Raw genomic sequence first — 124,053 nt, 5'->3', positions numbered from 1 at the left:
ATTTGCCCCATTCTCACTGGTGTGAGGTGGTATCTCATTGTGGTTTTGATTTGTATTTCCCTGATGGCAAGTGATGCAGAGCATTTTCTCATGTGCTTGTTGGCCATGTCTATGTCTTCCTCTCTGAGATTTCTCTTCATGTCTTTTGCCCATTTCATGATTGGATTGTTTGTTTCTTTGCTGTTGAGTTTAATAAGTTCTTTATAGATCTTGGAAACTAGCCCTTTATCTGATAGGTCATTTGCAAATATCTTCTCCCATTCTGTAGGTTGTCTTTTAGTTTTGTTGACTGTATCCTTTGCTGTGCAAAAGCTTCTTATCTTTTTTTTTTTTTTAATTTTTTTTTAATTTTTATTTATTTATTATAGTCACAGAGAGAGAGAGAGAGGCAGAGACACAGGCAGAGGGAGAAGCAGGCTCCTTGCACCGGGAGCCTGACGTGGGATTCGATCCCGGGTCTCCAGGATCGCGCCCTGGGCCAAAGGCAGGCGCTAAACCACTGCGCCACCCAGGGATCCCCAAAAGCTTCTTATCTTGATGAAGTCCCAATAGTTCAGTTTTGCTTTTGTTTCTTTTGCCTTCGTTAACCTGTGAGTCTTGAAGCTCGTGGGTTTATAAAGGTAGCTCTGCCACCAAGCTGTGGGAGCTCTAGCAAGTTTGCAAGTGTCAGTTTTTTAATCTATAAAGTTAATTTTAATTTTTCTAGTTTTCCAAGTTTCTTATAGAGGAACAGCCCCACATAGTACCCTGGAGACCTTGTATGTACACAGCCACACAGGCAGAGGCTTGAATTGCAGCTAATCTAAGTCTTGATAGAATTTCTTTTCATCTGCTACAACATGAGACGATGGGACACTTGTGAAAAGTTGCCCTAAAGATTCCACTCACCTCCCTATTTTCCCTGATAGGCTCTCATGAGATAGGCTATCAATACCTACCAAGTTTTGGTGAGATATGATGCTTTTTGCCTACCCCCCTCAAGGTACAGCTGAGACAATAAAACCATTTAGCTGCAATCCAGAACTGACTCACTCCTTAGCAATGGGTATTCTGCAGCTCAACGGTAGATACCAGTCCCTTTTGTTTTGGTGTATAAGATAGTGGCCAGGAAGCTGGCACATTTGGCTATTCTTTCTTTCACTGCGTATGTAAGAAATAAACTAAATCCAGAAGTGGCTTGCTGTATTTTTGCTGGCTTCATCAGTCAGGCCTTCCTTTGGCCTCATCTTATGTGCTCAACAGTTCTTTCTTCCCCAGTATTCTCTGTGTCTATGATGAACTGAGGTATGTGTTAAAAGGATCATTAATTGCAACCAAGACCGACACATAGTCCCTGGTGTATGTGTTTGCTGAATAAATGCTATACTTAGCCTGTGTCCTAAGAACATATAGCTGAGAGATTAGTTAGAAGAAAGAGTATCTGTAGGTTTAGAGAATGAGAACAGCATGCAGAAAGATGAGCTGATGGTGGTGTCTTGATAGCCTAAGTGGGTAGGAATGAGGACAGTCTTCAGGCTAGGATCAGAAAGCTTGAGGAGAAACTAAGGAATGCCTACAACAACATCGAACACCTTAAGGACCAGTCTGGGCAGATCGATGAGGACTGGAAGAGTAATTCACCCTACACTGCACTTATGTAGGAGAACCAAGGAGAACCACAGGTGGACCCGGGGTTCATCTAAACTGTTGGGAATAATCAACTCCGACGAGAGGAGGATATAACTGTAAGACTCTGCTGCACACCTCAGAATGTGACCTTTGAACTCTCCTCACAGTGGATGCCCACCAAATAACTGTTGAATTGGCAGGAATGAAATGCCTGAAGAAGTGCTGGAGAATTTTATCTTAATGGTTCTTCTTTATGGGATCAGGAGGGGCTACAGAAAAGGACCGTTGCATGTAAATAAATAGTAATAATTATATTTTTCTGTATGTTGTGCCCAAGATTGCGAATCCGAGAAACCACCAAGGAGCCGACTTATGCAAACACACGAGGGTTTATTTACAAGCTCGAGCCTGGGTCCAAGTATACCCGACACAGCGGAGCAGGGACTTGGACCCCGAGACTAAGAGGTGTAGCAGCTTTATAGGGGCCAGTGGCCCATGGGATACGCAGATAGTTGCACAGTCATGTCGGTCCACACGCAGGTGACCGATTGAATTACATCTTACCCTATAGTATCCATTTGAGCTGGCCTATTACTTTGGTCAGAATTAGCGAGCAGTTTTGGCGGGCACAAGGCAGGGTTACATTGTTATGAGCCGATTTCTGATTAGGGTGTGCCCAGCCGCTTGACCAGGGTGGGGCAGCGCCTTAAGCAATAAGCAGGTCATGTGGGGGTCATACAGGAGGTGGCCGGTGTAGCACAAAATGGAGTTAGTCCTGCTCTGCTTGTCCAGGGGTAGGGGATTTTTGTTAAATTTCCTGGGTCCCACACTGTACTTTCGGTTTATAAAGGGTTTTATATACATTATATCATGAATATTTATTGAGTAATTAATTTTCCTGACACCGTGCTGGGTCCTGGAGGCAAAGAGGCCAGTCACATTCTCTTTGAGGACTTCAAATTGGTAAGAAATAAATACTCAATACAGTTTTATCAAAATGTGGCAGCTTTCCTAACCTTTGGATATTACAGTGGCATAGAGGAGGGACATGTAGTTCAGGACATGAATATCTTTTGCTAATGAAAAGGTGAAACTGAGAATTTTCAAGGACAATCCCATTCTCATTAGAGTTCACTACAGGAGACTGTCCCGAAGAATGGATGGTATGAGGAAGGGTCTTCTATAAAGAAGCGTCTTTTCTGCATTTTGGAGAGTGTTGAGAATCCCTCAGAGAACTCTTGTAATAAGAATGCAGGTAGCCGAAAGACACACGAATTAGAAAGGAAGAATTAAAATTGTCTCTGTTCACAGATGTTATGATCTTAAATAGAAAACTCCAAAGATTTCACACTCAAAAATTCTGTCAGGAAAAGTGAATTCAGCCAAGTATCAGGATACAAAATTAATACACAAAAATCATTCGTGCTTCTATACCCTAACAATGAACAACTGAAAAAGGAAATGAGGAAAACAATTCCATTTGCCCCAGAAAGAATAAAATATTTAGGAATTAACCAAGGAGGTGAAAGACTTGTTTGTACAGTGAAAACCACAAAACATTGCTGAAGAAATTAAAGAAGACATTAATAAATAGACAGCCCATGTTCATGGATTGGAAGACTTAATATTACTAAGATGTCCATACTCCTCAAAATGATCTATAGATCAAACGCAGTGCCTATCAAAATCCCAAGAACATTTTTTGCAAAAATAGAAAAACCCTCCTTAAATATGGAATCTCAAGGAACCCCAAATAGTTAAAACAACCTTGAAAAAGAATTAAAGCTGGAAGATTCCTCATGTTTTCTGCTATCTAAACTTACTACAAAGCTATAGTAGTCATGGTAATCAAACAGTATGGTACTTGCATAAAGACAGATATAAAGACTAGTGGAATAGATAAAGAGCTCAGAAAAAACACTCACATATATTGTCAAATAATTTTCAGTAAAAGTGCCAAGACCATTCAGTGGGAGAAAGGACAATCTTTTCAACAAATAGTTCTAGAAAAAAATGGATATTCACCTGCAATAGAATGAAGTTGGACCCTTATTTAACCCCATATACAAAAGTTAACTCAAAATGGATGACAGACCTAAATGTAAGATGTGAAACTATAGAACTATTAGAACAAAAGATGGCAGCAGAAAGCTTCATGACATTGAATTTGGCAATGATTTCTCACATATGACACCAAAGGCACAGGTGACACAAGAAAAAAATAGATAAATTAGACTTTGCCAAAATGAAAAACTTTGTGAATAAAAGGACTCTATCATCAGAGTAAAAAGGTAACCCACAGAAAAGAAGGAAGCATATATCTAATAAGGAATTAATATCCAGAAAATATAGAGAACTCCTAAAACTTGGTAAGAAACAAAAACTCAATTTAAAAATGGATAAAGGAGTTGAATAGACATTTCTCCAAAGAAGATATGGTCAATAAACACGTGAAAAGATGCTCAACATGACTAATCATTGGAGAAATATAAATGAAAACCACAATGAGATGCCACTTCACACCCATTAGACTGGCTATTATAAAAAATTTAAAACCCGCCAAACAAAAAACAAAACAGAAAATTCCCAGAAAATGATAAGTATTGGCAAAGATGTGGAAAAACTGGAACCTTTATGTGCTGTTGGTGGGAATCTAAACCACTGTAGTCACTATGAAAAATAGTAAGCTCCTCAAAAATTAAAAAAAAAAATTACAGGGGCACTTGGGTGGCTCAGTGGTTGAGCATCTGCCTTTGGCTCAGGTCATGATCCCAGAGTCCTGGGATCGAGCCCCACATCGGGCCCCTTGCAGGGAGCCTGCTTCTCCCTCTGCCTATGTCTCTGCCTCTCTCTCTGTGTGTCCCTCATGAATAAAAAAATAAAATCTTTAAAAAAACAATTACAGTATAGTCCAGCACTTCCACTTCTGGGTATAAACCCAAAAGAATTGAAAGCAAAACACAAATAGATACTTGTACATTCATGTTTAGAGTAGCAATACTCACAATAGTCAAAAGTTGGAAGCAACTCCAGGGTCCATTGATGGGTGAATGGATAAACAAAATGTGGTATAAACATACAATGGAACATTATTCACCTTTAAAAAGGAAGGAAATTATGATACATGCTACAATGTGAGTGAATACTGAAGACATTATGCTAAGTGAGAGAAGCCAATCACAAAGGATAGATACTGTGTGATTCCACTCATGTGATGTACTTATGAAATTCATAGAGACAAAGAAGAGAATGGTGGTTGCGGGGAAGGGGGGAGGGAGGGGGAAATGAAGAGTTGGGGAGAGGGGAAAACGAAGAGTTGTGTAATGGGAACAGAGTTTTAGTTTTGTGAAGTGAAAAAAGTTCTGGTGATGGATGGGAATGATGATTGCACAACAGTGTGAATGTACTTAACACCACTGAACTGTATGCATAAAAATTGTTAAAATGGGGATCCCTGGGTGGCGCAGCGGTTTAGCGCCTGCCTTTGGCCCAGGGCGCGATCCCGGAGACCCGGAATCGAATCCCACGTCGGGCTCCCGGTGCATGGAGCCTGCTTCTCCCTCTGCCTGTGTCTCTGCCTCTCTCTCTCTCTCTCTCTGTGTGACTATCATAAATAAATAAATAAATAAAAATTAAAAAAATTGTTAAAATGGTCAATTTTATGTTATGTATAACTGTTTAAGTGAATAATTTTAAAGGGGGGAGGAAGCCAGTTACACCTTTCAAAATAGAACAAAAATAGACATTACCCCAGCTCTTGAGGCACCCTTTGTCTCGAAGCCATCATTTGTCAAATAGCATACAAAGTGCTGTTACAGCAATGTGAATTAAAAAAAAAAAAAATGCAGAGTTTGAAAAAAAGTGCCCAGTGATGTCTGGGAGATGACCTTATTGACTCTTCTGATCTCCACACCTGCTTCTTCTAATAGCTGAATGACTTGTCTCCTGGACTCTCATATGGAAGAGAGTCTCACAGTCTCCGGCAGACTTCAGCCTCTAGATTCCCCCAGCACCTGAGCTCTGGGCTGGCTCAGTGCAGACAGTACTGCCAAGATCTCCAGGAACTGCTGATGTCGAAGCTAATGTATCTGCCTTAGCCAGTCAGCTGGAAGAAAAGAGAGGCATATTTAATGAGTTATGTAATTGGAGCATTCCCACAGTGATGAGTGATAATGTATCTTCTTCCTGAGAAGCTAACTGCTTTCCAGTTAGCTCTCAGTTTCACTCTGATATTCCCAACCTCAAAGTAAATGCAATCTTCATCATTTTCCTGAGAAGATAGATCTCACTTTTCAGTTTAAAAAAAGCCTGAGTTTGCAACATGGATGGATGGAGCTAGAGAGTATAATGCTAGGCAAAGTAAGTCAGTCAGATAAAGACGAATATCTCACTCATGTGGGATTTAAGAAACAAAACAAATGAGCAAGGGAAAATAAAAGAGAGACAAACCAAGAAAGACTTAATTATAGAGAACAAACTGATGGTTACCGGAGAGGAGAAATGCGGGGAGGTGGGGGAGATAGGGGATAGAGATTAAAGAATGCAATTACCGTAATGAAAAATTAAAATAAAATGAAAGGGAATAACAAACAATTTTTTTTAAAAAAATCCTGAGGTACAAAGGAATAAAGTACTGGAGGGTAAAACTGGGATCAAAATCCAAGATTACTGATTTCTACTACAGTCACTCAACTGCCTTGCCTCTCTAAGGAATGTGATAAACTAATCTGTTATTAACTACGCATCTGATTCTGCAAACATAGCATCTTTGCTCATCTATTTTGGGACTTTAACTTAGAACTCAATTCAGGCACTTACTGAGATCCAATGGGTAAAGTGTTGTTCTACAAATTATAAGTTATAGTTATATAGTTATAAGGACACAGAGTTGACCATATATAATGTGTGACTTTAAGGACCTTAAAAGTGTTTTCAACAGAATCTATATATATATGAGAACAGCAGTATCAGGCAGAGATAGGCTTATTCTGCTAGAAAGAAAACAAGATATTTGGAGAAAATTATCTCTTCTCTCACATAAGTTAAGAATCTAACACTCTCCAGATCTGACACTCACCTGTTTCCCAAATGGATCAGGGTATGTGAGCTTGAGAATGTTGCTGGAAAAATCAAATATTCCATAAGACCCTCTCTATCTTTTCCTGAGCATGTATATGAAGTTATTTTCTTATAGAAGAGCCATAAAATTAAACAAAAATACTTATTTTCTCAGGGACAGAGTCTTTTCTTAAGGGCAAGGTTTTTTCTTACATAGTCTGCTAATCTTTATATTTTACTTGAAGATTTTAGTTCACTGAAATTGAATGTAATTATTGTTATAGCTGGGTTTATATCTACCACTTTATTACTTGGTTTCTCTCTCTATATCATCTATTTTATATTCCCCTTTCTATTCCTTTGCTTTCTTTTGGATTAGATAAATATTTTATGTTACTACATTGTTTTCCTATTAACTTGCTAACATTTACTATTCTTTGAGAGCTTACTGTAGAAATATTAACATGTATTGTTAATTTATTATATGTATTTTTAAATATTTATTTATTTATCTGAGAGAGACAGCAGGAGGGTCAGAGAGAGAAAGAATCTCAAGCAGACTCCACACTGAGCATAGAGCCTGAAACACGGCTCAATTCCACAACCCTGAGATCATGACCTGAGCCAAAATAAAAAATCAAATGCTTAACCGAGCCCTCCCAGTGCCCTGATTTATTATATTTTTAATTTTTTTTTATTTATTTCTGATAGTCACAGAGAGAGAGAGAGAGAGAGGCAGAGACATAGGCAGAGGGAGAAGCAGGCTCCATGCACCGGGAGCCTGACGTGGGATTCGATCCTGGGTCTCCAGGATCGCGCCCTGGGCTAAAGGCAGGCGCCAAACCGCTGCGCCACCCAGGGATCCCTATTATATTTTTATACAAAAGATTAGTTTCACAATACTGCTAGAATCTTAGAAAACTGTAACTACTTTTATCCACTTCTCCCTTTTGCATTATTGTTGACAAACTATTGTTGTCAATTCCTGAAGTCATTAAATTTTTTATACCCATGTATCTACTTTTTCCAGTATTCCTCATTCCATTCTACATTGCTATGTTTCCAACTAGAATTCTCTCTTTTCATTATTTCATAAAAATTACTTTTTAAAATATTTTATTTATTTATTCATGAGAGACATAGAGAGAGAGGCAGAGACATAGGCAGAGGAAGATGGAGGCTCCTTGCAGGGAGCCTGATGTGAGACTCAGTCCCAGGACTCCAAGATCATGACCTGAGCCAAAGGCAGGTGCTCAACCACTGAGCCATCCAAGCACCTCTCATAAAAATTTCTTTTAATATATTTGTAACATCTGTGCTGGTGTTGAATTTCCTGTTTTTGTTTGTCAAAAAACATTTATTGCACCATCACTTTTTTTTTGCTTTTTAAACTTTTTTATGCTTTATTGAGGTATAATTAACACATCATTGACTACATTTATTTAAAGTACATACTGATGTGTATATATATATATATATAAAACATCACCACAATCAAGATAATGAACATATTATCTTCCCCCAAGGTTTCCTCTTGCTCTTTTGTAATCTCTCCCTCTCTCCTATCTCTCCTATCTCTACTATTCACATACCTCCCCAGGTAATCATTGATCTGATTTCTGGATCATACAATATATGCTTTATGCTCTTTTTCTGTTTGGCTTCTTTTGCTCAGCATAATGATTTTGAGTTTTAACCATGTTATTATGTTGTGGTAGTTAATTTTATGCTGTGGTGGGCTAAGGGATGCCCAAATAGCTGGTAAAACATTATTTTTGTGTGTGTCTGTGAGGATCTTTATGGAAGAGATTAGCATTTGATTCAGTAGACTGAGTAAAGACATCCACCCTCACCAATGTGGGTAGACATCATCCAATCTTTTGATGGCATGAATGGAACAAAAAGGCAAAAGAAGGGAGAGTTCATTCTCTTTTCTTGGTCTAGGACATCCATCTTTTCCTGTCCTCAGGCAGCGGAGCTCCTGGTTCTTGGGCATTTGAACTTGGACTGAATTATATCACTGGCTTTCCTGGCTTGGGTTTCCATTGTATAGAGAACAGACTGTGGCATTTCTTGGCCTCCAAACCACATGAGCCAATTCCCATTATATATATATATATATATATTTGTTTGTATACAAACATGTATACATTTACATCTATATTTCCTATTGGTTCTGTCTTTGTGAAGAATCCTGATTAATATTTGCCTGTATCAGAAGTTGTTTCCTTTTATTGCTGAATAGTATTTCATTGTATGGATAAGCCACAATTTTTAAATTCATTTGCTTGTTGAAGGACATTTGATTTCTTTTCTGTTTGTAACTGTAACCAAAAATTGCTATGTATAAGTTTTTGTGTGAACATATACTGTCATTTATCTTGAGTAAATAGGAGTAGAATAGCTGGCTCATATAATAGTTGAAATTTTAAAGAAATCACCAAATTGTTTTCCAAAGTATCTGTATCCATTACATTCCCACTAGAGTGTGTAAGAGTTCTAGTTGTTCCACATTCTCATCAGCACTTGACATGGTCAGGTTTTTAAATTTCAGACATTCTAGTGGGCATGTACTGGCATATTTTGGTTTTAATTTCCATTTTCTTAATGACTAATGATGCTTAGTATCTTTCCGTGTGCTTATTTCCCCTTATTATACATTCTTTGGTGAACATTTGTTAAAATGTTTTGCCCTTTTTGTTTGTGTTATTTATATTCTTTTAAAAAATATTTATTTATTTTAGAAAGAGAGAGAGAGAGAGAATCTCTAGCAGACTCTGTACTGAACACAGAGCCTGACACTCGGGACTTGATCCCAAGACTACAAGATCATGACCTGACCTGAAATCAAGGTTTGGATGCTCAAATGACTGAGCTACCCAGGCACCCCATTTATATTCTCATTATTTAGTTGCAAGAGCTCTTTATATATAATAACTCTTTATATATATAAGAATTTTGTCAAATATATATTTGGCAAATATTTTTTCCCAGTCTGTGACTTGTCTTTTATTTTCAAAAAGTATCCTCTTAAAAAAAAAAAAAAAAAAAAAAGTATCCTCTTAAAGGGAAAAGTTTCTAACTTGTAAGGTCTAATTTGTTGACTTTTTCTTTTATTGTTTGTGTTTTTATGTAATATTTAAGAAATCTTTACCAAACCTAAAGTCATTAAGATTTTCTATGTATTTTTCTAGAAATTTTATAGTTTTAGCAAAATTAAGTTTATAAAAATTCTCAAGTTAATTATTTACCCAAATAAATTTTTAATTCAAAAAAAATATATGCATCCCTGTTTGTTGCAGCATTATTCACAGTAGCCAAGATATAGAAGCAACCTAAGTGTTGATAGATAAAGAAGATGTGGTGGGCAGCCCCGGTGGCTCAGCGGTTTAGTGCCGTCTTAGGCCTGGGGTGTGATCCTGGAGTCCCAGAATCCAGTCCCACATCGGACTCCCTGCATGGAGCCTGTTTCTCTCTCTGCCTGTGTCTCTGCCTTTCTCTCTGTCATGAATAAATAAAATCTTTTTTTTTAAAAAAAGATGTGGTGTGTGTGTGTGTGTGTGTAATGTAATATTACACAACCATAAAAAGGATGAGATCTTTCCATTTGTGGCAACATGGATGGCCCTAAGAGGTATTAAGCTAAGTGCAATAAATTAGACAGAGAAAGACAAATACCATATGATTTCACTCTTATATAGAATCAAAGAAATGAAACAAGGGAATAAACAAACAAAAGGCAGAATCAAACCTAGAAATGCAGAGGACAAACTGATGGTTGCTACAGGGCAGGTGGCGGGGGGGGGATGGACAAAATGGGTGAAGGGGAGTGGGAGATACAGGCTTCCAGTTATGGAATGAATAAGTCACGGGAGTAAAAGATACAGCATAGGGTATATAGTCAATGATATTGTAATAATGTTGCATGGTATTAGGTAGTAGTTATAATTGTGATGAGCATAGCATAAGGTATAGAGATATTGAGTCCCTATGTTGTACACCTGAAACTAATGTAACATTGGGTATCAACTATACCCCCAAAATGAAAAAAAAAAAAGAGTAAAGATGGAAAAAGATAAATTATGCTAACAGTAAAAAGAAGAAAGTTGGAGTGGCTATATTAATATCTGACAAAGTAGATTTCAGACCAAAAAATATTACTAGGACCAAAGAGAGTCATTCATTAAACCTGATAATGGGGTCAATTATTCAGAGCCCATACAAATTCTAAATGTTAAGCAATGAATAATAGAGCTTCAAATTACACAAAATCAAACTGATAAAACTGCAAGAAGAGATCAACAAATTTACAGTTATTGTCAGAGATTTTAACGCCCTTTCTCAGTAACTGGCAGAACAAACAGACATAATATCAGTAAGGAATAGAAGACCTAAAAATACCATAAACCAAGATTCCTAGTTGACATTTATAGAATACTCCATCCAAGAGAGCAGAGAACATATTCTTCCAAAGTACACATGGAACATTTACCAAGTTAGACCATGTTTTGGGCCATAATACAAGTCTCATTAAAAGGATTCAAGTCATACAAAATATGTTTTATCAAACAAATAAAATATACTTTATTGCTGCAATGGAATTAAATTAGAACTCAGTAACAAGACATATGACATATGGAAAATTCTCAAATATTTAGAAACTAAATAAAACACTTCTAAATATTCCATAGATCAAAGAAAAAGTAGAGGGGATGATAGAACTTCCTTGAACTGAACAAATATGAAAACATAAAATATAAAACTTTGTGAAATGCAGTATGATTTTCACTAGCTATGCCATTCTGGGATGACAGTTCTTTTAGCACTTGAAAAATGTTGTGCCACATCTTCTGGCTGCCATGGTTTTGAGAAGTCTTTTGTCATTCAAATGGTTTCTTTCTTCTATGTGTCATGTCTTTCACTGTGTTTCAAGTGGTTTGTTTGTTCCCCTTTAGTTTTCAGAAGTTTGGCTATGATGAGTTTTATGTATTTCTTTGGGTTTATCCTGTTTAAGGTTTGATCTCCTGGAAGCTGCAGATTTATGTCTTTTGCCAAATTTGGGAAAATTTTCAGCCATTATTTTTCTGAGTACTTTTTAAGCCCCACACTCTTCTCTCCTGGGACTCTGATAACAGGCATGTTAGTTTTTATTATTATTATTATTATTATTATTATTATTATTGACCTACTGTTCTCTGAGGCTCTGTTAATTTCTTTTTTGGTTTCTCTCTGTTGTTGATTCTGTTGTTCTATCTTCCATTTCATTGATTCTTCCTCTGTTTCCTCCATTCTGCTGTTGAGTCAATCTATTGATATTTTATTTTAGTTACTGTATTTCTCAGTTCTAAACTTTCCATTTGTTTCTTCTTTATATCTTTTATTCTTTACTGAGATTTTCTTTTTCTTTGATGAGACTTCCTTTACTTCATTTGTTTCAAGTGTGTTAGTAGTTGTTCATTGAAGTATGTTTATGACAGCTGCTTTAAAATCCTTGTCAGATAATTTTAACATCTGTGTCATTTTATTGTTTTTATATACTAGTTGTCTTTTCCCATTCAAGTTGAACCCTTCCTGGTCTTGATGTGATAGGTAACTTTTGTTTGAAACCTGGATAGTTTGAGCATTATGTCATGAGACTCTGGATCTTCCTCAAGGCTTTTTTCACTAGATTCCTCTGACGGAGTTAAGGTGAGGGTGTTGGTGGGGTAGAAGTCTAGGTTCTCCACTCAGCCTTACTGACACCCAAGAGGGGACTCTGTGTTAATTCAGGACGGATGGGAATTATAGCTCTCCATTAGGTCCCCCTGATATCCTACACCTCCAGGCTGGGAGGGTAGGAGTGCCTCCTTACTGTTCTCTGAATGGCCTCTGTGTCTTGCTAGGCAGCCGCTTTGCTAGTCCATACTAGAGAGATCAGGGAACTCATCATTGTCTCATTCCTTGCATCCTGAGGTCCCTAGTCAGCCTGCCCTTTTCTGTCTTTCAGGATCTTCTTATGTTTTTGTTTGTTTGTTTGTTTGTCTTCTTATGTTTGTTTTATATATAATATCCAAGGTTTTAGGAGTACTTGGAAGAATAGGAATTATTAGTATGTGTTATCCAACTTTCCAGGCAGAAGTCACTCTTTCAGTTTTTTACTGTAAGAAAAAGTCCTTTTTTTTTTTTAGATTTATTTTTTATTGGTGTTCAATTTACTAACATACAGACTAACCCCCAGTGCCCGTCACCAATTCACTCCCACCCCCCGCCCTCCTCCCCTTCTACCACCCCTAGTTCCTTTCCCAGAGTTAGCAGTCTTCACGTTCTGTCTCCCTTTCTGATATTTCCCACACATTTCTTCTCCCTTCCCTTATATTCCCTTTCACTGTTATTTATATTCCCCAAATGAATGAGAACATATAATGTTTGTCCTTCTCCGACTGACTTACTTCACTTAGCATAATACCCTCCAGGAAAAAGTCCTTTTTTGAAACATATTTTCTCTGGGTAAATAGTTCAAGGTGACAGGTTTTGTTGTTGTTGTTGTTTTAGTACTTTAAAGATATTCTTCCACTGTGTTCTAACATGTTCTTTTTTTTTTTTTTTCAAGATTTTATTTATTTATTCATGAGAGACAGAGAGAGAGAGAGAGAGAGAGAGAGAGGCAGAGACACAGGCAGAGGGTGAAGCAGGCTCCATGCAGGGACCCTGATGTGGGACTCGATCCCAGGACTCCAGGATCACACCCTGGGCTGAAGGCAGGCGCTAAACCGCTGAGCAACCCGGGCTGCCCTAACCTGTGTTATTTCTGATGAAAACTCTGTTGCATCCTTATCTTTGTTCCTCTTTATATAACTAGTCTTTTTTCCTCCCTTAGGTTTCTTTTACATCTTTCTCTTTATAATAGGTTTTGAAAGATGTGATTGTGATTTGTCTTAGTTTGGTGTGTTTTTTTAAAAAAATCTTATGCTTGGGTTTGTTGAGCTATTTGGATCTGTGGCTTTATGGTTTTCATCAAATTTGAGGAAAATCTGTCACTATTTCTTCAAATACTTGTTCTGTTCCTCTTCCTATTACCTCTTTTGGGGACTCTAATTATTATGTTAAAGTTTTCCCCAATTTACTGATGTTCTTTTCATTTTTACAAGTCTTTTTTCATCCTGTTTTATTTTGTGTAGTTTCTATATCTTCAGGTTTGATCTTTCTGTTGTAGTGTCTAATCTAATGCTTATTCCATTTAGTGTGTTTTTCCTCTAATGATTTGTAGTTTTCATCTCTAAAGTTGAAAATCGTATCTGATATATCTCTACTTATAACGTTCAGGGGCAGCTGTGTGGTTTAGTTGGTTAAGCATCTGACTCTTAATTTCGGCTCAGGTCATGATCTCAGGGTTATGGGATCAAGCCCAGTGTTGGGCTCCCTGTGCTCAATAAGAAATATGCTTGAGATTTACTTCCTCTACCTCTCCCCTGACTCATGCACGCTTTCTCTCTAAAATAAATCTTCAAGAAATATTCAGTCTCTTCTCTATATTTTTGACGTATGGAATATAAAATAATTTTTCCACTTTCATTGTCTGCGATTTCTAACCTCTTGTGTCAATTCTGAGTCATTTTGAATTGATTGATTTTTTTTTCTCTTTATGGTTTGATCATCCTATTTCTCTGAATAGCTCACATTTTTAAAATTCAAAGTCAGACATTGTAAGTTTTGTCTTGATTGGTACAGGATATTTTTGCAGGTTTTTTTTTTTTTTTTTTTGTATATATTCTTTAGCTTTGTTATAGGATGAGTTAAATTACTTGGAAGCAGCTTGATCCCATGGCTTTTGCATTTGAGATGTTAGGTGAGATGATAGCAGTGTTGTATTCATTTTCTATTGCCGCTGTGACAAATTACAACAAACTTAATGCCTTAAAATGACACAGATTTATTAGTTTACAGTAGTTTATAAATCCAAAATTGTTCTCACTGGAATAAAATAAAGATGTCTGTGTTTTTGTTTTTGTTCTTCTGGAGGCTCCATGGGATAATCCATTTCCTTGTCTTTTCTAACTCTTAGAAGCTATGCACATTCCTTGGCTTCGGTCTTCTTTTTCGATCTTCAAAACCAACAAGAGCAGGTTGAGTCCTTTTCATATTATATCACTCTGACCTCCCTTTTGCACTTATTAGATTGGGTCCATCCACCCGAATAATCCAGAGTCAACCCCTCCCCCCCGCCCATTTTAGGGTCAACTGATTAGCAAACTTAATTCCATCTGCAATCTTAGTTTCCTTTTGGCATGTGATCCAACATATTCATAGATTATGGGAATTAGGACATAGACATCTTTGGAGGGCCATTAGTCTGCCTACCACAAGCATTTTGTTTTGGGTTAATTGTTCCCCAACTAAGGCAAGACTCTGCTGAGTATTGTACTCATTATTCCACAAATTATGAAGTTTACCAGGCTGGTAGGAGCAGAGACTATTCCTGGCCCTGTATGAGGTCTGGGTGCTATTCTCTTTATTCTTTCTGATTGTTCTTTATCTAGACTCAGAAAGTGTCTTTTTGCATGTGCATTGGTCAGTACTCTGCTGAATACACAAAGGAACTCTCTGCTGATTAAGTTCTATCTGGGTATCCTCGGGTGGCTCAGTGGTTTAGCACCTGCCTTCGGCCCAGGGTATGATCCTGGAGTCCCGGGATTGAGTTCCACATCGGGATCCCTGCATGGAGCCTGCTTCTCCCTCTGCCTATGTCTCTGCCTCTCTCTCTCTCTTTGTGTCTCTCATGAATAAATAAAATCTTAAAAAAAAAAAAAACTCTATCTGTGTGTAGCTCTCTTTCCTTAGTACTCTACCCTGTGCTTCTAGCAGAGTTGGATTCTGAAGACTCTTAGCTCTGTGTCCTCAACTCAGGCAGTTCACCAGCCTGGAAATTCTCAAGGAAGTCCACTTAGGCAATTAAAGGGTGCATTTCATTTGTTTCCCATATTTCAAGGATCACTGTTCTTTACTGCTTGGTTTCACTGAAAACCATTGTTTCATATATTCCGTCTGGATGGCTCATTGTTTTAGGTGGGAGGGTAAATCTAGTCCCTGTTATTTTGATGAGAAACAAAAGTCTCCTGGTTATTTTTGATTGGATATCAAATATTGTGACTGTTTACCTTGTTGACTGCAGCATGTCTTTGTATTCCTATAGATATTTCTTTTTTCTAAACATTTTATTTATTTGGTAAAGAGAGAACTAGTGCATGCAAGAGTGTGCACTAGTGGTGGGGAGGGACAGAGGCAGAGGAAGAAGCCGACTTCCTACGGACTCTGAGATCATGACCTGGGCCAAAATTAAGAGTCAGATGCTCAACTGACTGAGCCACCCCTTTGTGCTAGCTCTTAAGCATCCCATGTAAGTTCAGACCTCAGTAAGTATCCTTTGGGGAAAAGTAACAATGCATCTGAAGTCCCTCAAGTTTTCAAGTCATCCCTTTACCGCTACATGACACTAAGAGCTTTGTTGGTTTTACTTTATCCCATCAGATATCCTCTGCCTGGGCAAAGTTCAGTCTTCAGTCCATGCGCAGCATCAGCAACTGCTACAGGGAATAACTAGTGATCTCAGTTCATCTTGGACAGTTCTACCTTGTTTCATGAACTTGAGTTCATCTAGACCTGGTTGCTGCTATAGTTCTCTTTTATAGCTAGAAGTTCTAAGCTCAATCTGGCTCTTTATATAGGTAGATCCCCGGATTGTCAAATTCCTCTATTCTATCCCCAGATAACATAACTCTAGGTCACTCTCCTAGATAACCTATAAACCAGATCTGCTAATTGGGGGAGAAACAGAAACACTATCTTCAGGTTGGCAGAAATGTTTCCATTTGTGGATAAAACAGAAAACCCCAAACATCCAAAATATCCTCAGCCTGTCTCCCGACCCCCCAAAATATTTTCTGAGATCCAACTGAATGCAACACCCTCCCACTACCTGATCTCAACACCTAACTTTTGTGTTGTGACCCAGAACTATTGTAATCTATAATGAAGATTTCTGGAAACAAGAACTAAGCTAGGGTATAGGTCATAGTTTTGAGGAATCAGTCGACCTGGGGTTAAGGCTTCCCCTAAGATCCAGCTACACAGGTCTGCAGTAATCTTGGTGGCTATTTCAGGGGCTTAGTATTCCTACCTGATGTTCTTATCATAATCTATCAGGAAGGTGGGCTTTGGAAGCTGTAGTGAAGTTAAACTAGTTCAGAAGTAGTAGAGAAGTTTGTTAAAACCTGCTTATGGTTTAAACATATCATAAATCATATGGACTTTAGGTCTTCTGACAGAGAACCTTGCCCTGCTCCCTAGGAAGTCAATGAAAAGAGAAAACTCTCATGACAGAAGTCTCCTTCGGAGCACAATTGAGTGCCTGAATAATTCTAACTGGTAGGAGAGCATGGAGAAAATTCATCTTGAGCCAGTTTAAGTGCCCTGGGGCCAAGGAATGTGTTGAGGAAAGAGAGGAGGTACTCAAGACTTGCATATGTTCTGCTGGATGAAGGAGGGGAGAGATTCAGGATGTCTTTGAACATCCTGTGTTATAAGTGACAGGACAGAGGACAAGGGGACTCTGGAAGGAATTTAAGACCCCAGCCAAGTGGGCCAGAGAGAAATGCTTCAGGAAGCACACACCAATGCAAGTTTGGGCTTTGATAGAATTCTGATGCCATGCCATTTCAGTGACCAGGGTGCATGTTTAGGAGAGCATTCTGTCAGAGGCTAGTCCACATCACATCTGGCACTGTGCCTTGTCTGCAGTTAGTTTTTGATCTGCTCCTGGGGGTTGAGGTTAAGGTTTGTTCTGTTTCTGCAACCACCAGTCTTCATCACTTGCCCCACTTCACCCCTTCATACTTCACTTCTCTATCACCTCCTCTACTCTTTTCGCTAACCACTCCCAGTGTCCTTTCTCTGGGTCTCCCTCAAAGAAATTTAACCCATGTTAGATGCTGTAGAGTGGCAAATACAGTGGAGTCTATGTTGTTTTAGGAAAAGTCCAGAGGTCAGCTATGTAAGAACTCTGTGAAATAAAGCGATGGAAGCCAAAATTATCCTGTTTCCATCAAGAACAAAGCCATTCAAGGAGAGTGATTTTCTGTCAGAATGAAGCACATAATCTGCTTTCATATATAGTGAAGTATCTGTCTGATAGTAAGAATAAGTAGGGAGGATCTTCATCCTGGATGTGCATTTGAATCATCTGGGGGCTTTAATACAGATGCCTAGATCCCATATCAGATATTTCCATTTAATTAGGGATGAAGTAGTTGATGGGACATCAGTATTTTTACAGAACCTGCATAGGTGGTATGAATGTACAGATAGGGGTGAAAACCCTTAGTCTAGGGTCTCAGCAAATCTAGCACAGTGTAACAGCTAAGTATGCAGATTTACAGAACATGCCAAATTTCACATCACTGAGTTTGCATTCCTTTAGTTAATAATGGCATAGCCTGGAACAAAAAGAGGAGAAGTAGCAGATGGATGATTTGTGTCCTACACCTACAACTTCTCTCTTTACCCAGAGGTGTTTGTGTGGTTCTGAGACTACCAAAGCAGATAGATCTTTATAATATAATTAGTGACCCATGAAGAACTCAAGTATTATTGCTGTATAATACTTTATTCAACAGTTTTATGGGAAAAAACCTCACATTTCTGTATGTGTTACATCACATAGTCCAGTAACAAATTACATTTGGGGAAAAGCTTTAAAATCCATTCTTGTATGCCAATCCTTTGTGGAATACTGAGAAGCAGCTCTGTACCTCAGCACTTAAAGGTTACAAAAAGCACCATTTAAAGGAGGATTCACGTATTTAATTCTCTTCCAAATTATAGTCTTATTCCCCTTTTATGAGAGCTGCACTCATCCAAAATGCTTCAGTGAAATAATAACTAGCATCCTCCAATCTACCAAAATTCAAACAAGTCTCACATATGGGGCCCAGTGTGGAGATTAGGACTAACTGACATCAGTGAACTTTGGCTGTTCTAAAACTGTAACCTAGGTAAGGTAAATGTTCAGTGAATAGGAACAGAAAAGAAGATGATCTGATCAAATACATAATATAATACTTATGGTAGGTAGGTATCCTTCGACCATTTAACCTGACTACAAAATCCACAGTGTTTGGCATTTCACAGCAATCTTACTGCAAAAGCACTGTGCTACACACGATTAATTCAACTCCAACTAGTGTTGGAACTAATAAAAGACTTCATTTTTAATGAAACAAATCACTTCAAAGCACAATAGAGAAAAGCAAATCAAGACAAAGTCCACATTTGAATCCTATAGGGATTCCATTGCTAAGAATTGGATTTCTTAAGTAACAGACTCTTGAGATTTCTGTCTCTCTTTTCCTTCTTCTTATAGTTTTAAAAAATAGATTTGGCCCTTTTACTCCAAAAATTTGGGTTCACTGCAGAAACAAGAGCCCCTCAACCTTCCACTATGATGGGTGCTTATGGAGAAACAAATGCCTAGATCTAGAGTCTCCGTAACCCCTACCACTCCCAGGTGCTCTATCCCATGGAGCTAGCAGTCCCTGATAGAAGACCACAAGGACTTGGCTGTAAGGATGAGCCCAAATAATGTGCGAACAAACTGTGCTATCTGCTCATAAGCCTATGCCCCGAATCACTAGAACATGAGGACTTAGAAATCTCTGAGAATATTTTGCAAACACATACAACATAGACTATTGCATATCATTGCATATGAGGTCAAAATTTTAAAAGCCCTATTTCCCCAGTTAGAAGCAGAGATTTCTATCATTAGTATGTCTCCTTCATTTATACCCAGATTAATATAAGCACAGTCTGGAGGTAACACTTCATTCCAACTTAACTTCATTTTAGCAGCATACACAGAGTACTGACACTTTGCAAAGGTTTTATCTCAGATCCACTAGGTATACAAGAGACAAGAAATAATTGTAGGGAGGCCTGGGTTTGTATGATTCTCTCAGAATCTCTTCTTGGATTCTTCTTTTACAGGGTTTCTCTACCATATAAGCATTGTTAAAAAAAAAAAAAAAAGCCAACACTCGAGGCCAGGTATGCCCATAGTGGGTGTTACAGAGTGACCCAATCCCATTCAACTCTAAGCTTCATGCAAGCTAATAACCATGACCATTACCAGCAAAATGACTAACATTTGTTTTAGGTAATGTTTGACCTGAGACTCTAGTAAAGTCAGTTTTACAAACGAAGGTAAAGCAGAATATAGAAGAAAGGGTAGAGACAAGGAAAAAGAGACAATGGGATGCTTTATACAGTAGGTTCTGTACACGGAGATACAAGGATACCAGTATGTTATATCTCATTTAATTAACAACAACAAAAAGGCTATTTTTAGTTCTGAGTTAAGCCTTTAATTTTCTAGTATCTTCCTCAGCTCAGTCACTCTTCCTTTTCCCCACAACCCCCAAATCATGCTGTAGTCCTTGAAGGATTAGCCCTCCTAAAGAGTGATTTTCTAACTCTTCTTTGACTCTGTGAAACTCCTATAAGCAAAAAAACCCACAGAAAAGTAAACTTTTTTTAAAGGCTAAAAGAGCAGGGTTTTTTTTTTTTCTGCCTTTATTCATTTTCAAAATCTGCCAATCTCTCTTCTGCAGAAAATAAACTATCCCTTTAACTAACATAAAAGAATGAGTTGGTTATACTCTGGGCTACCTTCCTCTTTCCCTCTCTACCTTCTGGAACTGTTTCTTAGGGACAGACTATGTGTGATAGGGCTTCTCAGGGCCATAGGGTATATTAGCAGGGCAGAGAAGGAACAGTGCTGAAGGAGGCATCACCCAGTTGCCTTTGCCAGTCTTCTTCTATACTGGCTGGTAGGCTCTCATTTCACATTTGGCTGGGAGATTACCTAAGAATTTAGAAGACTGACCCTTTTTGCACATATCCAGATTTGGAAGTTATGAAGACTACAAGCACCAAGACCTGGTGTCACTGGAGCCAGAGCTAGTTCACAGAAGCCTCTTGCCTGAGAAACTTTTCCTGTCCCACTCTACTGATACATCTGTGTAAAAATTTTAATACAGAACACATAGGCAATTATACTTCAATACTGTTGACAAGAAATAGTAGTGTAACAAAATCCTCCATGTAACAAGAATTTGAATTCTCCTAAGTAGCCCACTTATTTAATGGGTATTGGAAAAAACAATAGTATAACTAAAGACAATGTAGATCCTGAGAGTACATTAGGATTCGGCCTGGATTTTTAACACACCACTCAAAAAGTGCTTGGGACCCTAAAAGGTTTCCCACAAGAGCTTTTTACTGCAGAAGGGTCCTTGAGTGGCTAAAGCAGTACCTACTCTCATCAGGTAACCCTCAAAGCACTCAGCAATTTACATTCCCAGCAAAACCACCCCAGTGCCCTACTGCCTCCATCCCAGCATCTAAGGTCTACACACCCAAAGACAACTGTATAATCAGCTTTGAATAGGAAAGACAGGAGGTAGCTAAACTGACCTATGGGCGCCCTTTTGGTGTGGCTGGACACATCCTAACAGTCCAGGTATCTCTCGAGCATCAAGTTTGGCCTCCTTCAGTGTTAAGTGTTTTGATTTGCATTTATCTGTAATAGAAGAGCCACAGATACTTGGGAAAAAGTTTTATCTCTGAACCCCAAGACTGGACTGGATAGCTACTTTTCATTCCACAAATGAAAATCATTGACCCCACTTCTTCATCAAACACTTTTAAAAAAGAAAAAAAACGATCCCGTTTGTACTTGGTGCAGGGAAGCAATAATGTTCATGGTTAGGAATCCTGGGGGGATTTTCTTGCTTCTTGGCCTATTGAGTCTCTAAGTTGAAGGATCTTTTTAGGGGCACCAAATGAGCCTGAATTTGTATCTAGAACAGTGTTCAGCATAGTGACATGCACAGGGTTGGCCACATTAATGTCAGATTGCAGAAGGCTTGACTACTTACTACTTTCTTGTTGAAGAAAATCTTGGGAACCATTTATCAAGAGCCTAAAATTTTCCTATTCGGTCTCTTAAGAACAATGAAAAGGCATTTTTTAATTAAAGAAAAATGTAGGCACATAAAAATCTCCCAAGGATGAAAGACATTAAAGTTTTCCTTGGTATCACTCCTACCTTCAATGCTATCTGTGAAAGAAAATATGGAAGCAGGGCCAGGCCTGGTGGGAAAACCTATGGGAATGCGCTGGGACAGCCTGAGCCATGATGGCACTAAGCTAAAACAAGGAAGTCAACCTTCTGCACTCTGCCTTTCCTATAATGCTGAGACATATTTTCCTTATTAGGAATTAAAACAAGTGGTAACAAAGTGGCCCAGGCCTATGCTGGGCAGAAAAGGAGACTTTCTGTCAGCCCTAGTCTGTGCTGTAGGTCACGTCTCACATAGCTTTGGAAGAAGGGGTCACTTGCCAGTGAGTTTTGTGTTAGGAAAGGGATAATGATCTGAAGGTTATCAAAGCAACAAGTGAAGTGAAATGAAAAGAAAAAGGGTTCCTGCGGGGCATCCGGTATAAAAAGCACAGGTTGTGCCACATACTCTAGGAATACAGAGAACCCATGCAAGAAAAGCTGCCCCTGAAAGGAGGGCAGATGTCTGGCACGAGCCCATCCCTTGGAAAGCTAAGGTAGCAGTAGAATCTCTACCCAACAAGGATCCTGAGAGTTGGCTCTTCATTCATTCTAGGAAAAAAGCTTCCTTTAATGGTTCTTCCTGCAGCTCCCCCAAACTGGTCTTGGCGAGGCCCCATAGGCAGAGAGAACACATCTAGCTAGGAGGCTTCCATTAACTTTCCTCTCATAGATGTATATATATATGTCTATATATATATATATATATAATTTTTTTTCTTAAAAATAAATTCCATGAACTCATAAAGCTCTCGTCTGCAATCAAATGCAAAAGCAGAGCATCCTACTCAAAGGCTCTGAAACACACATATCAGCCTCAAAGCAAATTAGCCTTCCAGTCTTAAGTAAGACTGATCCAGTCCAGAAAGGCAAGGGAGGTGCTTCTCTTAAATCCTGGGAGCCAGGAAGGGATCCCTTCAGATAGGCTTGTACAGCAGAGTAGTGACATACTTCTTCTTGTAGCGATGGGTTGCACTAAGGACCATCACACTGTCCTGCAAGGGAAAGAAAACATGCAGCTAATTCGTTAGTTCGGATGATAAGCGGCTCTTCCCCAGCCATCAGTCCCTCAGTCTGTCACATTTAACAGAGACAGTTGATATTACAGAAACAGGTTGGTTTGGGAGTCAATTCAACTTAAATTCCAATCCTGACTTCTCTATTGTGGCCCTGAGTAATCTACTTATGCCTTTAAGCCTTTTTTCTCATCGTGACAAAGGACAACACCTACCATGAAGGTGGCTCTGATGATTATATGAGAGTATCTGGCACAATATCTGACACATAATAGGTGAAGAAATATTAGTCTCCTACCTCACTTCTTTCCCCACTTCAAAATTGAATATTGGGCTTAAAACTAGCATGGGAAAAAAAAATATCCTGACATTAATTTTTAGAAGGAAGTCTAAAATGCAATGAGAAGAAATGGTAGTGATCCTTCCTCCCCACCCATTTCCAAGCCCCAAAGCAGGTCTGATTTCCACTTAATACCAGGGATGGACTTAAAAAGTTCGTTCTAATCAAAAGGAGACTCAGGAATCCCTCTACATCCTTGAACAAAATGGACCCCAAAAACTTCTTTGGAAAGACACTCAATCCGATGGATCAACTCCAAACAGCCTAAACAATCTGACAGAACCAGGAATGGGTCAAGGCCAAGCTGAATCACAGTAATCAAGACCTGGACCTGGGTTAGAACCAATATGAAGAGTAAGAGGTACTCTTTTCCTGGCTGTGTTAGCTCAAGAGTATGACATGGGAGATGGTAGCCCTGTGAGAGTATCAGTTGATAGCCAAGGAGCAGTTACAGGAGGCAATAATCAGTCTGATCCCACGGAGCTCCAGGAAATCCAACTGAGAAACCAATGCATCTTCCCATTTTCCCATATGCTGTATTATCTACAATGAATGCTTCTCAGATTAACCTTCTATGACCAGACTATGCTGGTCATAGCTTAAATATGACAGAAGTTAGGCAGGTAAAAAATTCAACTCCAGGTAGGGTTTGATAGAGATGAGAAGCAGGTGAAAGAAAGACCTACTTGGAAAGACCTGAAGCAGTGATCTCTAGGAAAGAACATGGAATGAGGACAGGAGGACCTCCGTCCTCTCTCTGGTACTTACTGGCATTATGACCTTCTCTGAGCCTTATTTTCTTTTATCTATAAAACAGGGGTTAAAAATAATACTTACCCACAAGGTTATTACAAAAATTAAATTCAGTAATATATATTTGAAAAGTACTACATAATCTGCTAAAGATAGCTGTATCAGTGATCTCTCTAATCAGGATGCACATCTAAGAAATATAAGCAGCTTAAAAAACAATTACTGGGGATCCATCCTAGATGCACTTATTCAGAATCTCTGGGGAGGTAGGCTTTGAATGGTAGTTTTACAAATTTCCCAGGTGATTGTGATGATAATCAGCCTAGTCCAGTAACTACAGAGCTCATAAACCTATGAGCTATAAAACCTCATTCCAAAAGCCAAACCACAAAAACATGACAAGATTGAATGTGTATTTTCAACCCAGACTCTAAAGCATGAGAGAAACTAAAAAGGACTCTAGAATTGGAGGGGACAGAGCAAATTTGGTCACATTTCTCCTTTACCTGGTGCAGAAAACGATGGAGCCAGTGAGTGTATATGACTGAAGAACCCAAAAGCAGCTCACATCCACCTTTAAAAGTCAAATGTCTAAATCACATTCAAGCAGTCTCTGAACTAGAGGATAAACTTGCTTTGTCTGCAAATGAAATCCTAGTGCTAATGAACTCTAATTTAATTGAGTAGGTCGTACAAAGGTTATAGCTATCCAAAAAGAAAGCAGGAAGAAAAAAGTTCATTCAGTCACAGGGCAATTCAGCTAGCCAGAACATCGGGATAGGGACTAAGATTAAAAACAAACAAACAAAAAACCCATCTACTAGTTTAAAAAAAAAAAAAAGAAACTTCTTTTCCTATAATTTGACCATTACAGCCAGCTTTAGCATCAGTGAGGTAGCAGGGCAAGTAACCACCGGAGAACATCTGTTACCCTTGCCTTCCCATTTTGGGAAGAGCCAGGCCCACCACTTACCTTAATGGACAATGCATAGAGATGGTTCAGCATAACATGATTGGGCTCAGGAAGCAAGGCTGGGTCACACTAAGGAGGAAAAAAAAAAAATCACTGACTAAGGTTAAATGCACAGTTTTAAAGCAAACAGTTTACTCTTCCTTAGAGCTCTTTGGAACTGTTGAGAAACTCTATACTAGAATATGTATTTCTTTTAAATAATACACTCAACCTAATATATATCAATCATTATGTTCTCATTACAGAGAATTAGGAAAATTCTGAGTCCAGGGCAGAAACTCTGTACTTTCGCTTCTATTTATCTCCCTTAACAGAGCTAAAACAAAAATCTTGACCACAACATATATAGATTTGTGTTAAGAGGCAAAAAATAATCTTAGTGGGAATCAAGTAAATTGAGTAGAGATGTAAATTATATGGACCAAAAAAACCCAACCCAAACCCCTTATACTCCTTTTGTATATCCCCAGATGGTGAGTGTGCCTTAGTCCCAGAAATTGATTCTAGCAATCCATGGCTCTGGGCCTAGGCCCAGACGATAACTATGACTTTTGATATCAGTACCTGGACAAGTCACAATTCAGACTTGGAAAAAGGAATCTTTAATGCTATTGATATGTATGATTTATATTCTCAACACAGCTTTGTAATAATCCCAACCTTTAGGATTACTAACTTTGGCTCAAACAGTCCTAGTAACACCAACATGCCCCAGCAATTCTCTTAGGATACTCACAGAAATATTAGTGTCCTTGTTAAGAATAACTTGAAGAAGGTGAGGAGGTAGGATGGGTGGGGATTTGAATCTCTCCTCGGATCGAAATACATACATTTCTTGACCATAAGGCCCTGGGGGAGAGCTGGAAAGGTCTGGAAGATATTTATCCAAATATAAGAGAAAGTTGGAGAGCCAGTAAAAATGTATGAAAAAACTGTCACTACATGGCAGCTAATATTAAATATGGTAGAAGTCATCGATCATATACTTGTAACCTGCTGGGTCTACCATGTAAGACAAAGAAAGAGTCTGAGTTATCCTGAACGTGGACCCTGAAATTCTTCAACATGGCAACATGATGTGGAGGTCAGAGGAGGAGATGAGGAGTGAAAGACGTAGGTTCAGAGAAGAGCTACTCTATTTATCAATTGTATAACCTGCGACAAGTCCTTTTACTACAGTCAGTTTCTTCATTCATAAACTGACAATAATAATCCCTATCCTATTTCACAATGTTTTTACAGGAATCAAATGAGTTAGCAGATATGACAATGCTTTGTAAACTGTCAAAAGATGTGAAAAAATTAGGTTTTTCCTTTTTTCCACCCAAGCAACAAACAACAAGGTTATCAACTCTAAGACTGCTGACATTACAATGATTGCAACAATGACGACAAGACTACTAACAATGTAGTAGTTGTTAGGGAAATGTAAATCAAATACCACTCTACACTCATTAAAATGGCTATGATAAAGGACACAATAATAATTGGTGGTGAGGCTGTGGAGAAATTGGAACCTTTTTACTATCCCCATTGCTAGCAGGAATGTAAAATGGTGTAGCAGCTTTGGAGAACAATTGGGTAATTCCTCCAAAAGTTAAAATAAAGCAGTCATAGTCTTGGGAAATGAAAACATATGTCCACACAAAGACTTGACCACAAATGTTCAGAAGAGCACTGTTTATACTAGACAAAAAGTAGAAATGATCCAAATATCAATCAGTTAATGAATGGATAAACAAAATCACATATCCATTCAGTGGAATTTTATTCAGCCATAAAAAGGAGTGAAGTACTAATACATATTACAACATGGATGAACTCTGAAAACATGCTAAGTGAAAGAAGCCAAACACCAAAGACCACATATTGTGTGATACTATTTATATGAAAAGTCCAAAATAGTTAAATCCATACAGATACAAAGTAAATCAGGAAATTGGGTGAAAGAGAGAAGAGAGAAATATCAAAAGTATGCTAGTTCTCTTTCTATATAATTTTGATTCTATATCTCTTGTTCACCAGTTGCTTCGCCAGAATCATATAATGCAAAAACGTAGAGCTGCAAGTGGTCTCATCATTTAATTCAGTATAATTAAACCCTTGTTAACCACTGCCCCACCAGTCAAGAAGAATGTTCACCTTTATTTTCTGAGCTTATATGATGAAAATATTTGCATGATTTTCATAAACAAACAATTACTATACTGCTGGTCTTTTAGAAGCTGCATAAACCACCCTTGTGCCCTGAGATTCTAATATGCTCCACTGAAGCTTGTGTCTCCTCAGCTGAGAATCACTGTGATTCTAAGCCTCTGATTTTAGTGATACGGAACTGAGAACCAGAAAGGTTGAAGACCAGTCTATGACTTCAAAGTTAGTGAGTAGCAGGCTTTGAACACACAAAGGCAAAGTGTGCTCACTGGAAATAAGGTGCCCAGTTCTTTAGATAGTTATAGCCTTTAATGTCGCATATTGAGATGGTAACTGTGGATGTGGTTAGCAAATCACTCTTCTGATGCTGGAGCAAATGTGATGAAAGCCATGGAAAAGTAACATTGGGAGAAACCAAAGGATACAGGTCTTTTCCTCTACCAAGAACATTTTTTTTAACCAAAACTTACAAAACTTCAGTTAACATATACACCACAGAGTTGTGGGGTTTTTGTAACCCTTTCTCCCCAAAGGCTGCCATAGTTAGAGGACTAAATAAAAATATACTGCCAGCCAACCTATCAAACTGGCAGGATTAAACTAATGCAGCTAAACAAGGCAAACTAAACAAAACTAGCCTGGGTTGGGTAAATTGTCAAAAGGTCAATGAAAACTTGAAATATTACCAGAAGTAGATTTTTAAACTATAAAGCACTTTGGTAGCTCATGAAAGAAAGGAAAAAATAGAAAATAAACTGTATCACATGGGGCAACCCCGGGTGGCTCAGCGGTTTAGTGCCACATTCAGCCCAGGGCCTGATCCTGGAGACCTGGGATAGATTCCCACGTCGGGCTCCCTGCATGGAGCCTGCTTCTCCCTCTGCCTGTGTCTCTGCCTCTCTGCCTCTCTCTCTCTCTCTGTGTGTCTCTCATGAATAAATAAAATCTTTTTTTTTTTTTAAGAAAAACTAAAGAAAATCCCTTAAAAAAAAAGGGGGTATCACATGTAACAAAGACACACATTCTGCTGAGACTTGTGTTACAGGCGTGGGGGGATGGATGGGGGGGAGAGAGAGAGAGAGAATTGAGTTATAATGTAAAACAAATGTCTTGCTGTAGATCCTAGTTAAAAAGTTTGAAATCATGGGGCACCTAGGTGGCTCAGTTACCCTTTGGCTCAGGTCATTATCCCAGGGTCCTGGGAGAGAGACCTGCATAGGGATCCCTACTCAGCCGGGAGTCTGCCTCTCCTTCTCCATCTCCCTCAGCTCATGCTCTCTCTCACTGTCTCAAATAAATGAAATCTTTTTAAAAAGCTTTTCAATCAAATACACTGAGATTTCTTTTCTCTCAGAGAAGGAGATCTAAATGTTTAGAGGAAAAATATACATATATGTACATATAACGCATATATGATTCAGAAGATTCTTGAGGAGAAAATGAAGACAAAAACCACTCTTAGGAAAAAACTTGCATTGTAAGAAAAACACATTAAGAAAGAGCAAATACTACAAAATTACCTCGACAAGATGTCTCCGAGCTTTCCATTGAATCTAGTTTTAAAGCATCAAACACCTCAAAGTCAGATTTCTTGACATGGATCAAATTGTTAATTGTGCCAAGCTGACTGGTAACCACAGGCTGAAACAACGAATGGAAAACATTCATAAACCCTGTTTTAATTCATCGCTTCCATCTAACTCTCCTATTTTAAAAAATGATCATACTTAGCACCTCCATCTTTAATCAAGAGAGAAATCCTCCAGTGTAGGAGCCCATCAATCCTGACAGGAATGATGTTTGATACCAAAGGGAGTAACAGCCAAAAGAACATAGTTAAGATAATGGCTACCCTTGGAGATCAAGACCTTACCTCTGACGGATCATGAACCCACTGTCCATCCACGAAAAACTTGTACTGGTGCTCTCCCTCAGGGAGGTCTAAGATGGCAACAAAGTCATTATGGCTACAGAAGAAAACACAAAGTTAACAGGCCAAGTTCCTGTTAGAAAACAGAATGCAAATATAAAAACCATGAGACATTCACAACTTCATACCAATGATCTCCCACAATCCTAAGCGATTGTTACCCATGGAATAAAAATAATTTATAGACTCATTCTCCTTATCTGTATCACCTTGAGCATATATTTGCCAGCCCATCCCAATAACTTTAGTTCTTAATTAATATCTGGAAAAGAATAATAGATGTTAATCCCCCAAAATGGTTCACCTTAGTGCAACTAATTTGCTTTAGGAACAGATCCCTCACAAGTGTAAATAAGATAGCAGGTAGCTTCAGAATACAGAAGTGCCTCAAGATACCCCTTCCAAATTTTGGTGAGCCTTTTCTGAAAAAATGACCTATATATAAATGAAGAGCCATTCTGATTAACAAGTAATTCATTATTGCTCTACAAGCAACAATTCACATTATTACCTAGAACATCATGTGTTTTGTTTTAGTGCAGAAGTCACAGCAAGTGGACTCAGCCAGTTACAGATGACTTCCCACAAGCATAGACAGGACTTGTGTTAACACAGTCCTAAAGAATGTACCCACAAAGTGAATAAGTTCCCCTGAGGTAATGATATTCCAATCAGTAAAACATCTCTGACTCACTGAGATTTAAAAAAAAAAAAAAAAAAGGTCACAGATGTAGTTATTGGTCACAGAAAATATTCTAGAGAGAGTCCCTAGCTGGTGAAGAGGAGTAGTCCAGCCAGGTCTCTCTCCTGAGAAGGGAAATCAGGTCCCTACTCCTGGACCCTGTAGACTCAACCAAGAACACTTGTCTTCACCTCTTAATCAGTGGAATCTTGGTGCTCCAATTGTTGAAGGACCCAGAGATGAAGACCTCTTTGCCTCCTTCAGACCATCGGATAACAGTGGGCCGAGCCTGCTGTGTGGGCTTTACGGAGTCCTCCAAATCCTGTTGCCATGATACAAACTCTTTGTCCCCAGGGAGCTGTAAGAAGGATTAGGTCATCCCTAAATTGTGACCCAGGAATTCTTAAAAGGTCACTCTCCTCCCTAGGGCAGAGAGGGGTGCTATGTTTCTGGTAAGAATCAATAATCCTTGAAATTAGCAGCTGAATCAGATTTTGAACAAACTATAGAAAAATAAGTCATCTAGGACCCAAATGGTCAAACAGCTTATGCTCAGGGGTTGACCAAATCACAACCTAACTTTAGAGTCTGCATGTATCACTCACCCTTTCAGAGCCTTCGGATCTCCCTTTAAAACAAGTTGGGGGAGGGGGTGTGCTTACTCCCAGTTACCAGATCAACCCACAGGCAGGCAATTATGATATACTTCTGAGTACCTCTTAAGAGAAAAAAATAAGAAAAAAAGTATGTTTCCATAAAAAGCAATGAACTCGGCCATGTATTTTTCATACGTAAGTATGATCAGCTCTCAATTATCGGCAAGTTAGAGATACTGTAATTCGTAAATAATTAATAAACTTCATTTTAGCTAATAGGTTACAAAAGGACATTAAAAGCATAAAAAAATCATGTATCATTGGTTTCTTAAATTTTGAGAAGTGGTTATAAATCTTGCTCACTCCTGCCAGGTATATACTAATTATTTCAGGAGTGAGGATGAAAACTCTGGACCCTCAAGAAACATCAGATCAAAAACATGGCTTTTGTTTAAGGAAGCTTCCTTTAACAAAAGCCGTTTCAATAGCAAATGAGGTCTGTAAGGATTCTAAAAAGAAAAAACAAATGAACTCCTTATTTAGTTTATTTTCATTACCATACTTTAGAACAAAAGTTGGCAGAAGATGGTCAGTGAGCCAGATGCTTTTATACATAAACTTTTCTTGGAAAATTGCCACACTCACTCATTTACATATTTATCTACAGCTATTTTCATGCTATAGTAGCCAAACTGTTGTGATAGACACTGTATGGCCCACAAGGTCTAAAATATTTACTGTCTGGTCCCTTATAGAAAAAGTCTACTGATCCCCACTTCAGAATGGTTTAAATGACTTCGGTAAATAGGACTGTACTGTATCAAGTCAAAATGTCACCAAATAAAATAATGTGGGTTAAAAAAAAGGATTAACTTATTCACATGGGCTTTACTTTCAAAATGGCTAAGGTAGTCTACTTTCCATATTGTCTCTCAATATTCCTCAAAACTATACTAATGAGACACCAGTAACAGCATAAACTGAAGTAAACAGAGAATTGAAGGGACTTTCTCACCTTATGTAAGGAAGTGACTTAAGTGAAAACCTTGATCTCCATATTCCTAAAGGAATGCACCTTTGTCTGACTGGCTGCATTAGAATTACAAAAATTTTTACATATGCCTAAGAATAACTCAGATTCTGGTTTACATATGGGACCTAGGAACCTGTTTTTAAAAAGCTTCACAGAGAATATTATTACTGTGATTATGTTAAACAAAGGAAAAAACCTCAACTTTACAGATACATCCTAAAATATTTACAGATAAAATAATATTTGATAGGATGTCTGGAATTTGTTTCAAAATATTTGGTAGGGGGAAGTGGACTGGCATAGGCATGACATAAATTTGTTCAAATTTAATCATTGTTTAAACTGGGTGATGGGTATATAGGAGTTTACTATACTACTCTAACTACTTTGAAACATGGAAAATGTCTCTAATTTTCCATACAGTGTTTAAACAAATTTTAGGTGATTCTAATGTGCAAACAGGGTTGAGAACCACTGACCTAGTCCACTGAAGAGGACTGGCATTTGAAGCAATGTTGACCCCACTGCCACTGTTTCTATGAGTCACTTTGATGATTTAGTATTTTCAATTTCGAATTTGAAAGCTACAAACTATTAACATGCCCGGCTTTGGAAGAAAGCCCTTCCACATATGACATGACATTTCCGTGGCAGGCCTGAGTGCAGCTGACTAGCAGAAAGACCATTTACTCCAAGTTAAATTGTCAGCAAAATCATTATGAAAAGAGGCAAAACAATGAGAACTACAGTTTGAAAATATTTAAGTAAAACAATGAAGGAAGAAGTAAAGAGACTAGATTGAGAACTATAAAATTTTACATGTATAAGAGACCTTAGGAATTATCTGAACCAATTTTCTTACTCACAAATGGCAAGACTGGGGTTAGGGAAGGAAGGAACCAAAATAGGCTCCATTTCAGATGGAGCAACCTGGCTTTTATTCAGCACACCAATTATTGCAGTCAGAGTTTGACAAATACACTGTACTTAAATCCTGAGTCACTGACATAGGAAAAGGGTAAAATTAGGAGGTGGATCACCTTGAGAAAGCTTCTAAGGAAATTCAAAATGACTGGCTAGATGGCCCAAATGCTGAGAAAGAAGTTCTAAAGTGGGAGAAGGAAGAAAGGAATGGAGACGAAACCCCAAGATGGTGCTTTTAACCACCTTCACTTCTTTTTCTGTAGTTATGTTTTCAACTGGGATTCAAGAAAATAAACAGAATCCAAATTTCATGTGCTACCAATGGGGCAAATCATTTCTTTACTCCCTAAAACCCCAATTTGGTGAAAGGTTTGAAGTGATAAAAAAAAAAAAAAACATCAAACACACCTGAATCTCCTCAATCCCTCCATTTTTTCTACTTCCTCCCACTCGGACTGCCTGGAGGGATTATTGTTATTTCATGCTGACAGCTCTAAATGGGACTAGAAATATTCGGATGGTAATCCCATTGCAGTCAACTCCATCTAATCTACGGGTGGGCACAAGTTGCCGCTTTTCTGGAAGTCCTTGGATTTGAGAGCAAGGTCTGCCTGCCCGGCAGCTGCGGGTTGTCCGTTTTCAGCGATGGTAACATCACGAATTCCTACTGGAAGAGGAGAAATCCTGGATCGTTTGCTCTCCCAGTTGACCAGTAGCTGGGTGTGAAGGAAGCACCTCAGCCAACCGCAATATAAAGGATGAGATGAACAACTGAGCAGTCAGCCAAAGGAAGTCCTGTACTGATCTCCAAGACGAGGAGAAAGTATCAAATAGGCAAGTGGCTGCTGCTCACAATCCTGCCAAAGGGGAAGAGGATCCGAAGTGCTGGGTTCTTAGAGGAGCAAAAATGATAGTGATACCTACAGGTTATCAGAAAAAAAGAAATTCGTTTGCCTACCTCAGGGTAAACCTGAGAAACTGTCTCAGATGATCAGCCACTCAGGCAACCTACCGTCTTTTAAGTTTTCTACCAGGGTCTATAGGGTTTACAACCCATAAACTCATCACTACTCTCCAAGAGGGCTCCTGCCTGTTCGGAAAACCGGGGATGGGTGTGTGTGTGTGGCGTTGTGGGGGGGGGGGGGGAACGACTCTACAGTCCCCATCGTAAAAATATGGCCAGCAGGTCAGGCGAACGACAGAAACCCCGCCTCTATAGTATTTCGAGGCAGCGCCGCAGGCGTCAGTTACCCTCCAACATCTCCGTCCCCCCCCCCCCCCCAACTCCCCAGCCCCATCCCTTTAATTCAGAAAACCGTAACGTAGGTCGGTGGGATGAGGAGGAGCCCGGAAGGGGAGGGGGGCTGGGCCGCCGGGGCGCGCGCGGGGAGGCTCACCTTGGGGTCCGGCAGGCTGAAGACGCTGGGGTCGTCCGTACTCCCCACCATGATCTTGTGCTCCTTGCCCGGCGCGTGGCCGCCGGCGCCCTCGGCGCGAGAAGCCTTGGCGCCGTGGCGCTCGCCAGCCACCCGGTCGCTGGTGGTGTTTCCCATGGCTGTAGCTCGAGTCGGGGGCCACCTGCTGGGGCGAACCACGCGGGGCTTTAACACCCGGCGGCCGCGTCAGGGGCGCCCCCCGCTCCGCCCCTGCGCCTGGGGACCCGGGCCAGGGAATCCCCGCCCCAGGGAAGCCGTGCCCGGGGTCCCCTCCTTCCTCGGCCTCCGGCAGCGCCCGCGGCCCCCCACCCCCCACCCGCCACCCGCCACCCGCCTCTCGACGCCCGCCGCTGGGGAAACCCGCTTCGGGGAACTCCCCGCATCCCCGCGTTCACTGCCCGGGGGCGCCCCCACCCCAGTCACCTCCCGCGATGCTCTTCCTCCTCCCCTAGCCACTCGCGAGATGGCTGTTCTGCGGTTACGTCCACCAATAAAGTTATTGAAATTGAAGCCGCGCCCCGGGCTGGAGATCCGGGTTTCCTCCTAAAATGGCTACGAGGCCAGGGGCGCCAGGCCCGCCCCGCGCGCGTTCCCTACGGCCGCGCGGCGACGGCTCCCGAGCTCGCGGCCTCTCTAGCCGCCGCCGCCGCCGCCTCGGTGGTGGGCAGCCTCTCGCGCCAGGCGGGGGCGCCCGCTCCGCGTTGGCCTCGGGCTGGGCGGGGCGGGGCGGGGCGGGGCGCGGGCTCCGCCCACCCGACCCAGAATCCCTGGCGCGGTCAGCCGCGGGCCGGCCTTCCGGAGCAGACGGGCTCCAGGGACCGCAGGGCCGCCTCCCGGCCTCAGGCGCTCCGTACCCGGAGAAGCGGCGCTGCCTCCTTGCCGCCCGCCTCACCTGGCTTCAGGTTAAACAGAACGTTCTCTGGGCAACCCGGACAGGTGGGTTCCTCCAGGGATTTAGAAACAGAATTTCCTCCTGGAATCAGAAGGAAGTAGTGGCGACTGCTTGAGGTACCTTCCAGCTGGCTGCGGTGGGGAGCAGCCTCGACTGGGGCCCCAGTGAGGAAGGAGTAATTAGGCGAGAAACCTTGACAGATGCGTGAAACTGGTCTGAAGAGGAGGAGAAAGCTATTCTGAGCTAAGAAACCGCGAATGCAACGAGCAACCCCAAAAGAAATGCCTTTTGAGGAAGACCAACAAGAAGAGAAGGAACAGTGAGAGCAGAAAAGGACAGAGATTGTCCTCGGGTTGGAACGGATCTAGGTTTTTGCTGATGATTAATGGAACGTGTATGGTACTTACTAATTCATTCTTTGTGTTATAATTATGTGCTTTTCCGATTCCCTAGCGGAAACCGTTATCACTCAATGTGTGTGACACAGACCAGCAGCTTTGCCATCACCTGGGAGCTGGCTAGAAGTGTAGAATCTGAGGCTCTATCCTACAGGATCAGAATCTGCATTTTAACAAGATCCTCAGGGGAATGTGTATACATATTAAAGTGTCAAGCACTGCTTTGAAGGCTGGCAGAGAGCAAGTCTAGTTTTGATTCCTCTTCCTGTTCTGCATGCATCTTGTCCGGAGTAAGCTTTTAGTAAATATTTGCACAGTGAAGGGTGTAATACCGTTTACTACATTTCTAACAAGATAATACCACTTAAACAGCGATGGGGGAATGCCAAGTCGTACAAGGCCACCCTTTTTGAATGAACAGCTTTATTTTGTTGAAAAGCTTATTTTTCATAAAAAAAAAAAAAACCATACACTTAGGTTTGACAAATTCGCTTCTCTGCCTTTTGTCTTTCCTCTGCCCTAGTTAGTAAACTCAGAGATTCTCTGGTTCTTTTTTTTTTTTTAAAGATTTTATTTATTTATTCATGATAGTCACACAGAGAGAGAGAGAGAGGCAGAGACACAGGCAGAGGGAGAAGCAGGCTCCATGCACCGGGAGCCCGACGTGGGATTCGATCCCGGGTCTCCAGGATCGCGCCCTGGGCCAAAGACAGGCACGAAATCACTGTGCCACCCAGGGATCCCAGATTCTCTGGTTCTTAACCAAAGACAGTTTGCAGAAAAAAGAATGTTGCGGATAACATTTTTACTGTGACCTTTTGCTCCTCCCTCCAAAATCTCCACTGCCTGGTTACCTCCTTTTTGGTCCCTACTGTTCCCCTCTCTACCACTTCCGTTCATTCTTTCCACTGCACTCTGCAGCAAGGCCTCTGAAGGGAGTAATACATTGAATCTTGTGTATTATTCAGGTTTTTAACCACAGGGTAGCTTCTCTATGCCAAATAATAAATAGGTCCTTACAGTAGTCAAATCAGCATAGCAGAAGCAAACCAGATATTATATTGGCGAGTGGAAAACTTATTAAGAAAAGAAACTTCTTGTCTAAATAGAAATGACTTTTGGGTCATCTCCTTTGGGGGATTACCCATGACATTGTTTTGCTCTAGTAGCATTTATGAGTCAGTCAATAGTTAATATTATATTGCATATATGGATAGGCATTATGCAACTATGTATAATATGCATAATTATATGCATATTGCACATTCAGGCAGTAATTAACACTGTTATCCTACAGTAATTAACATCCTACAGTAATTAACACTGTAGGATGGATTAATTGCTTCTCTCCAGTCCCAAATTTTGTTTGTTTGCTGTCACTCCAGTATTTTCTCTTTCCTTTAAGAGGGAAGGAAAAGGAGGTAACAAAGTAACCTGTGGGGGTTCTCTTGATGTTACTGTGTCTCATGCCACTCATTCTCAGATCAGCCCTTCTGCCTGATAAACAGAGGAATAACAGAGCGTGGGAAGCATCATAGCACAGTAAGCTTTTACGTACACTGCTAAAGGTGTCCTTCTGAGAGTTAAAGATGTGGAAATGGGAGAAGAGTATACTGATTTTACAGAACTTGATGACAGGGTTAGATTAGGCATCTGGAGGTTTACATTCCCATTTCCCCTCCCATTTGTGGTCAGGGATGAGTAGGATATCTCATCTTGGTGATTTACATTTCAAAAGGCAACCTGATATTTTTTTATAAAGTCAAACGTTCACTTAACATGTAGTTTAGTAATCCCACTCTAAGGTACTTATCCAGGGGCAGCCTGGGTGGCTCAGCGGTTTAGCGCTGCCTTTAGCCCAGGGTGTGATGGAGTCCCATATTGGGCTCCCTGCATGGAGCCTGCTTCTCCCTCCACCTGTGTCTCTCATGGATAAATAAATAAAATCTTTAAAAAAGAAATAAGGTATTTATCCAGGTGAAATAAAGATGGGTTCACACAAAAACCTGCACACAAAACTTAATTTGTACAAAACATATGTGGCTTTATTCATATTTATTCCCAAATGGAAACAACACAAATGTGCTTCACCTGGTGAATCGATGAACAAAATGTGGCATAGTTGTAAATGGAAAACTACTCAGTAATAAAAAGGATTAAACTCTCCATACACACATGGATGAATTACAGATGCATTATGGGGAGTGAAAGAAGCCAGATTCTATTTACATGACTTTCTGTAGAAAGCAGAGGATCAGAAACAGAACCATGCCTTTCAGAAGTTGAGGATGGGAGCACAGGGGTTGACTACAAAGAGCAGGAGGGAATTTGGGGGGGGGGGGACGACAGAACTGTGTCTGCCAAAATTTACAGAACTGTACAATTAAAAGGGTAAGTTTTATTGTAAAAAAAATTATACCAGAGGGGTGCCTGGGGGGCTCAGTCAGTTAAGCATTTGCCTTCAGCTCAGATCATGATCCCAGGACCTCTAGTTGGGCTTCCTGCCCGGTGGGGAACCTGTTTCTCCCTCTCCTGATCCCCCTCCCTGCCTGTGCTTTCTTTCTCTGTCAAGTAAATAAAATCTTTTAAAAAATTATACCTCAATAAGAAATGAAAACAATTTAATACTATTTCTTCTTCTTCTTCTTCTTTTTTTAGCATTCAGCACTTTATTAGTTGTGTTTAACACCCAGTGCTCATCACATCACATGCCTTCCTTAATGCCCATCACCCAGTTACCCCATGCCCTGCCCCCCACTGCCCCTTCAGCAACTGTCAGTTTGTTTCCTATAGTTAAGAGTCTCTCATGGTGTTTCTCCCTCTCTAATTTCTTTCCATTCAGTTTTCCTTCCCTATGATACTCTGTGCTGTTTCCTATATTGTACATATGAGTGAAGCCATATGATAATTGTCTTTCTCTGACTGACTTATTTTGCTCAGCATGATACCCTCCAGTTACATTGATAATGGTAATTGGTGCAAATGGTAAGTATTCATCCCTTCTGATGACTGAGTAATATTCCATTACATATATATATATAATATATATATATATATTATATATATATATTCCATTGTATACATAGACCACATCTTCTTTATCCATTCATCTTTCGATGGACACCGAGGCTCCTTCCACAGTTTGGCTATTGTGGACATTGCTGCTATAAACATCAGGGTGCAGGTGTCCTGGTGTTTCATTGCATCTGTATCTTTGGGGTAAGTCCCCAGCAGTGCAATTGCTGGGTCGTAGGGCAGATCTATTTCGAAGTGACTTTTAGAAGGAGGGACCAACTTGGGTAGTTTAGAGGGCTGGAAATTTCAGTCCCACCCCACTGACCTTCAGGAGTAGAGAGGGTCTGGAGGTTGAATCAATTGCCAATGGCCAATGATTTAATCAATCATGCCTATGTAATAAAGCCTTCATAAAAACTAAAAAGGACAGGATTTGAAGACTTTCCAGGTTGAACATGTGGAGATTCAAGGGAAAGTGGTGAGCTAGGAAAGGGCATGGAAGCTTCACGCCCTTTCCCCATACCTGCCCTGTGCATCTCTTTATTGTTCCTGAGTTATATCTTTTTATAGTAAATCAGGAATCTAGTGAATAAATGGGTTTCCTGAGTTCAGTGAACCACTCTAGCAAATTAATGGAACCTAAAGAGGAGGTCTAGGAACTTCCAATCTATAACCTGTTGGTCAGAAACCCAGGTGACAACTTGGACTTGAGATGGTGTCTGGAATGTGTGCATATGGGGGTTGGGGGCACTTCTGTAGGAAAGAGCCCTTAAGCTGTGGGATCAGACACCATGTCCAGATATATGTCAGAATTGAGTTGAATTGTGAGACATACAACTAGCATCCTAAAAATTGCTTGTTGGTACGGGGAATTATTCCAACTCTGATGTTGGAATTCATGACCAGAATGCTTAAGGACCTTTGCATATTTTCTATTTGAATTATTTGTTTTCTTGCTATTGAATTGTTTGATTCCTTATTTTGGATATTAGTCCCTTGTGAGATATATCAGATATATGGTTATATATCAGATAAATGTTTTCTCCCATTCAATAGGTCACTTTTTCATATTGTTGATTGCTGTGCAGAAGCTTTTAGTTTGATGTAGTTCCACTTGCTCATTTTAGCTCATTGCCTTTGCTTTTGGTATCTAATCCAAATCATAACCAACACCAATGCCAAGGAGTCTGCCCTTTATGGTTTTTTTTTTTTGAGAAGTTTTATAGTTTCAGGTGTTAAATCTTTAATCTATTTTGAGTTAGTTTTTGTGAGTGATAAGGTAAGGGTTTAGTTTCATTTTTGTATGTGGATAGTCAGTTTCCCCAGCACTACTTATTAAAGAGATTTTCCCAGAATTTTGTGGTTTTGGTGCCCTTATCAAAGATTAGGTGACTATATATAGGTGGGTTTATTCCTGGGCTCTCTACTCTTCCTTTGGTCTGTGTCTGCGTTTTTATGTAGGTACTTACTGTTTTGATTACAGTAGTTTGAAATCAAGAAATGTAATACCTCCAGTTCTGTTCATCTTTCTCAAGATTCCTTTGGCTTTTTGGAGTCTTTTGTGGTTGCTTTATTTTATATTAAAATAATCTTATTCTGGCCTAGAAGCAGTAGTAAGTTCTTATATTCTGTCTACCCAAAGGAAGAGGAACCAAATTAAAGGGTCCAGAATTTTCCTCACGTATTATCATAATTAGGATTTGCATGTGAATTTTATCTTGTAATCTCAAAATTGCCCTGTGAGAGTAGACAGGACGGATAATTATATCTCATTTTATAAATAAGGCTCTGGTTAAATATATAGCCAGCATTTCCTTAAATGATATTTATACTTCATTCATTTCTTGAAAACTTGATGAGGGCCTAGTACCTGCTGGGCTATGCTAGGCAGCCCCTGCTCTGGAATTGCTCACAATCTTGAAATCTCCAAGTGAAGAATGACTATGACTCCAAGTAGGTGTCTAAACCTGACATTTATGGACACATAAATGTTTATAGTGACACTTATGGCTAAACATTCACTGAAAATTTCCTTTTCCGAAAGTGTAAACTTAAATTATTTGAAGAATTAGTATCTCAATTAACATCATAGTTAGCAGGCATTGATTGAGCACTTAATACATATATCACCACATGGGTATTGATTTGGTACAAAGAGACTGTTAACTATAAATTGTTTGACTTAGGGCAAGTACCCTTATCTTTCTAATTGTAAATTTTGTCATATGTAAAATAGAGGATTATGCATGTCATCACTAAATCCTGAGTTATAGTTAGTTGATGACATTATTCCAAGCTCTGTCCTCTGAAGGGCCTAGAGAAAAAATGACACCCAGTAGCTACGAGCACACCTAGCACCTAGTTTTTGGCTTCTCATACCATTCTTTAATAAAAGGAACCAGGACTCTTGGAAGAAGTGGCTGCTTTTAGGACTGGGACACTGAATGTACAAGATAAGTTTGGGGCATCTGGTAGTGCCAGAAAGTGAAGAAGTGCTTAAACCAACCAACCAACCAAACAAATGCCACACAAAAAAACAGTTGGGGATATGTCACAGGGACAGAGGAGCCAATGCAATAGCTCCTAATGGCTAAAGATGGAATAATATGAGCAATGAAATAAATATTACAGTATTGGATTATAACCCAAGTTATAATATAAATATCTGTGAGTCTATGCTGATATGAAGAAATAATTAAATCAGCAAGTAGAAGGGGAAGAATTCTTCCCATACAGAAGAATTCTAAGACATTTATATAGATACCCTTCCCTCAAAGAGATGAAACATAACTGTCAACTGTTTAAGTGTAGGCTGAGTATAGTAATTCCTTCTAAGGAGTACAGTATATTGGGAGGGGGGAGAATAACTTAACATTAGAGAAACATGACAAACACAACTTCAGCCAGTTGATCAAGATTAACATCATCAGTGACAAGTCAGTAGCATGTACCCTTGATATAATGTGATGAGAATAACACTTTACCTCTGTGATCTTTTTCCTGAAAAACTGTACACCCTCATCATGAGAAAAAATATCAGACACTCACCAGTAAAGGATATTCTACAAAATGCTTAACCAGTAGTATTCTTCAAAACTGTAAAGATCATCAAAAACAAGGAAAGTCTGAGAAACTATCAAACATTATATGGTCTCATTCATTTGGGGAATATAAAAATTAGTGAAAGGGAATAAAGGGGAAAGGAGAGAAAATGAGTGAAAATATCAGTGAGGATGACAAAACATGAGAGACATCTAACTCTGGGAAATGAACAAGGGGTAGTGGAAGGGGAGGTGGGTGGGGGGTTGGGGTGACTGGGTGATGGGCACTGAGGGGGGCAACTTGGCGGGATGAGCACTGGGTCTTATGCTATATGTTGGCAAATTGAACTCCAATAAAATTTTTTTAAATTAAAAATAAATAAAATTAATAAAGTGTAAAGGAGCCTAATGATGAGGGATAATGTATTTTGAGTGGGATCCTGTGACAGAAGAAAAATCATTATTAAATAAATTTTAAAATTATGGAACTTAGTTCTTTTTAAAGTGTCAAGATCAGTAGACTTAATGATGTACTATAAGCTGGCTAATTGAGTTTATTTTTTATTTTTTGGCTAATTGAATTTAAATTTAAAAAAGAAGAAGAAAGTGTCAAGATCCTGAAAGAACAAAAGACTGAAGAACTGACAAAGATTGGGGGAGAGTAAGGCTACGTAACTAAATACAATATGGGATCCTGGGTTTGAAAAAGGGAATTAGTTTGAAAACTGTTGAAATTTGAATAAGGTCTGTGGTTTAGTTAATAGAATTGTATCAATGTTAATTTCCTTGGTAGTTATTGTAATGTTATATGAAATCTTATAATTAGGGAACCTGGGTAAAGGGTATATGAGAATTCTCCGTACTATTTTTTTTTATTGAAGTATAATTGACTTACAATATCCCAGTAGTTTCAGGTGAACATCAAAGTGATTTGATATTTTTATACTTTATGAAATGATCCCCCTGATAAGTCTACTTACCACCTTTCACCATGCAAAATTATTACAATATTATTGACTGTATTCCCTATGCTGCATATTACAGCTGCATCACTTATTTATTTTATGACTGGAAGTTTATACCTCTTAATTCCCTTCACCTTTTTTGCCCCTCCCAACCCTTCCTCACTCTTGTAACCGATAGTTGTTTTCTGTATCTCTGAGTCTTCTGTTTTGTTTTGTTTGTTGATTTGTTTTGTTTTTTTTTTAGATTCCACATATAAGTGAAATCATACAGTATGTCTTTCTCTGCCTGGTTTATTTCACTTAGTATAATATCCTCTAGGTCCATCAATTCTGTCACAAATGGCAAGATTTCATCCTTTTTTATGCCTGATTAATATTTCTTTGAATATATGTACTACATCTTCTTTATCCATTCATCTATCCATGGACACATAGTTAGCTTTCAAGTCTTGGCTATCGTATATAATGCTACAATGAACATAGGGATGCATTTATCTCTTCAAATAGATGTTTTCATTTTCTTGGATAAATACTCAAAAGTGGAATTGCTGAATCATAGGGTAGTTCTATTTTTAATTTTTTAAAAAGATTGTATTTATTTATTCACGAGAGACAGAGAGAGAGAGAGAGGCAGACACATAGGCAGAGGGAGAAGCAGGCTCCATGCAGGGAGCCCAATGCAAGACTTGATCCCGGGACTCTGGGATCACGCCCTGAGCTGAAGGCAGATGCTCAACTGGTGAGCCACCCAGGCATCCCTGTTTTTAATTTTTGTGAGAAATCTCCATACTGTTTGCCATAGTGCTGCACCAATTTACATTCCCACCAATAGTGGGTGAAGATTCCCTTTTCTCCACATCTTCACCAACACTTGTTATTTTTTATCTTTTTGATAATAACCAATCTGGTGTAAGCCAATCTGATGAATGAATATCAGTTGTGAAGTGATATCTTGATTTTGATTTGCATTTTCTTGATGGTAAATGATATTGAGCATCTTTTCTTGTGCCTGTTGATCACCTATATGTCTTCTTTGAAAATATGTCTATTCAAGTTCTCTGCTCATTTTTCAATCAGGTTGTTTGTTTTTTAGATATTGTGTAAGTTCCTTATTTGGATATTAATCCCTTAGCAGATGTATGATTTGCAAATATCTGCTCACATTCAGTAGGTTGCCTTTGTTTATGGTTTCCTTCATTGTACCAAAGCTTTTTGGTTTGATGTAATCTCATTTGTTTATTTTAGTTTTTGTTGTCCTTACCTGAGGAAGCTGGTCCAAAAAGATATTGTTAAAGTTGACCTAAGAGCTTTCTGCCAATGTTTTCTTTTATTTCTTTGGTTTTAGGTCTTACATGTAAGTCTTTAATCCATTTTGAATTTATTTTTGTACATGGTGTAAGAAAGTGGTCCAGTTACATTCTTTTGCATGTAGCTGTGCAGTTTTCCCAACACCATTTGTTGAAAAGACTATCTTTTCCCCACTGTATTCTTTTCTCTTGTCATAGATTAATTTACCATATATGTATGGGTTTATTTCTGGGCTCTCTCTTCTATTCTGTTGATCTATGTCTGTTTTCATGCAAGTACCATATCATTTTGATTACTATAGCCTTGTGGTATAGCTTGAAATCAAGGAGCATGAGACCTCCAGCTTTGTTCTTCTTTCTCAAGATTACTTTGGCTATTCAAGAGTCTTTTTTGATTCTGTACAAATTTTAGGATTGTTTTTCTATTTCTGTAAAAATTGCCATTGGAATTTTCATAGAAATTGAATTAAATCTGTTTATTGCTTTGGGTAGTATGCATATTTTAACAATATTAATTCTTTTACTTCATGAGCACAGATATCTTTCCATTCATTTGTGTCATTTTTAGTTTCCTTAATCACTGTATTATAGCTTTCAGTCTACAGGTCTTTCACCTCCTTGGTTAAATCTATTCCTAGGTATTTTATTCTTTTTGATGCAATTGTAAACGAGATTGTTCTCTTAACTTCTCTTCTTTGTTATTAGTGTATAGAAATGCAACTGATTTCTTCAGTGTGCAGAAGTCTGTTGCACTTCTATACATCAGTAATGAAGCAGCAGAAAAAGAAATCAAGGTATCAATCCTTTGCAATTGCACCAAAAATAGAAATACCTAGGAATAAACCTAACTAAAGAGGTAAAAGATCTGTACTCTAAAAAGTATACAACACTTATGAAAGAAATTGAAGAGGACACAAAGAAATAGAAAAACATTCCATGATTAGAAGAACAAATATTGTTAAAATGTCTATACTACTCTAAACAATCTACATGTTTAATACAATCTCTGTCAAAATACCAACAGCATTTTTCACAGAGCTAGGAAAACAATCCTAAAATTTTTATGGAATCACAAAAGATCCTGAATAGCCAAAACAATTCTGAAAAAGAAAAAACAAAACTGGAGGCATCACGATTCTGGATTTAAAGCTATATTACAAAGCTGTATTATCAAGACAATATGGTACTGGCGCAAAAACAGACACATAGCTCAATGGAACAGAATAGAAACCCAGAAAGGAACTAACAACTATATGGTCAACTAATCTTCAACAAAGCAGGAAAGACTATCCAATGGAAAAGACAGTCTCTTCAGCAAACAGTGTTGAGAAAACTGGATAGCAACATATAGAAGTATTAAACTGGACCACTTCCTTATACCATACAGAAAAATAAATTCAAAATGGAAGAAAGACCTATATGGGAGACAGGAAGCCATCAAAATCCTAGAGAACACAGGCAGCAATGTCTTTGACCTTGGCCAGAGCAACTTCTTACTAGATATGTTGCTGGAGGCAAGGGAAACAAAACCAAAAATGAACTATTGGGACCTCATCAAGATAAAAAGCTTCTGCATAGTGAAGGAAGCAATCAACAAAACTAAAAGACAGCCTACAGAATAGGAGAAAATATTTGCAAAAGACATATCTGATAAAGGATTAGTATCCAAAATATATAAAGAACTTATCAAATCAACACCTGAAAAACTAATAGTCCAGTTAAGAATTGGGCAGGAGACATGAATAGACACTTTTCCAAAGAAGACATCTAGTGGCTAACACATACATGAAAAGATATTCAACACTCTCATCATCAGGGAAATGTGAATCAAAATATGAAAATCTTCGGATTGCTTATTTCATAGAGAAAAAAAGAAACAAGGTGATTTGCTGACTGTGAGGAAAGGGGGCAGGTTTGAGGTTTGAACAGGTAAACATGTGAAATAATCAACTAGGAGAGTAGAACAAAGAATTGACTAGAAAAATGAAGTGGGATTGGCAGGTAGCACTGAAGGCCAACTTAGGTTTGGTCATCATGAATTTAAGATGTTAAGTCAGCATAGTGGTGTTTTTCTCTTGCCAGCTGTTTAGTGGAGGAACATAACCAAAGGTAAAATTTATTCAAGGAAGTATGGGGGAGAGGGGCAAAGTAGTTGAGAGTGCATGTAGGGTGTGATTACAATGTTGGACCATGGATTTTAAGCTGGGTAGCCTGGGAAGTGAAGACAGAGTAGATTGATGGAGGTCCCAGTGGAGTTAAAGAACTGAAGGTGTTGGAATGAATGAGCTGAAAAGATAAGAGGTGGTTTTATAGAGTAGGAAATTGAATTTAAAAACGACATTGAGATTTTGGTGATGTTGGAGTTACTGGTAATGACAATGTCTTAGATATGACCATGGGTGTCGGTAGATAAAATGAGGTAGATCGTAAGATCATTTGAGTGAGAAGGTCATTGAATTGAGAGACCAGGTGGCAGAGAGTGTTAAGATCTACTTCAACTCTCATTCTCATTCTTCCTTCCTCCTTAATAATAGAACTTTGATTTTTACGTGGGCACTTTGACTCTTTGTATAAAGACGTATTTCTTAGCCTCCCTGGTAGCTAGATGTATATGACTAAGTTCTTCTAATGAGATCTAAGTGGGAGTGTATCCTAAATGGAAAATTCTAGTAAATCACCTTAAAAGATTCTAATAAACCTCCTACATTTCTCTTTCCTTTTGTGTAGAATGTTCACATAATAATTAGAGCTCCAGCAACCATCTTGGACCATGAGGTAAAAATGATATGCTGAGAGTGGAGCAGAAGGAGGAACTGTGTAGCCGTTCTAGCATCTTCCTTGAGACACTCTTCCTCCAGACTATTTTATATGAGACAGAAATAAGTTTCAATTTTGTTTAAGTCATTGTTACTTTGGGTTTTTCTATTATATTGCAGCTGACCCAAATCCTAATTAATACACTGAATTGGTGGAAATATTACCTATATAGATGTTAATCAACTACAGGAGTAGTTATATTTATAAAGAGAGTGAGGCAGAGAGCATAGTGCTAAAACCTTCCCTGAATGAAGGGGAATAAATGGGAGATCTGTAAACTACTTCAAACAGTAGAGGTAGTAAGTGGAAGAAGGTGGGGAATTTGAGAAGGGAGGGAGAAACAGAAATGAAGATGAAGGAAGACATTTTGCTCCACTCTCTTTCCTGTGTTAAGATAACCATTTATTTATATAAATTTTATATTTTTAAATTTCTTTAAATAAAAAAATTTAGAAGAGGGAGCAAAAGGAGAGGGAGACACAAAATCTTAAGCAGGCTCCATACCCAGCATGTGAGCCCAAAGCAGGGTTCCATCTCACAACCCTGAGATCATGACCTGAGCTGAAATCAAGAGTCAGATTCTTAACTGAGCCACCCAAATGCCCCAATACTTTTTAATTCCTGTGTTTGACTGAGGAAGTAAGTTGTACACAGAACATATAACATCTATTTCAAAACAAACATAATATTAGAGATGACTTACTGACTCAGATCAGTGATGTATTCCAGAATATTTTCTAGGACAACATGCTTGCCCCATAGATATTTCAAAATGGTAAGTGTTCTTAAACTCCTTAATCACTTTTTTATAAAAGTATTAGTCACTATTTATATTTATATATGTATGTGTGTATATATATTAGGATATATTCATGATTACATTTAATCATTTGAAAACATTAATATATTAAAGAATACTCATGTTGAATTTTTTCTTTAATTATTAATGTACTGATGTCTTATTGTGTTTTAGGCAGCACTGGGAATATATAGAATAAATACAAAATGTCTTCCTTGAATTTACTAGTTCAAGGAAGAAAAAGGTGAAAGAACCAATTGATATTAAATAATGTGACAAAAGATACACCAAATAAAATTGAGCAAAATACCAGGTATAACAAGAGCACAGAAGGTCACCTATTTCATATTGGAGATCATCAGTAAGATATTCCTGGAAGATAACAGATGAAATGGATCTTGAATATAAAATAGGTGCTAGCCATCTGGGCAAGTGGAGAATTTATCAAGAGGAGGATACAGCAAAAGAATATTTGCAGAAGCATGGAAAAATACAGCACTTTGGAAAATTCCAAGTAGGCAGTCTGGAGGATATTTATATACTATTATATATTATATTGCCATTGACAAAAGTAATGGGACACAGACCTAGCATATTAAGTAAAATTATCTCATTTATTAATGTACTTGCCATTAATATACCATAAATTTTGCTTGTGGAGACTATTGGCTCAATGTGCTCAGCTACAGGAAAGAACTTAATCTAAGTGATCTTAAGAAAATGTCTCTTTTGACCTTATTTCACCATTTTCTCCTCTGTATAATTATAGCTAATGTTTATTCAGCAAAGAAAACAAAATTGCCATAATAAGTTACATTATGTTTCATTAGCACAACTTAATTTGTAATCAAGGTAAAACGTAGTAATTTATTTTGTAATTTCTTGATTAATTGATTGATTTAAATTCAAATTAGTTAATATATAGAGTAGTATTGTTTCAGGAGTAAGTGATAAATCTCCTGATTTATCTAATCTAATCTTTAAATTAATCTCCTGATTTATCACTTACATATATCACTGAGTGCTCACCACAACAAGTGGCCTCCTTAATACCCATTGCACTACACCTACCTTCCAGCAGCCCTCAGTTGTTCTCTATAAATAAGAGTCACTTATGGTTTGACTTCCTCTCTGTTTTTATCTTATTTTTCCTTCCCTTCCCCTGTATTCATCTGTCTGGTTTCTTAAATTCCACATATGAGTGAAATCATATGATACATGAGTTTGTTTGACATATTTTACTTAACATAATTCACTCTAGTTTGATCCACGTCATAGCAAATAGCAAGATTTTGTTATTTATATTTTCTTTTCTTTCTTTATTTTTTATTGAAGTTCTATTTGCCAACATAGAGCATAACAGCCAGTGCTTCCCTCAGTGCCCATCACCCAGTCACCCCATCTCCCTGCCCACCTCCCCTTCCATCACCCCTTGTTCGTTTCCCAGAGTTAGGAGTCTCTCATGTTCTGTCACCCGCACTGATATTTTCACTCATTTTCTCTCCTTTCCCCTTTAATCCCTTTCACTATTTTTTATATTCCCCAAATGAATGAGACCATATAATGTTTGTCAGCAAACATTATATTCCCCAAATGAATGAGACCATAAAATGTTTGTCGATTGACTTATTTCACTCAGCATAATACCCTCCATCCACGTTGAAGCAAATGGTGGGTATTTGTCGTTTCTAATGGCTGAGTAATATTCCATTGTATACATAGACCACAGCTTCTTTCTCCATTCATCTTTCGATGGACACCGAGGCTCCTTCCACAGTTTGGCTATTGTGGACATTGCTGCTATAAACATCAGGGTGCAGGTGTCCCAGCGTTTCACTGCATCTGTATCTTTGGGGTAAATCCCCAGCAGTGCAATTGATGGGTCATAGGGTACTTCTATTTTTAACTCTTTGAGGAACCTCCACACAGTTTTTCAGTGTGGCTGTCTGTACCAGTTCACAATCCCACCAACAGCACAGGAGGGTTCCCCTTTTCTCCACATCCTCTCCAACATTTGTTGTTTCCTGTCTTGTTAATTTTCACCATTCTCACTGGTGTGAGGTGGTATCTCATTGTGGTTTTGATTTGTATTTCCCTGATAGCAAGTGATGCAGAGCATTTTTTCCATGTGTTTGTTGGCCATGTATATAACTTTTTTGGAGAAATATCTGTTCATGTCTTCTGCCCATTTCATGATTGGATTGTTTGTTTCTTTGCTGTTGAGTTTAATATGTTCTTTATAGATCTTGGATACTAGCCCTTTATCTGATAGGTCATTTGCAAATATCTTCTCCCATTCTGAAGGTTGTCTTTTAGTTTTGTTGACTGTTTCTTTTGCTGTGCAAAAGCTTCTTATCTTGATGAAATCCCAATAATTCATTTTTGCTTTTGTTTCTCTTGCCTCCATGGATGTATCTTGCAAGAAGTTGCTGTGGCCAATTCAAAAAAGGGTGTTGTCTGTGTTCTCCTCTAGGATTTTGATGGAATCTTGTCTCACATTTAGATCTTTCATCCATTTTGAGTTTATCTTTGTGTATGGTGTAAGATAATGGTCTAGTTTCATTCTTCTGCATGTGGCTGTCCAATTTTCCCAGCACCATTTATTGAAGAGACTGTCTTTCTTCCAATGGATAGTCTTTCCTCCTTTATCAAATATTAGTTGACCATAAAGTTGAGGGTCCACTACTGGATTCTCTATTCTGTTCCATTGATCTATGTGTCTGTTTTTCTGCCAGTGCCACACTGTCTTGATGACCACACTGTCTTGATGTCTTGATGATATGGGTCTTGATGACCACAGCTTTGTAGTACAACCTGAAATCTGGCATTGTGATGCCCCCAGCTATGGTTTTCTTTTTTAATATTCCCCTGGCTATTCAGGGTCTTTTCTGATTCCACACAAATCTTAAGATGATTTGTTCCAACTCTCTGAAGATACTCCATGATTATTTGATAGGGATTGCATTAAATGTGTAAATTGCCCTGGGTAGCATTGACATCTATGAAAAGCCCACAGCAAATATCATTCTCAATGGAGAAACATTGGGACCCTTCCTCTAAGATCAGGAACAAGACAGGGATGTCACCACTGCTATTCAGCATAGAACTAGAAGTCCTAGCCTCAGCAACCAGACAACAAAAATAAATAAAAGGCCTTCAAATTGGCAAAGAAGAAGTCAAACTCTCCCTACTTGCCCTGGGTAGCATTGACATTTTCACAATATTAACTCTTCCAATCCATGAGCATGGAATATTCTTCCATCTCCTTGTGTCTTCCTCAGTTTCTTTCAGAAGTGTTCTGTAGTTTTTAGGGTATAGATATTTTACCTCTTTGGTTAGGTTGATTCCTAGGTATCTTATGCTTTTGGGTGCAATTATAAATGGGATTGATTCCTTAATTTCTCTTTCTTTAGTGTCATTGTTAGTGTATAGAAGTGCCACTGACTTCTGGGCATTGATTTTGTATCCTGCCACACTGCCGAATTGCTATATGAATTCTAGCAATCTTGGGGTGGAGTCTTTTGGGTTTTCTATGTAGAGTATCATGTCATCTGCGAAGAGGGAGAGTTTGACTTCTTCTTTGCCAATTTGAATGCCTTTTATTTCTCTTTGTTGCTTGATTGCTGAGGCTAGGACTTCTAGTAATATGTTGAACAACAGTGGTGAGAGTGGACATCCCTGTCGTGTTCCTGATCTTAGGGGAAAGGCTCCCAGTGTTTCCCCATTGAGAATGATATTTGCTGAGGGCTTTTCATAGATGGCTTTTAAGATGTTGAGGAATGTTCCCTCTATCCCTGCACTCTGAAGAGTTTTGATCAGGAATGGATGCTGTATTTGTCAAATGTTTTCTCTGGATCTATCAAGAGGATCATATGGTTCTTGTTTTTTCTGTCATCAATATGATCTATCACGTTGATGCTTTACGAGTGTTGAACCAGCCTTGCATCCCAGGGATAAATCCCAGCCTTGCATCCCGGGGATAAATCCCACTTGTGAATAATCTTAATGGACTGTTGGATCCTATTGGCTAGTATCTTGTTGAGAATTTGTGCATCTGTGTTCATCAGGGATATTGGTCTATAATTCTCCTTTTTGGTGGGGACTTTGGTTTTGGAATTAAGATGATGCTGGCCTCATAGAACGAGTTTGGAAGTATTCCGTCCCTTTCTATCTTTCAGAGCAGCTTTATTAGAATAGGTATTTCTTCTTAAAACATTTGATAAAATTCCCCTGGGAAGCCATTTGGCCTTGGACTTTTGTGTCTTGGGAGGTTTTTGATGACTGCTTCAATTTCCTCCCTGGTTATTGACCTGTTCATGTTTTCTATTTCTTCCTGTTCTAATTTTGGTGGTTTTTGGTTTTCCAGAAATGTGTCCATTTCTTCTAGATTGCCTAATTTATTGGCATATAGCTGCTCATAATATGTTTAAAATTGTTTGTATTTCCTTGGTTGGTTGTGATCTCTCCTTTTTCATTCGTGATTTTATTAATTTGAGTCTTTTCTCTTTTCTTTTTAATAAGGCTGGCTAATGGTTTATGTATCTTATCAATTCTTTCAAAGACCCAACTCCTGGTTTTGTTGATCTGTTCCACAGTTCATCTGGTCTCTATTTCATTGAGTTCTGCTCGAATCTTTATTAACTCTCTTCTTCTGCTGGGTGTAGGTTTTTTTTTTTTTTTACTTATACTAAAAATTTATTTATCTGAAATTCTAATTTAATTGGGCATCCCTCCTATTATCTCTACCCCAACCTCAAGCCCTCTGCCTCTGCACCCTTAGAACCTACACAAGGGCCTCATCCTTCCCCAGTTCAGGGAGTCAAGAGGATTTTTTTTTTTTAGGAAATTTTAAATTTAATTTAATTTAATTTTTTTAAATAAATTAATTTTTTATTGGTGTTCAATTTACCAACATACAGAATAACACCCAGTGCTCATCCCTTCAAGTGCCCCCCTCAGTGCCCGTCACCCATTCACCCCCACCCCCTGCCCTCCTCCCCTTCCACCACCCCTAGTTCGTTTCCCTGAGTTAGGAGTCTTTTTCTTCTCCTTTCCCTTATATTCCCTTTCACTGTTATTTATATTCCCCAAATGAATGAGACCATATAATGTTTGTTATTTTCCGATTGACGTATTTCACTCAGCATAATACCCTCCAGTTCCATCCACGTTGAAGCAAATGGTGGGTATTTGTCATTTCTAATGGCTGAGTAATATTCCATTGTATACATAAACCACATCTTCTTTATCCATTCGTCTTTCGATGGACACCGAGTCTCCTTCCACAGTTTGGCTATTGTGGACATTGCTGCTATAAACATCAGGGTGCAGGTGTCCCGGCGTTTCATTGCATCTGAATCTTTGGGGTAAGTCCCCAGCAGTGCAATTGATGGGTCGTAGGGCAGGTCTATTTTTAACTCTGAGGAACCTCCACACAGTTTTCCAGAGTGGCTGCACCAGTTCACATTCCCACCAACAGTGTAAGAGGGTTCCCTTTTCTCCGCATCCTCTCCAACATTTGTGGTTTCCTGCCTTGTTAATTTGCCCCATTCTCACTGGTGTGAGGTGGTATCTCATTGTGGTTTTGATTTGTATTTCCCTGATAGCAAGTGATGCAGAGCATTTTCTCATGTGCATGTTGGCCATGTCTGTGTCTTCCTCTGTGAGATTTCTCTTCATGTCTTTTGCCCATTTCATGATTGGATTGTTTGTTTTTTTGGTGTTGAGTTTAAGAAGTTCTTTATAGATCTTGGAAACTAGCCCTTTATCTGATACGTCATTTGCAAATATCTTCTCCCATTCTGTAGGTTGTCTTTTAGTTTTGTTGACTGTATCCTTTGCTGTGCAAAAGCTTCTTATCTTGATGAAGTCCCAATAGTTCATTTTTGCTTTTGTTTCTTTTGCCTTCCTGGATGTATCTTGCAAGAAGTTACTGTGGCCAGTTCAAAAAGGGCGTTGCCTGTGTTCTCCTCTAGGATTTTGATGGAATCTTATCTCACATTTAGATCGTTCATCCATTTTGAGTTTATCTTTGTGTATGGTGAAAGAGAATGGTCTAGTTTCATTCTTCTGCATGTGAATGTCCAATTTTCCCAGCACCATTTATTGAAGAGACTGTCTTTCTTCCAATGGATAGTCTTTCCTGCTTTATCAAATATTAGTTGACCATAAAGTTGAGGGTCCACTCCTGGGTTCTCTATTCTGTTCCATTGATCTATGTGTCTGTTTTTGTGACAGTACCACACTGTCTTGATGACCACAGCTTTGTAGTACAACCTGAAATCTGACATTGTGATGCCCCCAGCTATGGTTTTCTTTTTTAAAATTCCCCTGGCTATTCGGGGTCTTTTCTGATTCCACACAAATCTTAAAATAATTTGTTCTAACTCTCTGAAGAAAGTCCATGGTATTTTGATAGGAATTGTATTAAACGTGTAAATTGCCCTGGGTAACATTGACATTTTCACAATATTAATTCTCCCAATCCATGAGCGTGGAATATTCTTCCATCTCCTTGTGCCTTCCTCAATTTCTTTCAGAAGTGTTCCATAGTTTTTAGGGTATAGATCCTTTACCTCTTTGGTTAGGTTTATTCCTAGGTATCTTATGCTTTTGGGTGTAATTGTAAATGGGACTGACTCCTTAATTTCTCAATTTTCAGTGTCATTGTTAGTGTATAGAAATGCCATTGATTTCTGGGCATTGATTCTGTATCCTGCCATGCTACCAAATTGCTGGATGAGTTCTAGCAATCTTGGGGTGGAGGCTTTTGGGTTTTCTATGTAGAGTATCATGTCATCTGCGAAGAGGGAGAGTTTGACTTCTTCTTTGCCAATTTGAATGCCTTTGATGTCTTTTTGTTGCTTGATTGCTGAGGCTAGGACTTCTAGTACTATGTTGAATAGCAGTGGTGAGAGTGGACATCCCTGTCTTGTTCCTGATCTTAGGGGAAAGGCTCCCAGTGCTTCCCCATTGAGAATGATATTTGCTGAGGGCTTTTCATAGATGGCTTTTAAGATGTTGAGGAATGTTCCCTCTATTCCTACACTCTGAGGAGTTTTGATCAGGAATGGATGCTGTATTTTGTCAAATGCTTTTTCTGCATCTTTTTTTTTTAAATTTTTATTTATTTATGATAGTCACACACACAGAGAGAGAGAGAGAGAGAGAGAGAGAGAGAGAGAGAGGCAGACACACAGGCAGAGGGAGAAGCAGGCTCCATGCACCGGGAGCCCGATGTGGGATTCGATCCCGGGTCTCCAGGATCGCGCCCTGGGCCAAAGGCAGGCGCCAAACCGCTGCGCCACCCAGGGATCCCAGCTTTTTCTGCATCTAATGAGAGGATCATATGGTTCTTAGTTTTTCTCTTGCTGATATGATGAATCACATCAATTGTTTTACGAGTGTTGAACCAGCCTTGTGTCCCGGGGATAAATCCCTCTTGGTCATGGTGAATAATTTTCTTAATGTACTCTTGGATCCTATTAGCTAGTATCTTGTTGAGAATTTTTGCATCCATGTTCATCAGGGATATTGGTCTGTAATTCTCCTTTTTGGTGGGGTCTTTGTCTGGTTTTGGAATTAAGGTGATGATGGCCTCATAGAACGAATTTGGAAGTACTCCATCTCTTTCTATCTTTCCAAACAGCTTTAGTAGAATAGGTATGATTTCTTCTTTAAACGTCTGATAGAATTCCCCAGGGAAGCCATCTGGCCCTGGACTCTTGTGTCTTGGGAGGTTTTTGATGACTGCTTCAATTTCCTCCCTGGTTATTGGCCTGTTCAGGTTTTCTATTTCTTCCTGTTCCAGTTTTGGTAGTTTGTGGCTTTCCAGGAATGCGTCCATTTTTCTAGATTGCCTAATTTATTGGCGTATAGCTGTTCATAATATGTTTTTAAAATCGCTTGTATTTCCTTGGTGTTGGTAGTGATCTCTCCTTTCTCATTCATGATTTTATTAATTTGAGTCTTCTCTCTCTTCTTTTGAATAAGGTTGGCTAATGGTTTATCTATCTTATTAATTCTTTCAAAGAACCAAGTCCTGGTTCTGTTGATCTGTTCTACAGTTCTTCTGGTCTCGATTTCGTTGAGTTCTGCTCGAATTTTAATTAACTCTCTTCTTCTACTGGGTGTAGGATCTATCTGCTGTTTTTTCTCTAGCTCCTTTATGTGTAAGGTTAGCTTTTGTATTTGAGTTCTTTCCAGTTTTTGAATGGATGCTTGTATTGCGATGTATTTCCCCCTTAGGACTGCTTTTGCTGCATCCCAAAGATTTTGAACGGTTGTATCTTCATTCTCATTAGTTTCCATGAATCTTTTTAATTCTTCCTTAATTTCCTGGTTGACCCTTTCATCTTTTAGCGGGATGGTCCTTAACCTCCACATGTTTGAGTTCCTTCCAAACTTCTTGTTGTGATTTAGTTCTAGTTTCAAGGCATTATGGTCTGAGAATATGCAGCGGACAATCCCAATCCTTTGATATTGGTTCAGACCCGATTTGTGACCCAGTATGTGGTCTATTCTGGAGAAAGTTCCATGTGCGCTTGAGAAGAATGTGTATTCAGTTGAGTTTGGATGTAAAGTTCTGTAGATATCTGTGAAATCCATCTGGTCCAGTGTCTCATTTAAAGCTCTCGTTTCTTTGGAGATGTTGTGTTTAGAAGACCTATCGAGGGTAGAAAGAGCTAGATTGAAGTCACCAAGTATAAGTGTATTATTATCTAAATATTTCTTCACTTTGGTTATTAATTGGTTTAAATATTTGGCAGTTCCCACATTCAGGGCATATATATTGAGGATTGTTAAGTCCTCTTGTTGGATAGATCCTTTAAGTATGATATAGTGTCCCTCTTCATCTCTCACTACAGTCTTCGGGGTAAATTTTAGTTTATCTGATATAAGAATGGCTACCCCTGCTTTCTTTTGAGGACATTTGAGTGGTAAATGGTTCTCCGACCTTTTATTTTCAGGCTGTAGGTGTCCTTCTGTCTAAAATGAGTCTCTTGTAGACAGCAAATAGATGGGTCCTGTTTTTTTATCCAGTCTGACACCCTGCGCCTTTTGATGGGGTTATTAAGCCCGTTCACGTTCAGAGTTACTATTGACAGATATGAGTTTAGTGTCATCATGATATCTATTCAGTCCTTCTTTTTGTGGATTGTTCCATTGAACTTCTTCTTAAAGGGGAATTTTAAGAGTCCCCCTTAAAATTTCTTTTCTTTTTCCTGGTTTGGAGGTCACATATTCTTTCAGTTCCTGCCTGTCTTGGAAGTTCTTTATTTCTCCTTCCATTCTGAATGAGAGCCTTGCTGGATAAAGTATTCTTGGTTGCATGTTCTTCTCATTTAGGACCCTGAATATATCCTGCCAGCCCTTTCTGGCCTGCCAGGTCTCTGTGGAGAGGTCTACTGTTACCCTAATACTCCTCCCCATAAAAGTCAGGGATTTCTTGTCTCTTGCTGCTTTAAGGATCTTCTCTTTATCTTTGGAATTTGCAAGCTTCACTATTAAATGTCGAGGTGTTGAACGGTTTTTATTGATTTTAGGGGGGGATCTCTCTATTTCCTGGATCTGAATGCCTGTTTCCCTTCCCAGATTAGGAAAGTTTTCCACTATGATTTGTTCAAATACATATTCTGGCCCTCTGTCCCTTTCGGCGCCCTCAGGAACCCCAATTAAACGTAGGTTTTTCTTCTTCAGGCCGTCGTTTGTTTCCCTTAATCTGTCTTCATGGTCTTTTAATTGTCTGTCTTTTTTTCCCTCAGTTTCCCTCTTTGCCATCAACTTGTCTTCTGTGTCACTCACTCCTTCTTCCACCTCGTTAACCCTCATCGTTAGGACTTCTAGTTTGGATTGCATCTCATTCAATTGATTTTTAATTTCTGCCTGATTGGATCTAAATTCTGCAGTCATGAAGTCTCTTGAGTCCTTTATGCTTTTTTCTGGAGCCACCAGTAGCTGTATAATAGTGCTTCTGAATTGGGTTTCTGACATTGAATTGTAATCCAGATTTTGTAACTCTGTGGGAGAGAGGACTGTTTCTGATTCTTTCTTTTGAAGTGAGGTTTTCCTTCTAGTCATTTTGCTCAGTGCAGAGTGGCCAAAAACAAGTTGTATTGGGAAAAGGAGCAATAGAGGAGAGAAAGAAGGAAAGAAAAAAGAGAAAGAAAAAAGAAAAAGGAAGAAAAAAAGGAAAAAATAGAAGAAAAAGAGAAAAAGAAAGAAAGGGAAAAAAGGGGTGGGGGAAGCAATCAGAAATTAAAAAAAAAAAAACACGGGGGAGTTTCTTCTGATTCTGTGTACTTTAAGTCCCTTGGCTTCCCCTGGAACTTGTCCATCTAGCTGGTCTTCTGGGGGAGGGGCCTGTTGTGCTGATTTTCAGGTGTTAGCACTCGGGGGAGCTGCTCTGCCCCCTGACTGGTGTAGGGCTCAGTGGGGGTTGTTTACCCCGTGAAGCCCCTGGAGGAACAGCCCCAGTGGCAGGGGCCGCTCTGGAAACCTGGATTCAGCCCCCGCAGTAACTACTGAGCTCTCCGTCTGCGGGGCCTGGATGCTCCGGGGCGGGGCCGCTGATCTGCTCAGCTCTGGGCAGGAGCGTCCTTGCTGTCCTGGGCCCTCCCGGCCTCTGCCTGTCCCGGGGGAGGCCGGATCCTGGGCTGTGTCCCGGCGCCCTGTGCTCCGGAGCCTGCGCTGTTGGATTCGCGCTCCCGCCCCGCAGCCCCCTCCGCGGAGCCGCCGCCCGAGCCCCCTCGAGCTGCTCCGGGTCCCGCCGTGCGCGCTGCAGCCCTTAGGGAGCTCGGCGCACTCTCCCGGGGCGCAGGTGTCTGTTAGTGTCCCAGGGAGCCCGAGGGCATCCCCGCCCTCCTGGGTCCTGCTCTAACTCCCTGCGGGTGCCTTTCCGCCGGAAAGATTAGTGCAGCTCCTGCTTCTTCGGGACGGGGCTCTCCTGTCCTGGGGTCACTCACCCCGGCCTCAGCCCGGCTCCTCGCGGGGCCCCTCCCCCTTGGAGGCCTTTTGTTTCTTTCTTTCTTTTCCCCCGTCTGCCTACCTTGATAGAAGCGCGAACTCTTCTCACTGTAGCATTCCAGCTGGTCTCTCTTTAAATCTCAGGCCGAATTCGTAGATTTTCAGGATGATTTGAAGGTTATCTAGGTAATTTGGTGGGGACAGGTGACTTGGGGACCCTACTCTTCCGCCATCTTGCCCCTCCTCCCGGGTGTAGGTTTTATTCGCTGTTCTTTCTCCAGTTCCTTTAGTTGCGAGGTTAGCTTGTGTGTTTGAGTTTTTTTTCCAATTTTTTGAGGGAGGCATGTATTGCGATATATTTCCCTCTCAGGACTGCTTTGCCGTATCCCAGAGATTTTTAACAGTTGTATTTTAATTTGCATTAGTTTCCATGGATATTTTTAAGTTCTTCTCTAATTTCCTGGTCGACCTTTTCATCTTTTAGCAGCAATCTCTTTAACTTCCACGTGTTTGAGTTTCTTCCAAATTTCTTCTTGTGATTCAGTTCAAGTTTCAAAGCATTATGGTCTGGAAATATGCAGGGGACAATCCCAATCTTTTGGTATCGGTTGAGACCTGCTTTTTTACCCAGTATGTGGGCTATTCTGGAGAAAGTTTCATGTGCGCTTGAGAAGAATGTGTATTCAGTTGCATTTGGATGTAAAGTTCTGTAAATATCTGTGAAATACATCTGGTCCGGTGTATCATTTAAAGCTCTTGTTTCTTTGGAGATGTTGTGCTTAGAATATCTGTCATTTGCAAAAAGTGCCGTGTTGAAGTCTCCCATTATTAGTGTATTATTATCTAAGTATGTCTTTACTTTGGTTATTAATTGATTGATATACTTGGCAGCTCCCACATTAGGGGCATAAATATTCATGATTGTTAGGTCCTCTTGTTGGATAGATCCTTTAAGTATGATGTAGTGTCCTTCTTCATCTCTTACTACAGTCTTTGGGATAAACTTTAATTTATCTGATATGAGGATGGCTACCCCTGCTTTCTTTTGAGGACCATTTGAATGGTAAATGGTTCTCCAACCTTTCATTTTCAGGCTGTAGTTGTCCTTAGGTCTAAAATGAGTCTCTTGGAGACAGCAAATAGATGGGTCTTGCTTTTTTATCCAGTCTGATACCTTGTGTCTTTTGATGGGATCATTTAGCCTATTCAAGTTCAGAGTTACTATTGAAAGATATGAATTTAGTGTCATCGTAATACCTATTCAGTCCCTGTTTTTGGGGATTATTTCTTTGGGCATCCTCTTTCTTTTACATAATCCCCCTTAATAATTCTTGCAGAGCTGGTTTGGTGGTCACATATTCTTTCAATTTCTGCCTATCTTGGAAGCTCTTTATCTCTCCTTCTATTCTGAATGGGAGTCTTGCTGGATAGAGTATTCTTGGCTGCAGGTTCTTCTCATTTAGGACACTGAATATATCCTTCCAGCCCTTTCTGGCCTGCCAGGTGTCTGTGGAGAGGTCTGCTGTGAACCTAATATTTCTCCCCATATAAATTACGGATATCTTGTCTCCTGCTGCTGCAAGGATCTTCTCTTTATCTTTGGAATTTGCAAGTTTCACTATTAAATGTCGAGGTGTTGAATGGTTTTTATTGATTTTAGGGGGGGGGACCTCTCTATCTCCTGGATCTGAATGCCTGTTTCACTCCCCAAATTAGGGAAGTTCTCAGCCAAGATTTGTTCAAATATGCTTTCTGGCTCTCTGTCCATCTCAGTGCCCTCTGGAACCCCAATTAAATATAGATTTTTCCTTCTGAGGCTGTCATTTATTTCCCTTAACTTTTCCTCACGGTCTTTTCATTGTTTTTCTCTTTTTTTTTTCATCCGCTTCCTTCCTTGCCATCAACTTGTCTTCTATGTCACTCCCTCTTTCTTCTGCCTCATTAGCCCTCATCGTTAGGACCTCCAGTTTGGATTGCATCTCATTTAATTGATTTTTAATTTCAGCCTGATCAGATCTAAATTCTGCAGTCATGAAGTCTCTTGATTCCTTTATGCTTTTTTTTCCAGAGCCTCCAGTAGCTTTATAATTGTGCTCCTGAATTGGCTTTCTACCTCAAATTGTAATCCAAATTCTGTAACTGAGTACTGTTTCTGATTCTTTGTTTTGTGGTGAATTTTTCTTTCTAGTCATTTTGCTCAGTGCAGAGTGGCTGTATGAGCAGGCTGAGTCAAGAATATCAACCATGACCTAGGTAAATTTCACCCTAGATGATTCTGCCAAGGTCAGAGACTAGAAATTGAAAACAAAGATCAGAAAAAAATAAAACAAAAGGACCACTAAATTGAAAAACGAATTTTAAAACAAAGTAGTAAAAAATAAAAGGCCAGGAATCCTAAAGAAGAAGAGAGAGAGAGAAAAAAAGGAAAAGAGAAAAAAGGGCGGCGGGATTGGGAGATGGTGGTGGTGATGAAGTTGTAGTGGAGAGGGAATGTAGTCTACCTGAGGGGTTCTAGAGGGTGATCCTCTTGTTTCTGAGTATATTAAGTTCTGTATGCTAGAAGACGCTCAGTCCCAAATTTATATAAACCAGAAATATGTGTAGAGTGCCCCAACATTGACCACCAAAACATAAATGAGATAAAAGAGCAGGGCAGAATGGGAATGAGGACCCTCACAGAATGAACCAGCATGGTATACCACTTGGCTCTGTGTGCATGCTGGTCATGAATCAGAAGGTATTAACTTCCGCTATTGTAGAACAAAATGAGGCAGAGAAAAAAAACACAAAACAAAACAAAAAAACATATCTTGTATATCTCCCAAAACTGAATTGACTATGTTGAAGGAAATCTAGAAGTGGAAAATATATCTAGGACCTGTAATTGTAGAAATATGAAAGTCAAAAAGGAGATCTTAAAAATTAAGCGGTCGTAAAATATTATAGTTAAGGTGGGGAAAAGAGAAAAAAAATAGGAAATTTACAGTCTGATATAAAACGAGTTGTACTGGAAAAAGGAAGAAAAACAATAGGAGGGATACTCTCTGGTTCTATATACTGTATGTTCCTCGACTTCCCCTGGAGCTTTCCAGCAATGCTCGGTCAAGAACTTGCTCTTCCCCTGTCCTTCCAGCTGGTCTTCTGGGGAAGGGGCCTGCTGTGCTAATTCTCAGGTGTGTGCACCTGGGGGAGCTGCCCCACCCCCGCCAGGTCCCGGGCTCAATGGGAGCTGCTTACTCCCTGAGGCCTCTCTTCCCTGGCAGCCCCACCCCTCCCAGGCACAGGGTGACACCAGGAGGAACAACAACAGTGGCGGTGGCCAGCTCTCCAGCCCTGGAGTCAGCTCCTGCAGTAACTACCCCAGCTCCCAGTCCGCAGGGGCTGGATGCTCCAGGGGCGGGGGGGCGCCGATCTTCACAGCTTGGGGGAGCCCTGCGCCAGGAGCGACCTCGCTGTTCTGTGCCCTCCCGCCTCCGCCTGTCCCGGGGGGAGCACAGGATCATGGGCTGTGTCCCCGGCACCCTGGGATCTGGCCCCTGTGCTGCAGGAATCGCACTCCCAGGGCTGCGTCTCCCCAAGGCAGCAGGGTGCAGATCCCTCAGCCTGGAGCTGCCGCCTGACCGACATTTGTTATTTTTAATGGCTGAATAATACTCCATCATATATGTATACCACATCTTTACCCATTCATCAGTCACTGGACATTTGGGGTGTTTCAATAATTTGGCTATTGTTAACAGTGCTGCTATGAACATTGGGGTGCATGTGCCCCTTTGAATCAATATTTTTGTATCCTTTCACTAAATACCCAATAGTGGGGGCACCTGGGTAGCTCAGTCAGTTAAATATCTTAGTCTTGATTTAATAATCTCAGGGTTGTGGGATTGAGCCCTGCCACAGGCTCTATGCTGGGCATGAAGCCTGCTTAAGATTCTCACTCCATATTCCTCTGACCTCCCCCCCTCAAATATCCAGTAGTGCAATTACTGGATCATAGGATAGTTCTATTTTTAACTTTTTGAGGAACCTCAATACTGTTTTCCAGAGTGGCTGTACCAGTTTACATTCCAACCAGTGGTGCAAAAGGGTTCCCTTTCTCTACATCCTTGCCAACATCTGTTATTTCCTGAGTTGTTAATTTTAGCCATTTTGACTGCTGTGAAGTGGTATCTCACTGTGGTTTTGATTTGTATTTCCCTGATGATGAGCGATGTTGAGCATTATCTTCTCATGTGTCTGTTAGTCATTTGTATGTCTTCCTTTGAGAAATGTCTGTCCATGTCTTCTGCCCATTCCTTAACTGGATTATTTATTTATTTATTTTTGTATATTTTTTATTGGAGTTCAATTTGTCAGGATTGTTTATTTTTGAGGTGTTGATTGTGATGAGTTCTTCATAGATTCTGGATACTATAGCCCTTTATCTGATATGTCATTTGCAAATACCTTCTCCCATTCCATAAGTTGCCTATTAGTTTTGTTGATTATTTCCTTCACTGTGCAGAAGCTTTTTGGTTTTGTTGTTGTTTGTTTTTTTTTTCTTGTTTTTTAGAGAGAGAAAGAGCACTGTGGGGAGAGGGGCAAAAAGAGAGGGGGAGAGAAAGAGAGACTCTTTAGCACGCTCCATACTCAGCCTGATGCAGGGCTCCATCTCACAGCCCTGAGATCATGACCTGAACCAAAAGTGAGTCAGATGCTTAACTGACTAAGCCAGCCTGATGCCCTTGTGCAGAAGCATCTTGTTCATTTTTGCTTTTGTTTCTCTTGCCTCTAGAGATATGTCTATTAAGTTGCTGCAGCTGAGATGAAAGATGTTGCTGCCTATTTTCTGCTCTAGGATTTTGATGGTTTCCTGTTTTACATTTAGGTCATTCATCCATTTCTAATTTGTTTTTGCATATGGCACTTTCATTCTGTATGTTTCTGTCCAGTTTTCCCAACACCATTTGTTAGAGACTATCTTTTTTCCTTTGGGTATTCTTTCCTGCTTTGTTGAAGATTAATTGACCATATAGTCATGGGTCCATTTATGGGTTCTCTGTTCTGTTCCATTGATTTATGTGTCTGTTTTTGTACCATGCTCTTTTGATTATTACAGCTTTGTAATATGGTTTGAAGTCTGGAATCATACCTCCACTTTGCTTTTCTTCTTCAACATTACTTTGGATATTTGAGGTCTTTTGTGGTTTCATACACATTTTCAGATCATTTATTCTAGTTCTGAAAAATGCTGGTGTTATTTTGATCAGGATTACATTGTATTTGTAGATTGCTTTGGGTAGTATAGACAGTTTAACAATGCTTGTTCTTCCAATCCATGAGCATGGAATGCCTTTCAATTTTTGTCTTTTTCGATTTCTTTCATAAAGTTCTATAGTTTTCAGATCTTTTACCTCTTTGGTTAGGTTTATTCCTAGATATCTTATGGTTTCTGGTGCAGTTTCTTTCTCTTTCTGCTGTTTAATATTGTTGTATAGAAATGCAACAAATTTCTGTACCTTGGTGTTATATCCTGCAACTTTGCTGAGTTCATATATCAGTTCTAGCATTTTTTTGGTTGGAGTCTTTTGGCTTTTCTACATAGAGTATCTTGCGAAGAGTAAAAGTTTGACTTCTTCCTTGCTGATTTGTATGCCTTTTATTCTTTTTGTTGTTTGATTTCTTTTTTTTTGTATATATATTTTTTATTGGAGTTTGATTTGCCAACACAGAGCATAATCCCATGCTCATCCCGTCAAGTGCCCCCTCAGTGCCCGTCACTCAGTCACCCCATCTCCCCATCTCCCCTTCCACCACCTTGTGTTCGTTTCCCAGAGTTAGGGGTCTCTCATGCTCTGTCACCCTCACTGATATTTCCCACACATTTTCTCTCCTTTCCCCTTTATTCTCTTTCACTATTTTTTATATTCCCCAAATGAATGAGACCATATAATGTTTATCCTTCTCCGATTGATATGCTTCACTAAGGATAATACCCTCCAGTTCCATCCACATTGAAGCAAATGGTGGGTATTTGTCATTTCTAATGGCTGAGTAATATTCCATTGTATACATATACCACATCTTCTTTATCTATTCATATTTTGATGGACACTGAGGCTCCTTCCAGAGTTTGGCTATTGTAGACATTTCTGCTATAAACATCGGGGTGCAGGTGTCCCAGTGTTTCACTGCATCTGTATCTTTGGGGTGGATCCCCAGCAGCGCAATTGCTGGGTCATAGGGTAGTTCTATTTTTAACATCTTGAGGAACCTCCACACAGTTTTCCAGTGTGGCTGTACCAGTTCACATTCCCACCAACAGTGCAAGAGGGTCTCTCATTCAGAACAGAAGAAGAGATAAAGACATGTTGTTTGATTTCTGAGGCTAGGACTTCTAGTACTATGTTGAACAACAGTGCTGAGAGTGGAAGATCCTTGTCATGTTCCTGATCCTGCAGGAAAGAAAAGCGCTCAATTTTCTCCCATTGCGGATGGCATTAGCTGTTCTTTCTCCAGATATTTTTTTTTTATTGTGAGTGGAAGGAATTATTTCATTGTATCTTTTTTTAAATAAATTTATTTTTATTGGTGTTCAATTTGCCAACATATAGAATAACACCCAGTGCTCATCCCATCAAGTGCCCCCCTCAGTGCTCGTCACCCAGTCACCCCCACCCCCCGCCCACCTCCCCTTCCACCACCCCTAGTTCGTTTCCCAGAGTTAGGAGTCTCTCATGTTCTGTCTCCCTTTCTGATATTTCCCACTCATTTTTTCTCCTTTCCCCTTTATTCCCTTTCACTATTTTTTATATTCCCCAAATGAATGAGACCATATAATGTTTGTCCTTCTTGGATTGACTTATTTCACTCAGCATAATACTCTCCAGTTCCATCCACGTCGAAGCAAATGGTGGGTATTTGTCGTTTCTAATGACTGAGTAATATTCCATATATTCCATTGTGTATACATATACCACATCTTCTTTATCCAGATATTTTAGGTGTAAGGAGAGGTTATGTATTTTATACTTTTCTTGCTTCTTAACTAAGGTCTGTATTGCTAGATACTTCCCTCCTGGGGCTGCCTTTGCAGCATCCCAAAGATTTTCAACTGTAATGTTTTCATTTTCATTTATTTCCATGTATTTTTAAATTTCCTCTTTAATTTCCTGGTTGACCCATTTATTCTTCAGTAAGATCTTCTTTAACCTTCATGTATTTGTTGTCTTTATAATTTTTTTCATGTGGTTGACTTCAAGTTTCACAGTGTTTTGTTCTGAAAATATGTGTGGTATGATCTCAATCTTTTTGTACTGGTTCAGGTCTGATTTGTGACCCTGTATGTGATCTATTCTGGAGAATGTTTCATGTACACTTGAAAAGAATGTGTATTCTGCTGCTTTAGAATGAAATGTTCTGAATATATGTTAAGTCAATCTGGTCCAGTGTGTCACTCAGAGCCATTGTTTCCTTGTTGATCTGCTTAGATGATCTGTCCATTGCCATATGTGGGGTATTAAAATCTCCTACTATTATTGTATTATTATCCATGAGTTTCTTTATGTTTGTTATTAACTCTTTCATATATTCAGCTGCTTTCAAGTTGGGAACATAAATATTTAACATTTTTACATCTTCTTGTTGGATAGATCCTTTTTTATTATGATATAGCGCCTTTCTTCATCTCTTATTACAGCCTTTGGTTTAAAATCCAGTTTGAGGTAAGCATGGCTACTCCAGATATCTTTTGATGTCCATTAGCATGATAGATGGTTCTCCATCCCCTCGCTTTCAATCTGGAGGTATCTTTGGTTCTAAAATAATCTCTTGTAACTAGCATATCACTGGGTCTTTTTTTTTAATCCATTCTCATACTCTGTGTCTTCTGATTGGAGCATTTAGTTCATTCACATTCAGAGTGATTATTGAAAGATATGAATTTAGTGCCATAATATTACCTATAAAGTCACTGTTCTTCTATATTGTCTCTGGTCCTTTCCAGTCTTTGTTGCTTTTGGTCTTTCTTTCCCACTCAAAGGGTCCCCTTTCATATTTCTTACAGGGCTGGTTTAGTGTTCGTGAACTCTTTTAGTTTTGTTTGTCCTGGAAATTCTTTTTTCTTTCTTTCTTTTCTTTCTTTCTTTCTTTCTTTCTTTCTTTCTTTCTTTCTTCCTTCCTTCCTTCCTTCCTTCCTTCCTTCCTTCCTTCCTTCCTTTTTCTTCTTCTTCTTCTTCTTCTTCTTCTTCTTCTTCTTCTTCTTCTTCTTCCTTCTTTCTTCTTCTTCCTTCTTTCTTCTTCTTCTTCTTCTTCTTCTTCTTCTTCTTCTTCTTCTTCTTCTCTTCTTCTTTATTCTTTCTTTTTTTAAGATTTTATTTAAGGGGCACCTGGGTGGCTCAGCAGTTGAGTGTCTGCCTTCAGCTCAGGGCATGATCATGGGGTCCAGGATCGAGTCCCACATCAGGCGTCTTGTCTCTCTGTGTGTCTCTCATGAATGAATAAATAAAATCTTTAAAAATTTTTATTTATTTATTTGATAGAGAGTGAGAGTGAGAGAGAGCATGAGCAGGGCAGAGCGAGAGGAAGAAGCAGATTCCCCACTGAGCAGAAAGCCCAAAGCGGGGTTCAATCCCAGGACCCTGGGATCATGACCTGAGCCTTAAGCAGACACTTAACCAACTGAGTCACCCAGGGACCCCTGTTCTAGAAACTCCTCATCTCCTCTATTCTGAATGACAGCCTTGCTAGATAAAGTATGCTCATCTGCCTATTTTTCTCATTAAGCACATTGAATATATCATGCTATTCTCTTCTGGTCTGCCAAGTTTCTGTGGGCAGATGTACTGCTAAGCATAGGTGTCTACCTTGTAGTTTAAGGACCTTTTGTCCCTAGCTGCTTTCAGAATTCTCTCTTTATCTTTGTATTTTGCAAGTTTCACTATGATATGTCTTGGTGTTGACCTATTTTTGTTGATTTTGAGAGGGAGTTCTCTGTGACTCTTGGACTTGAATGTCTATCTCTTCCCCCAGGAAAGCAAACAATTTCCCTTCCTGTGTCCCAAGCTCTTATCAGATCCCCCCCCCCAACCTATCTGTGCCCAGGCCATTGGCATACTCTGTTCTCTTATGTTTTATCTCTGGCCAGCAGCTGGGATTCAAAACTCCAAATCATAAAGAACTCAGCAATGCATGGACCCACTCTCCTCTCCCAGAGTGGAACCTCAGAGCATTACACCCAGCGCCATTCTGTCTCAGAAAAGCAATTGCATGGCCACAAAAGTGCCTGGTGTCCATGGTGAAGCATAGTGAAAAGCTATGACCATGTTATCTGCCTTCTGTGCATGTCTCTGTGCCTGACTTTTGAATGGCTGCTCAGTGGCACCTGGTGGGTCTTTTATCCATGGAGAGGTAATATACCGTCTTCCAAATGTAATCCGGGAAGGGAAATGTTCTCTCCCAATGTGACTCAGGGGATCCCCACACCACAGCCTCATAGACAAAACCAGTGTACCACTCTATCTTCCGTTCTCTCCTTCTCTCCTTGACTTCTCTCTATGAAAAGGGCTCTGTCCTCTCTATAGGACTGTGGATTTTCTCTTCCCCATTTCATATCTCTGAACCTTGCATCTATCAAATTCCCTCCCTCCACAATTGTGCAGATTTTCTTAATCCTCAGATTGACTTCCTAGTTGTCAAAAATGATTTGATGTTGATCTAGCCGTATTCAAGGGATGAGGAGGCCTAGGGTCCCCCTTCTACTCTGCCATCTTAACTCCTCCAAAACATAGTAATTTAAATAAATGGTACTATCCAATAGTTTTCCTCTTTCTGAGACAATTCCACTAGAATGTGGTTCTGGTTCAAATTCTAAACCAAATAAATATATTTCTTTTTTTAATTTTAATTTTTTAATTTAAAATTTTTGGCTCAGCTCATAATCTCAAGGTCATGAGATCAAGCCCTGCATCAGGTTCCATGCTCAGTATGGAGTTGGGTTGGTATTCTCTGCCCCTTCCCCTGCTTGCACGCACACTCTAAAATAAATAAATCTTTGAGATAAAAGGTCAATATGAAATCATTTGATTATAATAGCAATATCTAACATGTGACATGCATCCATGCTCTTTTGTATAATCATATTAGAATCAAATATATTTATTTTCACATCCATTATAACTGCTATTGCAAAGGAAGAATATTGTCTTATTTTCCAAAAGATATACAGAGAACAATTTTGTTTCTTCAGGGGATTCATGGAAACCTACATAAGATTTCATTTCTTCACAAAATGTGTAAAACAAGAGAAGCCTCTTCAGCTTCCATCCCATTTGAAGTTGGAATGCTAATACTTCCCAGTTAGGCAACAGTTCATACCTGTAATCTGGCCCAGAGGTGCTTATTACATGTCTAAAGTAGGAGATATGATTTCTTTCCTATTTATCTATGTGAGCAGATCATAAATATCTCATTAATGTTGATCTTTGACTTTGCATAAGATTCTAAAAAGGTATAGTCACATCACTGTCGTGTTAAATTCTGACCTATTCTTTGCCAACTACTCATTCATCTTCCAGGCCACATTTATTGGCAACCAAAATCATTGGAACATCCTCTGTGCCCTTCACCCATCAAATGGTCCCATAAGTCATTAAACATGGGTCGAGCTATATAGAATATACTAGTGCAAACCCTTGGCCATTCTTCATATACAAATCCCTCATCGCTGTAAATTTCTCTGTCCTGCTGTGTCCAGAATTTTGAACGTGTGCTGTTGGCAATCTACTTCAACTTGCTTTCTGTAGGAATCTTCTATCATTAGATCATATTTTTCAACAAAAATTCCAGGAACAAACTGAACTGTCACACCTCCTTAACCAAGGACTACTAGTTGGTACTCATGCACGATGTCTTTTTAAATACTGACATTCAGTGCCATTGAAGGTGCAGTGAGATACACACTGTTATATACAGAGTAACCACCCTCTGATCCAGTTATCCTAATTCTGAGAATCTATCCCCGCCTGCCCCACCGAGGTCTGGGCCTCTTCCCCCTCTTTGTAGTGGCTCCTGCTCTGGCTCAGCAGAGTAGCAGCATCACTGGCTGCACCTCCAGAACACACTTGCCCGTTTAATTTTTACTTAATCTTCTTTTTATGTTCCAGTTCCCATCCAGGATATATTACATTAGGTCATTTATTTTGTTGTTCAGATTGTCTTGTCTTTGACCATTGAGACCACTTTCAGTTGGCTTCTGTATCCCTTTGACATATTCCTATCAGGTTTGCTTTTTGAGCACTTGCTTACTTTCTGGCACAACAATGTGTGTGTGTGTGTGTGTGTCTGTGCATGTGTGTAATATAAAGGAAAATTATATAATGGGAAAGTGATATAACCTTTCAACATAATTACAAAAGCAAGGTATGGTAAATTGATGAATATTAGTATACAGTCATCAGCAACTAGGGCTTTGTATCTTGAGTTGTTTTTAGTTCAGTTTCCTACTCACAACTTACTTTTAGCTTGGTTTAGAAGTTAACCAATGATTTTTTGGTAACCTTGCATATTGTAAGTAAAATGAGAGAGTCAATGAATTTAGAATGATACACTTTTTATTTAAAGAGGAAACTGAGGGATCCCTGGGTGGCGCAGCAGTTTGGCGCCTGCCTTTGGCCCGGGGCGCGATCCTGGAGACCCGGGATCGAATCCCACATCGGGCTCCCGGTGCATGGAGCCTGCTTCTCCCTCTGCCTGTGTCTCTGCCTCTCTCTCTCTCTCTATCATAAATAAATAAAAATTAAAAAAAAAAAAGATAAAGAGGAAACTGAGATACTGATGATGATATTATATTATCAAAGGACTATTCATTCAAAAAGCTCACATGTTAAAAGAGGTAAATTTATAGGTTAAAAGAAGAAAATGAAAAAGAAGCAAGCAACTTTTATTTTTGAACTAGAATAACCTGCAGATTGCAAAATACTAAGACCATTTTTACAGATGATAAATCACTAGTATCACAAGTTTTAGGGAAGAAATAGGAAGAAGTTGTTCTCACATTTCTGTTCTCTTATGTGTATTCACATTGGGAAAGATTATACTTGCTACTATTGTTCCTTATTCAGATTTAATCTTTCGTTAAATAATAGGCAGCAATGGAAAAACGTATTGCACAACAACTTATTTATGAATATAAACCTGACTGGTATATCCAGTATTATTTTTTATGAAATTCGATGTGCCCAGCAGTTAACACTTACTGAACTTGTGAGACATGAACAGAACAAGGCTTTTATTGATTAGACTCTTATCTAAAATCCCAGGCATTTTAACCAAGTTGAACCTATTGACAGATGCTAGATTATCAGAATGATTCATGAGCCTAGAAAGTTGAAGGTAGTTTTCTCATTGAAAAAATAAAGAAAAAAGAAAGATACATTGCTTAGGGGAAAAGAGTTAAAAGGATCAGAATCAGACACACTAGTGAATAGCTAGAAAAATAAAATGATTGTTTATCTTATCTTAGATGTATACAAGACCAATATTTCTCTTATATCTCAGGAGATACACATTTAGTTACAATATTAAAAACAAACAAAATATTGAGCTTCTAATAGGAAGCCAAATCCTATCAGACACAGAATTACATGGAGTAACCCATTTCTTATATAGATATTGAGTGCTCCTCACCATAATATTTGATAAACAACAAAAATTTATTAAGCACATACGACATGTCAAGAAGTCTGCTAAGGACATACAAAGATGACTAAAAGAATACCTGAGCTCATAAATTCAGGGGTTACTGAAAGGAAAAAGTGATGGGTCATAGAAGGAAGAGAGGGAAATCAATATGAATGAAAGTCTATAATCTCATTGTAGGGAAAAGAGGACATTGGATTAATGCTTTGGTAAGAAAAACAAAAGATTCTTGGGCAATGTGAAGCTGAGAGTTGTTCAATCTCATCAGATTCTGAAGGCAACTCTAGATCCAGTTTTCCAAAGAAAACTGGAGCAATGACAAATGGACAGCTAAAAGTAGGTCATAATTATAGCAAAGAAAACAACAGCCACCATAAACCTGACCATTGTTATTGTTGAAGTCGTGGAAGTACTGCTTTCAATTATTCTGGTCATCATTGGCTTCCTGATACGATCTTCTGTGCTGAGAATAGCTTTTCGGGCACCATCCCATTTTCCAGGGCCTTGTAGACGATACTGGATTGGAGTACAGGGTCCCCAAAATAGCTGTATTGCCAATTTGGGGTCAGTGAAGGCCAGAGACAGCAGATTGGGCCTGACACCCACCAGATCAGCAAGCTCTTCCATGGTATCTATGTAGTCTCCCTGAATAGTATGGCGTTGGCTCTCCACATACCTGAAACAGGGAAGACAAAAACCATGGCCTATCATCAATTCAATCAATCAGTCAATTATTCAATGCTTCTGAATACCTGTTATTGGTTCCATATTTGGCTAGGAGATGTAGAAAACAGAGAAGAAAGACAAGACATTGTCCCCAATCTTAAGGATCTTATATAATCTACTGGGGGATATAACATATGTACACATGAGGGAGAAAGGAATATAAGACTTTTAATATATTGTATGGTTTTGTATTGCTAAATAGAAATGTTAGAGGAGGGTAGTTAAAATAGAGCAATAAGTCCTTGAAGGATGTGGAGGATATATCTGATAGCAAACGACAAAGTGTTACAAGTCAGGGGAGCAGCAGAGTGAAGGAATAAAGTACGAATAAGTGTGAAAAATGAGCATGGAATATCTATGGGCACTACCTATGGTAAAAGAGGCATGTTGTAGAAAGCAAGGATTGATAAAGAGAGTCAAATATAGCAGATACAGATACAGAAAACTCTGGTGTTATGAGAGTACTCATCACCAAAATTCTCAGACTTGGGATTTTCAATTGTTTTATGAGGGCAGTGGTAGTGGGGTCCACAGACCCAGGGACAGTGCTAATTTGGAATCCTAAAAGGAGGGGGAGAATGACTTATTCTACAAGAGGAAGTGGCTGTCCAAACAGAACCAGATGGAGTGATTACACCAAGTGCAGATTTGAAGAGCTAGAACTTTTTATGAGAAAATATGGTAACAGATACTTGTGGAAGGAATGTGATTTAGACAGCTAACTGAGGGACGCCTGGGTGGCTCAGTGGTTGAGCCTTCTGCCTTGGCTAAAGGCATGATCCTGTGATGCGGATGGAGTCCCGCATTGGGCTCCCTGCAGGGAGCCTGCTTCTCCTTCTGCCTATGTCTCTGCCTCTCTCTCTGTGTCTCTCATGAATAAGGAAATAAATCTTTAAAAAAAAAGAGAGAGAGCTAACTGATTACTCTTTTTACTTCCCATAAGGAAAATAAATTATAGTAGGACAGAAAGGAAGTAGGAGAAAAGCCAAGTCAAACTAATTGAGATTAGATGGGGAATCCAAAAACAAGGACAGGAAAAAATGATAGAAAATAAATTTGAGGTAGAATCGATAAGATGGAATTCCAGAGGAACTAACAGATGGTCAAATTGGAATTTATTGAAATGGGACTAATTTCATGGAAATGGGACAAAACAGGAAAGAATTTGAGAGCCTCCCCTTATGGATGTTATATTGGCTCAAGGGTCTCTAGGCCTTTATCCTCTAGGCATTTACCCTATAGTAGTTGAGTCAAGAGCTGAGTATTCATGAAGGTTTCACAAACGGGATTCACTGGTACCAGCCTTATAGGGTTGTTGCAAGGATTAAATAAACTCATGTGTATGAAACACTCTGTGTACAAAGGTGATCTTTATATTCTATCTTTGGGGACTGCTTACAGTCAGAAGGTAGTTAGACAAAAGTAAGTCAAAGGAAAGAGAGGAGGAAAGTTGAAATAGGATAGTTTACTGCCAGAAAATCGAGGAAAGAAAGCACTCTATGAAGGAAGAGACATTTAGGAGCACCAAACTCAGAAGTAGAAGAAAAATGGGGTTGGTCATGGATGACCTTCAAGACAGCAGTTGCAGAATTAAGGATGGAAGTTATAATGCAGGAGGGTTAGGAGAGAGAAAAGAGTAAGAATTTAGAGCATATATTATAGAATATTTCTTGTAGAAATTTGGCAGTGAAATTAAGAAGGGAAATAGAGTACCTAGAAAGGATATCAGGGTTAACGTAAGCTTTCTCCTCTTGCCAGATAGGGGAGAGTTATGCTAGTGCAATCAATTAAAGAAGACTACCTCTTTGGCCTTGGAATGACTGTACCTCTGATTTTTCTATAAAAATTTAGAACTTACCATCAACTTCCACTTTGTCCAAATAAAAATCATCCAGTGAATAAACTCAAGTTCTGAAATTCAGATTGCTGACTTACCATGTTTACCCAAGCAACTAGTTGATGTTACCACCTTCCCAAATCACACTCATGAACCACTATGACTTGGGTATGTTGTCACATGATGACAGCCAGCAAAGTAGCCTATACTAATTTATAAATCTACCTACAGATTTGTAACTGGACCATATCTTCCTCCCATTAATTCATTGACATTCTTCCTTTGTTTGGGAGCTCCACTAGCATTTCAAGCAATCCTACCAAAATTAATATACCTGATTTTCTCTCCATGTGCTTTTTCCTACTTGTCTTTTCTTTTAGGTTCTAATCATAGGCTTTTAAATGCTTTTCTCTCCTTTTCCATGCATATTCAAACCACTTGGTGCTATTTCTCCATTTTATTGTCACAAACTATTATTTCCCTTCCCTTCAAAATATAATCTAAATCCTTTAAGTAACACAAGGAAGATTAAATATAATATAATAGGGGCATGTCAGTGGCACAGTTGGTGAGTATCTGACTCTTTTTCTTTTTAAGATTTTATTTATTTATCCATGATAGACACACAGAAAGAGGCAGAGACCTAGGCAGAGGGAGAAGCAGGCTCCCTGCAGGGAGGATGCAGGACTCCAGGATCATGACCTGAGCTGAAGGCAGACGCTCAACCACTGAGCTACCCAGGCGTCCCAAGTATCTGACTCTTGGTTTCGGCTCAGGTTGTGATCTCAGAATGGTGGGATCGAGCCCTAAGTCAGGCTCCATGTGTAGTGCGGAGTCTGCTTAAGACTCTTCCTTTCTCTCTGTCCTTCCCTGCTGCATGTGCTCTCTCTCATATAAGCAAATATTTTTAAAAATTAATATGGTGCAACATCACTCTAATTAAGAGCTAACAAAGTAGAAAATTAATCACAAACCCTCCTGGGAGAATTTCTTACCTTTTATCAATTTTATCTTGAGCCTTAGTTATTTCTGCTTTCATTTCACTTTCTGAGGGCAATGTCTTTAGCCCTAAAGAGGAAAATAAAAATTTTAAGTGTAAAATTACCTCACTGGGAACAAAAATTCTATAATTACTATGCATGGAGAACTCAAAGAAATAGAGGATAATTTTCCATAACCAAGGAGGTTACAATCCACTTGATCACCTTAGCCTATCACCACCACAATATGACATTACTGACAGTAACTTACTCTATTCTACTTTGTCTTTGCAAGATATTTCTCCTATTCTGCCTTCTAACCAATATCTTCCTCCTCCTTAACATCATCTTCCTCATTGGGAAATGAAATAATGGACATGAGGAAATGATAAATCATCCCAAAAGTATGTGAAAAATAAGGAAGTAAAAGGGCAGAGTAGGGGAACCACATCCACATTTGTACTCTTTGTAACAAAGACGCTTTATACCACAGAGAGAAAGATGGAAAAATAAACTCTTGATCCCATTTTCTACCAAAAGTCCTATAAAAATAAGTGTTTTCCTATTCTGTTTAGATTCTTCACAATTTCAGAGGCAGTCCATTCCATCTTAAAATGGCAATAGCTGACAAAACAAAAACAAAAACAAAAACAAAGTTGGCATGTTTCTTTTTAATGTTAAGCTGATTTTGTGCAACTCTTTAAGTTTCACTCCTTGATTCTGATTCAACCATTTGAAATGATAATGATAAGCAAATAATATTCTTTTGCTATGGGACATTCTTCAAACATTTGAAGGGAATTCTACAATCTTCCCTGAATCTTATCTTCTCTAGGTAAACCTCTCTGGCTCCTTAAGTTGTACTTCAGATTCTTTCATCAATCTTGTCTCTCTCCTTTTCATGCACTCCAGTTTCACTATTAAAATATCTTTTGCAAAAAAAAATTTTAAATAAAAAATAAATAATAAAATTAAATTTAAAAAAATAAATTAAATTAAAAAAAATAAAATAAAATAAAAGTCTTTGGTTAAGTGCTGACCAGTTTAGAGAGTAACAATTGTTAAGTTATAGGACATTATAATTATTTAATGATGCTAGATATAATCAAGCCTTGTAGAAACCATATCATTCTCCTGACTCATAATAAGCCTACTATCCCAAACCCCAAAGTTTTTTCTCATGTTCTCCTTGCCAAAACTTAAAGAGGGAAAATAAAAGGGGGAAAAGTAGGAATTTGAGAGGTTGATCTTAAACATTCTGGACTAGTCTCTAACCAGGTCTTAATTTTTGACACATCGAAATCAATGGAGGAATATTTTCTCAGAGATCTTATGTCTGCCTCACCTTAGATTTATTACATAAACACCACCAGGCAAAGCATACCTATTTTGGGACAATTTCCCAGGAGATTCTAATATATGTCTACAGTTATAAGTTATTACTTTACATTCACTCAAAAATAATTTTTGAGTACTAATTTTTTGACAGGTACTGTTACAGTCATACATACTGTTTCAGCTATTTTAAAAGCAAGAACATAATTAAACATACCCACTAGGTAGTTAGGTAGTCAACTTGCATGGTCACCTACCTTTAAATACTTGAGTGACCCAGCGTCCTTGCAGCTCTGAAATAGGCATAATGGCACCCAAAGGCTGGATCAAGCCTATGATTGCAAGAGTTGGCTTTTCCAGGTTAGGAGGGAAGACCTTTTTATAAAGGGATATCTTGTTTTTTACTACTGGGACAGAATCTTTAAGAAAAGGGAAGGCAAAGGTATAGCCTGTGGCAAAGATAACAGCATCAATGTTGTCTTCCCTGGAGCCATCCTCAAATATGGCAGCTGTCTCTGTGAATTCCTTCACATTTCCTTTCACCTTCACCAAGCCAGAAATTATACGATTTGGCAGGTCATCATTCACTGTTGGATGCTGACTCAGAGCTCTGTGAATAAAGACCAGAAGAAGGAGATAGGAGAGAAAGGAAAAATGAGACCAGTAACATGTAAACAAAATTTTACTTTGATGAAGATTCTTTCTCTCTTGGTCTATCCATGAAGTTTGGGAAAGGTCTAGCATATACCAGCTTGGCACAGATCAGGATCTCAGAGCAGAAGTTGGGCCCTGGATGGCATTGAAAGAGAAGACATTGGAGAAGTAAAAGAAGAACGGTCTTATCTGAAGAGTATATATATGGTTTCTCAAGGAATAGTAGTAATATTCTCAGTTATATAAGGCCACAGGCCTATAGTTTCTATCCACATATCAGTAAGTCTGGAAAACTGAACTATCTGTACTCTGTTGAGTCTCATTTCTAGTTTCAAAGACCCAAGGGCTAGAATTAGACCATCATTTTCCAAACTGTATAATAAATTACATGTATATAGTAATTTATAGTTATAAATTGATTCTATATACATTCATTTGAGTCTCACACAAAACCAAAAAAGGAGGCAGAACAGGTGTCATTATCTAGGTTTAGAGGTGAGGAAATTGAGGCCTAAAGAAGTTAAGTGGCTTGCCCAAGGTTACACAGACTAGGATTTTAGAATTTACATGAAAATGGTTTTCTATGAATTTCCTTGGGAGCCACTGAGTCTGTTAAGCAGTATTTTCCAGAAACAGCATAGGATAAGGGTGCTGAAAAAGATAGGATTTCCATTGTCTTGGGCCTTTCTAAAAATCAGTCTGGGTCCTTGGACCCTTAGTTAACAGGCTCTGAGAATTCTCAGCCCATCATGTTTAGATAGAGCTGGCCTAGCCTCAGGAACATGGCATTACTATCACTGGTTTGTTGCATTTGGTTATGCTTTGACTCTAAACCTTTTAGATACAGATTCTGTTCCCATTCTGACCTCATGATTTTATATTTTTCTCCAAACTACTGCTTTTCACAAACCATACCACCATCTACATAGTTGCCCAAGCCACAAAACTGTGAGTCTTAATATCTGGTCGCATGGGCTTTTCCCTTTCTTCACTTAACATCCCCAGAATAGTTTTATCTATTTTCTATCTTATCTAGACTATTAAAATTGTCTTTAGGGCCTGCTGCTCCATCTCCCTCAGTCTGTCTTCTACATCATTTTGGAGTGGTTTTTCCAAAATATATTTATGTTTGTTTATTTTTCAAAAATATATTTATTATTAGTCACTCACTTGCTTGAAATCTTTTAATGGCTCTGGACTGTCTTCATTCCACATATTTTATTTAGCAGAGTATACAAAAGTTTTAATGTACCTGTCCAGTGAGGCTAGAGATGTACTCAATCACTCTTTCATCTTTGTTGTTTTATTATAGTCCAGCCAAACCAGACTACATTAAGGTCCAGAGAAAAATGTATTTTTCATATTCTAAGACCTTGTACTTATAACTAGAATGCTACTTCCTTACCCTATTTACTTGACTAGCTCCTATTATTCCAGCCTTAATTAATTTTGTAATCACCAATGTTATAAATGTATAAATGCTCATTTCCATAAATGGGTGAAATAAATGAGTGAAAGATTGTTGAGGAGCATAGTCTCAAAGTATCACCCCACTGATCAAAGGAAAAAAGTCTTTGCAAAGGAGAAACCTAGGGGCACTTGGGTGGCTCAGTGATTGAGCATCTGCCTTTGGCTCAAGTCATGGTTCTGGGGTCCTGGGATCCTGCAGGGAGCCTGCTTCTCCTTCTGCCTATGTCTCTGCCTCTCTCTGCATATCTCTCATGAATAAATAAATAAAATCTAAAAAAAAAAAAAAAAGGAGAAACCTGGTAGGTGCCACCTTAATCAGGTGATCAAATTTAATATCATTAATGCTGATAAACTGATATCATATGAATGCTGGCATGATCCACAAAGAAGGCACAATGTAGCCTATGAGAATTTGTGCCAGAATGTTTAACCTGAATACAGTAAAGGTACAACAACTATGCAAGTCCAAGCTTAGAGCTTTTCTATAAAACAATTGGCTCAATTCTTCTTAAAAAAGTGTATGTCAAAAAATGGTGTCTTTCAGAAGAAGAGAGATTAAAGAGACATGACCATTAAATGCCATGGGATAATACCTGAAAGGATTCCAGATTTAAAAATAAAAGAGCTGTACATGATACTTTTGGGACAATTTAGGAAATTTGAATACGTGAATTATTAGATAATAGTATTTTATCAATGCTGAATTTCCTGTGTGGTCACTATGTTATGTTTATGTGGGGGAATGCCCTACTTCTTAGGCAATATATGTTGAAGAATGTAGGGTAAAGTGTCTAAGTAACTGTGACTTACTCTCAAATGGTTCAGGAAAAAATATGTATGTATGCATCTGTGGATCGATGGATGCTGAATATACAGGGATTTATCTATCTTCAGAGAGAGGGAGAAAGAGAAAACAAACATAGCAAACTATTGATAGGTGAATCTAAGTAAAAGGTATATAGGCACTCTGTACTTACTGTTTTGTAGTAAGTAAATCTAAACATTTAAAAAAAAAGTTGGGAAAAAGCATTTAAAATCAGCCTCTAGAAATACTTTCACAGTCTACCTCCTTGACTATGTGAGGACTGCCACTTCATACCCCCAATTACTCCATGTATTTATCATATTCTATTGCCTGTCTTCTCCTTAGAGTATTTAAGGTAAGATCCATTTCTCGAGTCTGACATTTATTTCTTGTGTGACAAATTAATTTTTCTGTCAGTTTTTATATCTGCAAAATGAAGATTAAAAAATAGTACTAACCTTAGAGTTGTTGTGAGGACTAAAGAGTTCATATATGTAACTCATTTACCCATGTGCTTATATTAAGTACTCAGAAAAGTAAGGTGTTATTATTTGTATTAGTATTACTATTAGGTCTTTAGTCTCTATTCTCATGCACAGAATGAGAATTATACTTGGCTCATAACAGGTGCTCACTGTTTGTTGGATGAATGAATGAATGAATGATACACAGCCATCATCTACCATTTTGTTGTTGTTACTGGGTATCATGTAAAAAGAGCTTGTATCTGAGACAATGATAAAATGAATGATGCCAAGGAGAATCATAGGTTGAAGATTACAGATCAGTAGATCTTGGACTTCTAATGGGGCAAGGTAGAAATCTGATCTCAGATCTGCGGATTTTCTTAATGTACGGATAGAAGTAGCTATACTGTTAGCCTGTGTGAACAGTCCTTATTCTTGTGCCTTGGCTATCACTGCCCTGCTACCATCGTGGCAACATACCTGTGTTTAGGCTTTAGACCAAACATTTCATGGTCGAACCTTTGGTTCATCTTTTTCTCCAAAAAATTGTTTATTAGTGATTGACCACAAATCTTCGAAAGAAAATAATTAAATCGAGAAGAGAATAACACATCAAAAGGATATCCATAGTCTGCTACACGATTGAGGATCCAAGCCCCTCTCCTGGTGCTGAGGAAAACCTGGGGCATGGGAAAAAAATTATTTGCTTTTGCCATCCTCTGCTCATAATCCTTTAATAGCACCTCACTCCCTTCAAGATTAAGTTCAAACTCCGTCTTTTTAGTCCCTGCACAATCTTTTTTTAATTTCTTGCAATTTTCCTTTTGAAACACTAAGTATACAATTAAATTAGCACATTCACTAACCAAGAATCTTTCTCTGAACCACCACTGCATTTGTTTAATGTCATTATGCCTCCTTGAAAAGTCACCTAATCTCTTAATTCTCCAAAGCCTTTTTAAGATCAGATCAAGTGTGCCTCCTCCCTAAGACACCACTGACTGTTTTACATGACAATTTTCTCTCCATCCTCTGAGCTTCTCTAGCATTTACCACTTGTCCAACTTAATTGTTTTTTTTTTTAACTTATTTGTTTTTTGTCCAACTTATTTAAAATCAAGAAGCAGTAGAGTGGAAAGCAACTGGACATCATTTAATCTAAAACCCTTACAGTCTTTTTTGCTTTTGACATTATTTGCATTACCTAAAAAAACCCACTATTTATCATTTATATTGCTATTAAACTTTTTACACTCTTATTTCTGTCCTGCAAATGTGCTTCCTCCAGGGTGGGAGGTACAGCATACATGTCTTTTAGTCTCCCCAACACATCATCATCATTACTTCCATTGATTGAGAATTGTGGCCTGCAAGTCACTATGCCAGGTCCTTTATCTATATTCTTATTTAATCAATGTAACAACCTCTTAAAGTAGATATTATTATCCTCATTTAACAATGAGAGGCATGAAGACGATGAATAACTTGCCTGAGATCATACAGTTAGTATGTGGCAGAGTTGAATTTCCAACCCAGGTCTGACAACCCCAAAGCTTGTGCTTGAAGAAATGTTTCATTGATTATTTAATGGAAAAACTGCAGATCACTAGTAAAACAACAGGAAACCGATCAGTCTTTATGTGTCCTCTGCTGGCTGATAAAGTTCAGAGCTGATAAAGTTTTGACATTCAACTACCTGGTGAAAGTGTCCTTTCCATTCAAAACTCTCAGGATACAGTTTCCAGGATTGTAAGGTATAACACCTGCTTTATAGTCTTTTGCGTAAGCTCTCATATAAAAAAGTGATCAGTCTACAGAGGGATAATAATGTACTTCATTCATACATTCTCACTGATGGTAACCGTATATACTTTGATGATTAAGCTGTTTTACATGTCACAGTTGAAAGAGCATGCATGGTCTCAGGAACACACAGCTTTGTGTGCAGTCTGTATAACTTCTGTTATATAAATATGTGAATAATATAAATGCTCAGAGTCTCAATTAAAAGATTCCCTATGTATAAAGTAGTGACAATAATACATCACAAGGCTGTTGTGAGAATTAAATAGTGTTTTTGCAAAGGGTGGAACATATAGTAAACATTCAATAAATGCTTAATGGCTATCATCATACTTCTCAATTCAGTTTTCCATCTGTACCTAATTTTAAGCAAACACTGTATTTACAAATCCAGATTTATAAGAAAAAAACGTAAGGAAGATTGTTTTGTAAGAAACGTATGTCTTCTAGAACTTTACAAAAGCATTATACCACAAAACTTATTATACCAAAACTTCCCTGATATGCTGAAACTTCTAGGTCCATTAAAATTTTTTGATCTACAAACAACTTCTAATAAATACAATTCAATATATAAAGCAAAAAGTTAGAACCTGGCAATTGTGTTTCTTTGGCTTGCATTAGTGGTGTGCTGGTGTTGCCCCTGCCATGCAGACATGGTTGTGCTGTGTGTTGTCCCCAGGCTTTCTCGGACACAGCCACATATCTCCACCCACTCTGGATGCTTTGTTCTTTTTTTTTTTTTAAGGATTTTATTTATTTATTCATAGAGACACAGAGAGAGAGGCAGAGACACAGGCAGAGGGAGAAGCAGGCTCCATGCAGAGAGCCTGACGTGGGACTCGATCCAGGGTCTCCAGGATCACGCCCTGGGCTGTAGGCGGCACTAAACCGCTGCGCCACCCACCGGGGCTGCCCTGGATGCTTTGTTCTTTAGCAATCTAGAGTTCTCCCTGCATGGAAGGCTCAGCTTCCTTATAACTGACCATTCGATAAGCCAGTGATATTAATGTTAAAGATATTAAGGTGACATTAAAGCCAGTGACTCATGCTTTGGGTCACCATAAACATACCTTGCACACTCTTTCATCATAACACCCATACAAATTTTTACCCTTTTTTGTTTATATACCTATTTTCAGATAAAACTTGTTGAATTAATTTATGAAGTAATATATGAAATTACTTTTGTAGCGACAGATGGAGACAATACTGAGAAGAAGTGCTATTGAATGGAGTTTCTGGGTAAATCATTTAACAAAGTTGTGACATTAAACTCCCATTTAAAAACATTTAAAACATATTTGCAAAGGAACACAGCTTAATTAAAGTTGCTGGAAAACGACCAGACACTTACCTATTGCCAATAAAGTTATTCAGTAAAGACATGAATAACAAGATATAACAATGACATGTCTTTTTCTGGGAATTTATAATGAAGACATTTTCTTCCCAGTTCAAAATCTATGATGCAAGAAAACAAAACAAAACAAAAAACCTCTAGGACATAGAAATTGCTTAAGTATGAATGTCATTCTGTTACCTAACTGTATGGAAAGGCTGGGGTGAACTCCTTGCACATGTGCATGCTACAGCATGGATGCTTTTCATACGTATATCCATGTTCTTTGGAAAGATTAGACTGTTTCTATTTTCAATTGGGGAGTGAAAAGGAAAATCCTATGAGTGCAAAGTCTTCCACTAAACCAGTGTGCTTTCCTTCACATAAGAGTGTGGCACTTCTGGTGGCCTAAACAGGAGCATTCTGAATGCTGCGTTCAACAAGCAACTGCTTGGTCTTCAAAGTCAGAGGCATACTCAGAAGAGACAGCTGATTGGGATCCTTGGGATTATTTAGTGTGAGGTCAACTGAATGATGGGAATCTAACAGGGAACACTGGCTCCGTCATATCATCATCATAATGTTGCCAACTGAAGCAACAGAGCCAAGCCCTGTTTGCCATTAGCACTGATGGACTACGTGTGGAGGTATCCGTACTCTATGGTGGGTCCACATACAGCTTCCTTGGTGAAGCAAAGTAAATAATTAACTGATTCAAACCTGCTTGGCTGTGTGGCAAATTTCCACAGCCAGATCCCCTCCAGAATTCCCAATGCCAATTATAATGACTCTCTTTCCAGCAAAAATCTCTGGATTTTTATAGTCTCGGCTATGGAAGTACTGTCCTTTGAATTTCTCAATTCCTGAAAGAGAAGGGAAAATAATTATTGGACAAGGTTTATCTGCTCTCATTTGTCAAACCATTCATTTTGCTGGCATTGTGTAGAGTTTAAGCACACATCTCCATATAGTCTCCCTTTACTCAACTGCACACTTGCCTTTCTGAATACTTTTGCCTATTTTCTTTTCTCACAGTCTCAGAGCAGAACCTTGTGACTTTCTTATCATGAATAGCCTGCTTACCTCAGGATCTGTTTGTATTTTGGACTTGTAGACTCTCAAATCCACACTGCTGCAGAAAATATACTTTATCTTTTGTTTTTTCATCTTTATTTTTTTTAAATCTTTTTTTAAATTTATTTATGATAGTCACATAGAGAGAGAGAGAGAGAGGCAGAGACACAGGCAGAGGGAGAAGCAGGCTCCATGCACCGGGAGCCTGACGTGGGATTTGATCCCGGATCTCCAGGATCGCGCCCTGGGCCAAAGGCAGGCGCCAAACCGCTGCGCCACCCAGGGATCCCCTGTTTTTTCATCTTTAAATACCTACTCCCATTTCAATTGGAGTATATATGTTTTCATATACTCTAGAGTATACAGAGTGCTTTTTTTCAAAATGAAAATCTAGGTCAAAGACTATAATTAAATTCTTTATGTTTTCATTTCTTCCTTAGAAACTCAATCTTTGTTTCCTTGATTGCTGAAAAAGTCCTTATTCAACCTAATATGGATCAATTCCATGTTTTCTTTTGATCTTAGAAAAACTAAGGTTGTTGTGAAACCAAAGATAGAGCCCTCTAATTTTTCTCTGGTCTCCAAAATGAATGTTATTTCTATTTCCCAAATGGCAGTAATCAAAGTTATCCCAACATCTTTCAGAGGAACATGTAGAATTAGGATTAGCCTTATCTGTAGGTAGGAATCACTCAAGCCACAATCCTCCCATTCCTCAGAGATCAGGTCACAGGCATGGTTCAAGGGTCTCCTTCCTTGTAGGCTACTCACCAGGAAAGCTTTCCAAGGGTAAGTGAGCATTGGTGTGATGGCCAGTGCAAACCATGACTCCATCAAAAACATGTACCTCCTTTTTCCCTTCAGATTCTGTAACTACCTCCCATTGGCCTGACGTGGAGAAATCAGGCTGCTTCTTCACACTGCACACAGTGGTCTGAAAAGAAAAGTGATAGCTATAGGAGACTAACCACAGCCAATACAGTGGACATCTTCCTTGACATAACTCTCTTTGCAGAGTGTTACACAAGGCTGATATCACATAATAGAGCCCATGTAGGGATATTTGATTTTCATATTCCACACATAAGAACTTTTTGGTCTGGGCTGTGGTCAGAGTGAGAAAACTCCTATGAAGTAGGTTAAATAAAATAGTTGGCAGGTTAACATTGCACTCTCCTCTGCTTTTAGAAGTGTGCAAACTACTAGTTCTCTTAGACCATGCCCTAAGATGTCATGTGACACTTGAACAGAAAGAACTTGGACTTCTGTGCTTCTAAGACCTTCCATGCACTAAATGCCTATTCCTCTCCTGACCCCTGGACATCTTCTTACCTCAAGTTCTGTTTTCACTGTCTAGTCTTAAACTTGTGACTGAGTCATAGGACTCTTTCTCTTAGAGTATAGAAACATCCCAGTGGCTCATATTTTATGAAAATGAACCTCTCTTTGGCTCCCTTAATGCCCATTTTACAAGTAATTATAAAGAAAGAGGCTGCAAGATAGGATAGTCAGTGGTATAATTTTTAGGTTTTAAAAAATGCATTATTCTGTCCAGCCTAAGGAAACATTAGGAATATGTTCCTATGTAGTTCTAGGGTCTCTGGCTATAATGTCTTGGTGGACTCGGAGATACCACTTCTATATACCCTAGTCATCCTGCAGTATTTACAGTTCTTCTCCATAATATTCTTGCTTTTACACAGGTTCATGTCTCTGTGTGGATCATCCTTTTATTCCTTCTTCATTTGGCAGATTCCTACTTACCTTTCAACATTTAGCTTATGTATTATCTCCTCTAAGAAAACTTCCCTTGGGCCTATTGTCTCATGCCCTGATGAGTTAAGCACCCTTCCTCTGAGCTAACAGTATATAAATCACTGGGCATTTATTACCCTGTGACTCTTTACTTTTTTTGGTTAAATTTATGCAAAATTTTTTATTTTTATATCTCCTAACCATGCTATGAAGTTGGCTTTTTTTGTTTTTATATCTCCATTGACTAGTGTGGTAACAAACTTGTTAAATGTGTTTAAACAAGTAAAAGGAAGTCACTGAGCTATAAATTACTTACTTTGGAAGTTGTTACTGGATATTACCAATTTATTATCATTGTTAAATAGAAAAAAACATGATTTAGCAGAATGATCAGAAGGTAGAAGGGAGGTGGGGGTGGGGAATTGGATGAAGGTAGTCAAGAGGTACAAAATTCCTGTTATAAGATAAATAGGTACTGGGGATACAATAATATACAACATGATGACTATAGATAATACTACTGCATGGTATATTTGAAAATTGCTAAGAAATCCTAATAGTTCTCATCACAAGGGGAAAAAAAGGGTAGAATATTTAGGCTTTTTTGCCAGCTGTCATAAATATCTGTTCTTCTATGGCCATGGTTAAAGATGATGGAAAATTATGGAAGACTTAACAACATAAAGAAAGCATTGGAGTGATCTAATATAATCATCTTGTTTTACAAACAAGAAAACAAGAGTCATCAAAGTTGAGGAATTTACTTGTCTGAAATCACAAGTTGATTAGTCGTAGAGCAAAGACTAGAACTCAAGTTTTTGTTCCCCAATTCAATGTTCTTCCCCCTACACAAGACTTAACTTCTTGGCTTCCTCAATAACTACCCAAAATAAAAATAATGCATAAAAATAATGCATTGGCAAGTACTTCAAAAAGCATAAAAGGGCTAAGCAGTAGCAGACAAGTTGTGGTGGATTCAGAAGTTTTAAGTTCCCATACCCCAAATGAATGAGAACATAAAATAGTGAAGGGGAATAAAGAGGAAAGGAGAAAAAAAATGAGTGGGAAATATCAGAGAGGGAGACAGAACATGAGAGGCTCCTAACTCTGGGAAACGAACAAGGGGTGGTGGAAAGGGAGGTGGGCGGGGGTTGCCTGTGACTGGGTGATGGGCACTGAGGGGGGCACTTGATGGGATGAGCACTGGGTGTTATGCTATATGTTGGCAAATTGAACTCCAATAAAAATAAAAAATAAAAAGTTCCCATACCTATCAATTACCCTCTCTAACTGGGAAAACATTTCCCCTCATTTATTTTATTGCAATCGAATAGTATAGTATAGTATAAAGTGAAGGAATGAAAATATTCTGGCGGTTGGCTTCTAGGATCCGTAGCTAAAATATAGAAAATGGACGCCTGGGTGGCTCAGCGGTTGGGCGCCTGCCTTTGGTTCAGGTCTGATCCCACGATGTGGGATCAAGTCCCACATCAGACTCCCTGCAAGGAGCCTGCTACTCCCTCTGCCTCTCTCTCTCAGTCTGTGTCTATCATGAATAAACAGATAAATCTTAAAAAAAAAAGAAAAGGAAAGAAAAGAAAATGGACCTTTCCATGAATATATTTCAGGCACACAGAAGACAAAAAAATGGAGTCTTTGTCTGGATAGGATAGATACATGGGCATATTAAATCACTCTTTACATGTAAGCCCCGATCAATGAAGCCATATTATTCATTTATTTGACAAACAACTTTGAACACACACACCCACAATATTCCCTACCTTCAATTGAATATACTTTAGAAGATCAAATTCTTTCGCATACATCCTAAAATATTCAAGGACCTGGGAGTTATGCATGAAGTTGGGATAATGATCTGGGATGGGATAGTCACTGAAGCACATCATCTCCTTAGATGTGTTGATGATCACTGATTTGTAAATACTGGCCCTTCCTTCTTCAGGATTTTCCTGCATTAAATAAGAAGCATACATAGCAACCTGAGAATTAACTTCACAGTTTATAAACAGTCAATAAACATTTGAAAAACTTTTCTGAAAGAAATACCAATTTAAAAAAGTTATACACACACACACGTCCCTCCACATCTCCCAATATTTGTGCCCTTGTGTAGTCTCTTCCCCCTTGAATCTGAGTTGTCTTTGTGACTTGGTTTTGACCAACAGCATGTAGTTGGAATGATACCAAATAGCTTTCAAGAGAGTCCTAAGTAGTCTTACGGCTTCTGCCCTCAGTCTCTTAGCTTGATCTGGTAGAAATCAGCAGCTATGTAAGAAGTCCAACCACCTTAAGCTACCATTCTGTAAGCCCAAGTCAGACAAATGAAGAGCATGTTTGAGATGCAGAGATGTGCAGCCAGCCCCCAGAAATTCCATTTATCCCAGCTGAAGTTCTAAACATGTGAACAAAGAAACCATAGCAGATGTACAGTCTCAGTAGTCACTTAATTGCAATGACATAAGATTCCAAGTGAGAACTGCTCATCTGAATAATAGTCTTACAAATATTTTATATATTTCAACACCTCGTTGAGTTTCAAGGTTCATCATACACTGGTGAGACTGCTCTCCAGGAAACATTATACTAACTCCTATTCTCTCCAGCATACGTTGCCATGTCACCTCATTTTTACTCATTTAAAAGACTGTTAGTCGGTGTTAGAACAAACAGAAACTTATGAAATGGGAATGTATGCTGGAGAGTGTAGTTAGTACAATGTTTTCTGGAGAGCAATGTCGCAAGTATATGAAAACCCCTGAAATTTACTCAGCCTTTTTAAGAAAAATTCAGCATAGTAGACAAAGTTATGTTAAATGCTATTAAAGATTGCATTATTTATAGAAAAGAAATAAGCTAAATGCCTGTGATATTGTGACTTATAAGAAATATATGTTTGGTCATTCAGACAACCAAAATGTATCTTTCCTATGTATTTGGTCTTTGTATACATTTTGCATATTTTTGTGGACTTGCCCGTAGTTCCTGACTCTTAGCTCCCCAAACCCTTGGAGTTTCCTATGTGTTAAGAATGATAAAGATGTCTTTTGTTGTGTTAATGAGGTGACTTTAGGAAACTACTTAAGGATAGGGACTGATTGCCAAAGGAGCCAACCAAGGGGCACCTGAGTGGCTCAGTCAGTTAAGTATGCAACTCTTGATTTTTGGCTCAGGTCATAATCTCAGGGTTGTGAGATTGAGTCCCGCACTGGACTCCAGCTGAGTGGGGAGTCCACTTGAGATTCTTTCTCTCCCTCTCCTTCTGCCCCTCCTCACCATACATATGCTCTCTCTCCTCTCTCTCTCTCTCTCTCTCTCTCAAAAAAAAAAAGGGGGGGGGAGCCAACCAAGTGATTAGAGGGCTGGAATTTTCAGTTACCCCACCCCGAACTTTGGGGAGGAGAGAGAGGCTGGAAGTTGAATAAACTGTCAAGGCCATGATTTAATAATGTCATCAACCATGCCTACATAATGAAGCCTTGATAAAAACTGGAAAACATGGAGTTCAAGGAACTTCCAGGTTGGTGAAGCTGAGGAGATATGAAGAAAGTAGGGCACTCCGAAAGAGCACAGAAGCTCTGTCCCCTGTCCCCATACTTTGTCCTATGTATGCATTTCTTCCATTTGGCTGCTGAGTTACATCCTTTTATAATAAACTGGTAATCTAGTGAGTAAATGGGTTTTTCTGAGTGCCGTGAGCCACTCTAGCAAATTAATCAAACCCAAGGAGGGTGCTGTGGGAACCTCTGATTTATAGCTGGTTAGTCAGAAGTACAAGTTACAACCTGAATTTGTGACTGGTAGTAACTAAAGTCGGGTCTGGGGATAGGGGTTCAAGTGGGTGGCCCCTTCACAACTTTAAACTTTAAAAGTACATATTATTGTTTCTTCATTAGAAAAATCCCTATCTTTCATTCCAGAATCACATCAAATGGCACTTCTTTGGAGAAGACTTACCTGTTTTTCCCCAGAGTCAGATGTCCCATTCATGTTCAAGCTCTCAAAGGCAACTTAAACCTAACACTGTATTATGACTGTGAGGTACCTGACGATGGGATATATATCTTGTTCTTCTCTGTGTCTCTACCATCTGTATAGTAGCTGATAATATATTGGGTGTTCAATAAATGCTTTGAAATGAATTAATGACTAAACTATGGAAAATGAATTTGGAGATACAAAAACTATAATTTTCAAATCTATGTAGGAACACTGAAAAAGACATATAACTTCTCATAAAAAAGTAATAGTACAAAGTTAAATTCACATTCTCATCACCAAATATATAAAATATGTCTGCATGGGGCAATTGTATACTACCTATGTTCACCCATGTTTATATACTTATATGTTGTATAACCTCTATTCTGTCAGCTGGTTCTGCTTACATTTTTAAAATTTTAAGTCAATAGAACTTGAAAATAGGAAAAACAAGTTCATTTATTAAGGAGGTAGTATTTTTCTTTTGTTTTTGTTGAAATGTTGTTTATAGAACACCCGTTCATGATTTAAAATGAGGAGTCTTCTTGAGATCCTTTCTCTCCCTCTCCTTCTGCCCCTCCTCACCATACATATACTCTCCTTCTCTCTAGCAAACTTAGAGAAAAATTTCTTCAATTTGATTTTAAAAATCTACAAAATACCTACAGCTAAACATCATAACTTAATAGTGATAAAATGGACAATTTTTCCCTTAAAATTAGGAACAAGACAAAGATGTCCTCTCTTACCATTCCTGTTCAACATGTAGAAATCCTAGTTGGTATAATAAGACAAGAAAAGGAATAGTGGCTGTACCAGATTGCATTTCCACCAACAAAGCAAGAGGGTTCCCCTTTCTCCACATCTTCACCAATATCTATTATTTCTTGTGTTGTTGTTTTAGTCATTCTGATAGGTGTGAGGTGATATCTCATTGTAGTTTTGATTTGTATTTCCTTGATGATCAGTGATGTTGAGCATCTTTTCATGTGTCTGTAGGTCTTCTTTGGAAAAATGTCTATTTGTGTCTCCAGCCCACTTTTTAATTGGATTATTTGCTTTTGGGGTGTTGAGTTTAATAAGTTCTTTATAGGTTTTTGGATACTCCCCCTTTATCAGATATGTCATTTGCAAATATCTTCTCCCATTCTGTAGGCTGCTTTTTATTTTGTTGATTGTTTCCTTTGCTGAACAGAAGCTTTATTATTTTGATGAAGTTCTCATAGTTTATTTTTGCTTTTGTTTCCTTGCTTTAGGAGACACATCTAGAAAGAAGTTGCTATGGCCATTGTAAAAAATGTTGCTGCTTGTGTTCTCCTCTAGGATTTTTATGGTTTCATGTTTCATGTTTCACGTTTCTGAATTTATTTTTATGTCTAATGTAAGAAAGTGGTCCAGTTTCATTCTTTTGCATGTTGCTGTCCAATTTCCCCAACACCATTTGTTAAAGAGACTTTTTTTTCCTTTGGATATCCTTTCCTACCTTGTCAAAGACTAATTGGCCGTATAGTTGTGGGTTTCTTTGTGGGTTTTCTATTCTGTTCTATTGATCTATATGTTTATTTTTGTGCCAGGACTATACTGTTTTGATTACTACAGCTTTGTAATATAACTTGAAGTCTGGAATTGTGATGTTTCCAACTTTGCTTTGCTTTTTCAAGGTTGCTTTGGCTATTTGGGGAAAATAGTATGGAGGTTCCTCAAAAAGTTAAAAATAGAACTACCCTATGACCCATCAATTGCACTACTAGGTTTTTACCCAAATACAAAAATACTAATTCAAAGAGATACATGCACCCCAATGTTTATAGTAGCATTGTCTACAATAGCCAAACTATGCAAGTGTCCATCAACTGATGAATGGATAAAGAAGATGTGGTATATATACATACAATGGAATATTAGAATATTACTCAGCCATAAAAAAGAACAAAATCTTGCCATTTGCAACAACATGGATAGAACTCTAGTTCTAAGCAAATAAATCAGTCAGAGAAAGACAAATACCATGTAATTTTATTTATACATGGAATTTAAGGAACAAAACAAATAAGCAAAGAAAAAAAAAAAGAGAGACAGACTCTTAACTATAGAGAACAAACTAATGGTTTGGTAACTGATGGTTACCAAAAGGGGAGGTGGGTAGGAGAATAGGTGAAATAGGTATTGGGGATAGGAGTGCATTTGTTGTGATGAGCACTGTGTTTTATGGAAGTGTTGAATCACTATATTGTATACCTAAAATATTACACTGTATGTTAACTAACTGAAATTTAAATAAAAACAAGCTAACTAGTAAAGTGGCATTAAAGCCCTCCCCAAAAGGAAAGGAAATAAAAGTATACAGATTGGGATGAAGAAATAAAATTATTTTTAGTCACAGATGACACGTTTATGTAGAAAATCCCAAAGAATTTAAAACAACAACAACAACCTGGAACTAATAAGCAAGTATAGCAGGGTTGCAAGATACAAAGTTAACTTTAAGGTATAAAGTTAATTGCTTTCCTATATACCAGAAATGAACAATTAGATTTAAATTTTTTTAAACACCATTTACAATAATACCCCCAAAATGAAATATTTATGCATATACATTTAATAAAATATGTATAGGATTTATATGCAGAAACTATAAAACACAGACGAAAAAAATCAAGGATCTAAATAAATAGAAAGAGATTCTGTGCTTATAGATAGAAGGAATCAACATTATTAAGATGTCAGTTCTTCCCAACATGTTTTTAGCTATTAGCAACTTGATTCTAAAGTTTATATGGAAAGACAAAAGGCCTAGAAAAGGCAGCTTTGACCTTAAGTATGTATTGCGCATAGTGACTTTCAAAAAGTACAGTATAGCAAGGGGGGAAAAAAGAAGAGTGACTTTACAGTGGTAAAACATGACAAAAACCGTCTCAAGCCAGGTCATCGAGGTTAATATCAATAGTGAAAAGTCATATTTATAGTACTACTGAGATGATGAGAATGGCACTGTATCTCTATGGTCTTCTGCCCCCAAATCCATAACCCCAGTCTAACCATGATAAAAACATCAGAAAAATCCCAACTGAGGGACATTCTATAAAATAATTAATAATCCTTAAAACTGTCAAGGTCATCAAAAACAAGGAAAGTCTGAGAAATTGTCATAGTCACAAGGAGACATGACAACTGAATGTAATGTGGTATCCTGGATGGGATCCTGATACAGGAAGGGCCATCAGAAAGAAACTGAGCAAACGTGAATAGAATATGGACCTCTAGCTAATAACTATTAGTATTGGTTCATTAATTATGACAAATGTATCATATTAATAAAAAAACGTTGAGAGGGAAAACTGGGTGTCATGTATTTCGGGATTCTGTACTATCTTCCTAATAATTCTGTAAGTCTAAAACTGTTCTGAAATTAAAAGTTTATTTAAACATATTTGCACATAACACATTTCTTAAAGAAATTAAAATGAATGAGGGGCAGGCTCATTTTGGAACTAAGATGTTTATGGGGGTAAGAGTAGATATGTTCCTACCTTCTGAAATTTATTTCATTCATTTATTCAACAGATATTTCTAAAGTCATTCTGTAATAAAAACACTATTTAATTTGTCCTTGCCTTCCAGAGGTTCAAAATTGAGTATAAGGAGTAGAACCACACTTTGTAGAGCAGATCTGTTGGAGTCACGGAGCTAAATGAATCACAGATTTTAGCCCTGTAGCAAAACTCATATATTTATATTCTTTTTCACAGTACTGACACAGCAAAGTGTTTTCTTGTGTCAATAAAAACCATCAAGCTCTTCCAAATACTTGATTGGATCCCAGGTAGTGTTTACCACTGTGTCAACTCACTGCTTTTTATAAAAGAGAATAGGAGCAGAACAGTATTGGGTCAGAAAGTGGAAAAAGAAGCTGCTGCTCCTGGGTTTTAAATTTTCCTACAATCAATTAATAAATCTGCCCTGTACAAATGCACCTTGCTTGTATTTCCTGCCTGAGCACATGATTCACACATTTGAGCAGGAAATTCATACAAGAAAAGAGAACAGGGGCAGTGTTGCTCTTCTGTTCCTTTGACAGACTCAGAATTCCATGGGACAGAAGCTTTAGGACTGTTCTCAACCTTGTCTGCACATTAGAATAATCTAAAATAAACAGTAACATAATGCCTCATCCCCATCCTAGAGGCCCCATTTTAATTGCTCCTTGTCTAATATGCAGACAAAGTTGAGATCTGCTGGTAAGAGGTAGTGTGCAGGCCCCGGAAAGCTCAGGGCATCAGAGCTCATCCCATCAACCTCAAAGTCTTTTCTCCACACATTCTCAGCAAAACTGCAGAATGTTTGAGGACAGTGGCAGGAGTTTATCTATGTCAACAGCATCTAACAAAGTCCAAAGTCCAGTAAACTGGTACTGATTTTGCATGTTATCCTCATTTATCAACTGGGAGAGCTGGGTTTAAAAACTATAGGGCAAAAGTCTCTATATCAGCTGCACAGGGGACATTAGTAATAAAGAGCTTTACTGGTACCACAAGCCAATCACACCAGAATTTCTGGATGGACTAACATTATTATTTGTTAAAATTCCCCCAGGCGATCCTTTAAAGTATGGCCAGTGCTGAGAACCACTGCTCTCCACCCTCTTCTAAGTGGTTTTGCATTTATTTGTTTGTTTGTTTTTTTAGAAGGGAGAGAGTTAATAAGAATTTTTAAAAACCTAGTCACCTGCTTAATTTATATTGCATTTTGTTTTCATTTTATCTTTTAAATTAACATGCCACATCTTATATTATCCTGTATCCACTTCATATATTTTCTTGTATATGCTCTGTTTTCCAAAGATTTTGTTTTTAAGTAAGCTCTACACCTGACGTGGAGTTCAAACTTACAACTATGAGATCAAGAGTCACACACTCCACTGACTGAGGCAGCCAGGTGCCCCCTAACATATACTCTTTAGAGCTTTTTTTTTGTTTTTAAGACTTTTTATTTATTTATTTATTCATGAGATACACAGAGAGAGGGAGAGAGAGGCAGAGACACAGGCAGAGGGAGAAGCAGGCTCCACGCAGGGAGCCCGACATGGGACTCAATCCTGGGACTCCAGGATCACACCCTGGGCCAAAGGCAGGCGCTAAACCGCTGAGCCACCAAGGGATCCCCATCTTTAGAGCTTTACTACTGGGAAAGTAGTTCTCACATCAGCAGCATTGGTGTAACCTAGGGGTTTATCAGAAATTCAGAATCTTAGCAGCACTCCAGATTGAGGAATCAGGATGTATATTTTGGCAACATTACCAGTGATTCCTATGTATATTAAGGTCTGAGAAGCTCTGTTTTGGTATGCTTTAAGGATTTTAAAAATTCAGGTTGATTACAGAATTAAAAAAAATATTTTCCAGCATTAAATACTTATTAAATCCTCAGCATTCATAAAGGGTTTATCATGTTAAAGTTCTTTCACTCATAAAGTAATATTAAAGTATGAAAAGTCAAATGGTATGTTTCACATTAACACTACTTTCCACTGTCACTCTGATATGTTCACGAGGAGACAAGAACTAACTGAAATCAATGTCTTGAGAACTTATAATTATTATTATTTATAAAGACCTCAAATAACAAACCAGGGGGTGGTAGAGCAGCAGATCTCAGAGGAAGTTCTTTTTATTTTTTAAGATTTTATTTATTTATTCATGAGAGAGAGAGAGAGAGAGAGAGAGAGAGAGAGAGGCAGAGACAGGCAGAGGGAGAGGCAGCCTCCATGCAGGGAGCCCGATGGAGGACTCGATCCCAGGTCCCCAGGATCACGCCCTGGGCTGAAGGCGGCGCTAAACCGCTGAGCCACCCAGGCTGCCCCTCAGAGGAAATTCTTAAGGAACACAGCATCAGCACATAACATGTTTAATCCAAAATTAATGGATGTTTATATACCTCAGGATCCACATTGTGTAACTGTGGAATATGTGAGAATGAAGGTCTCTATTTCCACAAGGATTCTAAGCAGCCCCTCAAGACATTTGGCCTCTTGAGGATTTATTTATAAAACATAAATATATTTGGCACCTAACACATGTCAGACATCACATTTGACTCTAGAAATACAGGAGTGTAGTTGTACACATGTGTATGTATGTATATAGATGTGTGTAAAATATATTACGTATGATATATAATATAATGGACACAGATGTAGTCTGTCTTAACAGAAATCAGAACGTCATGACAAAATATAGCTTATTGATTTTCAAAGAAGCAGTTCATATGGTGTTGAAATTTTGCCAAGTGGATATTCAGGAAAAAAAATCCCATTTTTAACAGAGAACAAGTTTAAACCGTTTTGCAGTCAAAAAACCAGAAACCTGATACTCAGGTAGAACGGGGACTTGAACTGATTTCACTGGCTGATCAGTTTTTGGCAAACCTGGCTAGGACACTTTCTAGAGACACCAAATGCATGGGCCATACCCCAGGCCTACGGAATAATAATAATGACAGAGATGCCTGGGTGGCTCAGTGGTTGAACAAGTCTTCCTGCTTTTGGCTCAGGTCGTGATCTCAGGATCCCAGGACTGAGTCCTGCATCAGTCTCCCCCTGCCTATGGCTCTGTCCTCTCTGAGTCTCTCATGAATAAAAAAACCAAAATCTTAAAAAAAATAACTATGACATGTGGCACTTGCTGTACACTTGGCACTGTTATTAGTGATCAACATAATTATCCATTCACTTACTCCCTGCAGTAACTCTATGAGGTGAGTGCTATTATTATCTCCTTAAAGAACACAGAGATCTAATGATATTCCCCAAGGTCACACTGCTCTTAGGTACAGACCTGGGATTTGAACCCAGACTGTGCTCTTAACCTCTATACTATGTTGTGACTAGATTTCAAAAGTATAATTTTATATTAATTACCAAACACTAATTAACAGCCTTTTCAGTTCATGCCCCAGATGAGGCATGGGGGTACTGCCAGGAGGTATTCACTCTAGGACTGAGTAAGGACTACTGTCAAATATAGGTTGTTTCCCTCAACAGAGCCAAGTTGCAAAAGGACTGTCATGGTATTCAACTAGGGATGCTATGAAGCCATTTATGTAATTTTAAACAGAGAGTGAGTGCACGAGTGTGAGGGGCAGAGGGAAGAGAGAGAAAATCTCAAGCAGACTCTGCGCTGAGCACAGAGCCCAATGTGGGGCCCCATCTCATGACCCTAAGATCATGACCTAAGCCGAAATCAAGAGTCAGACGCTCACCTGACTGAACCACCCATGCGCTCGGCTAGAAGGCATTTTTAAGTGGCTGAGCAATGCTATATTCATTTGTACAGAACACAGAACACATCTGAATACCTTAATACCACTCACTGGTTTAGAAAACAAGTTTAACAGCAAACCCAATGAATGCCTGCCACTTTGAAGTTCAATAAAGGAGGTTGGTATTCTTTGGCATATAATTAGCTTAATCATCTTTTAAGTAGATGATACCTAAACTCAGGAACAAGTCGCAGGGCTGGATGTATGTATTAATAACTCAACTTTAAAACTGAATAAATACAAGGACAAGAAGTACCAGTTGCAGGTGCCCTCTGCCCTCTTCTGAAGACAGGCCCTGGAATAATACCAATTTGATTTTTCAAGGGAAAGAAAAGTTCAAAGCAAAGAAGGCAGCCAGATTTTATATTCTATTCAAGGACAGGATTATTATAGAATTATTTAAATTGAACCAGAATTCAAAGAAAGGAAGAAAAAGAGAGAGAGAGAAGGAAGAGTGAGAGAGAGGGAGGTAGGGAGAGAGGCAGGAGAAAAGAGAAGACCAGAAGGTCAGAGAGAACTGAAAAGGAGGAATCCCTAGAAGGAGTTGTAAGCAAGTATTCTAGACACTAACTAATGCAGACCAGGAGCAACCACTCTAAATTTTCTAACCACTTTACATTTTCTAATGTTTGTTATCTTGTTACACTCTGCCCTCCCCCCAAGATTGTTTACCCTCTTTTAGATAGCAGCAAAACTCATTAAGTGAAAATGATCACTGTGCCATTTTCATTTTCACAGATATCAGTAAAGGACAAACAAGGGATATCTGTGCCCCATTTTGCTGCTAGCCTAGGGAAAGAAAAACCTGAACAGAACCTGAGGTGATGGCTCTGAGGTCAGCAGGCTCAATTCTAGCAAATTTGATCACTGTTAAGCCCATCATATTTCCTGACACAAGATAAAATATCTCATTGTTGGAGGAAGTCATCAAGAGGACATGACCACCAGTTGACTGGCAAGCTGGACTCGCAATTGGAGGCTCCTCACCCGTCCCCTGCTCTTGGGCACATCTCCATCAGTGAATTCCACCTGTGGGTAATCAAACCAGTGCTGAAGGGAAGTGTCAATTAGTAACCAGTAAGCCTGTCATCTCTGTAGAGTGGTAATTGTCTATATAAATTTCCTGGAGGGCATAGGAAATAGGATAAGCAATCCCAAACTGCAAATGGCCAGTAAAAAAAAAAATAAATAAAAATAAAAAAAAAGATCAATTCATGGTGGATGACAGCACACTACTGAGAACTGAACAAGGTAGTCCCTCCCCATCCATGCAGCTGTGCCCAACACTGCCACCATCTTAGATACCTGGGCCATAGTCCTAGGAATGTACTATGCTGTGCTGGACTTAGCAAATGCCTTTTCCCAGTATATCCCTGACCACTGACTCACAAGATCAATTTTCGTTTACATGGGAGAGGCGACAATGGGTATTTTGAGTGCTTTCCCAAGGTTGCCTACACAGCCCCACAATATTTCATGGGATGCTAGCCTGAGACCTGCCCCGTTTTCCTTCCCCACATCACTAAAATTGATCCATTACAATGATGATATAATGTTGACACGGGAAGATTTGCCTTTGCTGCAGGGCACCCTGAAGGCTTTGCTGGAGCATATGTGAGAGAGACTATAGGCAGTGAATCCATAGAAAATTCATGGTCAAGGAACTATTATAACATTTTTGAGAGTTGTTTGCTTAGGTAAGACTTGTGTTGTTCCAGAAGCTGTGATCGATAAGGTGCAAGCCCACCCAGCCCCTAAGAATATGAACAAGATGCCAGCCTTTCTAAGATTTTGGGGACTTTGGAGGACTTTTATACCCTACCTGGCACAGTGCCCCCATTCCTTTTACAGTCACTTGGTAAAGAAAGGGCACATGTGGAACTGGGGATCAGAGCAGCAAGCTGCCTTTGAAAAGGCCAAAATACTAGTAAAGCAAGTTATGGTTCTGGGCCTCTCCCCAGCAGGACTACTATCTGAATTAGATGCGTCTGTGACTCTGGAATATGTGAACTGGGCACTAGCACTAGAGAGGGAGAGAGTACTCCTAGTATTCTGGTCTCAGCTCTAAAAGACGGCAAAAACCTATCTACCACCGTAGAGCACCAGCTCCTATCAGTATACAAAGGACCCCTCCTGGTTAAGCCTCTCACTGAGGAATAGTGCATTGTGCTAAGAACTTCTCTGCCCTTCAAGGGATGGGATGAGAATACGTTCCATTGACCCACCTCTGCCACAGCTCAGATTCCCTCTGTGATGAAGTGACATGCCTATTTGCAGCAGAGGAGCATCCTATCCACCAGCCTACTAGAAATGCAGGTGCTACTATGACCTGTGGAATATGTAGATCCTCCAGATGCCCCTGCCCGTATACCTGTTGTGTTGCTGTAGCCTGTAAGGAGGGAGTGAGGAAATTCCAGCTGATGCCTGGTAAACAGATGGGTCTAGTCAGGGTAATCCCTTCCAGAGAACTGCAGTCACTATTCAGTCCAACAATGACACTATCTGGATGGAAATTGGAACAAAGTACAGTAGCCAGTGGTCTGAACTCAGATCTTGGCTGGTGATCCATCATTCATAAGTTTGGCCTTTACTCCCTTGTTAACTCTTTGCACTGATAATTGGCCTGTTCTAAAGGGATGGAACCTATGGCTTGGACATTGGGAAGCCAAGGGTTAGATGATCGTGAATGAGCCCCTGTGGGGATTAGAATATGTAGAAAGACAGTTTGGTCCACCTATAAGAGCCTGAGGTATAACTCACTATTTTCTAGATCCCTGCTTATAAAGCACTGACATCCCCTGGCAATCAGGAAGCTGATACCCTAGTTTATACTGCCCTTGAACTATAGTGACTCAAGTTAATGCAGTAACAGCATGTCTTGTATGTTCTAAACAAAACCAAACACATCTACCAAGGAATTTGGAGCTACCCATCAGCGTTCTCAATCAGGGAGAGATTGTCAAATTGATTATACTGCCTCCCTCCCTCGGAGTAAAAGTTATACGTATGCCCTGGTTTGTGCAGACACTGCATCTGGCCTAACCCAAGCTTTCCCTGTTGGTGTGTAAACCAGGCTGCTACTGTTAGTGGATTATAGAAGTTGAGTACCATGTATGGATACCCTCATTAGTAAGACATGATGGGTGGGGGTGTGTGGGGGTCCCATTTCAAAGGTCATGATGTGCAAGACTGGGCAAAAGTCATGATGGCAAATGGAGATTCCAGCTCCCCTAGAACCCCCAAGCAGCAGTTGGTAGAAAGGAAAAGGGATATTATAGGAAGAGATGAAATTACTACCATTTAAAAACATTTTGGCCAAGTAGACTAAAGTACTGTCTCAGACTTTAACATGTTTGCATGATCAACCAGTAAGTCCTATTACCCCATATGCCAGACTGGCCCCAGTGCCGTGGCCCTGCTAAGGCACTCAATACTGTAAAGGTATGGAGGTTGCAGAACCCAGACATTGCCCCAGTGCTCACCAAGGATCAGCATGCTGTGCTGTTGAGAACACCAAACTCTGAGAAAGGCATTATCTACTGAAATTTGCAGTGAGAAATTCTGCTGGGATAGGTGAGTTACTTTGTACTCCTGGGTAAGGAGGAACTACTCAATTTCCACTGGGATCCCACTGCCCTACTACAAGCTAGATCTGTTGAAAAGAGGGGGAGAAGATGGGGATTTCTGGTCTGGCATATCCCACCCCTATCCCAACTCACATCTGAGAGTGCTGCCTCCCCTGGCCAACATGGTTGGTATATGTGACCTGGTCAAATTCCTAAAACTGTAGCCACACTAACATCTAAAGATCAGGCCTTGCCATTCTTGTAGCAGAGAAACACCTCCCCATACAAGTTCCTACTAAATATCTCTTTGACCTTAAACTCTGAGGCTCCTTTGGTATCCAGTTACAGGATAGGCACCTGATGGAATTCCTTTCTACAGTGGGTTCATTCCTATGTCCAACAAAGAAATCAATCCAACTGATAGCTATGTGGGCAGCTGCCCCTCTCTAGTTCTTCGGGATTGCCATGGTGAGTATCACTCCTCCAAGAAAGAAACTGAAAGGCCCTAAAGCAGTCCATTAAGGAAGAATAAGCTAGGATTAGCATTCTTGGTTCATCTGATAATACTAATACTCTCCAGATATACTAAAATACTAATCCAGAAACCTGGCCTGTGGCACAGACTATCAATAACCCTGGGCATGGATCTTCTTTTTCTGTCAACCAAACTACACAGGTAGCCCATTAGCCCGCTAACTGGGAGGGTCCTAGAAATGCCATCATTGAGTCAGATCTGGGATGGCTTTAGGGACATGTGAACACCCAGGCATCCCTATGTTGGGAAGAAAAAGTCATTCTAAACAGGATCAACAAAACTGCACCAGGAATATAAGATGGATATCACTGGAACTATGTAGTCAGTCACTCTGTCATACTAAAGTACAATGACTGGTTTGGCACTAACTGGTCATACCACCCAGGTATTTATTAGGTAGCTCCCAAAGGGGTCTAGTGATTGTGTGGGACAAATTTTTGGCCATGGCTCCTACCTAGATGGTTGAACTATTGCGCCCTGGGTTTTCCCTTTGCATAGGAGAGAATTCCCCCCATCCATGGTAACAATATTTGCCAATTTCCCTCACCTCAAGGCTTGATGGGCATGCTGTGTCTTTCACTGACATGGATTATTTGGCTGCTGTCATTGTTTCCTCCATTGGCTCGGTGGATGTTATAGCACATATTTAAGCCCTTAGTAAATTCACCCAGCAAGCATTAAATGATAACCAATAAAACTGGTCCTTACTGAATAATGAAATATCTCTAGTGAGAAAAGTTGTCCTCCAAAACAGAATGGCTTTGGGCACTATTTTTGCCTCAAAAGGAGGCACCTATGCCATTATCCAAACAGAACACTATGCATTCATACCTGAGGAATCTGCTAATATGTCACCTTTACTAAATTACATGAGAACATCTGTGAATACCCTGAGTGATCCAACCCCCAGCTGGCGAACTTAATAAATCAGTGGTTGGGAGCGTGGGGTTCTTGGTGGAAAAACATTGTTTGGGGAATCATTACCTTCATCTTTGTTTTCTTTTGCATGTGCCTACCCTATTGCTGTGGTATCCGACTACCACACAGACAGACAGACACCAAATGGGCCACCTCCATGATAGCAAAACCCCTTGCTTACTTCTCAGGGGACACTGCAGAAAAGGGGGTTGTGTGACATTGTAAAAGCTGGTCAGGAGAGGTGACATGATGGGGGAAGGTCATCAAGAGGATGTGACCACAGGTTAACCCAAGAGCTTGATCCTCAGAGACTTCTTGGAATGTACATTCTACTTGCCTTACTAGTGGGGTGGTGGGGAGACCATGTGGATGGTGCTGATTGAACCCAGTTACAGCCTGTAATATAAAAGTTTTTAAAATGGCAGGTGTGGAGATCTACTTGCCTTGCAGTTGCCCACAACAAGCCTCACATGTAAGTTCCTTTGTTTATTTAAACCTGCCACCTCATGGTTTGTGTGATGGGCACTGAGGAGGGGACTTGATGGGATGAGCACTGGGTGTTATACTATTATATGTTGGCAAATCAAACTTCAATAAAAAAATAAATAAATAAGATAAACCTGCCACCTATCAACCTGGAGTGGCTGCCTCTTTTCTGGGTCTCTCTCTGCCCTTCACGAAGGGGATCACTTCCAAATTACACCTGGGATGCTCCTGAGGTTTCAGACTAACTCTCCTGCTGGGCATGTAGTAGCAGTGAGGGTTCCAAGTATTAAAGAACCAGGAGACTTACCTGGAACCTCCAGAGCCCTCCAATGTCATCAGTCCTTTCAAAGCAGACTGGCTCCAAGCCTTCCTCTAGGCAGCACTTGATAGAGGAGAGCCCGCTAGCACCTCCTCCAATCACAGCAATTCTTTTCTTGGTCATGGTCTCCAGATATCTTCACCAGGCTGGATCAATGTAATCTGTCAAAAAAAAAAAATGACAAAAGACAGAAAGCATATATCAGCTAACACATGTCAGGAAAGAAAGACCTTGACCATGGCATCCTCCAGATAAATGCCGTGACAAGTGCTTTGGGAGAAGTCAGATTCTGGGGTCCCCCTAACCATAGGGAATTGCTATGCAAGGGATATGGGAGCCCTGCGTCTGAGAGACCAGGAGCTCGAGAGCCCTGCTGTGGTGGCTGCACTGCCTTTCCCGCAGCACCTGGCCGATCCTTCAGCTGCCATCCAGAGGCTAATCTGCACTTTTGGCTCTTGTTGAGGAAATATAAAGCAACAAAGTGTAAACAGCAACAGCCAATGGCAGGGAGCTGTTCCTCTCCACCTCCTTTCAGCCAAAGCCCTGCCACTCAGCGGCACCCCTTCCCTCCCCCAGCGAGACTATTACCTGAGCCAAACCTGCTTTGGGCAGAAAAGAATCCTACAACCTCTGTTTTTGGGTCGCAGTTGCCCGGATGCTCAGCTACCCTCTCTAGAGACAGAGCGACCCTGTGTTTTGGTCCCTCCCCGCTCCAGAGTATGCACTTTGAACTTCCTGCTATCTGCCTTAAAGTGACAAACTCCTCCTGGTGAACGGAGAAACTAGCAACAGACTCAAAGCAAGTCGTGCTCTAAAAGCTTAAACGAAGAACATCTACCTTTCAGAAGATGTGTTAAAACAGATCCCAGTGCCCTCATCTCCGTCTCCACCCCACTCTCACCTCACAGATTGGCTCTTTGGTTCCAGGCTGCTGGCTGCTGGTAGGAATTTACTTAAAACACTGGTGCTCTAAGCTGGCTGCTGGGGTTCAGGGAATTTCTACTTAGAGGAGCTTATAGTTTAGCAGAGAAGACCAAACACAAACAGATACTTTCAATAAAATAGAAATAGATTTTATTTTTAAGATTTTATTTATTTATTCATGAGAGACACAGAGAGAGAGGCAGAGACATAGGCAAAGGGAGAAACAGGCTCCCTGGGGGAACTCTGTCCCAGGACCCTGAGATCCTAACCTGAAGGCAGACGCTCAACCAGTGAGCCATCCAGACATTCCCAGAAATACTTTTTAAAAGTGCTTTCTCAGGGCACCTAGGTGGCTCAGGTGGTTGAGGGTGGGCTCTCCATTTGGTTCAGGTCATGATCTCAGGGTCCTGAGATTCAGCCCCACCTAGAGTTCCTGCTTAGGGAGTCTGCTTCTCTCCCTCTGCCCCTCCCTTGGGTGCTCTCCCTCTCTTTCTCAAATAAATTAATGATTTTTTTTGAAGTGCTTTCTCTCACACAGTCAAATAAGTAATTAAAAACATAAAATATCCACTTTTAAAATAGAATTTAATTTTTTTCAAATATAAAATCATGCAGAATAGGCCAGTGTAATGGATGTAAGCTATCACACACCGAGTCAAAATTAGGGTTTATCCAACCCAGGAGTCTGTTTTGACAGATGTGAGGGGTTTTTTGAGAGATTTGTGGATGCCCACTATTTTTTTAACCTTCTTCCTACTCCCTCAGTCAACTTGGGTCAAGATGGTATGATGTCAGTAACATCAGCCCTGGGTTTTGACCTGCTGGGCTCACCCCCAAAGTATCCTTCATGGACCAGTAATTATCATTTCTCAAGGGCTCACTTGTATGGTTCAAAGAACCTGGTGGGAATGAACCCATATAATTTCTTAGCAATCCCATAAGGCAAGTACTATCATCACCTCCATTTTCCCAGTAAGTGGAAAGGCAAGGATGCAACCCAGGCAGTTTAACTTATAAATGAGTTATTTGTAAATCAGGATAATTTTGAATGCACTCCAGATGCCTAGATATAGGAAAACAGGTGAATACTTTTATAGACTGAATATTAATCTCTCCCTTACTGAATCAATATCACAATTTCAGAACAATGCACGAATAACTTTTAAAACCTAATGTTTTATTTTATTTTTTTAAAAGATTTATTTATTTATTTATGATAGGCATAGAGAGAAAGAGAGGCAGAGATTCAGGAGGAGGGAGAAGCAGGCTCCATGTCGGGAGCCTGATGCAGGACTCATCCCGGGACTCCAGGATCGTGCCCTGGGCCAAAGGCAGGCGCCAAACCGCTGAGCCACCCAGGGATCCCCAAAACCTAATGTTTTATTTTATTTTTTTTTAATTTTTTTATGATAGTTACAGAGAGAGAGAGAGGCAGAGACACAGGCAGAGGGAGAAGCAGGCTCCATGCACCGGGAGCCCGATGTGGGATTCGATCCCGGGTCTCCAGGATCGCGCCCTGGGCCAAAGGCAGGCGCCAAACCGCTGCACCACCCAGGGATCCCAAACCTAATGTTTTAAAATGTAATTTTAGGTGGCTCCGGCAGAAGGTCCACGCGGAAGGGGCTGCGCGGCCGGGAGCACAGGGCGCTGGGACACAGCCCAGGATCCGGCCTCCCCCCGGGGACAGGCAGAGGCCGGGAGGGCCCAGGACAGCAAGGACGCTCCTGCCCGGAGCTGAGCAGATCAGCAGCCCCGCCACCGGAGCATCCAGGCCCTGCAGACAGAGAGCTTGGTAGTTACTGCGGGAGATGAATCCAGGGCTGGGGAGCTGGCCGCCACCACTGTTGTAGTTCCTCCTGGGGCCTCACAAGATAAACAAACCCCACTGAGCTTCACAGTGGCCTCACTGGATAAACAGGTTAAACATCTCTAATGGTTAAACCATTAGAGATGTTTACATGTTAAACATCTCTAATGGTTAAACCATTAGCCAGCCTTATTAAAAAGAAGAGAGAGAAGACTCAAATTAATAAAATCATGGATGAGAAAAGAGAGATCACTACCAACACCAAGGAAATACAAACGATTTTAAAAACATATGAGCAGCTTTACGCCAATAAATTAGGCAATCTAGAAGAAATGGACACATTTCTGGAAAGCCACAAACTACCAAAACTGGAACTGGAAGAAATAGAAAACCTGAACAGGCCAATAACCAGGGAGGAAATTGAAGCAGTCATCAAAAACCTCCCAAGACACAAAAGTCCAGGGCCAGATGGCTTCCCTGGGGAATTCTATCAAACGTTTAAAGAAGAAACCATACCTATTCTACTAAAGCTGTGCTGAAAGATACAAAGGGACGGAATACTTCCAAACTCGCTTTATGAGGCCAGCATCACCTTAATTCCAAAAAAAGACAAGACCCCACCAAAAAGGAGAATTACACACCAATATCCCTGATGAACACGGATGCAAAAATTCTCAACAAGATACTAGCCAATAGGATACAACAGTACATTAAGAAGATTATTCACCATGACCAAGTAGGATTTATCCCTGGGATGCAAGGCTAGTTCAACACTCGTAAAACGATCAACGTGATTCATCATATCAGCAAGAGAAAAAGCAAGAACCATATGATCCTCTCAATAGATGCAGAGAAAGCATTTGACAAAATACAGCATCCATTCCTGATCAAAACTCTTCAGAGTGTAGGGATAGAGGGAACATTCTACAACATCTTAAAAGCCATCTACGAAAAGCCCACAGCAAATATCATTCTCAATGGGGAAGCACTGGGAGCCTTTCCCCTAAGATCAGGAACAAGACAGGGATGTCCACTCTTACCACTGCTATTCAACATTGTACTGGAAGTCCTAGCCTCAGCAATCAGACAACAAAAAGAAATAAAAGGCTTTCAAATTGGCAAAGAAGAAGTCAAACTCTCCCTCTTCATAGATGACATGATACTCTACATAGAAAATCCAAAAGATTCCACCCCAAGATTGCTAGAACTCATACAGCAATTTGGCAGTGTGGCAAAGTACAAAATCTATGCCCAGAAGTCAGTGGCATTTCTATACACCAACAATGACACTGAGGAAAGAGAAATTAAGGAGTCAATCCCATTTACAATTGCACCCAAAAGCATAAGATACCTAGGAATAAACCTATCCAAAGAGGTAAAGGATCTATACCCTAAAAACTATAGAACACTTCTGAAAGGAATTGAGGAAGACACAAAGAGATGGAAAAATATTCCATGCTCGTGGTTTGGAAGAATTAATATTTGAAAATGTCAATGTTACCCAGGGCAATTTACACGTTTAATGCAATCCCTATCAAAATACCATGGACTTTCTTCAGAGAGTTAGAACAAATTATTTTAAGATTTGTGTGGCATCAGAAAAGACCCCAAATAGGGGAATATTAAAAAAGAAAACCATAGCTGGGAGCATCACAATGCCAGATTTCAGGTTGTACTACAAAGCTGTGATCACCAAGACAGTGTGGTACTGGCACAAAAACAGACACATAGATCAATGGAACAGAATAGAGAATCCAGAAGTGGACACTGAACTTTATGGTCAACTAATATTCGACAAAGGAGGAAAGACTATCCACTGGAAAAAAGTCTCTTCAATAAATGGTGCTGGGAAAATTGGACATCCACATGCAGAAGAATGCAACTAGACCACTCTCTTTCACCATACACAAAGATAAACTCAAAATGGATGAAAGATCTAAATGTGAGACAAGATTCCATCAAAATCCTGGAGGAGAACACAGGCAACACCCTTTTTGAACTGGCCACAGTAACTTCTTGCAAGATACATCCACGAAGGCAAAAGAAACAAAAGCAAAAATGAACTATTGGGACTTCATCAAGATAAGAAGCTTTTGCACAGCAAAGGATACAGTCAACAAAACTCAAAGACAACCTACAGAATGGGAGAAGATATTTGCAAATGACATATCAGATAAAGGGCTAGTTTCCAAGATCTATAAAGAACTTCTTAAACTCAACACCAAAGAAACAAACAATCCAATCATGAAATGGGCAAAAGACATGAACAGAAATCTCACAGAGGAAGACATAGACATGGCCAACATGCATATGAGAAAATGCTCTGCATCACTTGCCATCAGGGAAATACAAATCAAAAGCACAATGCGATACCACCTCACACCAGTGAGAATGGGGGAAATTAACAAGGCAGGAAACAACAAATGTTGGAGAGGATGCGGATAGTCTTTCTTTATTGAGATATAATTGACATATATTAGTTTTAGATATACAGCATAGTGATTCAATGATTATATTGGGAAATGACCACAATAAGTCTAGTTTACATCCAGTAGTTTTGCTTGTTCTTGAACTTCATTTAAATAGAATTATATAGTAGGGGCACCTGGGTACCTCAGTCAGTTGGGCATCCAACTTTTGGTCTTGACTCAAGTCTTGATCTCACGGTCTTGAGTTCAAGCCCTGAGTTGGGCTCTGTGCTAGGCATGGAGTCTATTTAAAAATAAAAGAATAAATAATAGAATTATACAGTATGTATGCTTTGTGCTTGGAATCATTATACAACTTAATGTTTTTAAGATTTACCCAAGTGGTTTTCATGTATCAGTAGTTTGCTCTTTTTTTCCCCTATGAATATACAATTTGTTTATTATTGCTTCTATTATGAACATTTGGATTAATTCACTTTTTGGTGTCATGAAGAAGGCCTTTCATTCTTGTACAAGTCTGTGTGTGTGTGTGTGTGTGTGTGTGTGTGTGTGTGAGGGAACATATCACTCTCATTTTACTAGTGTGCCTGAGTGGAATTGCTGGGTCATATGTTTAATTCTATTTGAAAATGCAGAAGTTTTCAGAAGTTTTATACAGCTACTAGCAACATAAGGAAGTTCCAGTAGTTACATAGTTTCTCAATCCTTGGTACTGTTAACCATTTGTGTGGGTGTGTGATATTACATGGGGTTTTAAGTTTGAATTTCCCTGATGACTAATGATGTTGAAATTCTTTCTATTTAATTTCTTGGTCATTTGTGTATCTTTTTTTTTTTTTTTTTGCAAAGCATTTGTGAAAATCTTTTGCTCATTTTTAAAAGCTGGGTTGTATTATTATTGAGTTAAGAGTTCTTTGTGTAATCTGCTTACAGATACTTTTGCAGAACTATGCATTTCAAATATTTTCTCCCAGTCTCTGACATAACTTTTCACTTTCTTAATTGTGTCTTTTGATGAGAAGTTTTAAATTTTGATGAAATCTATTTAACAGTTTTTCTTTTATGGTTAGTACTTTTTGCTACCATTTAAGAAATCTTCGTGTATCCTAAGCTCCTATAGCTCCTTGTGTTTCCAGCTAGATGATTTTTAAATTTAGATCTATGATCCATTTTAAATTAATATGAATGGAATAAGTGTAAGGGTCATGGTGAATTTCTTTCTATCTGAATATTGGGTTCTTCCAGCAGCATTTATTTTAAGACTTTTCTTCCTCCTTGAATGGCACTGGTGTCTTTGTATGCGGCATATTGGTCATATACATGTGAACCTATATTTGGACTCTGTTCTGTTACATTGATCTATTTATTTATCCTTCTATCCTTATAACTTAACCCCATTGATCTATTTGTTTATACTTTTACCTATACCATATTGTATTAATTATTTACCCTCTTCTAAAATTTTATATATATATATATTACATTGAATACGTAGACCAACCTAGGGAGAACAGACATCCTAACAATTGAATATTCTAATCTGTAAAATAGACTATCTTTCCTTTTATTAGGTCTTTGATTTCTCTCTGTGTTGTTTCATAAATTTCACTGTGGAATCTTGCACATTTTATTTAGTCTTATGTATTTTATTTTTAAAATCCTATTGTAAATGGAATTATTTTTACATTTTCTTTTTTTTTTAAAGATTTTATTTACTTATTCATGAGAGACACAGAGAGAGGCAGAGACATAGGCAGAGGGAGAAGCAGACTCCCTCTGGGAAGTCCGACACAGGACTCCATCCCAGGACCCCAGGATCCCTGGGATCACGACCTGAGCCAAAGGCAGATGCTCAACCACTGAGTTATCCAGGTGCCTCTTGTTTTTACATTTTCATCTTCCATTTGTTTGTTGCAAGTATGAAGAAATACAATTTGTATATTGACTTTGTATTACATAGCCTTGCTAAACTCACTTGTTACTTCCAGGAGTTTATAGGTTCCTTGGATAGTCTATGTATACAATCAAGTCATTTATGAATAATGGGTTACTGTTTTTTTTTTCAAATTTATTATTTTTAAATTTTTTTCTCTCCTCATTGCATTGGTTAGGATCTCTATTATGGTACTGAATAGAAGTGGTGATGATAGAAATATTCACTATCTTATCATTAAGTGTGATGTGATTTGTATGCTTTAGGCAAATTATCTTATCAAATTGAGGAAGTTTCTATTCTTAGCTAAGAATTTTTATTATGAATGGGGCTGAATTTTATAAAATACTTTTTCCGTATCTACTTACATGATCCTATTGTTAAAATTATATTGATTTTTTACTTTTATTTTTTAAGAAGAGTTTGAGAGAGATAGAATGAGTAGGGGGAGAGGCAAAAGAAGAAGTAGATTCCCTGCTGAGCAGGGAGCCTGATGTGGGGCTCAATCCCAGGACTCCGAGATCATAACCTGAGCCAAAGGCAGACACTTAACCAACTGAGCCACCCAGGTGCCCTTTAAATGATTTTTTTTAATGTTAAGCAAACTATGTCTTTCTAGAATAAACTCCCATAACCATGATGTGTGTAATTCTTATATAACATTGTATTTGATTTGTTAAAATTTCACTTAGATGGAAATTTTTTCCATCTATATTTTAAAGGGATATTGCTCTACTTTTTTTTTTCTTGTAATGTCCTTAATAGATTTTGATATCAAGGTTATGCTGGCCTGTCTGAAAGATTCTGTATAGAATCGTTGATCTTTTTTCTTTAAAGGTTTGGTAGCATTTACTAGTGTAGCCATCTGGATCGATCAGGTGTTTCTATTGTTGGAATGTTTTAAATTATGGTTTTAATTTCATTAAAAGAGAATTATTCAAATTTTCTCTCTTCTTGTGCCAGTTTCTGTAAGTAGTGTTTTTCTAGAAAGTTGCCTATTTCATATAGGTTGTCAAATGTGTTAACATAGTTATTCGTGACATCTTTTTTTTTTTTAAGAGAGTGAGACAGAGAAAGAGAGAGAGAGAGAGAGTGCATGCATGGGAATGAAGAGGGGGAGGGGCTGAGGGATAGGGAGAGAGAATCTTAAGTAGGCTCTATGCCCAGCAATGAGCTGACACAGGACTCGATATCACAACCCTGAGATCGAGACCTGAGCCATATCAAGGTTTGGATGTTTAACTGACTGATCCACCCAGACACTCCCTTCCTATTATTCCTTTAAAATATGTGGCATCTAGAGTGATATTACCTCTGTCATTCCTAATATTAGATATTTGTTTTTCTCATTCTTCTTTTTCCTTGATCAATTAAGTCAATTTTTAAATCTTTTCAAAGAACTGTCTTTTGGCTCCATTGACATTCTCTGTTCTATATCTCTTTTCTATTTCATTAATTTCTGATTTTATATTTATTATTTCCTTCTTTTTACTTTGCTCTTTTTTTAGCTTGTAGAGATACTTAATTTATCAAATCTCCATTTGAGAACTATTACAGCTACATCCACAAATTTTTGTATGTTGTATTTTAATAACTGTTCCTTTTAAAATATTTTCAAACTTCCACTGTAATTTCATCTTTGATGAATGGATTATGTAGAAGTGACTTAATTTTCACATGATTTTGGTTTTTCTAGATATTTTGTTATTGATTTCTAGTTTAAATTTGTTGTCATTAGAGAATGTAATTTGTATAACGTTAATCCTTTGAAAGTGATTACTAGTTTTATGGCCTAGAATGGGGCATATTGTATTCAATATTTCATATACATTTGAAAAGACTGTAACCTGTAGCTATTAAGTATGGTGTTCTGCAAGTGATATGTTAAGTTGCTTGATATTGCTATTCAAATGTTCTATATCCTCACCAATGTTTTGTCTGCTTGTTCTATTGATTATTGAGGAGACATTAAAATCTCCACATATAATTCTAAATTTTTCTTTCCCATACAATTCTGTCCATTGTTTGCTTCATAAATTTTGAAGTTATGTTGTTAGGTATGTACACATTTAGGATTATGTCTTCTTCCTATGGAATTAATCTTCTAATTATTATAAATTTCCTTCTTTTTTTCATTTCTTCCTTAAAATTTACTTTGACAGTTATTAATATAGCCACATCAATTTTTATATGGTTACTTTTTACATGGGATATATTTTCTCATTATTTTATTTCCAATTACTTAAATCAATTATATATTTTTTTCTTTTTGAATATGTTTAATTTTAGCTTTAAAAATATCATATTTAGTTTCTTTTTTAATTTAAATTTAATTAGCCAACATATAGTACATAATTAGTTTCAGATATAGTGTTCAATAATTCATCAGTTGCATATAACACCCAGTGCTCATCACATCTCATGCCCTCCTTAATGCCCATCACCCAATTACCCCACCCCTACACTCCTCCCCTCCAGCAACCGTCCGTTTGTTTCCTATAGTTAAGAATCTCTCCTGACTTTTCTCCCTATCTTCTGACGACTTCCCATTCAATTTTCCCTCCCTACCCCATGATCCTCTGCATTGTTTCTTATATTCCACATATGAATGAAACCGTATAATTGTCTTTCTCCGGTTGACTTATTTCACTCAGCATAATACCTTCCAGTTCTATCCATGTTGAATCAAATGGTAAGTATTCATCTTTTCCTATGGCTGACTAATATTCCATTGTATATATACACCACATCTTTTTTATCCACTTATCTGTCAATGGACAACTGGGCTCTTTCATAGTTAGGCTATTGTAGACATTGCTGCTATGAACATTGGGGTACAGGTGCTCCTTTGGATCACGACATTTGTATCTTTGGGGTAAATCCCTAGTAATGCAATTGCTGAGTTGTAGGGTAGCTCTATTTTTAACTACTTGAGGAACCTCCATACTGCTTTCTGGAGGGGCTGTACCAGTTTACATTCCCACCAGCAGTGTGAGAGGGTTCCTCTTTCTTCACAACCTCACCAACATTTGTTGTTTCCTGACTTGTTAATTTTAACTGTTCTAAGTGGTGTGAGGTGGTATCTCATTTGGTTTTGATTTGTATTTCCCTGATGTGGAGTATTTTTTTCATGTGTCGGCCATTTGTATGTCTTCTTTGGAGAAATGTCTGTTCATGTCTTTTGCCCATTTCTTTAATGGATTATTTTTTCTTTGGGTGTTGAGTGTGATTAGTTATTTATAGATCTTGGAGACTAGCCCTTATCTGATACGTCATTTGCAAATATCTTCTCCCATTCTGTAAGTTGTCTTTTAGTTTTTTTTTACTGTTTGCTTTGTTGTGCAGAACCTTTTTTCCCCATAGTTCAGTTTGTTTCCCATGCCTTAGGAGATGTGTTTAAGCAAGAAGTTGCTACAGCCAAGATTAAAGAGGTGGCTGCCTGTGTTCTCCTCTAGGATTTTAATGGATTCCTATCTCACATTGAGGTCTTTCTTCCATTTTGAGTTTATTTTGTGTATGGTGTAAGAAAATGGTCCAGTTTCATTCTTCTACATGTGGCTGTCCAATATTCCCAACACTGTTTATTGAAGAGATTGTCCTTTTTCCATTGGATATTCTTTCCTACTTTGTTGAAGATTAGTTGACTATAGAGTTGTGGGTCCATTTCTGGGTTCTCTATTCTGTTCCATTGGTCTATGCATCTGTTTTTGTGCCAGTACCACACTGTCTTGATGATAACAGCTTTGAAATATAGCTCAAAGTCTGGAATTTTGATGCCCCCAGCTTTGGTTTTCTTTTTCAACCTTCCCCTATTTGAGGTCTTTTGTGGTTCCATACAAATTTTAGGATTGTTTGTTCTAGCTTTGTGAAAAATGTTGATGGTATTTTGATAAGAATTGCATTGAATGCGTACATTGCTGTAGGTAGTATAGACATTTTAACAATATTTGTTCTTCCAATCCATGAGCATGGAATATTTTTCCACCTCTTTGTGTCTTCCTCAATGTCTCTCAGAAATGTGCTGTAGTTTTTAGGGTATAGATCCATTACCTCTTTGGTTAGGTTTATTCCTAGGTATTTTATGGTTTTGGGTGCAATTGTAAATGGGATAAATTCCTTAATTTCTCTTTCTTCTGTCTCCTTGTTAGCGTATAGAAATGCAACTGATTTTTGTACATTCATTTTTATATCCTGCCACATTGCTGAATTGCTGCATGAGTTCTAGCAATTTTGGGGTGGAGTCTTTTTGGGTTTTCTACATGGAGTATCATATTATCTGCAGAGTGAGTTTGACTTCTTTATTGCCAGTTTGAATGCCTTTTATTTCTTTTTATTGTTTAATTGCTGAGGTTAAGGCTACTACCATGTTGAACAACAGTGGTGAGAGTGGGCATCCCTGTATTGTTCCTGATCTTAGAGGAAAAGCTCTCAGTTTTTCCCCATTGAGAATGATATTCGCTGTGGGCTTTTCATAGATGGCTTTTATGATATTGAGGTATGTTCCCTCTATCCCTACACTTTGAAGAGTTTTAATCAAGAAAGGATGCTGTATTTTGTCAAATGCTTTTTCTACATGTATTGAGAGGGTCATATGATTGTTGTTTTTATTAATGTAGTGTATCGCATTGATTGATTTGGAAGTGTTGGACCACCCTTGCATCCAGGAATAAATCCTACTTGGTCATGGTGAATAATCCTTTTAATGTACTGTTGGAACCTATTGGCTAGTATCTTGGTGCAAATTTTGGCATCCATGTTCATCAGGGAAGTTAGTTTTTAGTTTTTCTTTTTGGTGAGATCTTTGTCTGGTTTTGAGATCTAGGTAATGCTGGCCTTATAGGATGAATCCTTTATGTGTAATTTTAGTTTGCGTAACTGAGACTTTTCTAATTTTTTGAGAAAGGCTTGTATTGCTATGTACTTCCCTCTTATGACCACCTTTGCTGTATCCAAAAGGTTTTGAACAGTTGTGTTTTCATTTTCATTTGTTTCTATGAGTTTTTAAAATTCTTCTTTAATTTCTTGGATGAACCATTCATCCTTTAGTAGGATGTTCTTTAACTCCAAGTATTTAAATTCTTTCCCAGTTTCTTCTTGTGATTAAATTTAAGTTCAAAAGCACTGTGGTCTCAAAATATGCAGGGAATAATCTCAGTCTTTTGGTACCAGTTGAGACTTGATTTGTGACCCAGTATGTGATCTATTCTGGAGAATATTCCATGTGCGCTCAAGAAGGATGTGGATTCTGTTGCCATAGGATGGAATGCTCTGAACATATCTGTGAAGTCCATCTGGTCCAGTGTTTCATTCAAAGTCTTTGTTCCATTGTTGATCTTCTGCTTAGATTATCTTTCCATTGCTGTGAGTGGGGTGTTATTATGTGTATGTGTAATATGTGTTATTACGACTATGTTTCTTTAATTTTGCTATTAGTTGTTTTATATAATTGCTTCCAAGTTAGGAGCACGAATACTTATAATTGTTAGATTTTCTTGTTGTATAGAGCCTTTAAGTATGATATAGTGTCCCTCTTCATCCCTCACTACAGTCTTTGGTTTAAAATCTAGTTTGTCTGATATGAGGATTGCTACTCCAGGCTTCGTTTGATGTCTATTGGCATAGTAAATGGTTCTCCATCCCCTCACTTTCAATCTGGAAGTGTCTTTGGATCTAAAATGAGTATTTTGTAGAGAGCATGTGAATGGATGGGTCTTGCTTTTTTATCCAACTTGATGCCCTGTGTCTTTTGATTGTAGCATTTAACCCACTTACATTCAGACTAACTATTTAACGATATCAATTTAGTGCCCTTGTATTACCTGTAAAGTCCCTGTTTCTGTAGATTGTCTCTGTTTCTTTCTGGTCTAATGTTATTTTTGGACTCTTTCTTCACTTACAGGATCCTCTTAAAATTTCTTGCAGGGTTAGTTTAGTGATCACAAATTCTTTTAGTTTCTATTTGTCTTGGAAGTTCTTTATCTCTCCTTTTCTGAATGACAGTCTTGCTAGATAAAGTATCCTTGGCTACATGTTTTTTTCATTTAGTACCCTGGTCTGCCAGGTTTCTGTGGTTAAGTCTGTTGCCAGTCTAATGTTTCTACCATTGCAGGTTACAGAGTTCTTATCTTAAACTGCTTTCAGGATTTTCTCTTTATCTCTGACATTTGCGAGCTTCACTAGTATATGTTGGGGTACTGATCTATTTTTATTGAGGTGGCTGCCTCTTGGGTTTGAATTCCTGTCTCCTTCCCCAGATTAGGGAAGTTCTCAGCTATGATTTGCTCAAATATACCTTCTGCCCCTCTCTCTTTTTCCTCTTCCTCTGGGACCTCAGTAATTCTAATACTGTTTTTGCTTTGTGCTATCACTGATTTTTTGAAGCCTCTCTTCATGGTCCATTAGTCGTTTTTCTCTCTTTCCCTCATCTTCCTTCCTTTCCATCCATTTGTCTTCTATATCACTGATTCTCTCTTCTGCCTCATTTACCAAGCTGTAAAAGCATCCATTTTAGACTGCCTCTCGGTTAAAACATTTTTAATTTTGGCCTACTTAGAGAATCTCTTAGTGCAGAAATAAAATCTCGTGCCTTTATCTTTTTTCAAGCCCAGCTAGTAACTTTATAATCGTTATCCTGAATTCTAGCTTTGATATTTTACTTATATCCATAGTGATTATATCTGTGGAAGAAAGTATTACCTCTGCTTCTTTCTTTTGTTGTGAAATCCTCCTTCTAGTCATTTTTCCCAGAAAAGAATGAATGAGAGAACAAAATAAAAAATACCCACCATGAGCCAAGCAAAATCATATTAGACAAATCTGAAGAGGTCAGAAACCAAAAAAAGAAAAGAAAAAAGAAAAAGGAGAGAATATAATCTCCCAGGTGGACAAAACAGGGTGATCCACTTGATCCTGGGTATATTTTGGTTTGTTAGAAGACACTAAATCCCAAAATTGTGAAGAAAGTGTAAAATACACACACACACACACACACACACATATAATTGAATACAGTGAAAGGAAGCTAAAAATTAAGAATATATAAACTTAAATGGAAAAATGAAAGTTAAAAACACTGAAAGAGTTGATAATAACTAAATAGGAAAAAAGGAAAAAGAAAAGGAAATGTTTACAATGAAAAAAAATCATGAGAAAAAAACCTGGAATTCTATATACTATTTTCCCCTAGTGCTGGAGTTTTTCAGTCCTGTGTGCTGCATAAATTTGGTATTTGCCTGATGTTCCAGTTGGTCTTCAGCAAAGGGGCCCGCTGTGCTGATTCTCAGGTGTCTTTGTCTGAGTGAAGTTGAATTGCCCTTGCCAGGGGGTCTGGCTCTGTGTAAACTGCTTCTGGAAAAAAAAAAACAAACAAAAAAAAACTGCTTCTGGTTGCTCTATGTGGTTTTTGTTCCCTGAAGGCTTTTTGTACTACTTTAAAGGATGAAAATAACGCTGAATAGTCAGGGGAATATTGAAAAAGAAAACCAGAGCCAGGGGCATCACAATGCCAGATTTCAAGTTGTACTACAAAGCTGTGATCATCAAGACAGTATGGTACTGGCACAAAAACAGACACGTAGGGAAGCCCAGGTGGCTCAGCGGTTTAGCACTGCTTTCAGCCTAGGGTGTGATCCTAAAGACCTAGGATTGATTCCCACATTGGGCTCTCTGTATGGAGCCTGTATCTCCCTGTGTCTGTGTTTCTCTCCCTCTGTGTCACTCATGAATAAATAAAATCTTTTTTTTAAGATTTTATTTATTTATTAATGAGAGACACACATAGAGAGAGACAGAGACACAGGCAGAGGGAGAAGCAGGCTCCATGCAGGGAGCCTGATGTGGGACTTGATCCCGGGTCTCCAGAATCATGCCCTGGGCTGAAGGCGGCACTAAACCACTGAGCCACCAGGGCTGCCCAATAAATAAAATCTTTAAAAACAAAACAGACACATAGATCAATGGAACAGAATAGAGAACCCAGAAATGGGCCCTCAACTCATGGTCAACTAATATTTGACAAAGCAGGGAAAACTATCCGCTGGATAAAGGACAGTCTCTTCAATAAATGGTGCTGGAAAAATTGGACAGCCACATGCAGAAGAGTGAAACTGGACCATTCTCTTACACCATACAAAAGATAAACTCAAGATGGATGAAAGATCTAAATGTGAGATAAGAATCCATCAAAATCCTAAAGGAGAACACAGGCAACACCCTTTTTGAAGTTGGCCACAGCAACTTCTTGCAAGATACATCTATGAAGGCAGGGGAAACAAAAGCAAAAATGAACTATTGGGACTTAAGATAAAAACCTTCTGCACAGCAAAAGAAACAATCAACAAAACAAAAAGACAACCTACAGAATGGGAGAAGATATTTGCAAATGACATATCTGATAAAGGGCTAGTATCCAAGATCTATAAAGAACTTATAAAACTTAACAGCAAGGAAACAAACAATCCAGTTATGAAATGGGCAGAAGACATGAACAGACATTTCACCAAAGAAGACAGACATATGGTCAACCAGCACATGAGAAAGTGCTCCACATCACTTGCCATCAGGGAAATATAAATCAAAACACAATGAGATACCACCTCACACCAGTGAAAATGGTGAAAATTAACAAGACAGGAAACAACAAATGTTGGAGAGGATGTGGAGAAAGGAGAACCCTCTTGCACTGTTGGTGGCAATGTGAACTGGTACAGCCACTCTGGAAAGCTGTGTGGAGGTTCCTCAAGATGTTAAAAATAGAGCTATCCTATGACCCACAATTGCACTGCTGGAGATTCACCCCAAAGATACAGATGCAGTGAAACGCCGGGACACCTGCACCCCGATGTTTATAGCAACAATGTCCACAATAGCCAAACTGTGGAAGGAGCCTCAGTGTCCATTGAAAGATGAATGGATAAACAAGATGTGGTCTATGTATACAATGGAATATTACTCAGCCATTAGAAATGACAAATACCTACCATTTACTTCAATGTGGATGGAACTGGAGGGTATTATGCTGAGTGAAATAAGTCATCGGAGAAGGACAGTCATTATATGGTTTCATTCATTTGGGGAATATAAAAAGTAGTGAAAGGGAATAAAGGGGAAAGGAGAGAAAATGAGTGAAAATATCAGTGAGGGTGACAAAACATGAGAGACTCCTAACTCTGGGAAATGAACAAGGTGTGGTGGAAGGGGAGGTGGGCGGGGGGGACGGGGTGACTGGATGACGGGCACGGAGGGGGGCACATGAAGGGATAAGCACTGGGTGTTATGCTATATGTTGGCAAATTGAACTCCAATTAAAAAGTATTCAAAATAAAAATTTTTTTAAAATGGCTCAATCTCCGGTCTCAGAGCTGAAAGATACAGCCCCTCTCCAGTAAATCCTCAGGGAAAAACTGTCTTCACTTTTGTGTGTGCCAAACTCTGCAAACTCCTGCAATTCACACCTATGCCACTACTCCAGAAGAAGGAGGTTCACTGCATTTCTGCCCTTTGCAGGGACCCCGCCCAGAGAGTGGTCACCTGCCTAAGCTGAGCCGTGGTTTGCAGTTTATGGAACACCTGGCTTGCTGACTGTAGTTGGTTTCCGGGCTCCAATGCTTGGCAACTCTGCTGGCTCAGGCAGCCCCATTCTTTCTGTGACCCTGGGGATCCTGAGACCACACTGTCTCACTTAGGATTTTGCCCTAGTTCCCCACCTGAGCATCTTTCAGTTAGGGATGTCTCTCTCACTGGAGCAGACTTCCTAAAGTTCTGATATTGCGCTCAGGGCTATATCACTTTCTGGTACCCAGCTTATGGAGGCTCCCTCCCCTTGCTATTAATCTTCTGATATCTCCCCTCAGATTCATTTCTGTGCACCTACCTTGCAAAAAGCGGTTGCTCTTCTATTTGTAGAATTCCAGTAATTTTTTTTTTTACACATCTCAGGTTGGATTCACAGGTGTTCAGAATTATTTGATAGATATCTAGCTAAAATTCAAGGGACCAAATGAAAGGAGATCCCCTACTCTTCTGCCGTCTTGACTTCCTCCTCAATTACTTATGTTAAGGTTTGTTTTTTTTTGTAGGTAGGATATTGTTCAGTCTTTTTTTTTAAATAATCTTACAATCTTTTCTTTTTTATTCTTTAAAGACTTATTTATTTTTTTATAAGTAAGCTGTAAACCCAATGTGGGCTTGAACTCATGACCCCACGATCAAGAGCTTTATACTTACCAACTAAGCCAGCCAGGCACCCCAAGGATCTTTTTCTTTAAAGAGTAATTAATCCTTCTGAATTTTTGTGATTACTGATATGGTTACTGAAAATTGATTTATTTTTAAAATAAAATTTAAAACACATAAAAGTGTTTTCTGTTGTTCCTGCTTTCCTTCAGCTTAATCAAGTTATATTCTAGTTCTTCATTTTTCTTCCTTTATTATCTTTTTAGATCAATTTCTTATATTCTTAATGGTCATTCTAATCATTATAATATGCATTCTTATTTTATTACTATCTTGAATTATTTAACTGCTCCATAATGTAAGAGTCTAATGGTATACTTATATTTTTATCTCCCTTGGATTTTGTATTATTATCATATATTTTACTTTAACATGTTATGAACCCTAAATACATCAACAGTTTTGTTTTACATGGCAGATAGTCTTTTTAAAAGAGTTTGAAATGAAAATTTTAAAAATATCAGTAATATCACATCAAAATATCAAATTACTGAGGATAAACCTAACAGAAGTGGGGAAAAGTGGGGAAAGAAAGAGAAAATGTGGGGAAAAATATAGGAAAAATTAAAGAAACCTAAATTAATGGAGTGAGATACCATGTTATGAGTTATAAGAGTAAATATTGTAATGATGTCAGTTCACTGCAATTTACTCTTCAAATTCAATGCAATGCCAATCAAAATCTCAATATGTAGGAGTGTGTGTGCATATGCATGTGAGGCTGGTTTCAAAATCTTGTCCAAGACACCTGAAGAAGAACAAGGCTCACCAAAGATGTGCAGATGGCAAAGAAACATTTGAAAATATTTTCCACATCATATGCCATCAGGTAAATTCAGATTAAACTGAAAGTGAGATCATACTAAATTTTATATATATATATATATGATTACCACATTTATTTAAAACATCTATGTTTTAATTATTAACTATAAGCTATGTCTTATAGTTACTGTGTATGTGTGTGTGTCTGTGTGTGTGGTGGGAATGCTTAAGATTTATTCCATTAGCAGATTTAATGTATATAACATAGTATTTTTAACTATAGTCACCACTCTGTACATTAGTTCCTTAGAACTTCCTCATCTTAAAACTAAAATTTCATATCCTTTGACCAATATCTCCTCAATTTTCTCCACCTGGTGGCCCTTGATAACCACTATTCTACCCTCTGTTTCTCTAAGTTCAACTCTTTTTTTCAAGATTCCACATATATGTGATACCATACAATTTTTGTCTTTCTCTACTAGGCTTATTTCACTTAGCATAATGCATTTAGGTTCACTGTGTTTTAAAGAATGACAGGGTTTCCTTTTCTTATGACTGAATAATATTCCGTGTGTATGAGTGATATATATATACACATATACATATATATACACACACATACACACACACACACACATACACACACACACACACACACACACATATATATCACAGTTTCTTTATCCATTCACCTGTTGATGGCTGATGGCTAACAACAACTAATGTTATTTCCCTATCTAATTATTGTGAATAAACATGGGAGTGAAGGTATTTCTTTGAGATACTGATTTTGCTTCCTTCGGATATATACCCAGAAGTGGGATTTTTGGATCATAATGTAGTTCTATTAATTTCTTGAGGAACATCCATGTTGTTTTCTATAATGGCTCTACCAATTTACATTCATTTTTTTTTTAGAAAAAAGATTTTATTTATTCATGAGAGATGGAGAGAGAGAGAGAGAGAGAGAGAGGCAGAGACACAGAGAGAGAAGAAGGCTCCCTGAAGGGAGCCCGATGTGGAACTCGATCCTGGGACTCCAGGATCACGCCCTGGGCTGAAGGCAGGCGCACCAAACCTCTAAGCCACCCAGGGATTCCCCCAATTTACATTCTTACCAACAGTGTCAAGAATTCCCTTTTTCTTATGTCCTAACGAACATTTTTTATCTCTTATCTTTTGATAATAGTCATTCTAACTGGTGTGAGATGATATGTCATTGTGGTTTTGATTTGCATTTCCCTGATGATTATTGATGCTGAGTACCTTTTCCATTTACCTGTTGTAGAGAATACATTTGTCCAGGTAGAATCTTCCAATGAATTCACACAAGAAGCTACTAGAACTAATATGTGATTTAACCAGGTCATAGTGTACAAGGTCAACATAAAAAAATCAGCTTGCATTCCTGTATATCTGCAGTAAAAAATTAGAATCCAAAAGTTAAGAACAGTTCCATTTATAATCACTCTTCATAAATGAAATAATAGGTATCATTCTAATAGTATATGCAGGATTTGTGTTTTGGAAATTTAAAAATTCTGATGAAAGAAATTAGAGAAGACCTAAATAAATAGTGACATATCCTTTTCATGGATTGGAAAACTCAATATGGCTAAGATGTCACTTTCCCCTAAATTGGCATAAAGATTTAATGCAATCCCAGTTATCATCCTAGCAGAATTCTTTGCAGATATAGATAAGCTAATTCTAAAAGTCTTATGGAAATGCAAAGAAACAAAAGTAGCTAAAACAATTTTGTAAAACCAGAATAAAGTTGAAGGACTTATTACATGTTTTTTTTTTTCATTACATGTTTTTAAGACCTATCATCAAACTACAGTAAAGGAGACTACATTATTGGCAAAAGATCAAGTACATAGATCATGGAACAGAAAAGACTTCAGATATAGACCTTCATAAATTCAACTAATTTTTTAAAAATGAAGGTACAATAGAGAAAAGACAGTTTTTTCAACAAATGATCCTGGAAAATTAGACCTCTAGACACAAAAAATGAATATTGACCTATATCTGATGTCACATATAAAATTAATTAAAAATGGATAATAGGCCTAAGTGTGAAATGTGAAACTGTAAAACTCTGAGAAGAAAATGTAGAAAATCTTCATGATCTTGAGTAGGGCAAAGATTTCCTGGATATAAAACCAAAAATATTATCCATAAAAACATTGATAAATTAGACTTTGTTGAAAGTTAACACTTCTCAAAATACATTAAGAGAATTAATAGATAAGCCATATACTTGGGAAAAAGTTTACTGATTATATATCTGATAATGAACTTATATGTAGAATATAAGAATTGGGAAAAAAAAGCCCAATTCAAAAAAATTGGGCAAAAGATTTCAATAGGCACATCACCAAAGAAGTTATGTGGATGGCAAAAACTACTAATGAGCTTGTTAGTCATTAGGGAAATAAAAATTAAAACCAAATAGATCAAGTGATTGATTCTTGATCTCAGTTCAGGTCTTGATCAAGAGCCATGCTAGGCATGGGGCCTATTTAAAAACAAACAAACAAAAAAACAGGGGCACCTGGGTGGCTCAGTGGTTGAGTGTCTACCTTGGGCTCAGGTCATGATCCCAGGGTCCTGGGATCAAGTCCTGCATCGGGCTCCCCATAAGGAGCTTGCTTCTCCCTCTGCCTAAGTCTCTGCCTTTCTCTCATGAATAAATAAATAAAATCTTTTAAAAAACCCACAAAAACAAATAGGAAACTATTACACACCTATTAGAATAGCTAAAATGAAAAATACTGACAATACCCAGTGCTGGTAAGGATCTAGAGCAACAGGAATTCTCATACATTCCTGATGAGAATCCAAAATGGAATAGTCATTCTGAAAACCATTTGGTAGGTTTATATTATATAAAGTTAAACACTTACCATATGATCTGGCAATTCTACTTCTACATACTTAGTCTGGAAAAATGAAAACATGTCCACACAAAAATTTGTACATGAAGGTTTTAGCAGTATTATTCACAACTGTTCAAAACTAAAAATAACCAAAATATCCTTCCACATATGAATGGACAAGCAACATGGTGTATCTGTACAACTCAGCAATAAGAAGGAGTGAACTATTTATATACAAACAACATGGACAAATCTGAAATGCATTATGCTAAGGGAAAGAAGCTAGTTTCAAATGGTTACATTCAGTGTATTTCCATTTAGGTGACATTCTGGAAAAGATAAAATTATAGTGATGAACGGATCACTATAGGGGTTAGAGATGGACGGAGAGGGAGAGACTGATGAAGGAATGTTAGAATTGTTCTGTATCCTGTCTGTGGTGTTGATTATAAGAATCTATTCACTAAGACTCACGGAACAGTAAACAACAACAACAACAACAACAACAAAAACAAGAAACAAACAAACAAACAAAAAACCCAAAATGAATTTGCTATATATAAGTTTTAAAACCATAAATTATGGTTGAAATATATTAGAGGTTGGACTCATCATCTTGGGTCAAACTGAAAGTCCACACATTCCACAATACAATGGATAGCAGTGCCATAAAATAGGGTGGTTGCTATTTATCCTCTCTGGTCACATGTACACAAGAATTTTTTTAATGTTATCATGTGGTTCTATTTATCATGGAGTCCTTCTCACTCTGAAAACACATTTGTTTTACCTTTTAAACCACACATTAAACACATAATGTGTAGTAACATTTTTTTGTAAGTGGAAATTTTGAAAATCCAAAAGAATCAACTGAATAACTACTTGTACTAAAAAGAGTTCAGTAAAGAGGCAAAATTTAAGATCAACATAAAAAATCAATTTCTTTCCTATATGCCAATTAGAAAAAGCAATAGGATAAAGGAGCCCATTAGGAGTAGCATGAACAACTAAACATTTTCTAAATAAGAAAGTAACATGTGGGTACCTGGGTGGCTCAGTGGTTGAGCATCTGCCTTCAGCTCTGGTCATATCCTGAGGTCCTGGCATCCTGCATCGGGCTCCCCACAGGGAGCTTCTTCCTCTGCCTATGTCTCT

The 124,053-nt window shown here is 38.7% G+C and overlaps 2 protein-coding genes and 2 long non-coding RNA genes across 21 annotated transcripts; 2 read left to right on the top strand and 2 right to left on the bottom strand.

The window, feature by feature from the left end:
• Positions 1–5,249: 5,249 nt before the first annotated feature.
• On the bottom strand, positions 5,250–34,250 carry PRKAB2 (protein kinase AMP-activated non-catalytic subunit beta 2). 14 transcript variants are annotated; one of them, XR_013348887.1, is made up of 11 exons: positions 34,078–34,249; positions 33,616–33,796; positions 29,857–30,023; positions 28,927–29,020; positions 28,574–28,694; positions 25,636–25,769; positions 24,900–24,968; positions 24,433–24,500; positions 23,942–23,979; positions 22,769–22,812; positions 18,286–21,277 (listed from the first exon to the last, which is right to left on the bottom strand). XR_013348887.1 is itself a non-coding variant. In XM_077842580.1 (10 exons), the coding sequence occupies exons 2-9, from the start codon at positions 33,769–33,771 to the stop codon at positions 22,803–22,805; spliced, it is 819 nt and encodes a 272-aa protein (XP_077698706.1). In that variant the 5' UTR covers positions 33,772–33,796; positions 34,078–34,250; the 3' UTR covers positions 18,286–21,277; positions 22,769–22,802. The 14 variants fall into 14 exon arrangements, 9 of the variants coding, with proteins under 9 accessions (XP_077698706.1, XP_077698707.1, XP_077698712.1 ...); XR_013348889.1 differs by lacking the exons at positions 23,942–23,979; positions 24,433–24,500 and adding an exon at positions 5,250–5,713 and having other exon boundaries at positions 21,172–21,277; positions 34,078–34,250; XR_013348888.1 differs by lacking the exons at positions 23,942–23,979; positions 24,433–24,500 and adding an exon at positions 14,560–14,747 and having other exon boundaries at positions 21,172–21,277; positions 34,078–34,250.
• A 62-nt stretch (positions 34,251–34,312) lies between these two features.
• On the top strand, positions 34,313–97,184 carry LOC144280487 (uncharacterized). 4 transcript variants are annotated; one of them, XR_013348892.1, is made up of 3 exons: positions 34,326–34,590; positions 35,000–35,234; positions 96,834–97,184. It is a non-coding gene; the product is annotated as an uncharacterized LOC144280487 (long non-coding RNA). The 4 variants fall into 4 exon arrangements; XR_013348893.1 differs by lacking the exon at positions 96,834–97,184 and adding an exon at positions 41,598–42,089; XR_013348891.1 differs by lacking the exon at positions 96,834–97,184 and adding an exon at positions 88,718–88,941 and having other exon boundaries at positions 34,328–34,590.
• Positions 69,750–102,661, bottom strand: FMO5 (flavin containing dimethylaniline monoxygenase 5). 2 transcript variants are annotated; one of them, XM_077842575.1, is made up of 9 exons: positions 102,508–102,661; positions 101,908–102,080; positions 86,561–86,749; positions 83,793–83,955; positions 82,668–82,810; positions 79,283–79,482; positions 75,664–76,016; positions 74,087–74,159; positions 69,750–71,204 (listed from the first exon to the last, which is right to left on the bottom strand). In XM_077842575.1, exons 2-9 carry the CDS (start codon positions 102,040–102,042, stop codon positions 70,859–70,861), a joined length of 1,602 nt encoding a protein of 533 aa, XP_077698701.1. In that variant the 5' UTR covers positions 102,043–102,080; positions 102,508–102,661; the 3' UTR covers positions 69,750–70,858. The 2 variants fall into 2 exon arrangements, with proteins under 2 accessions (XP_077698701.1, XP_077698702.1); XM_077842576.1 differs by lacking the exon at positions 102,508–102,661 and adding an exon at positions 102,325–102,463.
• LOC144280488 (uncharacterized) lies at positions 102,547–111,006 on the top strand. Its single transcript, XR_013348894.1, has 2 exons — positions 102,547–102,860; positions 104,435–111,006. It is a non-coding gene; the product is annotated as an uncharacterized LOC144280488 (long non-coding RNA).
• The last annotated feature ends 13,047 nt before the right edge of the window (positions 111,007–124,053 follow it).

This window comes from Canis aureus, chromosome 12 (assembly GCF_053574225.1).
Source record: "Canis aureus isolate CA01 chromosome 12, VMU_Caureus_v.1.0, whole genome shotgun sequence".
NCBI classification, from domain to species: domain Eukaryota; kingdom Metazoa; phylum Chordata; class Mammalia; order Carnivora; family Canidae; genus Canis; species Canis aureus.
This window is presented reverse-complemented; position numbering and strand designations above follow the sequence as displayed.

Excerpts from the sequence above, each read along its gene's own strand:
- FMO5 (XM_077842575.1), bottom strand. The coding sequence starts at position 102,042 with ATGACCAAGAAAAGAATTGCTGTGATTGGAGGAGGTGCTAGCGGGCTC. Across the intron at positions 86,750-101,907 it reads GAGGGCTCTGGAGGTTCCAG|GAAAATCCTGAAGAAGGAAG; the intron begins GTAAGTCTCCTG and ends TATTTAATGCAG. Across the intron at positions 82,811-83,792 it reads ACCCTTGGAAAGCTTTCCTG|GAATTGAGAAATTCAAAGGA; the intron begins GTGAGTAGCCTA and ends CTTCTCTTTCAG.
- PRKAB2 (XM_077842578.1), bottom strand. The coding sequence starts at position 33,771 with ATGGGAAACACCACCAGCGACCGGGTGGCTGGCGAGCGCCACGGCGCC. Across the intron at positions 28,695-28,926 it reads GGGTTCATGATCCGTCAGAG|CCTGTGGTTACCAGTCAGCT; the intron begins GTAAGGTCTTGA and ends TCGTTGTTTCAG. Across the intron at positions 24,969-25,635 it reads ACAAGGACACTAATATTTCT|TGTGACCCAGCCTTGCTTCC; the intron begins GTGAGTATCCTA and ends TTTCCTCCTTAG.